Raw genomic sequence first — 101,981 nt, 5'->3', positions numbered from 1 at the left:
CTCTATATCCACATTTGATACATATTTATTATTTATCATTAAATCATAAGTGTATGAATTTGTTTTACTGTAACTTTTACTGCCAGTATTGTTAGGCGTTGTCCATTTTCCGCACTGTAACGGCTGATCTTGACCTTGCACGTGTCTTTTAATGATTCGTTGTTGGGTTTTTTCCCCACAAAGATGGAAAAAACATTTGGCAGGGCACATTTTCCAGTGGAAGCTGCTGAAATCCTTGAGTGAACTGACCACCTGACAACACACCTGGATCTAAAATCGTGCCAAACTTCTCCCAGGAGATCAAGAGAGACAGAGTGAAAGGAAGGCAGGGAAACAGGGGAAGAGAGGGAGAGAGAAAGAGAGAGAGAGAGAGAGAGAGTGCAAAGGGCAACAACCCAAAAAGCAATGGCTCCCTCCCTCATCCCTCCATACAGCATGGCAGTTAATTTAAATTCTGCAAGGAGACAACCCATAAATCACCTCCATTCTGACTAATGGCTTCTGCACTGAGGGAAAACTCTTGCCTCTCTACCTGGAGACATTCTACACTGTAAAAAAAAATGTAGGCTACTCTTGATTTCCGGGGCCATGGTGTCTGTGTGCATGGAATCTTATGTACTGTACATATATTTATATACAGTATATATATATATATACAGTATACGCCACGTTTCTCCACCGATGCGGCTAAAGTATCAGCAGTGTGACTAACCCCCTCCACGTGTGCAGCTTTCAGTGGAGGCAGAAATCCCCCTGTGTTGAACCATAATTAGCCCCATAACTGCAGTGTCTGGCATCAGAAGTGTGTGACACTAAACTAACCTTGGACTCAATTCCCAAAAAAAAGGAAAAACACTGGGGGTTAGCACAGTAGCACAGCTCACCCAGATCTGTGAGTCATAAAAGAATAAATGTGTTTTCTTAGAGCTACCACTCTAAGTGGTTACGCCTCAGGGACTTTTGCAAAGTGAGAATTTTAATTGTTTCAAAGCAAATATTTCCTTTGTGTGTGTGTGTGTTTTGCTGTAATATTCAAATTGTGCAGGAAGTAAACAAAGCAACCTCTTTCAGTCTTTACACAAATGTGTTTGACTTAAAGACACAATTACTGCTCCAGTATGTTTTTACGTAGAATTAGTGCTTAGCATCTCAATTTGGATCTTATTTACATGTATTATTTATCATTTTATGAAAGTCATACAGTATGAGCAAAATCATTGAGTTCCTATTGGGTTTCTCTAAGTGCCTTGAGGTAATGTATGTTATGAATCGGGGCTGTACTGTAATGAATCAACACCAAAACCATATACTGCGTTTAAGGAAAAATTATAATACCTTGGGCAAAAAAGTCTCATTGTGAGTTATGGTTTTCTCATTTGTCCCGATAAAGCCATTTACTTGAGTTTTTATTTTTGAATTTCAAAATAAAAACATCTATTCTTTGCAAAAGTTGGCCACGCTGATCCAAAATCATAAAGTCAAAATCTGTTATCTTTGGCTTTTTCAATGCAATGATGTGACTGAAAGTTGCTCCTAATATATTAATATAACAAGCTTCCATTGAGTGAAACTAGTACAATGTGCGCATGTATAATGTCGCAGATTTGCTTTGAATAAACCTGGCATCTTAGACCTTTTTCACGGCACCCGTTTTTGACATGCAACAGTGGGAAAAATGACGTTAATTAGGGCTCCACATGCAAGGTGAGGTCACACTAACTACCTGACACTAGTGTGAGTTTTTTTCTGAAACATTGTCTAATTTTAATACTGCTTCCATATTTTGTGGCTGTGCAACTAAACTGAAACAACACATTGTGGCATGTACTACATGATTTTAAAGAAAGTTCGGATGCTTGCTGGACATTGCATGGAGTCATTTTGGTCAAAAGTCACAAGGTCACTCAGATGTCATTAATTAACATGTGCAAACATTCTCCTGAGGAGTTAAGTATATCATTTGCTAGTTTCAGGTCTTCTCCAGTAGAATATGATGCTGACTTTGTAAATGATGTTCCCATTTAGAGGGAAATGGATGTATGACGGAGCTGGAGGTAGTAGCATATTCAAGGGGCAGCTCAGGATGAACAGTTTGGAAACAAAGTAAGACAAGGTTCAGATGGTTTGGTCACGTGCACAGGAGGGAGATCGTGATTATATTGGACGCAGGATGTTGAAGATGGAGCTGCTGGGCAGGAGGACAAGACCACAGAGAAGGTTCATGATGTTGTAAGGGAGGACTCGAGGACTGCTGATCTAACAGAAGAGGACACAAGGGATAGGGCAAGATGGAGGCATGATCCGCTGCAGTGACCCTTACAGGGAGAAGCCAAAAGAAGATGTATGGCACATACGAGTGGACACCAGACGCCTGGTTGTAGGTGATGTGTGAATCTCTGGTTGCAAAAACCTGAACATGGTGCTGTTTTGAACGTCGAGGCTTCAAAACTGGAGTTGGGATTCACTAGAATTTCATTTCATTTAGAAATAAAATAAATAAAAGCATACATATTCCATTACATAAGGGTTATTCTTAGTACCAGACCAGGCTTTTGTATGTGTGTGTGTAGGCAGCGATGTCCCCTGGTAATGTTGGGGAGGGGTTTGCTCTGGCCAGGCTGAAACACACACTGTGGGCTGGTGGACAGTATGTGACTCCTTTGCTTTTTTTTTTTAGTTCCCTGTCAGCGCTGCCCTTTGCTCTGAGATGAGACAGCACCTCAGGGTCGTCTTTCCCTCTTCACTGCCCCCTCATGATCTGTCACTGCTCATTATAGTGCACCGCAGAGATGTGACTGATGTGAATAATGCTCAGTTTTCACTCAAAAGAAAACGGTCATATTATCTCATGTACACAAACAGTTCAAAGAAACCAAGTCTTGCCTTGTGGAATCTTGTTTATTTCATTTCAAGAGCATTAAAAATTAATCAAATACAAATTGTAGGATTTGATTGTTTATGGCTTAACGCTAACAGGAATTAGTTTGTGCATTTGTAAGTGCTGACCGGCTTCTTTCAAGTGGAGAGATGCCGCAACCGTCATGGCTGTAACACACTGTTCGTGGCCGTTCTGTGACAGAGTGTGGTCGTAAAAGCAAGTCATCATATCCAGATACATACACACATACATGCCAGAACTGGGGATCCACAGAGATCCAGAAACCAGAGCATGAGTAAAGGGTGCGCGCGTTCCACTCTGTATGCTGTCGCACTCTGTTGGCTCTTAGTCTGTACATTACAGACGAAATGGGGCTATCGTTTGTGCAGTGACCTGGAGTAACTGGCTACCTCTAGCCTTGGCTCTTATTTCCTCGGAGTAACATGGCTGACCTCCGGCTGTGATTGGGGCCTCTAATCCCTCCCCCCGTGGGTCATACATGCGTTTTAAAACTCGACAATCTCCGACAAAGCTTTGGAAGGGAGGTGTGAAGCTATGGGGCGTGATGGAGTTAGGCTCTGGAACACAAGAGTCTCGCACAGCTTCCTTTCTTGGTTTACTGTCATGCTGTGGAAGAGATACACACCTCCCACCCACTGTCACCAACATCGCCGGGTACGCTCCAGCTCCCTCCCGGGCTACACGGGGCACCTAAATGAGTGCAGCGGCTGCAGTGGTTCACTGAGACGATCCCACACGCTGCTCACCCGTCCCACTGACTAGTAATGACCATGATCAATCACGGTCAGCCATGAGCTCTCGCTGCAAGAAAATCACATATAAAATAAAAGCTGGGGTGTGAACCCCCATCAGCCAAGCAGGTGTTGAGGTGGAGTTTTCAGTCCAAAGAAAAACGGGGCGGAGGGCCAATCGAACAGCTCGCCACGTGAGGTCATCCTTCCCATGCCTCCTACATTTTTCTCATCAAGAAACCCTTTTATTTTTCTCACTACTTCTATCCTATTGGACCTGAGCTTCCTTGTGTGAGTTTTCTCTGTCCTCTCTGAAGCCCTGCTCCATGTAATCCAATCTCATTAGCCCTATGAATGGAAGGCTCTCGGTGTGAATCCATTAAGAAGGCTTCTCTTTGGCTCCGTCTCTGTAATCTCACTAACCCTGTGGGATTAATCACCCACAGAGAACAGAAATCGATCCATTTAATCACTAAGAGATGTGACAAAAACGCTGCAACTTGGGGATGTGGTGGGAAATTATTGGCCAATTGAAATTCATTGGAGAGAGAGAGCATGAAGGAGTAGGACTCATAGAGAACAGTACTCTGCAGCGGTGTAATGAGGCAATCATTCCACTTTTCTCTGCTATGTATTTGTCTCTGTGGAAAGGAGCCTTTTTATTTGTTGGGGAAACTAACAGTGAGGGATAACCAAAACAACAACAACAACAAACAAACAAGTCATTTAAGAATAAATATAGCCCAGAAAATAACTTTGACCAAGATGATCCTGTCATTTATTAAAGATAAAACATGCCTTTACGATATAAGTATTCCACGTCACTCGCGTTGGCATGAATTCCATAAATTAGGCCAAATTCCACTAAGAAGTGTTGTAACATTTAAGGTTTGATGATGCTCCTCGGGCCCATAATGAGGAGGAATGAGGGTCGGGCTGCTATGTTAACCCACTAATAAAATCTGCCTTCCTGTAAAGGGTGTTAGAAAAGCACAATTACCCCCCTGACATTTTTTTACTGCATGATTTATGAACTAAATATTGAATCTCTCTCTCTCTAACCCTTATTCTGGCTACAGAGTAATAAAGGGAAGTTAAGGGGCAGTATTGATTGGCTAAAAAGTGGTGTTTGATTTGCCACAGACCTGCGGATGCACGAGAGGAGAGGAGAGGAGAGGAGAGGAGAGGAGAGGAGAGGAGAGGAGAGGAGAGGAGAGAGGAGAGGAGCTCAGCTATTGATAAGTTCCTCTCTCCACCATGCAACCCCTTGGCCGTCTGGACACCTGCCACGTGTGAACAAGCTTTCAACTCACATCATCTTCTCCACTTCCACCTATAATTGGCCACATGTGTCACCAGCACCCTGCTGCCGCTGCCGCTGCTGCTGCTGCTGCTGCTAGAGGAAAAGAAAAGGAGATCACAGCTCTGACAAGGTGATTGTTGGGTGGCTTTTGCTTTGACATGTCACATAAACCATACCATTCTCAACTCTGAGGCCATTCCGCCACTTAAATTAGCAGTAGGTAACCTGTCGTGCTGGATTTTAAACTGCCGGCAGTAAAGTGGCGGCTGGACTCCGAGAAATGACGCTGTGAATATAAAATTTAAGCACTTGTCCTTCACATTCACAGTCCAGACATAATGAGATATTTATGCCATCTCAGGAGGGTTTAGTTCCTCTGCTGTGGACTGAAAATGTACAGTAGATCATCAGTAGGCCCGGCACTGAATAAGCTGAATGCATAATGCTCCAAAGTATGCGGTATTCATTGAGCATTCATTAACCTTTACTGCTGCTGCAGCACTTATCTGCATTAAGTAGTGAGCTGTTTAGACGGGGTTTCAGGTAAAAAGAGCGCTGGATAGTGACACTCTGCTCAAACAAAACTTTAATACAAGTCAATTACATAGGAAATGGGCAAATGAGTGTCAGTTTGAATTTCTAATCACTGAGAGTGAAATTGGCTGTGAATGTGTCAGCGAGAGGGAGACAGAGAGAGAGAGAGAGAGAGAGAGAGAGAGAGACAGATGAGGGGGTGGAAAGGTCAGAGTGTGGACGAGGGTCGCTCCCTTTTTCCCTCGTCTAAAAGGCAAATGTCACACCAGCCAGTTGTGAGGCTGCTAAAGAGTGCAAGAGAGGGGTGAGGGCATGTGAATACGAGGGGGTGGAGGGGGTGGGGGAGCAGAGGAGAAGGTGGATAAGTGGGGAAAGAAGTGAAAAGCTGCTGATATGCTACAGCGGGCAGATGCTAAGTGGTAAGTGGTGATAGTAATCCTGCCAAGCAGAATAGCAGAGTGGCCGGCCCGATGCAGCAGTGGGTTTTTTCCCCACAGGGGAGTTAGGAGACAAAATGCAATGTATAGCAATGACACACACACACTCTCTCTCTCGCTCACACACACACACACACAGCAGACTTTCTGCACCTTTATTAATTATCCCTTAAACACGCACTGCATAACTTTTTGATGATTTTCGCTGTTATTGTTCAGCTTCTGTTTGGTCTTCATGAACCGAAGCAGCATATTATTTGTACACGGTGTCATTTATCTAAAAAACAAGGCTCTGTCAAGCAATACTATCAGACCTGACCAAGGGAGCTCGTCTGCCGCTACACTGAGAAACACAGAGTCGTGGTGTGGAAGTGAACAGCGCCGTGTGTTCTAATTCGATGATAGTTTGAATACAAAACACGTTGTTTTAGGATTTAAAAGTGATGCGCTACAGTTTTATGGAGTTGTTTTGTCTTTTGTCAGAATATAATTGTATTTGTATTTTCCCTTGCTTTTTCCTTTCTGTCCTTTCATTTCCTTTACCCATTTTGAAACACTGCTTTCAAAATTTCTGACTAAATAACAATTTATGTGCGTCATAAATCCAGATGAGTTAAAACATGTACAAGCCCATGTGGCCAAGATTACAGGCTCCACAAGAGGAGAAGAATAAGTGAGGCGAGTGGGGAGCTTTGATGGTTTGACACTGTTTATTTGTGCCGTCGATGGCCTATAATCACAGAGTGCACAGAAAGTCCTTTCAGGAGGATGATGGCTTTTTTTTGTGCCCGCAGAAACAAATTTCTCCGGATCAGAAAGACCAGTTTTTACAAATGATGTTTGTAATGCCATGCTTGTTCACTGGCATCCTGTTCCCAGCCACTTCTAATCTAGTGATTATCTAACAACAGGCTGGAGTCGTGCATCGCGACTAGCACAGGAATTAACAATGTTAATGAGACATTTCACTGAAGGATATTAAGATTGTATCCTCACCTAGTGACACCAGATGTCAGCGGCACCGCATGTGATGAGCTGGTGTGTTCTGTGTGTAATTGTGGGATGTCAGCATCCCTTGTGGCTCCGTTTGGTCATGTGACTGTGTAGCTTCATCTTCTGGTTGCTGCAATGCCGTTGTCTTTTCCCAACGTCCTTTTGTATGGTTTGGTCATAATAATATAATAATACTGCACCATGCACCAGATCACAGCACTAATACAAATGAAAGACACACATTTCCATAATATATGGTCAAATCTATGGAGTCTCTGTTGGTGATATGTAGAGCTGCAACTAACTAACGGTTATTTTCGATTAATCTGTCGATTATTTTCACGAATTGTTTGGTCCATAAAATGTCAGAAAACATGAAAAAATGCTGATACGTGTTTGTCAAACCTGGAAATGATGATGTTCTGGAATGTCTTGTTTTGTCCACAAACCAAAATGATTCAGTTTTTAAAGATTTCTTTGTTATATGGAGCAAAGAAACCAGAAAATATTCACATTTAGGAAGAAATCTTGTTTTTATCATGAAAAAAGCTTCAAACCGATTATCAAAATAGTTGACAAATGATTTAGTAATCAAGTAATTGTTTCAGCTCCTGTGATATATTAACATACTACTTTGCCCTTTAAATGACATGTAGGCGATCTGCGTATGTATAGATGACAACACTCAACAAGTGTGAGCTTGTCTTATTTCTGTTTCCCGTGTAAAAAATATGATGACTCACTCTCGGCTCTGCTGGGCTGGATTTACCGTGCAGTCTGTGAAACATGTTCAATTCAAGCTTTGCCATTTCTCTTTCTGACTGTGATCATGACTGAGGAAGTTTGACAGTTAAAGCTCCTCTCCTTTCCATAGTTTTCCTAAAATAAGCGATGTTTTTTTTTTTCGTCGGTTGGGAATCCGTTTCTCTGGTGCCACCTGAGAGTGTCCGGCGGCATCGCGAGTGTGAAACTGAGCTAAGACACAGGGGATGCTGCTGGAAGAGGTGGTTTCATCCCCCTCTGAAGGAATGGCAGAGGAGGACACTGGCACAGCGTCTTGTTATCTCATGACTTAGTGAGACACATGGGACCTCTGGAGACAGGTCACCATCTGGTGTCTGTCACTGAATTAGCTTGACACTCCTGACGAGAAACACAGAGGCTTTATAATGTACGCCTGTCTCTCTGTCTCTCTGTCTCTCTGCCTCCTTGTGTCAATGATTTGGACTCACACAGACTGGCAACCTTCACCAACCCCTCCCTTCATTCCCTCTCACCATCCACCGCCCTCCCCCTGTTCTCAGTCCTCATCTCTCTATATATCTCAGGCTGGTCTGAAGATAGACGAGAATCTGCTGTGGGATTATGTACTGTGAGCTGCTAATAATGTTGAAGAGCCTTCTGGGCTCCCACTCCCGAAGCAACGGTGCAATAAAGCCAGGAGCTGGGAGATACATGGCTGTTTAATGGAAACCAAAGCTTCTGTGCTGCTGTGCTATATTTACAGGTAGCCTTTCTGCCTCAGCTTTTTGCATCCTGCACTTTTCTGCCTTGCTTGCCTTCCGACCCGTCAGCCACCTCAGTGGATATACCTGGCATCTTCCCGCTCCTCGCGCCTCCCCTACAGCCTCCCTCCCACGCCACTGCCACATTGAATAAAACGAGAACTAACACGGGGTGCAGTCACGGTGATTACTCTTTAAGGTGACAATTTGTTATGCAGGCACAGGACAGGTAACAAAGACAGAAAATGACAGCGGTGTCTGCACATGGGCAGGGACAGAATGCTCTCTTCATCACAGTTTGTTGTTTGTTGTGCTTAGTGCTACTGCCCAGTTTCCCAACTATTCCAATCTTGCCATTTAGTTTGTGCCATCTGTCTCACACCGAAGTTAGAATGGGTATGACACAACAGGGCCACTGTTTTGCTGTCTTGTTCTATTTATTCCTTGGTAATGAGAAATCAGCAGAGGGACTGGCATGGTGCTTGCTGCCACACGTATATGCCCGTGAAGCACTTCCTAGGCCATATGGCTTGTCTACAGGGGGCTACTTGACTCTTCTGACTCTGTGGCACCAGAGGCACAGGTCTCTAATCTCTTATCTGGAAGCCACACTTCCATCTACCCTGATGATGGGGGGGAAAAAAGTGCACCTTTTTCTTCTTCATGTACATATTTTTCTTCCTGTGGCTGACAGGTGGGTTGATTGTCAAAAAAGCATCAGCAGCTAAATCAGTGGGGAAACCTGTTGAGAAGTGATGGCAGTTCTGTGCTTTGGGTTTTAAACCTTTTTTGTGTAGGGCAGTTTGTCCATTGGTGGTAATCCTGACTTCAGCCTTGTGTGTCTTAATTGCACTCTCTTGAAAAATGTTTGAAGTAGCACAGATTAAGAATGGCCTGCATGCAAAGTTTAAATACAGCATCCCTGCATGAAGACTCTTAAAACTACTGTTACTGGTAATCCCCCGTGATGTAAGCAGTAGTGCACGCTCTCTCCCACTGTGCGAGACAGTGGTTTGAAAGTGATGTATAATTAGTATAGGGTGGTTATAGTAACAGCCAGGGACTGTAAGTTTGAAGAAACTGGCTCCTCTTTCTTTTAAATAACCAATACACTTTTCTCCAACTGACCCTTTTGTCAAAGCTCCATCCGCAGAACACAAGACGTCCTTGAAATGCTACTGGGAATTTTCCCTGAACGTTCATTTTTTTTTGGTGACTGCTGCCTCACATGAGGCCATTGTCTCCACTTCAATCATATATGCCTCTCTGGAGGCCAAGGTCATGTGTTGGGAGCTAGAGCACGCGGAGGGTGCAAGCAGTTATGTGCGTCATTTATTGTCAGAAAGGTATGCCAGCAAACCACAATAAAGGACCAATTGTGTTAATTAATAAAGTGAAGACGACAGACTTTATCTATTAATGGCTATGGGGATGTGAAGAGGATTTCAACACATTAGTAAGAAGACGTGTTGGAGAAACAGCTTTAGGACCCTAGCTTTAAATAGAAACTGCAGACAAATATTGAGCATATGCTTCTATTTATAGCCTTTGCTTTTTTGTGTATATCTGTAGTAGCCTGTGAGGACACATTTGGATTCAAACATATCTTTGTGAGGACATTTTGACCATGTGAGGATATTTTGGCTGGTGCTCACAATGTTAAAGACTTTTTTAGGCTCAAAACTGTGTGTTAGGGTTAAGGCCCTGGTATACAGTACTTTTGCACATAGCGCACACTGACCCAAACTGAATTTCTGCTCCACGAGTAGGTGGAGCATTAAGCCTTTCTCACCAAGGAGAAAAAACATTTCAACAACAGAAGAAGTAGTTGCCAAGGACAGTCATCCGAGCCTCGACCTGACGACCCATGAACCGACACCCTAACTCCCCTGCCTGATGGGCCTTTCAGCTGTGAGCCACTCCAACCAGACCAGACCAGAGCTGTAGCATCGCTGTCTTCTTCTTTGATAGGAATGCATCCTATTCCCTGCGTCCAGACTATTCAATTCTATTCAATTCAATTTTTATTTGTATAGCGCCAAATCATAACATACATTATCTCAAGGCACTGTACATAGACAACATCAAGGAGAGCAGACAAACCCAACAATCCACACAATGAGCAAACACGAGGCATCAGTGGAGAGAGAAAAACTCCCCTTTTTAACAGAAGAAGAAATCTCTGACAGAACCAGATTCAAAGATGTGCGGCCATCTGCCACGACCGGTTGGGGTGAAAGGAAAAATGGGGGACAGAGGAGAGGTGGGGGAGAGAAAGGACAATCGGGACATGAGGTCAGAAGAGAGAGACCAGGAGCAGATATACAACAACTGTATCAATTTATAAGTTTATACAGGACAGCTAGTGTCAGTGATGATATGTTCATAGAACAACAATGTCATTTATATAAGCAGCAGCAGACATTGATGATAACAATTAAACTGATATCAACTTTTAATTATAGCATAAAAAGAATGGTGATGATATGTAAGATAATTATAATAATAGCCTCAAAACTGGATCTGGATCCTGCAACCTGCAACATGAGGACACAGAGAGAGAGGGAGAGAGAGAGAGAGAGCACGGAAAGGAAGGAAAGACACAAACTAGGGAGAGAAAAAACAAGGTTAATGACATATAATAAAGTCATATTCATACCCTGAGTGTGAGAGAGTGTGTGTGCACCACAGGAATTCCCCCAGCAGTCTAGGTCTAGTATACCAGGGCCATTAGGGTTACAATTGGGTTTAGGTTAGACTTTGCATCTAAACGGTTGGGGTTAGGCATTTTGTTGTCATGGTTAAGGTTAAGGTAAGGGTAAGGTTAAGGGGCTGGGAAATGCATTATGTCATTATGTGTCCTTACTGAGATGCTGTACAAGAATGTGTGTGTGTGTGTAGACTTAAAGTGTTACGCCCAGACCATCATAATGTCATCAGGCTCTGTTAGCATTCAGCTGAAGTCTGTGATCCAATTCTCCTCTGCAGCTGCATGGAGCAGACACTCTCTGCTTATAATCAATAATAGTAACGCGTGACGACTTATTGACGACTAATATTTTAACAAAGCCTGCATTATCTATTCCATGCCAGATGGCTGTTATGTAAAGATTCTCCCAAATGCTCTCTATCTCTATGGAGACAGGTTATGCTTGTTGTGAGCCTGAACAACGTGGAACACTGATAAAAACCGACGACTGCGGCGACCCTCGCAGTACAGCAGCAGTGAATCAGCCCTGTCCAGTGATGCGTTTCTCATCCACTTGAGTCTTTTTGTTCGGGGTGAAATTTCATCCATGACATCCAAAGGGTGTCAGAGGTTAGTAATTGAAAACAACGTCTTTACACAAACTTTTTCTCACGCTTCCTGCATCCATTCACCGCAATCCTCTTTGTCTGATCTCCATTTCTCCGTCTGTACAGACAGAGCTTGTGTCCACAAGCCTTTTTTTTTTTTTTTTAAACCACTGAATTACTCCTGCAGCACCTCTCTCTCTCTCTCTCTCTCAACTGAACAATCTTCAATTTCAATAAATCAGTCCACTCATTTCCTCCTCTACCAATTTCTTATCGTGACCGCAGCCATGAGATATTTAACAACCATCGTGTGCTGATGTGGCAGCTTCACTCAAACCTGGCGGCCAGATTTGGATGGAGAATGTCACTGCATTGTTTTTTCCTCAACCTTGACAGCCGAGGGCAAATTGAGCATTATTAAACAAGGGGAGGGATTAAATCACTGATAAACATCAGAAGAAAACATCCAAAAAATGAGATATTACCATTTTGAAACCTTAAATAAATCACAAACATTTACTGAGATAAGCTAAGTAATATTAGTTAATAAATTAGTACATTTGACTTTTTGACCAAGACATTTGGACAATATGCTTCCAACTTTGTGGCAACCTTTCCATTCCAACATGACTGTGTCCCAGTGCACAAAGCAAGGACTATAAAGACATGATTTGATGGGTTTTGTGTGGAAGAAGTTGACTGACCCCCACAGAGCCCTGACCCTTAACCCCATCGAGCACCTTTGGGATGAACTCGGACAGAGATTGTGAGCCAGGTCTTCTCGTGCATCATCAGCGCCTGACCTCATAAAAATGCTCTACAGAATAAATGGGCAAAAAAAAATTCCCATAGAAACACTTGAGGAAAGACTTCCAAGATGTGTGGGAACTGCTATAGCTGCAAAAAGGGGACCAAGACCATATTAAAATACTGTATATGTATTTGAATACATTATTACAGTCCCTGTTGGTGTAAAGGTTAGGCGTCTGAATACTTTTGTGCATATAGTGTTGTTATAAATATGGTGTAAATGTCGTTTCACATCATCTGCTTATTTCTGTTTTTACCCCCATCAAGTTGGTTTTATTTTCATCCGTGTTCACTAAAATAATTTCACAAAACCAGGCTAAAAAAGTACCCATTAAATGTTGCTGCAGATCTGGCTGAAGGGGAGAATTCAGAAGTTGGCTTAGGTATAACGGTTCATTCACGACAACTTCCTGGCTTACTTTCTGTCTCGCTCTTGTCTTTTGCATCATGCACATTTATTTACCTGAGTTCCAATATTTCAACTTGACTGACTGAAGAAAATGCCACAAATTTTGTGTGCTCACGATTTTCGTTGTGTGATTAGTGCAATTTGGGTGTAGTGGTTAGCTCTTGAAGACCCGGGGTTCACGACCCGGTTAGAACAAGGGCCTTTCTGCATGGAGTTTGCACATCTCCCTGTGTGTGTGTGGGTTTTCTCCAGGTTCTCTGGCTTCCTCCCACAGTGCAAAAATATGCAATACGGGGAGTAGGTAAATTGGACACTCTAAATTGACCATAGGTGTGAGAGTGAATGGTTATTTGTATATGTGGCCCTGTGATGGACTGGCGAACTGGTGTGCCCTGCCTATCGCCCTATGTCAGCTGAGATTGGCACAGCACTCCCACGACCCTCATGTGGAGGATAAAGAGGTAGAAAATGGATGGATGGATTAGTGCAATTTTCTTTGTGTGATGTACATCTCCTGTAATCTTTGCATTGCTTTTCTATGTGGTTTCATCCATCCATAATCACAAACCACATGCATTCGTCCACATCACCGATTCAGCAGCAGCGTCACATAAACGTGTTTAGACATGCAATGCATAGATAATCCTCATATTTCTTTGCCGAGCCAGATGTAGAGCATGAAAGAAACTTTAAATTTAACAAACATCCATTTTTACTTACTCCTTATATCTGGAAGTGTCTAAATTCCGGGGTGGTGGGGTCATCTCAGGCTCAGCCATGCTGAGCAGCACACCCGAGAGAGACCAAAGCTATAACAAAGAAAGGCTCCATGGAGCATGAATGAGGAAAGAAGGTCACAAACTGTGCTGAACCAGCCGAATACAAACAGCACTGTCCACTCTGTTTGAGACCATGTCTGGCAGAACCCCCTCGGTTCAGGTTCTGGATGTCCCCAGAACCATGTCTCTTTGTGGATGTATATTACCATCATTCTGGCACTGTGTGGCCTAATGCTCAACATAAGGAAAACGCATAGAGACATTTAAGTCACATAAACTCTGTTTTTCTAACAAGGCTTGAGAGCACACATCTGCATCTCTTCTTACAGGCAGCATTTCCTCCGAGTTTGATATGTTATCACAGATTTACTCCAGGCAACCCTCACTCAGATACAACATAATGTGGCTCAGTGACCTCAAGTATAAGACTCAGCATGCTGATAATATGAAAGCTTCGAGCTATTTGCATTGCAATTACAATTTCTTGGAGTGATATCCTCGATGTCTCAATCCTCGATTTTCACTGACTCATCATAAAAACAGAGCAATGGTATCCATCGGCTTCAGCGACACAAAGCACATTCAGAAAGTTTGGGTCAAAATTCTGCACCATTAACAGAACAACACTGACTGTCAATTTAAAACTAACAGTGATTTAAAAATGTAATTTTCTGTTCTTGTTCTACTTTTAACTGCTGCTACATTGACTGTCAATCTATGTAACCTTACCTGATTTTGCTAAGTGTTATAATTACCATGGTGAGCAGCCACAGTCTCCGTAAAATTATGTTTCCACATAACTTAATCGTATTTTTAATTACCTGGATGTATTTTCTGAAACAAACATTCCTTGTTTATTTGTACACAGACAGACATATCAAAGTAATTGTATGAACCAATTGTGGTGCTTTTGGCAGAAATGAGGAAATTAGTGTAATGATAACAATTTCCTACTGATGAATGTATTTTGCTTTAGGCACACTGACTAACGTCTTTAATTTAAGACACAAACAAACAAGGAGAGGGTGATTTTTTTCCCCCATGGTCTCAACAACAACTTCTCCATATAAAAAGCACACCAGGTTTTATTATACTTACTGAAAATTGTCTTTGGAGGGAAGTCTTGATTTGAAATGCTGAATTTACAAAACAAGAATTACACACGTGTCAAACCTTAATTACAGCAACCTAATCCCACAAAACTAAACAGCATTTTTAAATGATATCTTGTGAAGGACATACGTTTCTCCCAGATCGTTTGTTTCTCACATGTCACAATGGTAGCAACAAAGATTGAAAAATGATATGAGGCAACATTGGTGGTGGGGCATGACAAAGACATTTCCACCAAAATGTCAAACCACAGTTCAAAACCAATTGCAGCTCATGCAACATGTTTTATAGAAATGTAACCTGGTGTGTTTTTTGATGGAGATTATATCATGGGACACTCGACGTACCTTCATCAGCACACAACAATTTTTATGCTTTTCAGGAGTCCTTGACTTCTCTTCTTATATCTTCATCTTCTTTTTATTAAAAAGCTCAACTAAGAGAGTTTCAAGCTCATCCTTGGATGTTGTCCAATTACAAGTCATCTGATATTGTCCTTGCAGAAACCCCATATGCTCATTTCAGTTTTGCACCTCTTTCCCTGTGCACTGTAAAATTATACTGTGTGAGTTTGTCAGTATGTGAGTACATACATGGCTCCCCTTTGGTTCTGCACCGAGCACATCCACAGTAAGCAGGTGTTATGGAAATATGAGCTCATGTCTATCTATAGACAACATGCTGAAGTTCAAACTGAGCATGATTTAAGCGAATTTGAAAATGGCCTGCCTGTTGGTGCCAGACGAGGTAGTCTGAGTATTCCAGAAACTGCTGATCTACTGGGATTTTCACACACAACCATCGCTAGGGTTTCCTGAAAAATGGCGTGAATAATAGAGAATATCCAGTGAGCGACAGTTCTCTGGGCAAAAAAATGCTTTGTTGATGCCAGAGGGTCAAAAGGAGAATGATGACACTGTTTTGAAATGACCCAGGCAACTGTAACTCAAATAACCACTTGTTACAGCCAAGGTATGAAGAGGACAATCAAACTTGTACTCAATCTTTTGAAGCAGATGGGCTAAAGCAGCAGAACACCACAACGGTGGCCTCTCCTGGCAAGTGGCTACGATGCAGTAGTTTTAAATATCATAAGACATTAAAGTTGATTATGCTAAGCTAAATAAGAATGTGGAAAAAAACACCTCTCATGCTGAGGTGCAAGTGTAAGTGTAAGGAATCCTGCGGTCTGCCGACTGCACAATGACGTGTGAATGTTATACACGCAGTCAACCATCCTTGCCTTTTCTCTGCCGCCATGTGAGACAGGTGTCGCCTTGCGCCGCGCCATGGGACTGAGTGGCATTTTCAACTGAACTTTCCATTCTTACCTGCACCTGCATTGTGTCTCCGGAGCAAGGCCTTTTCCATTTAGTGCCTGACAATATACCAAGCTTTCTATTCATTTCCCGTCGTTCAGGCTGGAGGAAATGAATCGTGGGGCTGTCAAGGAGAGGCACAAGAGCAATAACGGGAGGGTGTGAGAAAAGAAACTTTGATATGTGAGGTTTACTCGCTCCTTATTCCTTATAGACCCTCGGGGTATGTTATGGGACATCACACTGCTGGACTTTTTGCTGCTAAAGCTAACAGACCTGCAGGTGTAATTTCATCTGCCTATCTCTCCCTTCCCTGCCTCCATCTGTCTCCCGCCTTCTCGCTCACTTTCTGCTTTTCTGCATCTTCTACCTCGCCTCCTCTCTGACATGGGCTGCCTGACTGTCTGTCTGGTGTCACTTTCATTTAAATCACTGATGTCATGCTGCTGATTCACAGTTCAGGCCTTTAAAGTTAAGATACAATCAGACGGTAATTTCCTTAAAGATCAAAACATCATTGTATCTGTGGTAACATATGAAACAACACATCGGATGAAAATCAGGAGGTGTGTGGGAAGGTGCAATATGTCTGTCAGTCTATCTATCTATCTATCTATCTATCGTGCTAGTTAGCATACAAGTGATCTATCTATCATGCTAGTTAGCGTGCAAGGTATCTATCTATTGTGCTAGTTAGCATACAGGCTATCTATCTATCATGCTAGTAAGCGTACAAGCTATCTATCTATCTTTCTATCTATCTATCTATCTATCTATCTATCTATCGTGCTAGTTAGCATACAAGCTATCTATCTATCATGCTAGTTAGCGTGCAAGATATCTATCTATTGTGCTAGTTAGCATGCAAGCTATCTATCTATCATGCTAGTTAGCGTGCAAGATATCTATCTATTGTGCTAGTTAGCATGCAAGCTCTCTATCTATCGTGCTAGTTACGTGTAGGCTATCTATCTATCTACATCCATCAAAAATAATAGGAGTTTCCCTCTGTGAAACATGAATAGGAGTCATGAAATTCAGATGAATTGCTATTTAAATATTTTACTTTCTTGTGTTACTGACAGACCACCTGACAGCTGACAACTAATGGACAACTGAGTAGACAGTGGAAGAAGCCAAATAATAATAAAAAAATAATAATAATAATAATAAAGCAGTACAGCACAATTGTAATTAGTTAGCCGTCCATCACCAGCAGGGTGAGGATTTGGGCACAGACAGATTGCCTATTAGACCTGAACCGGTGAAATGGAGTTGCAGCCAGGTAAAATGTCCAGAAGTGATGAGAGAAGAGAATTCACACTGACTCGTGTCTGGTGTCAAACACAGGAAAGACTCTGAGCCGAGAAGAGCGGAGTGAATCGAATTTCACATTTATTACACATCCTCCATGTGACAACACTTCCTTTGGTTAATCTGTTGTTTACCGCTGTTTACTGTAAATGCACATTATAATAACGCGATTATGACCAATACAGTAGCCGCTTTGTCTCCTTCATACGCAGAGCAGAGTGATTTACACATGATTGGCAAACTAATCAGGGCAAAAACTAATCAGGAGTGGAAGCGTGTGACAGCCGAGGTGGTTGTAAATAACAGCGCAGAGTAATGATTGCATCTCTGCGCGGCGCTTTATTCACTTCAGAGATGTTTACACACAAACTGCTGAAGCCAAACCTGCAGCAGATACTGTACGGTTGTGAGAACTCATCATTTATTTCTCGTTATCATATTCTTCTCACTTATTAGGTGAAAGCAGGATGTTGTTTTAAGCAATTAGACCTCAACATTTAATCATTCTTTATGCTGCATCTCATGTATTACATGTCATAAGTGTAATATATGGGCAATTGTTATCTTTTAACAATTTGTTATCTTTCAAAGTCGAACTTAACACTTTATTTTTGGCATCAACATGAGCCCATAACGGTTTTTTAACTCTTTATTTTAAGCCCAGTACATATACATTTGCCTCAAACCCAATCTTTCTGCTAAGATTCCATGAAACACACTCATGTTTCTCCTTTATCTAAATAAAACCCTTTAAATGTTATAATGCCTGTACATCATATACACTGTTAGTAAAAGAAAGTACAAAGGGAAGTGTTATAACATCAGAAAATCTTGGATGGAACTATTAAAATGACACAAGCATGTAGGACACATGGCTGTTTCTAATTATCTATATTTTCTATATCTTTCTGTTTTGCACAATCAAGGATCTCCAAGTCTCCCTTCCTTACTACCAACCTTGGCAGCACACTGCACATTGTTTTCCCCACTCTGCTGACAACGTGTTGGTGTGAGTTTTATTATGGAGCCTGTGCTTCACTTTTCTCGAGCTATCACCTCTGTGAGGAGACTGATATTTTAAGGTTTGCCATCTGCACAGGTGCCAAAACAGCCCGGGAGTTCTACCGGATGTCTGTGGATCAATCTAAAATTATTCCCCAGGTTCCATTGGCTCAGAGGACGGCCCGTCGCACACACATACCCACACATATACACAAACAAAAAATGCTTAATGATTTTTTTTCTGAGGTGAACAAAACAATTAGGTAAAGCCTGCAGTCTTTCGGTTAACGCTCAGAAGCCTGAGAGGAGGAGTATTGGAGACTGAGAGAAATCTAAAGTTAAACGCGTAAAAGAAAAGACTGTGTGTATCCTTTATAGCCTCAGGCCTTTGTGTTGAGGTTACTTTGGAGAGATGTCCTCATCTGTTCTGTGAACAAATGTGTTCTGTAAGACACGCAACGGCAGTGAAAAAAGGCTAAAGACCAGTGAAACCCCTCAATATCAATTATTAGTGTTAGTGATGTTGCAGGCAATTTGTCTGTTTCACACCAAAACGCTCTGTGGGCAAGTGTCTGGACTGTGCTCATTAATCTGTCTAAGAAAAAAGGTTGAGTGTATACTTTCTAGGTTTCCTGGAAAGGCTAATTATTTATGTGTCTCTGTCATTTTGTTTTCCACCTTCTGTCTTTTATTTATTTATTGCCACGGCTTGTATTTTGGTGATGTTATTTCCTGCGTTACATTTTTCGTATGTATCCTCATGTGTCAAGTTTGAACTTTCCACCATCGGTGTCTTTTGATTTTGACGATTGTTTTCGTGCCTGCGTTTCTTTGCTTCTCCTCTACCTGCTTCCACCCTCCACACCTGCTCTTCATTTGCCTTGTCAGCTCTGCCGTGTTCCCAGGGTTTTTTTTTCCTCTTCCTATACTTGTCATTTCTCTTCCTCGTTGCCTCCACCTGTGTTTCTCCTCCCATCAGCACCTGCAGCTCATTCCCACGTTAACGAGGTTGTGTATAAGTTCAAGTCTTTGGTCAGTGTGTGTGGGCTTTTGTTGCGTTGCTGGTTGTGCTGTTCCTTTGTCTGCCTGCCTGCTGACTTGCTGTGAAGGGAAAGGATTATTTATGGTTAAATGAGTTGTTCTGAACATTGTGCCCAACTCCTGAACTCACCTTTGACAATGTATTTTAATTGTCAATTGCACCATCTTATCTGCATGAAGAAGACCTAAAACTATAGTGACTGAGATCATAAACTGAGGTGTGTTTACTGATATTAAAAATCAAGGTAGAACTAGAGTCGCTATCTCAAACTCTTACATACAAACTTTGTTGTTTTTGTAACCACTGGTGTTCCACCCTAATGGTCATTGAAGAGACTAGTCTTTTTATATGAGCACTGAATGTACTTAAAAGTCAATCTTACTCAGTGTTTAGCTGGAAGAAAATCATTATACATACTTTCTGTGGCATTTGTTTGAAAATACAATGACAAAATTATCACTTTTTCCACTTACGAGAAAGAGATTGCACTCACAAGTTTAAGGCAAATCACCGCTGCACTTGTGTTTGAGCTAGATTTGTTTTGATGTTGTGTCACCACATAGCTCTGGTGTTAACGGAACATCAACTTAATAACTAAAAAAAAAACCAAAGCAATCTGCTACCAATACTATTAAAAGCCACAAGCGAAATGATGTGTCTGAAGATGAGTTTAAGCAAATTAATTGATGTGGATGATTCTGAGTTGACATCGAAACTCGGAAGGAATTGGTGTTCAACAAGTAAGATGTTTTCCTTTCTTCCTCTGGCTACTAAGCCAGTGTGCTGGCCTTGTCCAGATTCAGATTGCCCTCTTTGTTCCGTTTTCACGGGAATCAACCATGACAGCATTACACTTCCATCACTGCGCCGGTTACAGCTTTATCTGGCAGGTCTCGGGGTGAAATGAACACACACAAAAAAGAGCTAAGAGCCATTGCAGTAACATCATGCTTGTGAGCTGAGGGTTGAAAATATGAGAATAACACATTCCCAGTTCAAACCACATACTCAGAAATTAATATTTATGAATATTACACAGCTATGATTTCTCTGTGCCAGCCATCTGCCTACATGCTAAGTTGACTCTGGTGTCTGTCTGGCAATTGCAGTCATTTGTTGTTGACTAAGTAGGAGATTATACTACCAAGGAAATCAAGCAAGCAGACATAAATCCTCAATGTTTGAGGATTAACTATTTCAGCTTGTTTACATGCGGAAAACACCAGTAATAATAACACATGGTTTTTTTGCACAGTAATAAAGAAGTGCCCTTTAAAAACGGCCTTGAAGGAGAAACATCCGACAGTGCGGAGGATAGAGATGTGAACATACTGTACAGTACACCGAGGAAGGGGGGAAATATTTTGTTGACAAATCTCATTTTAATAGACTGAAATTGACAGAGTCACTGTCACCGAGGGAAATAAAAGTTTATATACTGCACAGTCTATTGATTATATTTGAGCGGAATCCCCGGGGCCGGAGCTAAGATGGAGACTGTAACGTAGCAGGAAGCTTGTAAAGTCCAGCTTTACTTGCTCGCACCCAAGAAATCGCCTGCTATACGGTGTTAGGATTGGTCTAAATGCACCCAATCTGAAAGGGTCCTTAGATCGGATCACAGAAACCACATTTGGAGGTGGTTTGAGGACCCATGTGGCCTCATTCCATAGCATGAATGGAACCCATCCTCAGGACATATATTGGCTCTTTGCCAGGCGAAAAAATATATTTGGTAAGTTGTGAAACCACCAGGCGTTACCGTGCGTTACCGCAAGATCTTAGAAAAACGTGGATTTCTCCCAATCAGCAGAGATCCAGCTACATCAAAGAAAGCATCATCATCAATGGAGGCCTGTGATGCTCAAACCTTCAGTGTCGTTCTGGAAGTGGACAAAAAGTGGTTCATCTAAACATCTCAAACATGCAGGACAGGGGTCCCAGGATTGTAAACATGTTCTATGTTACTTATTTGTGCTTTCTGGATTATTATTATAATTGTTATTTTTTTTAACCACAGGCGGGCAAGGAATCATATATGCTACCTTCATGGACCTTGATTTTCTACATAATATTAATACACATTTTTGAAGAAATGTAACAAAAGTATTGTTATATCCTCCAATAACACTCTATTTTCTTTTAATTTCCAAGTATTTTAATGAGTAAAAGCCGGCTTTTTCAGCTGCATTTTTTCACTAATCTGTGCCTATCTTTCAATATTTTTAATAGCCTAAATCATTAACAGCGGACACATCTGCACATTCAGACTAATTAAAAAAACACATGCACATGTGGTGTGTGCATGCAGGATACATTAATGCCAGGTGTGAACAGGGGACATAGGACCATCATTTACTAAATGTACATCATGCTGTTTGAAACTGAGACCACAGGAAATAAATGAGTGATATAGCCTTACATACAAAATAAATCCTCTTTGCTTTCCTGATGGTCCTGATGGAGAACACAGGTTCTCTTCTCCATTGGCTTTACATATGACGACATCGGTTTTACATATAGTCTGAGCACGACCTGCAGCCACTCCTTATATATCCATAAATCCAAGTCTGCAATCGTTGTCAAATCCGACAGAATTATTGCCAGACTGAAATGATGGCGGCACTGAAAGGCTCTTGCGAGAAAACAGGTATGCAGCCACATGCTCAGCCAACAGGCAGACAAAAGGTCAGGCTACACAAATGGACTGATTTCCACTCATCAAACGCAGCACCTCCAGTAAGGAATAGTCAAATTGTGCTATCTAAGACGGCACAATAAACATCAATAAAGGCAGGTTACAGCTGGCTCGGCGAACCATAATAATGAAATATCCAATTTGAGCCCAGAAAATCTGTTTAATATATTTTTTTTATTTTTTTCCTTTTTGGCTTCTGCTCTTTATGAGCTAATCTCTTCTGGACAAAGTACAAGTTAAACAAAAAAGCTAGCCATTTTTAGAAAAAACAAACAAAAACATACACTTGATAAAGCTCTCACATTAAATGCTAATTTGTTGTTATCCTAATGAAGCAATAGTAGTGCTGCATGTTTATTTGATGAGTCACGTTTGCTCTTCTCTGCCAGCTCTTCCTGGACTAATTTTCTGTTATTCTCTGCCTATTTGGAAACCAATTTTCCATTCCCCTCTGAAAGTGGGACGGATCTAGAGCACGAAACGCTTCGAGCTGGAAAGCCACCTGATTATCGCTGACTGGTGAAATTGGCGGATCAATCGTCCTGAATGGTCATGTTGTTGTTTGATGAATGGCGTGCCACTCGTGATTTGTCCATTAATTCAATAGAAAGGAACTATCCTTGTCCCCTGCACACAACAAATGCTACATAACAATGCGTTTTGTGCCAAGAGGGGTTTGTTTTCATCGCTGCATTATTGTGAATCAGAGAGCAACTGCTTACCCATTGTGTGTTCGGTCACGGGTCACACTGGGAAATAACAGTCGTGCACGTATGCACAGCACAGACCTTGGTCCGGCACTGACCCCATTTTGGAGCAGAGTGAGACCTGCCGATCTCTGTCTATGCATCGTATTTGGACTATAACATTACTAGAGGTTGGGCTCCGTGTGTGAGACTGGCTGTTTTGAGAAAGCACCCGTTCAGATAATTCACACTGCTGCAGTACGTGAAGTATAATTTTAACGTGAAACTGGGATTTGAGAACATGGATGAAAAACAGATGATTAACACAAATTGCAAAGAAATGAACGTGTTCATCTGGCTCTTCAGTTCCCACCAATGCAACCCCACCATCAACACATTCCCACTGGTCAAACACCCCTTTAAAAACCGATTGAAAATGCTCTTCCTCAGCAGAAGGGATGGGTAGCCTCTGTCTTCATTGCCATAGAAAGGTTGTCAAACAACGTTGTGCTCATTTTTGTGCTCACCTGTTTCACATGATGCTTCCAAGGCGCAGTCTGAGGCCCGGATTGATTTTTAAATTGAAGACTCCAGAGATGAGAGACACGCACTCTGTTAGGGAACTATGATAGAAAAGTTCAGGAGGTCAATATCGATGGCACCTTTTTAACTGTGCAGTTGGTTTTACAGGTCATCAGTGAGAATGTGCCTTTGACCTTCAGGTCTGTGTTGGTTCTCGAGACTCTTCGGATCAATATCATGGATGTGCCGTGTTGGAGTAAAGATTAATGTTGCTGGACAGCAGTTTTTTTTCTTCTCCTGCAGCTTTTCCAGTGCCTAATTAATCAAAAAATACATTTTACAGATTTTTTTTGTATGTTTACTGTACCCTCCAGGGGACGCTCATCAATAGGGGGCACTAGTGTGCCATACCACATGTTGTATGGTCCCATATGAAGAAGAGTCATTGATTTAAAATGTATCATGTTCAATAGAAATATAGATTTAACATTGACATTGTCTAAAGTTGCTGAGAGGACATACTTCCTGTCCAGGGTTCAGACTCGGATGACTTTGGTCCATGAAAAGTCTGTGAAAATGTTTTTTACATCACACAAGACATTCAGTTAGAAAGTAGGTGAATTCAGTTAGAAAGTAGGTGAAGCCTTGTTGAGAGGGAGGGAGACGGATAGAAAGAACCATGGGGAGCAGAATGAAGACAGAAAATTCAGTTGAGTTGTTAAAAAAACAGCGCACTTTGAGAGGACGACACAGCGGGAAGAGTGAGTTTGCACCCGACCAGCTGAACATCAAACATTTGCTGTTTCCAGCTTCTTAAATCTGTGTTTTTGCTGTTTTGCTATTGTCATATATATATCTGATATTAATCAGTCATTCCCTTATGTGAGGTGTTGATTGGGTCACAAAATAAAGTGTTATTTTTAGATTTATTAAATAACACATGCATACAATGATATTTTGATTCATTAAGCAAACACACATCTGTGTTACAGCCTGTAACATTTCTGTAACTTACAGAAAGAAAGCATGTCTTTAAGTGACATGACTGTGGCTTAAATGGAAGAAAGACTGGCAGCAAAGGAACACAAGGCGTAATCGAACTTTGGCCAGAGCAGAAGGTTGCAGCTCAAACTCTACCATAACTATTTATATTATATATATATATATATATATGTATATACAGTGTGTATATATATATATATATATATATATATATATATATATATATATATATATATATATACGTAGTAGAACTGCTTTCCGATGTCTCACCCATGGCATGTAGCATCATCTCATTATTCATGTTATAAAGGTCAACAAGATGTTTGTGTGTCAAAGGGGAAAATAATAATTGAATGTGTGGTTGTGGTCTGGAAATCTTGATATGACGGTTGTTTATGACTATAAATAAATTAATTATTTTACAGAGCGGTTGACTTGGATGGCAATATTTTTCAACAACATTTGATGGTAATCCCTAAATATTTCAGTTTTTTTTCCCACTCTAACCCATGCAAGTAAGAGGGTTCGATTTAGCATTTAAAGCTGGATCAATAGGTTGACCACAAAAAGCCATTACTGCAGAAACACCCTCCCACCTGTAGCTAGAGACGCTCCAGGTTAAACCAAGTTCAGTTTAGAGGGAGTAAAATGACACCCACTGACTTTCTGTGCTAAAATATAACGGACAGAAACAAGCCTAATTTTTTTTGCTTCTCACACATCAGCCAGAGAGAGAGAGAGAGGAAAAAAAAAAATCTGGCCTCACTTTCTAAGTGACAAACGACCTTGACACGGAAGCAGCATAAGTACAGATGGACCCGCTCACTTTATCACAGGCGCTAAAGGAAAAAAGGGTTGAAAGAAAGAAAATAACCATGGAAACACAGACAAAAAAGCCATCCGTTGCTTTCTGCCCTTTTAAACTGTCAGGTAATGATTTAGGATGAAAGTGGGGTGTGGGGGACACTCCCTTGCAGCTATGACCTATCACCTCCAGGAAGCGGCAAAAATGCAAAATTAGACAGCGGGGAAGGTGGGAGGAAGTCATGGGTAAGGCGTTGTGGAAAGAGTGTATGAATATGAGGAGGGGGGGAAATAAATCCATATCCGTGTCTGCCTGGATGCATCTGTCCAGCCCGTCACTTTGAATTCATCATCAGTCAGAAGCAAAATGTCACACCTTTCATCTGTTCACCCTGAGCTGTGGACTTTTAATTGCACAAGCAGAACATAGTTTGATCGAAGGCTGCAGCAGCGAAGGGAGCGCAGTTTACCGGGAGCTGGAGGGCCAGGTGAGGGGCGACGGCAACCTGCAACAAGACAAGAAAGCAATAAAACTGATAAATGATGCCAAGACACACGCGCACAGACGCTGGCACCCCACCACCACCACCACCACCTCCTCTCCTCTCACAGCAGCACACCTCTCAAGCCTCTCCAGGAGCAGGTGAACCCAGAACACTTGACAAACACCCACCATCCCTCCATCTCCTCCCAGCTCTTATTGAACACTCGTCTGTTTACAGATCAACGCTTCCCATCGGGTTTTTGGATCAATGGGATTATATTTCTTATAAAGCAATAAAGGATAGAGCAGGGGAAGGTGGCGGTATAGCGGGAAGGACGGCACAGGGTTGTGGGCACGTGAGCGAGCGGCAGAGGATCGAGCCATCACGGAGGCTGCACAGGAAGCGATGACAGAGTGACAATTTGGGGGCGAAAGAGTGCAGTTGGGAGGAGGGACTGAGCACGAGAAAAGCCAATGCCTACAGATGGGATAGAGGGTGGCGAGTGTATTGATCTTCTGTCTGTCTCCTCTTCAAAAGATCAGTAGCAAACAGAGGCCCTGGTGTTTATCATTTAGGCCATGTGAGGTTGAGGAGACTCCGTCTGGGGATATGGAAATGAGCGCCAAATTCTGCAACACAGCATGTTGCAGTAATGCAGATGTTGTCTTAAAGGGAAAGTGGCAGCAGAAAGGAAAGGTCATGATGTTTTAATGTGTGTGTGTGTGTGTGTTTCAGAGAATGAAGCTAAAATGCATTAAAAGTCCACATCCTCAAACTGAGGAGATTACTGTGAGATTACAAAGCAAATACATGCACTGGAAAAAAAGACAGTTTGGACTGAGATATGTGAGATCAGATACACTATATGGACAAAGGTATTTGGCCACGCCTGTTATTCCTTTAACACCTAAGCCTCAAAATGTCCACCTGGACAATTTTTTGCTTATTTTAACAATAAAAGGGTCAGTTTTCCCAGAATAACTTTCAATATCTGGCAGTTATTTACAATTTACTGCATGTTAAACCATTTAACACTTTAAAATGAAGAAAAACACTGCAGTTGTATGCATGAACACCAAATTTTGCATGTTAAATTTGACATTTGAAAAGTACCTAAGCACCTTTCATGAAACCCAAAAAAGGCAAAACAGAACAAAAACAACACAAACAGGTGTCAAAATCCTGCAGGAACAAGTGTCGCTTCAGCGTTCTGTGCTTTCAACTTTGTGGCAACAGTTTGAGGAAGGTCCTTTTCCATTGCAACAAGACTGTGCCCCAGTGCACAAAGCAAGGACTATAAAGACACGGTTTGATGAGTTTGGTGTGGAAGAACTTGACTGACCTGACCTCAACCCAATCGAGCACCTTTTGGGATGAACTGGAACAGAGATTGTGAGCCAGACTTTCTCGTCCAACGTCAGGCCTCTTGTACTGGTCCAATCAGCTCCCAGCATCCACCCAGACTCACACACCTTCAACCTGTCTCACACTCGCATGCAGACACACACACAAAAGGAAAACATTCTGTTTGACATCCATCAGTTTTCTCTGTGTTTTGAAATCACTGTAACTCATGACATGTGTATTTGTTGTATATAAGTGTGTGTGTACACACCTTATGAGCTGTTGGTGTTTACATCCATCCACGCGTAAGTTCAGACACAGTAAATAATTTTTTTCTGCCATAATTATGACTCAAGAGTCCCGTCTGCCATTTAAAGAGATTGCTGATATGTGGGGTCGAAGCGTTTGGGGGTTGCGTGCCAGCGAGGAGACGGAAAGTGCTTACTTGAACAATGAATGATGAACACTGCGCATACATTTGCATATTTTGAACAATCAAGTGCTGAAGCTTCAAAAGTTAAAGACAACTCAAGTGCTATTTTTTTTTTAAAATTATTGAAATCGTGTCAAGCTGTGAGCTATAGAAAGCTAGAGACGACGATAGCGAGAGAGAGAGAGAGAGAGGGAGGGAGGGAGTGAGGGAGGGAGTCCTTAATTACTGGCAACTCTCTAGAATTAACCCTCTAACCAGTTTATATGTTGGCTGGGTTTTAGTCGTGTTGATGCTTATTGTCTAAATCTGCTTCTGAGCAGACGAGTTTTCGCTCCCTCGTCCCCACGATGTGACACAAATGTATTCCTGTTGTACAGGTTGCTATTGATTCTTCTTACGTGCGGGAATTAAAAGCGCTCTGAGCACAAATCATCTTTGAAGCCGGCGTTTATTCCCACCCTCAACCGCCTGTTCGTTAGCCCCAGATGTGTTTCATCGCACTGTAATTTGAGCAGGTGGATGCGCAGGCATGCTCTGTCAACTTAAAGCTTCAGTCCTGGTGAAAGCACACACACACACACACACACACACACACATACACGCTCACACACACAGATTAATGTCAAGGACTTCGCTGTTTAGGATTCTAAAAACATTACACATGCAGATTAAAACCACATTTTCCTCCATGAACCCACGCTCCACTGTGGGATATTTCTGCCATCTCGTCCCCTTTAACGTGTCACCAAGTGTAATCCCACTTAATGGATGTGTAATATTTACACTTATACCATAATCACTTAAACATTCATTTACGGGGCCATATTTGGTTGTTCGTGGCCCTGACAGCCTATTCATCAAAAAAGCAAATGTGCAGAACCTCGCACCCCCTGCAGCAATCAATCAATATGCTCCTCTCCTGGCTACCATCACTGGTAGATACGTCCCAGGCCAAAATTAATCACTGTGAAGTTTGCATAATCTCGCCCCACCCCTCCCCCCGCCCTCCACTTCTCCGTGCACATAACACCACCTTTGAGAACCTTTACCTTTGAAGACCATTCGGATGACTGAAGGGATTAATCAGACTCTCCCATTCACAAGGCGGATACAATTGCACAAGTTTATGCAGAGGAAATGTACGTAACAGGGGATATTTATTTATTTCCTTCCAGTGATTGGATCTCATGGCTTAACTGACTGTCTGGAATTTCTACATCTCTGCTTCTGAATAACTCAGCGTGTGTCAAATAACCATGAGCAATGCTGCCTTGAACTCAGCCCCCAGGGGTTTCTTTATTATTTTTTATTTTTAATCAGACAACCTGAAGTGGTATAAAAATGGATCCACTTCGAAGGATTACGAATTTTCCTCCTTTGTCTATGAGTGTTGTTTTCTGTTGGCGCTCAACAGAACCTGTGTTAATTATAACTTATTCATTCAGGACTCAGTAAAGTCAGTGAAGGAGCCGAGTTCTTGGATAAAAATGTAAACTAATTACATAGTGCATGCTCTTTGTCCTACCTGCTTGTTTATTCTCTGTTTTCTGACCAGTCAAGTATGACACACCCACTGATGTCGTCATGGTGCGCAGTGATCACAGTGGCTCAAAGTAAGGCGAGCAGCGAGTATGGTCCTAAATGGAGAACAAGAGCCCAAATAAAACATCTGTTTTCTTAAAAGAGACATGAATAAGCTCTCATACATTTAAAAGATAAAAAGAACATTCAAATAAGTTGCTGTAAGTCATGTTTACCCCTGTACTATGGGATAAAATGACTGTATATTTGGTCTCCAAGAAGTCAATTATGGACAGTTGACAATTGTTTCACTTTCTGAGTTACGCTGCTCACAGACAAACAGACAAAAGGTAGAAAAAACACTAAATGGTTTGGACTAAATATCTTTTTTCTTTTTTACATTCATGACTCAGTATGCAGTTATAGAGCTCTGTGCAAATTCAGTGACAGTTGATATTTCGATTGTAATGATGTGACTGAAACACTGTGAATGACTTTAACTCATACTCTTACATGTCTGTGTGTCTTGAACAAACCTGGCGTAACAGACCTTTTTCACTGCAGATATTTGTAATTTTCAAATAACAGGACAAACACAGGTTTTATCAATAACTTAAATTATTGTACAAGTCTAGTTTTAAGAGGACGGTGTCGCACTTAATACTTGATCGGGGTTGCCAAATAAAATATAATGAAATTTTTAATCTTTAATCAATCTAAAATATCTCCAAATTCAAAATAGTATTGGGTGTTATAGAGATGGCCGATGGATTCTTGTGTTCTACTGTTGTTGCTTCATGCTTTAGAATCAAACCATTATTACAAAACATCATGAAACACCTTTACAAAGCAAATTTGTTTTGGGATTTAATCCCAAAACCACTTTTTCACTTGTGTGGTACATTCCCTTTCCATATGGACAGTGGCTTTTGTTAATTTGTTTTGGGATTTCTAATGTTTTATTAATTTGTTTAAAAATAATAATAAAAAAAAAATAATGTTAATATGTCCCAAGCTTTGTAAAAGACTAGTGAACTGGAATTGCTTTTAAAAAAACCTAACAAAGAAAATATAATCCAGTATAACAGCGGGTACAAAGATGACACGCGGGTATCGCATCATTAGAGCTGCAATGTGGCGAACTTGATATGCAGCGCTGATAAAGGTTATTATGGGATCCAAGATGTACACGTGTTAACTGGGGCGACGGTAGCTCAGTGGTAGAGCGAGTCGTCTTTCAACTTGAAGTGTTCGATTCCTGGCTCCTCTTAGTGTCCTTGGGAAAGACACGCATACATGTAGGTGAATGGCAAAACTAGTGTAAAGCAGCTTTGACTGGCCATCAAGAGCAGACACTGAGGCACACATTCACACTTAATTGTTGTTTGTACGAGCATTTTTTAAATCATAAACATGCTAATAAACGGCTGCTGTGAAGACAAACAAAGCACTTGCAACCTGAGCACCAGAAGAGTTTTATTTTTAAAAAGTCATATCAATCTAAAAATCACTCTGGCACATCTGCTTCAGCGACCACCAGAGGAGCAATTTACAATCATGGCTGTTTTCACACGTCCTAAGTGGCCAATTCCACATCCCAGCGCTCCATAACGTCGATATCACATTTGGAAGCGAAAGAGTGATTCTGGGAAAAGGTCAGAACAAAAGCAGACATGAAGCATTGGATGACCAGCTGTCAGCGTGTCTGATAATGGACATAAGAGCCGGGATGAATCCGTAATAGTCATTGGAAAGTAGGGGGAAAGAAAAAGGAAAACACAGGCAATCAATAATCGCTGCTGTTAATAATCAGAAAAAAAGAGGAAACAAAATGCAACATGGGAAAGAGAAGTGACCATTTCCAGTCATCCACTGCACGGCTGATTAACTAATTTATCGATTTATCATTCGAATGCTAACTATTTTTACAGTTTCAAGTGGAGGTTTTTCTAATAGTTTTGAAATAAAAAACATTTGAGGGCGTCATATAGAAGTTTGGAAATAACGATCAATATAAATCAAGAATATAACCAACAGATGTGTCCGTCCATCCATCTTCTGCCTCTTTATCCTCCACATGAGGGCCGTGGGGGCCAAACCAAGCTGACATAGGGTGAAAGGTGGGGGTCACCCTGGACAGGTCCATCACAGGGACACATAGAGACAAACAACCATCCACTCTCATAGTCAATTTAGAGCAGGGGTCTCAAACTCAAATGACCTGGGGGCCTAACGGTCAGTATGGGGCCGGTCAAGTGAAAAAAGTGAAGAAGTGATGTGAGCTCAAAATGATTATTATCCATCATGATAAAGCATTAACGAAATATGTGATGATATTTCACGTGTAATTTAAAACAAAAAAACAAAAAAACAAATTTACACAGACAGCCGGAATCGTCAGCTTGGGTTTTCAGTGCCCACGTGTCAGAGCTAACGCCGCCTGAGTCACATGAGGATGAGGAGGAGCAGCTTCACATCCATCCAAAAAGTGTTGCCATACATTTATGCAAAGTATTTCCTCTGTTGACAAATGTACACTGAAGTCCTTCAAGGTGAAACGCCCAGTGTGATGTGGGGGCGAGGGATATGGATGTGCTTTACAGGAGAGTACGAGTTTTTTTCCCCTCGTCTTTACCCTTCGAGGGTCAATAAACCCCTGAATCTGATCAATCACAGCCACGTCAATCTCAGCTGTCACCATTCACATTGCACCCAGTTTTATGGCAACAAAATTGCTGATTAAACCGAGATTCTTCGAAGAATGAACACCCAAACAAAGACGTAAAAGTGCTAAGGTGCTAGCGAGCAACCACGGTCAATCAGTATTTTATATATAAGATAGTAAAAGTTTCACTGAACAGTTGAATGGAGTCTGAAGAGACGCGACGAAACACACGTGCTGATGATGGAGACAGAGTGTTCAGTAGAATTTGAGTTCATGTATCGGTTCAAACACACATGTTCCCGGCTGGTGATGGCTGGCTCTCATCTATTCTATGATTCTGACCAAAATTAATCTACACTGTCACTTCCAGCAAAGCATTAACCTGACACTCACTTTTCTCATAACAGCAGCGAGGAGCGAGAGGGGGAACAGACCGATGTGTCCGACAGACGGAAAAAGCAACATGAGTGACGTGACGCTGAGATACCGATACGGCAGGAACTATAATTAAATTTAGCCTCGTCTTCAGCTTGCATTTATCTATGTCATCATTATCCTTAGCCTTACAATAGAGATGGCTGATATTCTAGCCTTTTGTCACCTTCCTAATTGCCTCTTACCGACTGTTCTCGGAAACTAAAGCGGAGATAAGAGTTCAGTTTGATCAAATTTAACAGAGCTGCTTAAACAAAGGCGTGTGTGTGTGTGTGTGTGTGTGTGTGTGCGTGGGTGTGTGTGTGTGTGTGTGTGTTCCTCTAAAGGGGCCAAAATCTCTTTACACAGCTTTTTGTTGGGGATTTAATTTGTCTGTCTTACGTGGACAAAAACCAAGTTTACATCACATAAATCATTTATTTAGTAAGCTGACACGTACTGTCCACTTAATTAGGTACAGAGGACACCTAATAAAGTCTCGGGCGTGTTCAGAGATGGTCTTCTGGGTTGTCAGAATTTTACTGCAGCCTTTCAACCATTTCAAACCCGTCTGGCTATTCTCCGCTTCTGACATTCAGCCCATTTTCACTCAGACAGCTTTTGCTTTTGCTCTCTGGATATTTTCTTGTCTGTAAACCATATACAGTAGATGGGTTAAAGTGTGAAAACCTCAGTGGAGATTGAAGATTTTTGAAATTCTCGCACCAGCTCGTCTGGCATCAGTAACCATTCAAAGTCACTGACATCATTTTCCTTCTGCACTCTGATACTGGGTTTGAACTTCAGCGGGTCATCTTGACCACATCTACACGCCGAAATATATATATCTGCTGCCACGTGATTGGCTGATTAGATATTTGTGTGACCAAGCTGTTGCATAGGTGTACCTAATAAAGCGGCGGGGGAGTGTATGTTGCCAATTAGGGGCAATATCAACCTGAGCTGCACTCCTGCTTGGCCTGTACAGGAAATCCAAACATTACACGTAAAGTTTTGATGTGAGGCGACTGCCCAAACCACTGATCCACCATGCCGCCTTCAAATTGGAGATATACAAAGTTTGTCCTGAGGGTGGCAGCAGAGGAGAGGTCATGTTACAGGGTGTGTCGTGCACAATTGAAGATTTAATTTCTTTCAAAAGCCCTACTTTTTTTTTATGGTACACTATTATGTGTTTTGCACCTCCATTTGCACACACAGCCATGCCCGCTTTAGCATATTTAATGTTTGTGTAACGTCAGATTCTCTGCCATGGCTACTGGGCGAACCATCAGATAGAAAACATTTACTGACAAATTCTGTGTAGTGCAAATGTATTTTCTTTTTCTTTTTTTTTGCTAATGCATGTTTGGTGCCATCTGGTGACTTCAAGCACAGAAGCTGGAGGATTTAAACCCAGCTCCAGGCACATAATGTATGATAGAGAGTAGTTGGAAATAATGAATCAATCTCAAAACGTGTTCATTTGGAAGATCCTGCAAACTCTAGAATCATAGGGATAAATATAACACTATAGTACTGTATTGTGTTACACAATACGTTTATTTTTTTGTAAGCTCCCGGAAACAAGGGAGTGCCTTCTTCCTCCTCCTCCTCCTCCTCCTCCTTCTCCTTCTCCTCGCTCCACTGGGATTGCAGTTATGTGAGAGTCTTGTGTGTTGAAATTTTGTGACTGATGTGGCGAGGCTTTCAGACAAATCTGTCACCTTACCACAAGAACCAACTTTGAGTTGAGCAATGTCTGTTTGTTTTCTTGTGTTTTTTTTGAGCGAGTCAGAACACGAACCAATCCATGTAAGGACCTTTTAAAAGAACTCCAAACTCTGAGATCTGAAGGTTCCCTTTGCAGCAAAAGAGAGGAAATGCCTCAATAAATGACGAACAGTAAATTATATAAAGCCCGAGATGGAAAGTCTGATAAATGTTTGCAACAGTTTGGACTTCAGCAAAGAAAAACCGTCACAGAGTAAAGTTGTTACTGCTTCAAATACATTATGATACTTCTTCACTCTTTAATGATCATTCCTCTTAACAGCAGTATTGATGTTTGTGCCACAGTGCACTGTGATATTGGATACTGGGGCGGACTCAGAGCTGCGTTCTGAGACAAACTTTTTCCAGCTCAGCGTCTGTGTTTGTGTTCATCCCACAGCAGGACACGCCCTTCCTGTGAGTTGGAATCAGCCGTGGAAAGGTGTGATCACACAAGAGAAAGAGAGACTCCCTCCTTCCACCTCTCTGTGTGTGCAGGATCTGAGACACAGGCACCAAACACTGCTGTGAAGCACAACCTCGGGTGTTCAACTCCAAAAGGTGAATACAATTGTTGTTGTTTTTTACTTTTAGCACAAGTAAACAGTAACGTGATAGTCTGTTAACATGTCGTAAATGTTTTCTCAATGTGCTCAAAGGAAGAGGTTCTCACGTATTAAGGCTACATGATGTTCACAGAGTGTGTCCTATAGTGAGAATAGAGAAGAAATGATGCTGTTTTTATGAGTATTTTTCCTCCTAAACGGTTACAGATGTGTGCTTTTCTCCTCATACTTGACTTTAATTATCTGTCTCCTCTTGAAAACCGTTAAGGAAACCCTGTATCTCTCTAGTGCCGGCTGAACGGTGACACACATACTTCTCTAAGTTTTAAGTCCTGTTCCTCTTTCAGCCAAGATGCCAGAAACAGCAGAAGCCGTGTCAGCCACCCTCACCACCAACAGAAACTGCACCATAGAAATAAGCAATGTCACCGCGAACCACATACTCATCAACCCCAAGTAAGTGTGTAAATGTAACGTTGATAAAGGCACCTGTGTTTAGGTTCTCCTCGCATCTAGACAGCTAGTGTGTAGAAGACTTTGTTAAATTCATTTTAAGGTAAGTCTTCTTAATTGCTTTGTGACTTTAGAGCAAGAAAATATCTCCTCTTGTGACGTTATGATGGTCCACTCTCTATGCACCGCTTTTGTTGTTTAATATTCATTGAAAAAACACATATGTTAAGGAAAGAGAGTGAAAATGGTACGTCCACCCATTTCTCAGCAATGGAATCTGTCAGTTTCTGTCACATGTTAAAAAGGGGAAAATGATTAAATGACAAAACAATAAAATAAATAAATAATAAATAAACAAAAAAAAACACCCATTCCCCCGTGTCTGTTGGAGTTTGTTGCGTGCATCTACATTTATCTAGCTGTGGCAGGACAGACCACATCTTGGATGGGTGATGGGTTTTCATGTGTAACATCACTTTGCTGAGAACATCCACCTATCCATCATGCAGTGACACACGCCGCCTCATTGCACTCCACGTGCAGGTAACACTCACTGTTGCTTAGGAGTCCGCGGCAGTACTTGCACGGTCACACTCCATCCATCAGCATAAGGTGTCTCACCCCGGAAAGCCCGACACTCAAAAAGTATGCTGACAATCTCCGCAAAACTTCGAAAAACTGTGGGGGATTTTTCCACATCAAAAGTCTGTAAAGGGTGACAGAAAAAAAAAAAGAAAAAGTTGTGAGCTGATTTCTAATCTCTCGTGCACAGGGTCTACATGAGCAGCGGCTTCTCTCACCACCCACCCCAGCCCACCATCCGCACCAACATGACCGAAGTGTGCTCGTTCACCAAGGACGACAACACCGCCACGGGAGCTGTCGGCCTGATGACCTATGACCTCTTCCACAAGAGCCGGTCAAGCACCGAGCGCATGGCCGTCATGTTCTCCGTGCCCTTCGACCGCAACCTGTACAAGAACCGTCTGGCCGTGGGCGTGATCGAGCAGTCCAGCGCCTGTGACAAAGCTCTGTGCGACCGAATGTACGACGGGAAGAACCAGAGTGGCTTCACCCGCGCCGAGGCCAGTGGTTCTGGCCTGGTTTATCAAACCAGAGAGCTCGATGTGAGGGCAACAATGTCCTCAATTGGCAAAGCCATTATCAAAGTGGAGCTGTACGATAAAATGGGTCACTAGTGGGCTTTTTTTTGTGTGTGTACATCCATGCTTTTGTGTTTTAAAAGAATAAATAAACTTGATTCGATCTGACAACTCTTGCATGTTGTACTCTGGAAAAATATATAATAATTGGAAAGTCTGTATTATTTTGTCCAGATAATAAATAGTACGTGAGTCAGCTCATTCCTTGCATTTAAGTCAATTATATACACGCCCTTATCTTTGATTGAGGTAATAAAACATTCAAACCACATTCTTATGTTATTGTGTGTGTGTGTGTTCTCTCATCACTGATGAACTGTACACTGAAAATAAGAAAATACCAATAAATGACAAAGTTTGCATATGAAAACAGCGAATGAACTTAATTAAGTTAAGGTTTCTCTTCATTGAATCTCTCTCTGTAATATAATGTAAAGTAATGTACTTTATTTCTATAGCCCATCCAAGGCAAGCCACAGGTGACCAAAGTGCTTTACAAAATAAAAGCATCACAGACACACAGCATTAAAGACAGTATCAAGACATGAAACATAAGCCAAGGCATGAAAATACCAACTAAAAACATGTGAAATAAAATTAAAAAGTGTCACTGCACGACCGGGTGTACACGGAGACTACCAAAGTAACTCTGAACCACTTGGTTTTCACTGTACATTGATTTAGTATCTTGTATCTAGATGGGAATATCTGCATAGATGTTTTTCATTGTCCAAAAATAATTAAACAAATAACAAGAATGTTCTCCCTCCTCCTGCTGCCAGACATTTTTGCTGCTGTGTGACTGTGTGGAATGCAAGCGTTTTAAATGAGAGAACAAATACCTCCAGGGACGTGTGTCTTAACTTGTTCTGAGTTTCTACCTGTTATAACGTATAGTATGTGTAACGATGAAATCACCCTTGGTGTTAAATACAGAGTACCCACGTTCCCTCCAGGCGGAGATATCTGCGCTGAGAACATTTTCCCATCCGACCAAACAGGTTTGGATCCAGGAGGAAACAGATGGAAGTGTTTCAAACTTACCACACATTTGGGTGTGGTTGTTTTTTTCCAAGAGGGGAAAATATGGGAATGTTTGCGCTCTTATTTGTGTGTGTGTGCTGAAGAAGGGTGTGTGCAGTAACTCAGTGGCGTTGGGTTTCAAAGGGGAGGGTTTTTCTCAGTCAGTGATGCCGTATATCCTTGTTTTAAAAAAAAAAGAAGAAGAAGAAAAGACTGCCCTCCCCTCCCTTTCAGGTAACATCTTCCCATTTTAGGACTCGGGAGCAGTAACTGAGGTTCTCAGCAGGTAAGACCCAAACAACATTTTGATTTTAAAGGAAGTTTTAGTGTATGACAACGCAGAGTAAATTTAGTTCATGACTCATGCAACAAACAGTCGGGGCCTTTGCTTGATTCTTTCTTTTTTTTCTTGTATCTAAATAAAAAAATGGGACGATTGTTTTCTCCGGAGTCTTCCCTTTGACTTCATTATTGCACGGTGCTTAGTGCTGTAACTGAAGGTACACTCACTAATGAGGAAAAGAGAGACCGCAGCCATCTGATACTTCGACAACATCACACAATCTCATTAGACTCCAAAATGTATCAGTCATGCCCGCGGTCTTTGTGAGCTTCTGAGGGTCAGCAGCCTATGTTATGCCAGTCCAGGCTGTCAGAGGTCAGCAGGGTGTTCTGTTTCGTGCAAAGACTGTTTCTCAGTCTGTCGAAGGCGGGCTCGGGAGTTTAGGGACAGTCAGAGCTGTGGAATTCACTCTGGTAAACTGACGACCACTCATTCTTTCCAGATCTCACAGCCACTGCAAACATGTCGGAGTCAGCTGAAGCCATCGCAGCCGATGTGGCCAGCAAGAGAAGCGTGGTCATTGAAATCACAAATATGACCAACAACTACTGCCTCATCAACCCCAGGTAAGACGGGAATGTGTCCGACTTTCCAGATTCTAGAGTTTGATAAAGTGCATGTGTCTCGCTTTACCTCTCTTTCAAGAGGCTTCTTCAGTTCTGGCTGGTGGAAACAAAAAGATATTTAGCCTCTAGTCTGGTTACATATAGTCAAAGGCAGAATACCTGTTTTATGCAAATCAGTCAGAACTGAAGAGGCCCCTTTAATAGGACTATAGAACCATCTTGAAAGACTCCAGAAGATGCAGGGACCAGAATGACCTTCACACATCTTTGTAATCTCTAGGGCGTTCCTTGAAAATGGGGAGACGTACAACCCGCCACAGCCCACCGTGCGCCCCCAGAAGACCGAGGTTTGCACTTTCTCCAAGTCCGGCGGCAAGGCGACCGGCAGCGTCGGCGTCCTGACCTACGACCTCCTAGAGAGGTCGCGCAACGACTACATCGAGACCGTGGCCGTCATGTTCTCGGTGCCGTGGGACTACCACCTGTACAAGAACTGGTTGGCGGTGGGCATCTACGACAAGGGCCGCGCCTGTGACGAGAAGTTGTACAAAGAAATGTACTACAACAAGACCCAGGATCCGTTTGTCAGGGAGGAAGCCAAGGGGTCAGGCATCAATTACGAGGGCAAATACCTAGACATCAGGGCCACCATGTCTCCTCTCGGTAATGCCATTATGAAGGTGGAGGTGTGGGATAAGGTTTTCCGCCGCTAGACACGTGCTTCCCTGTCATATCGCAGAATTCCTCAATCCACCATATAGGCTCTTACCCTGCCGACTGTTTTTATAGTCAGTGATTTAACAGATGCATTGTTGCTGACATGTGTCTGTACACCTGGGTATTAGCTTTCAGTAAATCTGCTTAAGATCAGAGTTTAATTTGTTTATAAATCCAGGATGCAATACACCCCCCCCGCCCCCCTTTTGTATGATGCCTCCATCTGTCTCAGTGGTGTCCCATTTTTTAAAATGGCATCTTTGAAATGGGAATCAAAGCGTGACTCACTGGAAGATGAGGGCGGCTTAACAAAACATGCTGAAGAGCACGTGTGTATTTACACTGAAAGAGGAATGAAATAAATATTTGAACTGAATCTACTTGTGTCTGAGTGTCTGAGTTTATGAGAATAAATGAATGATTTAATGAATGCACAATTATGATCATTTGTTGTTCATTTTGTGTAATTTAATGGGTGGTATTGGGGTTTGGACAGTGGGTTGCATGAGAGCTGCACTGGGACACACCCGGTCAGTACATCCCTCACCACGGAAAACACTATTACAGCAGTCTCCTTACAGAGATGAATCATGAGAATGTAAGAGTACACTTTATTTTATCACGTAAAATCCAAGTCCAATACAAATTGCTCGTGTAGGAAAACAACATATATTTGCAGTCACACCATTTCTGCTCCAGTCACTAAATAAGCCTAAATAATGTCCCGACAAACACTTAAATTTTATATGACAATGTGTCATTTAAATCTCTTTGAACAGACTCTGCACAGCAGCGTTTGTACCCAGACAAGAGGGTTTTAATTGCCCACGTTGCTATCCTGACAGAACCAGAGGGAACAGTAAAAAACCCTCACTTATTGTTCACAACACACTCACTGGTTCATTTTTATGAACCAGTAAAGTCAAGGAGAAAATGATCAGATACACTTGTGTGTGTGTGAGGGGGTTTATGAGCTTGGCGGAGACTACGAGGCAGCGGCGACTGAGACAGGAGTGGATTTAGGTGAGGACCCTATTACTGTACACTCTAAAAACTGCATTATACTTTAATTGGGCCGAAATGACAATCTCGGCGTGTCACATCACCATCAAAGAACTTATTTTGTGGTAATGACACAGCCAATCCTGAGTGGAAACAATCATTAACCTTTGTAAAATATGGGGCTCTGAGGCAGGTAGACAGAATACCCGCTCTTAAATTTACATTACGGGCGAAGTAGCCAAGTTTTGGGGATTCCTATTTGAGCTGCAGTCCTGATCCTGTTTTCCCATTAGATTCATGACGCTTTAGCAGCATTAACTGTTCCCGCCACAAAGAGGCGTAGATCAAAGGTTTTTTTGCTCACTGTCACCACAGCATTTGCATAAAACCTGTATATAATAATAATAATAATAATAATGGAGAGGAATAAACGGGGGCCTGTTAAAGCTCCATCTCTGTCGAGCAGTGTATTGGAGAAATCATCACAATGTCCCTATAAACAGATGGAGACACTGAGCAGGAACTTGTGTGTTGGATGAGTCTCTTTTCTTTATTTACTATACCTGCACATAAGTCTTCTTTTATACCCTGCACTGTAGCGTTGACTGCATGCGTTTGTCTCTTCACAGGTATGTACAGTACGTGTGTGTGTTTGCAGGCTTTTGTGATGAGCATCTCTCAGGGTCTAAGGGAAAACTGCACGTGCGTTTTGCAGATATGGATATTTTTCTATCGAGGAAAAAGCCTTTGTGCGTGATATGATTTGTATATCAACAACAGTGTGGGATTAGACTTCTCAAACAGGCGACGAATGACAGAAAAAAAAAGAAGAAAAAAAAGTATTTTCCTGTGTAGATAAACATTAAGAAGCTCAGCATTCGTGGACGGAAAGTGATGCTTTTCACCATTAAGCAGAGGGAATCTACTGTGGCTGTTTCCTCGTGCTAAAAGCTGCTTCTGTCAGAAATCCTGAGGCGACGTGGAAACGTGCAGGTGTGCCTTTCAAGTTTGACTGTCTCAATAAACCAGGTGATCGCGCTAAAACAACACTCATGCTCCAGTTAAGCTCACTGCACAGAGATGAGTGAAAGTGAGTGGGAGAGAATTATTGTTCGGACTTATACCAAAACCTAAAAACAACATTGTTGCTCAGCAGGTCTTCACGTGTTATAGCTTCTTGCAATTGCAATTTTGTGCATTGAAACACCAAAAAGGATGTTTGTTGGAACGGCAACTCCACTTCAAATAGTGGACTTTCTCCAAATAATAATAATAATGATAAAAAATAACATGCATCCTCTTTCTCTCCACCTGTTAAGCAACAGTGGCAGCGCCTCCGGAGTGGTGAAAATGTTGTGTTTACACTCGGCCACTTGTGACACAAGTGTTTTACTTAAAGAGAGTGGAATCATGTGATGTGTTTAAAAGTACATTGTCCGAGGCTGTGTGAACTTCTATTAATGTGTTTGCTTTGGAATTAATCCCGGTGAAGAGGGAGAAACTGTATTGTGTGTTGACTCAAACTGGGAGTTACCAAACAGAGGCCTAAAATAAATGTCATTGACCTGAGGTTTGAATTTAAACTGCGAGCATTTTCAACAACTCAAAACCACCGCATGCGTCCGACCAGAGGTACAAATAGGAAAATAATAGTTTTTTTTTTTGTCTTTCTCAGATACAAAAGAGTGTTGTTGTCGAGTGTTTTTGAAGTGGACTGTTTTTTTGAGTGGGAATATGCTCTCAAAGACTGCCATCTACAGGCCACTTCTAATACTGCTCACTCTCATAAAACTGTTTAACTGCACTGAAAACAACATGAGAAAAAAAAATTTTGATATTCACAGGTGCAGAAATACAAATATAAATTGCAAAGTTGATGATGTACTGCATAGATTTACGTTTACAGGGGGGAAATACTAAAAAAACATTGGTATTAATGAGGCTGGTCCTGTCTCCTCCTGTGTTATTCCTGCCACCTAACATGACTCGACGTCCAGCTGGGCCTGGAAAGTTCACTGATGGACATGATGTGTGTCCGGCTGACATTAGGCGCCTGCAGCACCGTCATCTACGCTCAGTTTCAGGCCTCACTCGGTCTCAGTCTCAGTCAGACTCCCACAGCGGTGAGTCCTTGAGGGTAAAAACAATACAATCAAACATTTTCAAGCTAAACTGGAGCCGCAGTTTCCCAACTGTTTGCTGAGTTGTTCTCATTTTCTGTAGATCAGGTTTCGGATGAGATGTGAGGTCCGTAGGTCATGTTACTCCTGGCAGGCTTTAGGAATTGTCTCATTGTGTTATAGCATGTGGAGTGATACAGTTGTGTATCATGCAACATATATATATATATATATACATAATACATTTACATTTACAAGAATCACAGCCAAAATGGATCACAAATGAACCCATGAAGAATTATCACCTGTATCTGCTGCTCCAGCAACTCTCAGCTCATTGTTTTGGGGTTTTATGGCCTCCATCTTTCACATCATCCTAACCTGTTTTAGTTTTTTGTTTTAGCAATAAAAAAAGAAAGAAAGTAAGAAAGGAGAGAGATATGAAACAGCACCAAACACCTTAGGAAAAATCCAGTGGCTACAGCAAACACCGTAGAGCAATTACTATTTAGCAAATACATGTATTTCCCCTGGAGGAACAAGTGGCAGGCAACAAAAGATATTAAAGAGAATATAGCACCTTTTCTTTACCACGGTGACAAAACACAACTCTGCGTCTTCCAGGTCTTTATTAACAGGTTCAGCAGAAGGTGAGAACATGTCAGTGTTGGTGTTATCTTGTCACCGCTGCCCCCATGTGGCAGAGCATTTTGTTGTTTCAGCTTTGAGAAATGAGTCACGAGGAGTGGCTTATTCGTCTCCACACAGCCTCATCATTGTATTGTCGGAATGCTTTGTGTTTAGACAATCCAAGGCTCAAGATTAGCCTTGGTGGTGATGTGATGTGAACCCCTACAGTATATCTAATGTTTATTATGTCTATATAATGTGCAGATAATCCATGTATCTGTCATCATTCGCACTCTCACAGTGAGTGTCCAAGTGCTAAGCACTGTACTGCACCGTTCACTGTTCATTCACTTCCATTTGTTCCATTTCTGCAATCTGATGAGCCCATCTACCGCTGATTTGTTTCATTTCTCAGGTAGATTCTTATTTTCCCTTTCAAGTTTTTCCAGCTGCAGGGTCATAATCATGCATAGGTTGGTGCAGGCACTGCTCCTTGTCCATTATTGCTGGCAGATTCTCCCTCATTTCATCTATTCATTCATTTTTATGTGGCCCATAGAATTAATTGTAAATTAAAAGTGTGTATAAAAAAAGTTAAATTGAAGTTCCATTAGAGACGACAACTTTGAGGAAACTTGCTGAAGAGGCATTTTAAACATCTCCATGAGTGTATGGGTTTTGAAATAGATGCCATTGAGTACAATATTTGCCACTGTAACATTGTTCAGTTAATAATTATGAGGAGTGTCTCATGCCCTGTTATTTGTATTAATTCAACCCAACGATTGAGAAGCAATTTTCACATCAAACTTACTTAAAATGTGAAGTCATGCAGCTCAAGGGTCAGATGTGACGCAGCTGGGGCCAGCTGCTGGGATCTCACACAACAACGTAATCACTCATGTCACACTGAATGACTTGCTTCAGTGGGCGCAATCACTTAATTCTCATCAAATTTGGCAAAACTCCACTGTGCACTCGCTCCAGTAGTTAGTTGGTGAGTAAGACGTGACCAAACCCTTTTTTTTTTTTATGAATGAAAACATCCATAAATCAAGTCCATAATAAGTTGGCTGTTCCAGAAAGCAGACTTTGTCTGGGCAGCTGTGGAGTTTGATGTGGAGTCACCAATGCTGCCCAATGCTCCTTCATATGAAGCGGTGACGATGAAACCGTGAGCCACCTGAATTCCCAGAGTCTCCAACAGCAGCTGCTGCCAAAGGAACCAAAACTGTTGCAGTACAATTGCCCTCACCTGCCATCCATCAGCTCTGAGACCAAACATCAATCAGCTCCCACACTGAGAAGACCTAAAGGCCACAACATGTGGTTATCAAAACCCAACACCCCACAGCGTCAGACATCATGAAGACGTCTGTGTACTTCATGCTATATGGATGAATTTGCAAGAGACAGCTTGATGTGAGTCACTATATACAACAGTGGCTTGAACTTGACCTTGTTACCGTACACACAAAACGGAGATTTCAAAGTGTAAGCCTTGTTTTTAAGATGTTCTTGAACTTGTTATGCAAACTTTTAGTCTTTTCAATCCATAAAATATCTTTAGTGTTCAAAATCTAGTTCCAAAACGGTTCCAAACATAATTAACACATTGTAAAAGCTGCAAACTGTCCAGAGAAATAAAGAAATAAAGAATTAAAGAAAGAACTTGCCAAAGGCACCAGTGTGAATCGGTGTCTGACTTTGCCAATGTTTGGATGAGAAATGCAAAAGATATCCATAAAAATAAAAAAGATATATCACTAAACGCGCCACTTTGAGAATTGAATGAAGACAGAAGCCGCCCTAAACTTCCTTTGACAGAATGTTTTGTCAGTGTGTGATGTGTTGACTTTGTTAGTGGGAGTGAAGTATTGTTTTTAGTGACTCTGTGTGTCTGTCTGTCTGTTTGTGTTTCCGCACTTGCCAATATGACCAACAGAGGCCGACAGAGGCTTGTTGCGTGACTGGAGTCAGAGAGTGCCATCTCTGACTGCCTTGTTAATGTAAGAGATATCTGTCCGACTATTAATCGCATATCTCTGGAAATGGATCAAACTTGGTAGATGACTCAGACTAAGAGCACCAGTGTGTGCAGAAGTCAACTTGGACATAAAAAAGCAGTTTCAAGTCCTACAACTGATAACATGTTAACGTGCACCAAGAAGCAGAAAGTTCTTTGTGATATAATTTATTAAATATATATATTTTTTTGATTTACAGTATCTATGCCATTTGAAAAAGTATGTCCTACATGTTGGAAGTATAGGGCGGAACAATTAATTGATGTCACGTACAGTTAATTATCTTTTAAATCTACTGAAGCGTGACTTGAAAAGTTACACTGCAAAACAAATAGCGATAAATGTCTGTAAAAAATATATAAATATTCATCCTTATATTGATTTCATAATTTAAAATCACAGATTCACATACAGTAAATATCAATTTAAATCATTAGAGCAGATGTGTTATCATACAGAAAATCAAACAATTAAATTAAAGAGTGTTGGTTGGTTGAAAGTGTTGTTTAACGGCATCCAACGCAATCCATAATCATTAGTCACTGCTGAGATTGAAGATCAAAACAGGAACTACCAATATTCACAAAAAATGTCCTTCCTCTTTGGTCGGAATTATGCCAAGACACTTTTTTCTTTGTGTTATTCTTCTTCTGGGAGTCTGGGAGCTTGCATCCACAATGTTGTATTGCTATCATCGTCTGAAGTTAGAAAACTCTACTCTACTTTAGCCAGTCCTTCAAAATCTTTCTTTTCATTTTTCTTTATGCATTGTTTGGGCTACATGTAGATATGTCTTCCTCTTGTCTCCTCATCCCCTCAAAGTCGCTGCCTCTCATCCATAATTTCCATTCCACACTCTTCTTTTCCTCCCTCTGATTTGGACAGTTTTTCTAATTACTTGTGAATGTTTTTCTTTCTTTCTTGTTCAAAGAGCAGATTTGTCCTATTACTAAATGTTCCGGCCTCCACAGAGAGAACAGATGCTGAATAGTTTCAAATTAACTCCTCTTGACTTGGCTTACTCAACCCACTCCAAAGCCACCAATATAGTAGTTTAACAATATGGACAACTGTCTTCTGTCTACTGTCTGTATTCTTTTATATTTTATAACAGTATAGTTCCATCCATCCATCCATCCATCCATCCATCCATCGTCAACTGCTTATCCGAGATTGGGTCGCAGGGGTAGCAGCTATAGCAGAGAGCCCCACACTTCCCTTTCCCTGGCCACATCATTCAGCTCTGACTGAAGGATCCCCAGGTGCTCCCAGGCCAGTGAGGAGATATCTCTCCACCTGGTCCCACCAGGTCTGCCCCAGGTCTCCTCCCAGTTGGACATGCCAACTGCTCTCAATTCATTCATTCCAGCAGACCACATCAAAGGTTGTGCACCACTCAGCCGGCACATTCGAGACACTTCTAAGAACCTTTCTCGTGTTGCGTGACAACCATAGCTCCTCCACATTCTTCTTCCTTCTGAGGCAATGGTGCCAGTTGCTGCTTGACCTGCTGATTATGAATGGGTAGGTCATTCTCAAAGTCTTCCGGAAAGTCTTCCTCGGCGTCAAACTTGTCCGAAAAATAAACCCTCCTGATCCGACAGTTGCCGTTGATCTGCACACGCTGCGTCTCAACGTATTGCGTGCCATAGAGTTTCTCGATGAAGTCCGCCAGGTTGAACTGAATGTAGTTCCAGCCGTCGGTCAGGCGCAGGGGCATGGTGCAGTTGTACGGGTTCAGTTTTGTCGTGCTCACATAAGTGCTCGCCCGAAAACGTCTGCAAACGTTCTTGTCGTCCGCCGCCAGGACCTCAAAAGAGAAATGCTTCTTGAGGTTTTTGATGATCATCACCATGAATGGAAGTCTGATGCCCAGTGTCATGTGGGGATCCGCCGGACATGTGATGAAGGTGGTGTTGATGTTGGTACCCGCAAGCTCCAACACTGACGAGTCAATGTCTTCGTCTGTGATTCTCTTAATGTGACCAATTTTTACTTTCGTGTCCCAGCCCTGCAGGGGTTTGTTCCCGACACTGTACAGGATCGACAGAGATCCGCTTTGGAAGGAGTCCTCAAACATCCTGGGATTGTTTAAAGCGAGACAATCTGTTCCACTCTTAGTCATTTTTATTCTTATCTCAGTCTTAGTAATTTATTGCAGGCTGTACACAAAGAGGTGTAATTCGGCCTTTCACAGTTCTTTCTTTCTTGCTCCGTGGAGGCAAAGAGATGATGTCAGTGGAAGATCAAAGAGTCGCTCCAGAACTCTTCTCTTTCATGTTGTGTAGTGATGCGCACCTGTGGAATTTTCATTTAATGTAACATTAAATACAGATATTTAATATGTATGGGAATGAAGGGCAACCTTCATCTGTGTTGAGGAATTCCCAACTGTGATTTCAGACTTCAAAATGTGATTGGGAACGTCGAGCTAACACTTAATGTTAGCTGTATAAGAAAACATTAAATGCATGTGAACTGTCATTAAAGAAGGAATAAAGAAATGACAGTCTGAGTAATGTAGGAGGTCCTGACTAATGCAACATCATGGATGCCATGAAACCCCATAGAAGAAGAAGAAGAAGAACAACAACAACAACAACCTATTTTAAAGAGGCCATAGCATGGTGGAGGTGTGCTTACAAACATGAAGTCGTTTTTATTGTCAAAAACGTCCTAGTCGCTACAAACAAGCCGATGTAAATGTCTCATCACTGACGCTCTCGTCAGCCGTGCTGTTTCAGACCAAAACTACACCCGCAGAACCCGGACTGTCTTGTGATTGGCCAGTTACCTGGAAGTGACGTAATTGGCACGTCAGCTCTCAGACCCGCAGCTCCTTCTCTGGAAAGGCGGATGCACCGCTAGCAATTATCAAAACATTGAGTAATGCCGTAATCCCTTACACATTTGATCCGGAGTCTGACCCAGAGTCAGAAGACACTGTGAAGTGAATCACCTCCATCGCAAAGACTGCTGCAGGACGCCTGTAGCTTGGATAACGTTCCGGTTACCGAGATGATAAACACACATGCAAATGGAACACGAGCATAGCGTGTAGCTTAGTGTGTAGCTTAGCATGAAGCCGACTATCGCTAATGCTAAACGACAAAACAAGCACACAAAGACAGTTTTACGGTTTGTAAAAATTGTAATATACGTATTGTTGGCACTGCTCCTTCCTTTACCTGAAGTTTGGTGCTGTGTCCTGCTTTATATTGCTACTTTCAACCATAGAAGAAGAATAAGAACTACTCTCGTTGTAGCTGCTGAGCGTATCGGTTGTACGGAGCTCAGGTTGAATGTACGTCACCGGAAGTGCCCGGACTCTAGTGTCCGTACTAGGAGGCGCTGCTGTTTAGAGAAGTGGTGAAATTCGCCAGTGGCGTAACTAGTCAACGGAAGTGCCGTTCCGCTTCGTAGAGCTCAGGAAAATAATCAAACCCTACGCTCTCAGCAGTGGCTGAACTGATTGTTATGGACTTTTAGGGCTTCATAAACGAGGTAATGACGTTCTGTCACGAAGCGTCGGTTCTGTTAGTGTTTTTGTCTTGCTTAGTTCAGTTGTGTTCATAAGTTCATGTCACTTTTGGCGTGGGTTTGATTTTCACTTCCCCTTTTATTTTGGTAAACGTTCATGTCTTCCTGTCGCGTGGTCTCTTCAGTCGTCTTGACACATCTCCCCTAATTCCCTCATGCACTTCCCCTGGTGATCCTTCAGTAATCACTCGCACCTGCCCTTGATTCCCTCTTCCCTATATAGTGTCCCCAGTCCCTCTTTCAGTCTGTCATGGGCCAGTGTGTCGTTTATTCTTGCAGAGAACACGTCAGAGTCCAAGTCTGTTTCGCCTTTTGCCAAGTTAACACAAGTGCCAAGTTTTGTGTTGTTTTTGATTTTATTTGTCTGATCAAGAGGACAATAAAGACACTTGAATCTTGCATCGTGCCTCCTGTCTCGTGCGTTTGGGTCCAAGCAGTGTATTCTCCCTCCCTAACACGTTCTATACCAAGGACAAGTGTTTGTCATTACAGACGTATTTAATTAAATTGCAAATATCCACATTTGCAATTTCAGAAGTTGTCAAAACCCCTGGTTGATTCCAGCTCCCCCCATCAACCCTCAAGTGGATAAAAGAGGATAAAGTAAATAAAATGGATGAATACCTCAAACCGGAACCTGTATGTATAAGAATGAATATGTTAAGCATGTTGTAGCAAACATTTAAAGTTCCAAAGGAGATTAAAATATGTATTGTGTTGTCATTATACACACACACAAGGCTTGATGAAATGAAATGACATTTTTTTAATGGTATGGTTTTACTGCTGATTCATAAAGCTGACTCCTACTGTTTTACACTCAGCCACTAGAGGGCAGGGTCCCTTGACTTAAAGTACTATACTGTAGTGTCTGAAACCTTTGCTGCACCATGCATGTTTGACTTACACTGAATGTGCACACATATGGTTTTGTGTAACAAGTGATGCCGTGTAACCGACTAGAATGTGATTGATATAGTTTTCACAATCACTTATTGCACATAGCCATCAGAAAATGTTTCTGGCCCGGGGCTGCGAGCAGTAACGCAGAGTTGGATGAGATCAGGAAGAGGGGGGGGGGATGGCCAGACATCCAGGGAAGAAGAAGGTCACCAAACACACTTTCCCACCCAGCGCTGCAGGACACTTTCACAGAGTGATATACACGCAAACATGGGCCCACCCAACAGAGCTGTGTGTGCCAGATGAGGGTGTGATACACTGTCTGCTGTCACTGCTTCCATCACTGCACGTCTGTGGAGACTGTGCAGTCCACTATGCTATGCACTTGCATAGCAACTGCACGGCGGCGTTGTTTGCGGCCGAGGATACAGTGTAACACTACCTGAAGCACAGAGCAATGCCATGTGCACTTCACTCGGGGGACAATGAGCATTTAATCAAACTCTGACAAAGGTGAAAGGGCATTTTTGCAAGAATGGTGCCTGCCCCACCTCTGCTGAGCTGAAACCAAGAAGTTTGTCCAATCTAAATTCAAGATTAGTCAACGCAAAAGGCATTTAAAGATTGCGTCTGTCATTTATTTAATTGTATAAAACATAAGAAAATACATATTGTACATGGTGTGAGAGCACTCTCTCAGCCAATACAGTGAGTCCTGAAACTTAACACAGTATATAAATACACATTTTCTATGGCTTTTCAATGGCTATATCGTCATAACAATACACATCCACAGTATCAAGATCATGGTCAAAAGATAACGTGTGCTTATCTTTTCTGTCATCGCACAGTGTTCCTCACTTTGATACACAGACAAATGTATTTAATGTCATTTGTCTGACATGAACAAGTATTATGTTGGGTGAACTTTATATTATTTAGCTCATCATTATATGATAATGAGTCGTTGTTTGAACATAGTAAAGGGCTGTTAGAAGATAGACAATACCAGAAAAAAAAGATTCAACACCCCCCTCTGTGTCTGGGCGAATACCCATTCATTTCGTCCCATCTGTGACCTCTGAACCCCCTAACCTTCCATATGCTATGACTCACATACTCTAATATCCACATCCACATCCACGCATAAGGCCACTATTGACCCGCCAAACACATACCTGAATCCACTTCAGCCTGAACTGAATAGATTATACAGCACATTGTCGAAACAGTAAAGTTCACAAGGTCTTTTAAAGGTCCGGTGTGTAATATTTAGGAGGACTTGTTGACAAAAAAATTCATTATACGACACATAAGTATGTTTGTATAGTGTATAATTGCTTAAAGAATAAAAAATAAAAAAATAAAAAATGCATTACAGCAGCCTGTACAGACAAAAAACAGCCTGTGTGTGTTTTTCACATTTTGACACGGATGCTTACAACGCAAACGGAGAAACATTTGGGAAACAGTGAAGTCCTCCATTTGTCACAAGCTTACACACTGGACCTTTAACAACGAAATGACATGGTGTCCAACATAATGAAGGAGTGGCAACACACAATTTTACTCTTCCTTTTGCAAGCTCTGTAGCCCTTGTCAACTCAAACCTGAATATTAAGTTCTCCATTTTAAATGAAGTTGTTTTCCGAACATGTGCATCCAGTTTGGATGTAACCAACACCATCAGTGTTCGGATTCCCAGTCGGGCAGTTGAAAACAAAGCTATTGTCGAAAAGTCTTCTTTTAAAAAGTGTTAATGAGACACAGTACAGTACATCAATAACACCCGGGAGTTTGTCATTGAACAATTACTGTGAAGCCACAGAGTATGACATTAACTCACAATGAGAGTTGTCTGTTTGTCTGATTAGTTTTTTTTTTTTTTTTCTGTTGCTTTTGTCCGCTCAAGTAAACTTGTCAGTCGCTGCTCTGCAACTTCCCTGGTGATGAGAGTAGCAGGTTGGGAGAAAAAGGGAGCGCATCGGTCCAAAAAAGGTTGTTTTCCCTTGAGTGACTTTGAGTTTGGATTTCAGGACTATCAAGAGCTGCCGTCCCCGTTCTTAGTCTTGAGCACCACGAGGACGACCATGGCTGGGATCAGGCAGATGGGCGTGATCACCAGGGCAAAGACGATGAATGGCGGCGGGTCGCTTAGCTCCTCTGAGGGACAGTCCTTGAAGAACCTGTAATGAATGTCCACAAAGGTCTCCTTCACCAGCTGGTTGGGCCACGGGATCAAGAGACAGTCTGAATTCCTCTCTGTGCAGTGGCTTAGGTTACTGTACAAGCTGCAGTGCGGAGACAGAGAGAACCATCAACATCAATCTTTGCTAAATTTTTATTTTATTTTATTTTTTAACTGCAAAACACCTGTCACTTACCCTCTCACCTTACTCCAAATGCACCAGTCCGTGCTATTCAGTGACACCATTGCACTCTCAAAATTGTTGAGACATGACTGGCTGAACAGCATTGAGAGGCAAGTCATTGTTGGACCTTGGTACAGATCGTGACAGAATCCACAAATGTCCATGCACGAGTCAGAGTTGTTCCCACAATCTGCATAACAAAGAAACACATGAAACTGATTACACTCAAACATACTGTACACTCACACTAACTTTCTGATAAACTATTCCTCCGGCTGCTCCAGAGAACTTGAAAACAAACAAGAAATCAACGCTGGTAAACAGTGGATTCTGTTCCTGATATGATCACTGCGTCCATGCATGCATCAGTCTTGTCAGTTTGTTTGTGATCACTTCAACTGCGTTTTATGGCAGGGATCCAAATCTACCATCTCTCTGGATCTTTAGCGATCTGGTATTTGCTTGTTCTCAACTGCTTTGATATCCCCGGGGGACAACAGCTTATCCACCATCTTCACGGCCGGTGAAGAGACATTATTGCCCGATAAATGAGTTGCCAATACACGTCTATGGGTTTGAAGTGTGAGGCTTCCTGCCAAAATGGCGTTGTTTTGATTCGATTCTGACATGCTATCACCTGTATGTCACTATGGAAATAACAGCACTATTAATATTGTTAATACCAAGGTGGAAAAAAGCAGTACAAATAAGACCACAATTACAAAACTATTACCATAGATTATAAGGTCATGTCACCTACCAAATGGTAAGGCAGATTCTCCATACGTGGTATCTGAGAGGGAGGAAAATCAGATTTTTTTTTTCCACATTAAACACATACTACACTATAATGAGACATAATGCACATCCACTCGAATTCAGTTAAGCATCCTGGCCAAGTTTCAGTACAAAGAAAAAAAACATTTTACAGTTGTAGCTCGTGAGATCCTTCACATGTCTGTCTGCTGAGGCAGGCATTTGCAGCTGTGGAAGGGAAGACCACACACTCACCGCAGAGGAAGGAGAGGAATACCCCAATGAAACCAAGTGCTCCATTCATGTCAGAAAAAAATGAATAAAGGTGCGCTTTCCCCGACTGATGAGCATGTATAATAAACCTGAACGTCCCAGACTGTGTACGGCGAGGCATAACAGGAAACCCAACAGGATGGAAGAGACGCAGTGTAACCTTCGGTTACCAGATGTCCAAACAGTGTTACCCGCGGTTACCAGATGTTCTTCAGAGATCTGTCTGACAGCCCAGTGCCTTGGCAGCAGCTCTTCCCCTCTCCAACACACATTTCTTTAGGCTTTTCTTCCTTTTTTTAAAGGGGTGGAGGCAAGAGAGATTGTCCTCTCTATTCTCCCAAATAAAAGGGAGCACACCCAAGCTGGGCTGGACTCACATCTGAAAACCCTTACTCTTTAACTCTTGTTCTGCTTTTTAGTCTCAGTTTCTCACAGTCGAAGGCCTGGCCAGCTCACAGCATGTGATTTATTTGCCTTTTGGGCTACCTCTGCCAAATAGGAAACATAAGTAAACATTTAGGGCTTTAGCATTCTGGGGTGGATGTAATCGTGACTCTGCAGGGTGTGCTGTGCAGACAGTCATGATTTCATATCTAGGTTAATTTGACTAAAGCTGGCACAAGCTGTTAGTCGCAGCTGACCAGCTGTTTAAACGCTGATGTCTCCACCAAATGTGTGGGAAAATGTTTTGCTCTTTAATGTCACGAGGAGCCTGTGGGCGTGCTTCGTCTACAAGGTAGTTTCTCACTGTCATCACTGACCACTTTAAAGAGCAGTGTGTGAGAAGGATGGTTTCATTGATTGAATGAAAAAGAAGGGCGAAAAAAAAGGGAAAGAAATTCATGGCTCATGTTTTCTCATGACCAGCTTGTTCATTTATTTCACTGGATCCACATGTTGGGCCTCTCACAACATCTGTTTGCCGAGCAGCATTTTGATTTAGTAATGACATCAGGAAATGTGTCTTTTCAGCAGAGGAGGAGCTCGGGGTTGGGGGGGGCTGGCAGGGGAAGGAGGGGGACAGTCAGGGGGAAAGAGAAAAAAAAATGGGGGGGGAAGGCACAGGATGAGGAACAGTGAAAGGGGCGCTGCTCCAAAGCTCCAGTTGTTTCACAACGCTGAGTTCATGCGTTGATCACAGACGTTGCGTGGGGTGAATGACGAACAATATTCAGGAAGTCGAGCCAGGTGGGGGGCTGCTCATAATGAGGTTTGCGTTAACCTTTCACCCCAAAACATTATGGACCTTTTATCTACTGCTGTTGACCCCACACTGGTAGAGACCTCCCCGCGAGTTTGTCTTGGATTCTCAGGAAAATACACACGAGGAGATCTTGGCACAGAACGGCTTATCTGAGCTCTGCTTTCTCTGTGTGTGTGCGTGTGCGTGTGCGTGTGCGTGTGCGTGTGTGTGTGTCAGCTCCAGGCCAATCAAACAAAAGGAACTGACCCAAAACAGTCTCCCAGTGGACCATAATATATAACCACCATATTGAATAGAGTATGTACGGAAAAAATTACGTGATAAGTCATAGAAAAAGGTTGGAAACTTACTCGCAGTCATCCTCTCTGTTGGGTAATACCCTGCAGAGAGAAGATGTTAGGTTAATCTATGACGTGTTAAGGGTAATAGTACATGATATAAAGTAAAAAAAAATATGGTAGTAGTGGCAAAAAGGAAGTACTATTATTATTTTTTTAATTATAATAAGGCAATACCAGTGTGGGACATAAGAAAGCATGAATTTCAACATTTCAACATTATTATCAGTAATTCTTATTACCAAGCTATTACTTGGATACTGGATAATAGATTTAATGTAATATTATGTCCTAATTAGCAAACTATTGTTATTAGCAAGCTGAAAATTGCATAATAAATAAATGATATTATCATACCACTACGTCCATGTTGTTACGCCACTGTGGTGTAAGCTAATACTTTGTTTTCCTTTCACGCACCTTTTGTTGTGGTGAGTTGCACAGCTGAGTGTTCATTTACCAGACCGTCCACTGCCGTGCAACCTGCCGAGGGAAAAATAAAAAACACAGTGGGAGAAATGAATATTAGAAAGCAGAGCGGTATACTAAGAAATGCTGTTGTAATGTTTTCCGTAAAAATCAGGTCTGTACAATTTTCCAAACTTGTGACATTAAAGGAGGGAACGGAAACAAAGATCCAATGTGTGGGAGAAGCAGGTCACTGTTTCACATCCTCCCTTTGTGTGCGGCTGATTTATGGACATCTCAACTTAAACATACTGACAATTGCAGTCAATCTCTTTCCTACATGAATAAAACATCATATTTAATAATAAATACAAGTGTGGTTTTGTAAATATGAGCGATAATAACATTATGAGTATGGTCCTCAAGAGGACTGAATCATAAAAAAAAGAAGTAAAAAAAGAAAAGAGAGCAATAAATAAAAAATAAAGAATACAGAACAAAAGAATGAGTCACAAAAACAAATTGAATTAATGTGATGATAACTTTCTCAACACATGAACACAACACTGTGACAGCTGCATCAAACTCTGTGACAGTTAAACATTCAGTCATGAAAAACCAATTAAAACCCCTTAACATTTCCCTTTAGAGGTGAGGTAGAGGACACGTATAGAAGTTAGTCTATGACACAGAGAAAACAACTGGACTGTGTAACTTACCCCAGATGAGAAAAGCCACAAAACACCAAGTAGACATTACTGAGAGAGTGTTGACTATGGCAATGCTCGTGTCTGCTGTGTCTTCCCTGGTGGACAGGGATTACATTTCTCAACCTTTCTGCCGGAAGCCACTCTAAAGCAACAGGAAGCCCTGGTTTCCTAGGAAGGATGGGAGGATTCACACAAACAACAGAGCACAGGAGCCACTGATCAGCTCTGCACTGCACTGTGGTCCATGTGATGCACCATCATCACTCTCTTTCGCTATTTATCAGTGTTCTTAGCTCATCCCTCCCTCTGTTTTCAATCACAATGTGAGAAGTTGGGGAGAATCCCCCCCTCTCTCTCTCTCTCTCTCTCTCTCTCTCTCTTTCACACACACACACACACACACACACACTTTCTCTCTCTTGCTCCCTCTCTCTTTCTACACTTGATTTTATCTGTAGATAACAGTAATGGGTTAACTGATGTCAGACTGAAACCATCCGTGTTTAATATCTGACAACTAACGTTTAAGTGTGTATTTTATATTGATCACATGTGAGATCTGAGATCAATAATCACAATGTATAGTAGTAGTAGTGAAAGTTATCATAGCAGTAGCGGTGGTAGTAATAGTGGGAGTACTAGTAATAGTATTTATAGAAACAGTCATGTATAAAGTAAGGGATACTTGAGTAAAAACCAGAAAATGACTTTGGTTTTTATAATATTACTTAAATAAAAGTCTCTTCTTCTGATTTTATTTGGTCGTAACAAGGAACAAAGATAGTTAGTGGAGTAAAAGTTGCTAGAAATACAAATAACAAAGTAAACCACAGATGTGTGAATTTGAACTTAAGTACAGTAATAAAGTATTTGTACTTTGTTACATACAAAACCTACATGTACATGCTATGTCCACACCAAAAAACAAATACTAAATAACAGAAAACTTACAGTACACAACATTCCAATAAATACTGATGAGTATAAAGAAAACAACGTCAAACAACATTAATTACTTAAAATAACTACATACTACCTAAGTTTAGAAAAGAAGTATGGAAGTATTGAAAAAGAAATACCGTATATAGTTATAATATATATAGGTTTAATAATAATAATTAATAATAGTAAATTGTAAAATAAACAAAACGGTGTTATATAATTTAATTTGACTTTGTCTTAACTATTATTATATTATTAAGTATGTTCATTGTTAAATGAGGTAAGGTACCAATGGATGAAGTTTATTCATATGCATTTTTCTTTGTGGTCATCTGGTGCCCCTCCAGTAGATGGCGCCCTATATGCGACCACCTATATGGCCTATGCCTCTTATCATTAGCACAACTTTATTCACACGTGTAGTAGTATTCCCCCAGAATAATGTGTAAAACTGTTTAATTTCCCCTCAATGGCAATTAAATGTTCCAGATTATAGTTGTTGTTTTTGTAAAACTAGCTGTGTGGCAAGATTTATCGTGTATGACTAATGTTGAGAAATGTTGAGTAAGGACGTGCGCGCCGTGTTACACCATCAGCGGTGATGACGTTCACCCTCTTCCCACAGCACATCTGCATCTGACAGAACACTGAGCTTCTGTTGTGATGAGTCGCTGCAGGAATCTCCAGCCGAGCCGATGCACTTGTCCACGTCACTGATTGGTGAGTGCTCTGTCTCAGCTGCTGCGGTTGGGTTAGTGCCAGCCAGGCGTAAGGCTACCACGGCCTCCTCACTTCTCATAAAGGACACTGCTCTGCTCTTTTAGTAGAAGCTAAAATAAATAGTTGAATGGTTGTTTCTCCAGAGGTGAGAGTATTTATTTCCGGATTATCTCATGGGGCCACACGGTTGGTGTAGTGGTAAGCACTCCTGCCTTTGAAGAAGAACTGGGTTCGAACAAGGGCCTTTCTGCATGGAGTTTGCATGTTTTCCCGGTTTGTGTGGGTTTTCTCCAGGTTCTCTCCTGGTTTTCCTCCCAGATTTTGAGATTAGGCAAATTGGACTGTGAGAGGGAGAACGGATTTGTCTCTATGTGTCCCTATGGACTGGCGACCTGTCCTATGTCAGCACCAGCGCCCCCCTGCGACCCTCGTGTGGAAGATAAAGTGGTAGAAAATGGATGGAGGGATGGATTAGGTTCCTTAGTGAACAAACAAGCCATGTGTAGGAGCAGTGGGCAGCAAACATCTGCACCCACCTACCTTGCTCAGGACTCACCTCAACACTTAAAACCCAGGATTCAAACAGCAAAAACCTCCAGTTACAAGCCCACTCCCCATACCTTCCACCTGTCCATGGGCTGCCCAAACACAAACCTGTGTTAGCTTTGTTGGAGGCCAAAATAAATAAAAGTTTACTTTTTTAACGCCATTGTAAATGTGCAATCAGTTACTATTTTAATTCTGTTTCATCAGTAGTGAATCTTTTTATCTGTACTTTCATACCATGATCATAAAAAGTGACACAACACATTGAAGAAGATATGACACCCAAACAACAACTGCCAAGAACTAAACACACAGAATTAAAAAGCTCTGGCTGATAATGGTCTCACTCCCCGGGCTTATCTTCTCCTGTGTTTGTCTCTCTGTTTATATCTGAATCAGACGACTTCAAATGACACCGTGGATACGCCACACATGTGTTACCATCGGTGATGCTTTTGCATGATGACAGCATAACTAATAACTAAGCAGGAATTAAGAAGCAACAACAGCAGCACGTTGATCAGAGAGTCAAGTGATGATTGTACACGCCATGCTATCTGATTTCTATATACACATTAGACATAGAGTGAGTGTACGTAGCTAAACTTTTACTGTATCATAGGATAAAAAGTGATTGAACACTGCCATCTTGTGTGCCAGAGGAGCAGCAGAGGTTTAATCTGACAAAAAAGACAATGCATTATTACATCTTATAACGTGTGAGATTTATGCAGGGTTACAGTTTACAGTAGTACTGACATTAGAGAGCCTATATGTGCCCCCAAAACAAACATTTAAAATGAATATAAAACTAAATCTCATTGGTTTCCCTAAATAATATCCCAAATAACTTCTATAAAATGGATAAAACTGTTTTAGAATCATCAAAACAGTCATACCAGGCCCTGTAAAGTCAATAAAACACCACAAAATTAACACTTTATTTTTAAGCCCTTATATAAATGAGTATATTTTAGCATGTTATAATTGATTCATATGTTCTATAATGTAAATAAATGGTCATAAATAATCTAGATATGTGTTTTCTCCTATATGGACTTAGATGTATGTATAGATATGTGTATATAAGTTGTGGTCTAAACCTTGGCGAGCCATGCAACCGTGTGTAAAGATAGTAATTAATTATTATTATTATTATTACATACAGTTATAACAGAATGCTAAAGTATGTGTCCTTCCATATTTTAACAATCTTCTACTTGCTGCCATTAGACTGCACAGCACCACTGCTCTCAGTGGAACATAAATACACTACAACTCTTTAAACCCATATAACCGTGAATTAAACATGTATATCAGTGCATTATTTTACATGTACAATCCCTCACATGTATATAATATGACCTTGTTGTATGTATTCTAGGTTAAAGACTGTTTATGTCGTGTGATATTCTATTTTTTGTTCAAAACTTTTATACTTCCTTGTGTTTTAATGCATATTTGTTTACGTTTTCTACAGTGGGAGCAATAATAATTTGAATATCTTATGTGATTTATGTGATCTAATCTTAAATAAGCAAAGAAATACATGTTGTGACTGTAATGTTGTTATCTACATCTCTTCAAAATTTATAAGTCATTTTGTTGCTGGTCTGACTCTGAACACCTTCACTCAGCCAGCCAGTCCCTGCCCTTAAGGGAAGGAATTACACAGTGTGAAGATCGCCCCCTAGAGGATGGGAGTTGAACAACAACTGTTTTCAGTCAGACGTATGTGTGACAACTGAACTGTTTTTAGTCGTTTTTCAACTCATGGATTCACCAGTTTATTTCATATTTAAGGATGTATTGAAATCAGTCCCTGTGTGTTGTCTGTTAGGGTCATTTACGACTATATTTAAGATATATAGATACATTGTTTTTGTGAGTAATGTTAATTATCAAAACTGTGTGTTTCTCTCTCTCACACACACACACACAGAGAGAGAACTGACTCATACCAGGCAAGCATTTAAACGTGTGTGTGCGTGTGTGTGTCATCGCGTTTAGATGGCGACTCTCCACCACTGTGGACAGTTGCATCAGTTCCTGTGCGTGCGTGCGTGTAAATGGCTGCTCCTCTGAGCTACTTTTTTTCTTCTTCTTCTCTTTTTTTTTTTTTAATTCCCAGGACGTAGAATAGTAATAAATCCTCCTCTGCTCCTCTGCTGCTCCTCTGTTGCTGTTGCTGCTGCTGCGAGGGAGGAAAAAAAAAGGGCTGTGATCATAATAAAGACGTCACCCTCCTGCTCGGGTTGGCCAAGTGCGCAGCTATTTGTAAGCTACAACAACAACAAGCACGGGTAACCATGTCCCCGGATAACGTGCTGGTTTCTCCGGGTGCAGAGAGACACGACATCTGCGTGGGATCCTTAAGAAACAACCGCCTCTAATTGCTCTGGATACACACGCAGAGAGAAAAAAGGGGGCAAACAGAGGGACTGCTTGTCCGCCGCGGTGCGTTAACGCGACAGACACAGGGCACAGGAGGACGCAGGACGTGGTGGATTTGAAGGTATTTAATAACTGCGACACTGGAGGGGTTGTGTGGGGGCGGGGGGGTATGAGGCAAACCGTCCGCTGTAATAATGTGCTGTCATGGTGCTGCTGCTCGCTGTGCACGCCTGTGAAGTCCCCGCATATTTAAATGGATACACTGTCGCTTGTGTTCACTTTTTTTTTTTTTTTTTTTTAACGCGTGTCCGAATCTCAGCCCACGACGAAACACACACACACACGTTGAGCTGCAGTTGTGAAGTGGGCTGTTTTTTCGGACACCAGTGTTTCTGCTCGTGTTCGAGCTCACAGTGGGAAGTTACTGTTCGCCGAGGCGATTGTGAAACACACGGAAAACTGTTACTGCGCACTTTTTATGCTCCGTTTCATGTTGGTTGTTTTTTTCTTTTTTTTTTCTGGAGAGGCACGCCCACTCCACTGCAATGTGCACGCACTTTATTTACTCGTGTATTCATTCATTATCGTCACGTGTGTTCATGCGTTAACACCGTGGGTCGTGGGTCCTAACGCGTAGATGGAGAAGGAGCCAAATTCAACGTAACAGTTTGCGTATATACGCACCTGTGTGGAGGAGGAGGGGGGGGGGTTTATTTAACATGAGGTGTCAATTTTGTTTTGACAACAGAAGGGGGCGCTCTTTCAAATAGACTTCCACTGGAGTGAAAGGGGAAGTTTTACAGCAGTGTCAGGGAGAGAGAGGTGATGGCGGATCCTGTGGGAAAAGACCACGTACCTCATTTTTTTATGATAAGTGTCGTGGTAAAGAAGGTCAAAGTTTATTCAATTCCAGAGCAATTTTTTTTTAAATTATATTCTATACTACTCTTTAATTCCTATTCCATATGCATTTTACTTAAATTATCTTAATTTACATATAGTTGGCACTGTTTTTTTTTTTTTGCAATTACACTATTATTGTACTCATATTTATATTTATAGCTCATCCTTCATATATACTGTGTATATCAATAACAATATTGTAAATATTTAAGAATGAAATACTGGAATAATACATTAAATAAGAAAAACTGGCTCTTAATTATTGAAATGTTAAATGGTTTCTGATATGAGTACATGATTCCAGAGATTAGGGGACATTACTTATAAAGAAGATAAAATATTAAAAATTGTTAATTGTTAGTTAAAGGAAGTCAAATAAAAATAACGTAAGAGCTAATACACATATAATAGATTGAAATATGAAAAATAATACAATACTGTTTTTTTTTGTAAGTTAAACAGTAATGCACTTGTAAACAGAAAGTTTAAAGCGTAAATGGAATGGACATCCATGCACTTGGTTCCTTTGCTGTGCTGCAAAATAAAGAAAAAGCTGCTTGTCCTTTTTAGACTTTGATGTTTGCGTCACGACACAAGTTACAAAGCTTTGCTGGAACATCGGACGTTATTAAAAAGGACTAATACTTTTCCTCATACACTTTATAATCGCAAGAAAGTGAAATCTAGTTCAGTGCAGTCTGTGTCTCAGTGATGTCACACTGGTTTCCACTCTGTCTGTTTTTTTAAAGAGTCATGGAGGAAACAGCTGCTGCAGATCCAGCCCCTGGTACTGGTGCTGCCACACCAACTCCCAGACCTCAGCCACCTTTGTTCGTTGCCTCGCGCAGCCTGCTGGAGTGGAGACGGAGGGTCAAGTCAGAATACATGCGCCTTCGCCAACTGAAACGCCTTAAAAAAGCCGAGGAGGTCAAGGTGCGTGGAGTCTGGTGTGCTGATAAATATGAGGCGCCCGTGGCTGATGCACATGTGACAATTTCACTGTGTTCTGTTTGTTTCCAGACTCTGTTCATGTCCAACCGACAGAAGATCGAGCAGCAGACAAATCTTCTGAACGCAGAGTGGGCCAAGCTCAGGATTCAGTCCACGCCTTTGTCAACTTCTGCTGGAGCGATGGCCAATAAGAAGGTGTGTGTGTGTGAATCCACGCATGTCACCATTTTCCCATGGACCTAAAAATAAGATTTAACTGGTTGTTCAGGTGACATCCAATCTGCAATAAGGATAGTCTTATTTCAGGAATATTTCCCGTGTGGACCTGTGTGGGAGCTGGATCCATCCCGGCTCTGACTGAACACATATCTGTCAGCGAGGACAGAAAGAAAAACACATAGCTACCTAACAAAAGGCTTATTTCATCAAATCTACACCTCCTTACGTGTTGATATCTCAAGAATATGTTTGCCAGCCTTGTTGCTAAAACTGCTCCTTTCATCGAGAAAACCAGTGATTTTTACATCACGTCACACAGGAGCTGTTAATCCACTCCTGCCTCCATCAGTGAGTTCTGAGGGTGTTTGAAATCCACAAGCTGAAAAATGATCTTCATTGCAGATACTTAATCAGGCATAGGTTGTATTAGGTGAGCCATTTGTTAAGTGGCTAAACCTGTTTTTCCTTCTGTCCGTGATGACAGACGTGTTAGTTGTGAGGGCAAATCTCCGAGATGGGTCAGTGTTCACGGTGGCACACTCAGCATAGTCAGTGTTCTTACTATTGCTTTAAAATAATGTTATTTGCATCATAATGTTTCACATGCTCCTCGTTTTCCTTTTGTCCTTGCGCTCCTGCCCCGTCAAACTCCATCTCAACCCATTGTCCTGTCTCATTTTGTGCTCCCCTGTCCATCATGTTGAATCCTCCGTTTCCCACCTGGCTCTCAGGTGCTCCAAAAATAACTCAGCCGAAACCAGTGTGTCAGAAAAGGATCATATTGCAGCCTAACAAAGGACATTTAGGAGCTTAAAATAAGAATGCAGCCTCACTGTACGACCGCATCTCTCACTCTCCGTGTGCTGTCAGCCTCACGTCAGCTATATTGTGTTTACTGAGTTTATTATTTTTCCCTCTAGGTGTGCATTTATTCAATTACGCCGTAATGAAATTGTCTGATGATGCCGAGGATTGTTCTAGTGTCTGCTCAGCACCAATCTAATTATTGATTCCTCTGTTATAGATGTGCACAGTGGAGTTTGGTTTCCCAGGATTCAAAGCCCAAGCCATCGCCATGAGGCCACTCTCGACCGTGACTGGAATCCCCTTCATGTACTCCTGGTCGCCTCTGCAGCACAACTTCATGGTAGGGAAGACATCACCATGTGCTGCTGTGTAATATTTCTGTCACTCACCTGATTCCATTTCATTTGTACATGTTTTGTAGGACTGTTAAACTGCCACAGTCAGGACCATGTGAACATTTTCTGAACTGCTGACTAGAGTGCAGTCACATACCTGTCTTGAATCCTAGGTGGAGGATGAGACATTCCTTCACAACATCCCTTACATGGGCGACGAGGTGCTGGAGCAGGACGAGGCCTTCCTGGAGGAGCTCATTGACAACTACGACGGCGTTCACGGTGACAGAGGTGTGTATCTCATCACGTACCCAGAGATCCACTCCCACTTTTAGTATTACACACTCACCGGAACTCTGTAAATTGTCAGGAGTGGTCGTCTGCTGCTCTAGCTCAACTGCGTCACGGTTCTTCTGCATACTTTGGTTGTAATTCAACCAGGACACGTTCAAAGTCACTTCAATAACCTTAAATCTTCTTCATTATGATTGGCCGATAAGACTTTTGTTGAGGAATTTAACAGGTGTACCTAATAAAGTGGTAATGATGCTATGTGTTGTTTTTCCTCTGAAAGCCTAAGAATAGTCAATATTTCTGGTGTGCTGCTCTTGCCAACAGAGGGTGGGTTCATCAGCGACGAGATCTTTAAAGAGCTAGTGGAGGCCTTGAGCCAGTACTCAGACCAAGAGGAGGAGGAGGAGGAGGTGGGGAAGAAGGAGGAGGAACGAGTGATGAGGAGGAGTTCAGTGGAGGCCCCGGAAGAGGCCAAAGCTGGAACTCTGGCGTTTATCAGGAGGAAGAGAAGGAGTACAACGGAGGGTGAGCAGGCTTTTTGAGCTGTGTGTGCTGTATGTGTGCTCCGAGTACAAGGAGGAGCTGCAGCATTGAACAAGGCTGGTACTGTTCCTCTCGTGACACTGCACAGCTGCCACAAAGTCGCCCTGCCACAACAGCACTTCAACTGCCATTGTTTACACTAACCCAGTGTGTTTGTGAGTGCGTGTGTGGAGGTACTTGTACTTTTTGCCTCTTTAGGACCTTTTCTGGCAGAAACACTGGCCTTAGGCAGAACCTTATTTATGAGGCACTGACATCCAAAATGTCTGCAGTGAGGTTCAGATCATTTTCCCCCTTGATGTGGTGCACGTCATTCACATTACCCCTTTAGACATTTCCCATTTGTAATTACATAACTGAATGAGTTCTTGTACTTTTGGCTTTCTGCACAATCTTACACTTAGTAGTTGTCAAACTGAAGCACACCTGAATACACAGTCACTCACACACGTGCATGGATAACATTTTGACACAGTAAAATAGTTTCCAGGCCATGTTATTGCTAAGTGGCCTTGAGAAAAGAAGCGATTGCATAAGTCGTGTTTGTCAAACTGTATCACAGCCTGATCTGTGGACAAACTCCGCTCACTGTCTCTTTCTCTGTCCAAAGTGAGGGACTTGTGCAGCAGCAAGAAGCTTCCCAATGATAAGATATTTACGGCCATCGCCTCCATGTTCCCCTACAAAGGCACCACGGAGGAGCTGAAAGAAAAGTAAGAACATCGCGGATCTATGTGCACAATGCTGCACAGGCCGTTGCTTAGTATTCACCATGGAGACGCAAGCTGTCAGGGAGTAAAGTAATAATGGTGGCTCCCACTTAGGCTCCCTGACTGAAAGGAGCGTTTGCAACAAGCATCTGAAAGAGTTTTATTTTGAAAGCGAAACATGTGCAGCTTCAGCCAGCACCAGCCAAAGACGTATCACTGCTCAAACTTTCCCCTGTCATCTCATCAGGTACAAGGACCTCCTTGAGCCCCCCAGCCCGGTGAAGCTGCCCCCACTTTGCACCCCCAACCTGGACGGACCCTTTGCAAAGTCTGTGCAGCGCGAGCAGTCTTTGCACTCCTTCCACACACTATTCTGCAGACGTTGCTTCAAATACGACTGTTTCCTGCACCGTAATGGCTCCATTTGTGTTTCTATCGTTTCTCTTGCAATTTCAGTGTAGTTTTTTTTTTTTAGTGTTGTTAACTGAGAGTTTCATCCGACTATGACTTGTCATTCTTCTTGTGAGGTTTAAAGCCATCTGCATGTAGTTTGCTATCTACTTACTACCTGTTAAACAATGGAGATTTAAGTTTCTTGTCTTTTCCCTTAGCTTTCCATGCTACACCTAATGTTTACAAGAGGAAGAGCAAGGAGATCCGGATGGAGACTGAACCGTGTGGTGCAGACTGCTTTCTGTTACAGGTATCCTGAGTGCACTATGTTTTCAGGACAGTGCAGTTACTGGCTGTGTCTTGTTGTTAACTTTTTGTTGTGTCGTCCTTTCTTTTTTCCTTCCCTATAATCATCCGAAGAAAGGGGCAAAGGAGTTTGTGGATCAGAATATGTTACGGTCACAGAGGTCTCGGAGGCGGCGGAGGCAGCAGCGTCCCACCAGCTCCAGCTGTCCCGGGCCATCTGGGTCAGCTGAAGAAGGGAAAGAGGGAGACAGTGACCATGAGACCACCTCCTCCTCAGGTATGGGACTCCCGGTCTTTACAGGGACACGGTTTGGAGCTGCTTTTGAAAGCATCTGGTTGTTGTAGAAATGATATAACTCTAATACGTTGGAGGCTGTTTGGTTTCAGGCTGAGCTACAGTGGCCTTGTAATAGGATTGATAAACACAGGTATTCTCCTGAGGCCCTGAGCTGAGAAGAGAGCAGCTAATTAATTTAGTCTACAGTGATGAGAATGTTGGGGGGGAAACCCTTGAATTCTCTGATTGACTGTGTAGAGGAGACTACAAAGATGTTATGTTTGGAATCCCTTCTAATGACACACTCATTTCACAGTTCATTTTTAACACAAGTGTTATTGTGTTACATTAATTAGTTAGTGTTTATTTTGTAGTAGGATAAAAAAAGGATTGATTATCCATTCAATGTTAATGGAAGATAGATGTGTCTTTTTTTGTAGCTGGTTTTCTGGTCTCAGTCGTAGCTCCTGTGTAAACAGTTAATGCACCAGTGGCAGATTTAATAGGTTAGTTAGTTTTGGTTTGGTATTGGCATGTCAAGCCCCCCTAAGTCTAATTCTTTTGAAACGCCTCTGCGTAGTGTTTTCTACTTTCTTGCTGAGGCTCTGAGTCATTGTATGACTGTGTGAATGGATGCATCATTTACCATCAGTCCTCTCAACCTCCCCCTCACTGTATCCCTCTCTCTCTCTCTCTCTCTCTCTCTCTCTCTCTCTCTCTCTCTCTCTCTCCGCTCTGACTGTGGTTCGTCAGAAAAGTGAAATTTGGCCTGGGATTATAGCTTTCAAGTCATATCCTGCTCCCTCCTGTGTCTCCCACTTCCATCCCCTCTCAATATCAGCTCGCTCCTGCCAAGAAAAATAAACCAACCATTAGTTTTGCATGCTTCATCCCCAACATAAACACTTTGTTCCCTCCCCCAACTTCTACTGTGGCTTATTTTCCGTCTTTTCTTTAATTTCTGTTGACATTTTCATGTTGAGAGCAGAGGAAGGGAAATAAGAGCCAGTCTCCCCTGGATCTGTATCTTCTCTCCCCCCCTCGGAGCACTTAGGTTGTTGTCCAACGCCATCAATGCCTCATTCAAAGTCTGTGTTAGTTTTGGAACAGGCTCATGCTCAGCCGGTGACTCAGCAGACTCTCTTTACACGTGTGGAGATAATGTGGAAAAAACAGATTGTTGAGCAGATTAATAAAGATACTCAGTGCTGGAGCTTGTGGCCACAGCAATGCAGTTTTCAGCTTGTTGCCAGGCAACATCAGTCTTGAATATCCAAAAAAAAAAAAAAAATCAAAGCTCTTGTGTGTGTGTGTGTGTTGATGTGTGCACATCCAGATAAAACAAAATGGCAGCCAGAAATAACAATGTGTTTCTGAGCGTGCGTGTGCGCGCGCTGGCCAGACATTTTTGCCAAGACCCAACTAATCGAAAAGCATTTGCATGTGTCGCTGCTTGTGTGCAAATTCATAGAAATATGTAACAACATTTGTGCCAAGAGTGGTTTGTCAGGAATACTGAAGTGTGTTCCTGCGTTTGTGGGAAACAGAGGGGAACTCGCGGTGCCAGACTCCCACCAAACTGCGTCCAGCAGATGAAGACGGGGAGCAGCCGGCGTGCTGTGTGGTCCAGTGGAGCGGGGCGGAGGAGTCACTATTCAGGGTCCTGTACGGCACGTATTTCAACAACTTCTGCTCCATCGCTCGCCTCATCGGTACCAAGAACTGCAAGGAGGTGAAGTCTCCACACGTCTCCTTTCTTGGCATGTTTGCTCTGACACTTTAAACGTTTTACTTTGCTGTATTAGTTCATTATTTAAAAATGAGCGTGGACTATTAATGATTCATAGCTCATCGTAAATGATTGTATGGCTCAGATTTCAGTTGCGGTAAATGGGGTTTTGCAATCACTTTGTCATCATTACCACTGACATGTAGAGTCAGTGATGAAGAGCCGTTCCTTTTCTACGATGACTTTAAGTCCCAGGACAACGTAGCATTTAAAAGCACAGACCGTTAATAAAAACTGACAGTCTGAGTTGAACCAGGAAGTATGTTGGAAAACGAGCCGCATTCAACTTTTTCCTTGAGGAGTTATTGGTCTTAATTTATAATTTCAGGTCTTCTTTTTTGGGTTTTGTAAACCATTTAGACCAAATAGATGATAAAGCATGTTACATATGAGTGGACACCCGTGTAATCGACAGCTGGTACAGTCCAATAGGAGCCAGGTTGCAGGTGATGTCTGTGAACATCCGGTTTTATGGAGCTGGTCAAATTGTAAATCTCAAGATTTCAAAATGGGTGTTTTTATATATATATATATATATGGTCTATGTTCACAAGACAATAAAAAAATGATACATATATATATATATATATATATATATATATATATATATATATTTATTTATTTATATATATATGTATATATATATACATATATATATATACGTATATATGTATATATATATATATATATATATATATGTACCCAAAAGACAATCTTTGATGTGTAAAATCAGCAGTGAGTTCCCCTTTGAAACACCAGATGCTCAAATAAAGTAAAAAGGCTGGAAATGGATTCAAAAATAAACCACTAAAGTCTAGATAATAGACAGAGAAATGGTTTTATTAGAGATGAGGTCTTGATTTCGGAGGTTTTGAAAGTGAACGGGCCGTTCCAACCGCCGGTTACTGGCTGTGTTCGCTCGGGTGCAGCTCTAAATATAAAAAGAATGGTAGTACATCGCAAACTTCCCGAAAGTGACGCGTTGTGTTACAATGGCGTCGCTGATTTCTGCCTGCATTTGCGTCAGCGTGAGTGTAATAACACATGTATCCTGTGCCTGTGGTTTTATGGTGTGGATAATTGTGCTGACTACAGAGAGAATGGCATGTGGCACCATAAACATGGATGCTTACCAGATGTAACATGGTTCAGAATTCAACACAATGTTCAGCCAATAACTTACAGGTAGAACACATTTTGATGTATTTGAGAATGGATGTTGAAACTTGCATCACCCCCAGGGTTAATCAAGTGGAAAAACTTAAAGCAGCTCCATCATTATGCATTTCTGTGTCCAAATCCAGATGTTTGTGTGTGTTTTGGCTCCGCTGAGGAGTTTTGTAATAGACGGTGGTTGGTTAATCGGGGGTGTCATGACATTCTGTGGCGTAATCGAGGCGACGTGCCTTTCGGGCCGGAGCAGCGCTGCGTTACACAACATAGTTCAGGGTTGAAGAAAACAGAATGTCCGCACAGTGGTTATGTAGCGTTTCATATATTGTTGTTTTTTTTGTATCCAGGTGTACGAGTTTGCAGTGAAAGAAGTCCTGATCCATCGTGTTCCTTTGGACGATGGAGGCATTTCACCCCAAAAGAAGAAACGGAAACACAGGCAGGACATCACTCGTCACTCTTTTTATTGAATGTACATGATCTCATGCAAAAAGGAGCTTCAGTTAATCTGAACTCATGTATTCTGCACTGTTAGTTGTCAAATATCAGATTCTTTCACTTAAATCTTTCTGAGGCAACATATTTTTGACTTCAATGATTCATAATCAATTAAAGTGATAACCAAAGGGCTTGTGCATGTCCCTTCAGTGGACAGGTCATTGAAATTGCCCAAAAAAATAAAAGAGGGACTAAATAATTAACACAATAAAATGCATGTCAATATTGGTGCAGCATTTCAGAGATGGACGGATCATTCAAGCCTTGAATGATCCGTCGCTCCTGGATCCCAAAAAAGAACCAGATGAAAAATATAATTTTCTTCTGATACAGCTTCAATAAGCTGCTTAAAGTGAAATAGTTGTCGGACGAGTGTTTTTTAGTAAATCCTTGTTCTCTTGTGTGTGTTTGCTGTGACAGGTTATGGGCAAAGATTCAGCTGAAGAAAGGTATCCCAGAATAAAACAAGATCACAGCATTTGCTATTACTGTGCGCTCTGAAATACAATACAGCTCAGTGTGCCAATCTGAGAGCTTTGTCCTCTGTTTGCTCCAGATAATTCGTCCAATCAGGTGTACAACTACCAACCATGTGACCACCCCGACCATCCGTGCGACAGCTCCTGCCCGTGTGTGATGACCCAGAATTTCTGTGAGAAGTTCTGTCAGTGCGAGCAAGAGTGTGAGTGTGACCTTCCTGCTTCTCTCTCCACTCTTTCTCATCTAGAAACACACACGTAGCCTGCTCTGCTTCTTGCGACTCTAAAAGAAAAGAAAACTGTTTTGTCACTGCATTTTCCAAAGGAAGCTCTCGGTAGCTTTAAATCCCCCGTCTGCCAGGCCACGAGAGAGCAGGGCAGCAGAATGTAAAACGATTCTGCAGCAGGCAGAGGAGAAGCTGTCCTCTGGCAGGGAAAGGTGGGTGTCTGTTTGACACAGAGCCGCATTCACAATGAGGCAGTTGCTGCTGCTGCAGCAGTAAATGACCCAGCACTGTGCTTTCCAAAATGACCACATGGTGGAGGAATGCTCTCTGTATTTTAGCGTTTTACAGCTGAGCGAGAGGATAGAAAGAAGTAAAGATTTTCCTTGTGGTTTGAAGAAAAGATGCCTCGTTTTGTTCATCACTTGTGTTACAGTCACCTTCTCCAACCTCCTCCCCCCCTCGCCCTTTTTCCTCCTCCTCCTCCTCCTCCTCCTCCTTAACCCAAATATTACCTCGCCTTTTCCCGGAGCAGAGGAGAGCTCGGGCCAAACAGGAAGCAGCCCCTGGTTACACACATGTGTGAGCTCTAGAGACTTGGAGAGGAATCAAAGGGTCGTGATGGGCTCTGTGCCTGATGTGCAACATCATCTCCGACACCAGCATGAGTCAGGCATCTTTCATATAAACAACGCTTGGTGACACAGACACATAAAACCCATCCAGGCTGGGAGTGTGAGGTTTAAAGGGTACAGCAGTGGAGACAAATAGTGCCTGGTAGCACAGATGCTGCTGAAACGATTTGTTGTTTGTTTTTTTCTTTCTGTCATCTGCCCAGAGTGTAACATTACACCCTGCAGAATTGTATTTCAGCATATGTACCAGCAGATGTCTCCGATGAGCCACTCAGCCATTCAGCATCTGTGCGGCAACTGCAGTTTTGAGCATAGAATAATCTCTTTTCCCGGAGTCATATTGTGTCCTGCCAAGTCACATGATGTTTCCGATTGTCCCTTCCTGAGCTAAGCTTTGTGTCTGGGAATGTTTTCCAGGCCAAAACCGCTTCCCAGGCTGCAGGTGTAAGACTCAGTGCAACACCAAACAGTGTCCCTGTTACCTGGCCGTGAGGGAGTGCGACCCAGATCTGTGCATGACCTGCGGAGCCGCGGATCACTGGGACAGCCAAGTGGTCTCCTGCAAAAACTGCAGCATCCAGAGAGGCCTGAAAAAGGTACTTTAAAAGCACAAAACAGTCACTATTCTGGGTGCATTATAAAGACATTGATGTTGGGGGTTTTTGAGGTGTGTTTTTATGATTCACTGCCAGAGGGGACATAAGAAAAAAACATTTTAGCCACTTAACAAAAAGGCTTACCTAATTTAATTTACTCCTGTAATATCCCAAGAACGTGTATGGTGTTTCATCTCTGCATTAGACAACCTTTCTATCTAGAAACTGGCATTTTGAAGCTGCACACTCTCCCGCACCAAAGTCCATAGAGAAAATCAGTATTTTTGTAGCTTGCTGGAACAGGGGAGCTGCTTGTCTACTGCTGCCTTGTTTGGTAAGTCTTTGTCATGTAGGTCAATCCGAATTCAGGTTTTCAAACACCAAAATGACAAAATAATACATTTGAATTTCCTAATGGAGGCTGTAGCGGACTGACGACACGTGTGTGTCATGATGCAAAATCACGGATTTTCTGTATGGACTTTGGTACGAGGAGGATGTGGTTTAGATTATAACACTATAAACTTCTGTTTTCCATTAAAAAAGACTAATGAAATGAAGTGATATGGACAACATTGACAAGTAAACTGTACTTTAATGGGATTGAGATCACTCACATTAGCCCCGCCCTCTTTAGCACTTGCTCTTGGCTCCATCAGATGTTGCCGGGTGGGGCACGTTCATCAAAGAGCCTGTTCAGAAGAATGAATTCATCTCAGAATACTGCGGAGAGGCAAGTACATGCAGTTTAGTCAGATTTAAAAAAAAAAGAAAAAAAGTGAAGAGTGAAGTATTTCAAATGTTTGTTATTTTTGTGTGTGTGTGTGTGTGTGTGCGTGTGCGTAAGCAGCTGATCTCTCAGGACGAGGCAGACCGACGTGGCAGGATCTACGACAAGTACATGTCCAGCTTCCTTTTCAACTTGAACAATGGCATGTATCCCCCACTGTCACCCTAATATTATAGCAGAGTGTCGTACCGCACTGGTACGGTATGTTAAGTCATCTTTGATCAATTGTGTGTGTGTGTGTGTTTCTCAGTAGACTTTGTTGTGGATGCCACGCGGAAGGGGAACAAAATCCGCTTTGCAAATCATTCAGTTAATCCCAACTGCTACGCAAAAGGTAAGACTCGGTTATTCAGCTTTGAAATCTCATCTTAATTTTTTTTTAAACATAAACAAATCCCATTCAAACTATTGTGACTTCACATGATACCGATTACGCCTATCGCTCCCTCCAGAGTCTGTCTGTATTTCTCACTATAGCGGAGATCTCCTGTCTTATGACCATCATGATAATCAGGCCTGGATTTATGTAGATTTTATGGCTGTAGAATTGTCAAAAGATGTTCAAAGAGTGAGTGCTTCTGCCCATTTTTCCAAGATAACTTTCACAAACGTGTGACGCGGTGGCGAATCTTGTCTGTGATTGCACGGTTGTTCCGCAGAAGTCCACAGGGCTACCGTAATTCCAAGTATATGGATGCAAAGCGCTGTGCTTTCCAGTATCCATCTTCTACCGCTTTATCCTCCACATGAGGGTCGCGTGGGGGTGCTGTGCCAATCTCAGCTGACATCGTTTTTGAATTTTCTCGATATCACAAAGGGTCTAGGAGTTAGGGTAATGAGAATTACGCATGCCAAATCCTGTCGGCGATGGTAACACAAGGGTTAAAGACGAGTGGATGCAACAGCAACATTGCAAGCAGGTTTGAGTATGACTGAAAACACAGAGAAGCACCTGCGAATGTGACTTGACCCTCCTGCTCTTGCTCTACAGGTGTGTACACACAAACGGATGGAGGACAAATTATCTCTTTGTTCACAAGAGGCAGAACAAGAATAATAATAATAAAAATAATAACAAATATGTGTTTAAATGTGTGATGACATGCTTTTTGCATGTATACTGATGCTTTCTCCGCCGTTGCAGTGGTAATGGTAAACGGAGACCATCGCATCGGAATCTTTGCCAAACGGGCGATCCTGCAAGGAGAGGAACTTTTCTTTGACTACAGGTAGAGTCACAGGCCTTTTTGTGACTCTCCGGCAGCTTCAAAGAAGTAAATTTGAAAAAATGCAAGGAAGTTGTACACTATGACCTGCCTATGACCTTTCCTGTCACTGCCGTTCAGTAAGAGTCTTTACTTCACATTCCCTCCGCAGATACAGCCAAGCCGATGCCCTGAAATACGTGGGGATAGAGAGGGAGGTGGACGCGAGTTAGCCGCATCCTGCTGCCTACCTCCGCAACCCGTCCATAGCACCTCGGCCGCTCACTAACGCTTCTGTCCCTCTCTGCAGTGTCACATCCAGCTCCTATGATTGAACAGTCGCCGTCTGTTCGCTCTGCTGCCCCTCCACAAATAGAAATTCCCCTCTGTCCTCCCTCGTTCCCCCCCCTCCTCATCTCTACAAGACTGCATACGCCGAATTTATGAAACGAAACTATTTGAAGTGGAAACGCTATTACTCCACGCCGCTCATCGCACATTTTCTTTCTGTTACATCCCCCCTCCCCCCCCCCCCCCCCCCCCATCATACAGTACAGCGCGTTACTCTCTCAGCAGATTTTTTTTGTTACCGGCTTTTGTTTTTGGCGTCTCAATACGTATATAATGCAAGCTTTTACTTCGTACCTAATGATGATCAGTGGAATGCATGTGCCGTCTCTCTTTAATAAGTAACCCGTTAAAATAAAAAATGAAAACATGTTAGCCACAGCGTTAGCTTCAGTCAGCTGCTGCTCCGCGCAGTCACTCAGTATTGTAGTGTGATGTTCACCCTCTGTTTGTTCTTCAGTAGGAACGCGTTCCTCTGTGAACTCTGTCAGCGGCTCTGGCGTCACCGTCACATCTCTATGGTAAAAAAAGTAGGTTCCTGTGCATTTACTATATCATTGTTCTGCAAAAAAAAAAAAAAAGGAAATAGGCAACCAGACGAGAAACCGACTGACTGAATGTAACCTGTAGAAGATGGTGAAGAGATCTCATCCCTCTTTTTTCGTTTTTGTTTTTTTTACTTGTCAAACCGTTCCCCGTTGGGTCCTATGAGCAACGTACAGTTCTTTACATCAACGTGAAACATTAGACACCGTGTTTACGCGATGAACAAAAGGAATGAGTCACAGTATAAATGTCTTCCTTCGAGATAAATCTTTAAAAGTGCCAAATATTTCCACACAGATACAGGCTGACACAGTTTTCATGTAAAGGTTGTTACAACAATGGGGAAAAAAAGCAAAATTGTCAGCATTTGACCAAATATTAAAGTCCCCCGTGTGTGAATGTAAATTATCATTTATCATTATTATTATTTTTTATCTGTGTCAAAATTTGTTATCCACTGTTTTTCATTCATAAAAGATTCTGTCCCATGTTGAAATGAGATCCTTCTCAATAGCGATGAACATAATGGAGTTTACTGATGTGTACAGCATATGCCTATAAAATAAAACTTTAACTTTGTACATTAAAACACGCCGCCCTTTGTCTTTATGTGTGTGTGTGTAAACTACGAACCACGACACGTTCACCATGTTTTTCCTTCAAGCTTCTTTTATTGATGTGACAATTTGGCTTTACCTTACTTTACACAGTCATGGTCATTTACAGTGAAAGTTAATACAAAACAGAAAGAAAAATACTCGAGTGTGGTCACAAACAACTGTTGATAGCAGAAGGATTGAGTTTCGATGGTGCAGTTTGAAGTCTAACCTGCCGACTTCGTCCCTCTGGTGTTTTTATCATTTTCATTCCACACATGGTATCACTGTGAACAGCTGATGTATTTCACAAAAGTCTAAAGGATTTTACTAAGTACTGGAACTGTGTGGTGTTAGTACAGAGTAGAACAGGATTACATGCAAGTTGTGACCTTTTTTAGGGCCAAAATTCAAGTTTGTGCCACTTTGAAAACACAAATCTCATTTAATTATTGTTTATTTTAAATCCTCTTTTAGCAGATAACTTAATCCTGCTGGTGTGCTCCCTCTACTGGCCAATTGTATCCTAATCAATTTTTGCCCACGTCCATCCATGCCTCTATTGTAAGGAAGGAAGCAGGTTGGACACACTGGAGCACACTGAGCTTTATTACCAGGCCTTGTCTCTGTCCTTCTCTGGTACTATTGGTGCACTTAAAAATAAATAAATAAATATCTAACACCAGTATAATGTGATTTGGTGAGCACAGAACACAAAGCAGTTAAAACAGCCAGTCACTCACACATACACATACACACGCGCGCGTGCCAGGGACCACATATGACAAACACTGCTAGGCTGAATGTTTATAATCCATTAACGATGAATAGATGCATACATTTATTGTGTATCCTACGCAAGGAACTCTTTTCCTAATAGGCAATGAAGCAAAGTTGACCCCAACGTTGTTGGTTTCTCCCAGTGTGACATTTGGTTGATGATTGTCCGGTTAACATAAAACACACGCGACACTTTGTATCCACCAGAACCCAAACAGGGCAACAGTTTACATTACAATATACTATAATGACAATATGGCATAATAGTATAGTAATAATTTGGTAAAGGGAAGTGATATTATGATAACAGAACTATAGTTATAGTCATAGCTTAGTGACCATGTATAAGAGTGTTTTATATCTTTATTTATTGACCTTGTTTCTGTTTTATTTGGTTCTATTGTTTTTGTTGTTATTTATATCGCCGTTAGTTTACATTGTTTCATATTCTGTAATGTTTTATGTATTTATGCTATGTACAGCACTAGCAATTGTTGTTTTTAAATGTGCAATAGCAATAAATTTGGATTAATTTAGTAATAAGGACGAAAAATGTGTGTGGGTCATATAGGAGAATGAATTACAACTAAAAGATATAGTAATTACCTTTTTCATTAACATTACTCTGACAGAAACCTACTGTAATTAGCTAGTTATTAGCTAGCTATTAGCTAGCTATTAGTTAGCTATTATCTGGATATAAAAAGGTGGAAATTGCAATAAGACATTGAATATTTCCATATTACAATATTATTATCACAATGTTGTTACTGTACTGTAATGTAAAGTGTTGCCAACAACAGTTTCACTGCATATGCTCAGTTTTTTCACTTCCATTCATCTCCTCACAGCACATTCTTAAAAATATAGTCTGCGGAGGCTAAATGTGTACATTTACATACATTATCAGCAAGTCGTGCCTTTACAGTCATTGCAGGTTTGTTTTAGTTTAGTTTTTTACATCTACTGTACATCCTGTCGCTGTACAATTTTGAACAATCCTGTCCCTGTTTGCAACACCCAACCGCCATGTTGGATTTTGGAGGTATATTCGTGCTACGGAGGACAAAGTACTGCACTTTCTGTATCCTGAGCGTTCTCTTAAAAGCTAACATGAGTAGTTTGCGCCATAAAGGAGCTCGTCAGTGAAAACAGAGTCAAAGAGTTTACATTCAATCACCTCCACCTTCTTCTCGTAGTTTAACTCTTTCCCCTTTTTTCTGTATAAACTGTAGAATGAAAGAAAGTTTGCTTTGCACAATATTCACATATACACGCGTCACATCCTATGTGCTATTTTGCATGTGCAATTAAAATGCTGAAAAAAAGTATTCATATTATTGCGTGTTTCTGCAAAGTGCGTTCATGCTCTACGTATGCTGCAAATGTATGATTCTATTTTTGTATTTTTCACAAACACAACAGTGTATTAGTGGTGGTGAGCGATGATGGGCCTACAGTACGCTTTTGGTTGCACCGCACACGTCAAATTAAACGTCGTCTTGCCAACAAAATAAAAACGATATCTAGACTTTTCCACTGGTAGCAGCTAAACAAGCAGCAGCAACAGCAGCAGCAAAGACGGCATGGTCAGCGACTGGCCCTACAGCGTTATATTAAAACATTCAAGCACTGTGAGTTTGAAGTAGAAGACTAGCATTTACACATGTGTGGTCCTCTGTACATAATGTTATTGTGTGTGTGCGTGTGTCTCCACATGGCAATAGGGAGCAGCTGTTTCCTGGCGGATTTTTCTTTTTCCTTAATTATCGGGTCACGAAAAAAGGATTTTTGATTCTTTTCAGCAAAACGTCTGCTGAGTCAAACACTCTGTAGCACCGAGCTATTGGCAGCTTGATTCTTGATATAAGTAAGACGAGAGAAGGGAAACGAGACCTTGGATATGTGGGTCATATGTGGGTCACTCAGTCCCTGGCGACCTCTTATGACACCTCCTCTCTTCATTTCTTGTCTGTTCTGACTCTGCAGTACACCAGCAGTCTGTTAACTGTCACACCCAGAGGTACAGTATCCAACAACTCATCACACTCTCATTTCCCGAAGCATCTGAGAATGTGAGCGCACTGCAATTGGCAAAGCTGCTATCTACTGACACTATATTACATGGCAATTCTGAGCAATTTCAGCGAGTGCCATTGTGTATAGGTAATGCACCGCTATAGGCTGGAATACAACAAATATAAGCATATAACCTTTTACGATCTTAATATGTATCATCTCAAAAGCTTAACATCTCAAAAGCTCCATGCTTGTCAGCTTGCTGTCTCGTCGGTTGGTTGTTGTTGTTTTTACTTAGGAACGCCGGTTAATTTCCGTTTGTTTTTAAAGAGCTGGTTTGGTGAAGCAGCTCTCAGGTGTGCTCAGAGCTACAGAAGAATGAGAGATTGTCATCAAAAGGTAAATCTATGCAGTGATATATGTATCGGTGGCTTTAGTTGCTCTCAAAAACAGCTCGGAAAAAAAAACGACCGATAAAATGCGCGAATACTCCGAACCGATGTTGTACTCCGACACCACCTCAATATCCTTTTGATCCACGACCCTGATCTGAATAAGCGTTTGTGGTCGCTTCAGATCCAGCTTGCTCAGATGAGGCACTTCATTATTTCACCCTGCAACACAGTGTGAGACGTGTCACGCAGCACGGGGCTTGATTTGAACTCTGAACCCAACAAAACTTGAACTTACCAAATATACATATACAGTAGAGCACCAGGCATCAGATCCCACTCAACATGGGGCAAGGAAAACAAACTGAAATGCCAAAAATAAAAAGGGATTAGAAAATTAATACAGGTATCTGTGGTTGTTGTAAATGCTATTTCCCTCTTGCCCGACCCCTGGTCTAACCCCACCCACGCTGTCCCACAGGTCCTGTGATGCTAGTCACTCCTGAAGTCCTCGTCGATTTGTGGGAGGTTCTTTTTTTCTCTTCTCAGGGATTCGGTCAGAGGGCGGGCGCTGCTCGGAGACTCCAGGTTCTTGGGTTCGTTGGTGCGGTAGCTGCCTTTCTGCTGATACGCGTACACATAGATGCTGTACAGGCCCGCGAAGAGTAGCAGCAGCGCCAGGATCACAATGACTGAAAGAGGAAAGTCATAGCAGAGTCATTGTGGAAACTACGGATGTTCTTCTATTTCTGTGTTGTTGCTATAGCAGCCAAACTGACAAGAGTCACTTCATTAACCCTTAGTGCTCATGCGGCACGGATCTATGTTGCAAATGCACCCATGGTAATTTGCCGTGGGAATAATACACAACTCCTTATATGGACATCCTGGGGGGGGCAGGGTGTTTATAGGTCACATATTCAGGCTTTAAAAAAAATGTGTTATGTTATGATTCATTTTATATTGCCTTTTTAGTAGTGATATAAAGTGGCAATAATTATGCAGAAATCACAAAACAAGCCAAGTGATCTTTGAACTGACTTATTTCCAAATTTCACAAATTCAGTCCGATTTCATACATTTTGAGTACTTTTTGCTCAGGTGTGTTTATAAAGTTGGTGAAAATGAAAGAACATTCTTAAACCCTCTGTATATACTGTATGTTTAAACATAATAATAATAGGGGAAAAAAAGCAGCCAAAATGCTTTGTGTTCTTAGGGTTAACCATAATATCTATTATTTTATTGTTATTTAGTTCAAATAAATAAATGCAGACATTTGTGTTGACACATTGTAGTCTTCTGTGTTCTGTTTCATCTGTTTTATTTGGTAATAATTACCATTGCCTCTCATTTCAGAGTCAGTTTCCCTCCTCTGTGATTACCTGCCCCGCCCTGATGTGGTTCACCTGTGTATCGTTATCTCTCCACCTGTGTATTTAACCTGCGTGTTTCCTGTGTCTGCTGACCAGTAAGTGTCACCTTGCCTTTATCTAAAGATTAGTTACTAGTAGCCTTTTGTAATGTTGTATATGTTGTTGCCTTGTGCTCTTTGGAAACCTCTTTGGAAACCTCTTTTTAAAATACACCAGTCAAAGGTGTATTTTTTTTCTTCACACAGAGACTTACACACGTGTGGACTCTCTCTGGTTGTGAAAGGATTCTGTCTTGTATTTGGCAGGAGATCAGTTCTTATTTTATGCATAAATCTTAAAGTGCACAGGTCCACTAAGTCATAACATTTTAATGCCTGTAGGTTCAGGAATAATGAATCACTTGGTATATATTTTTTATTCTGCAATATCAAAGTCAGGACTCATATTAAGCAAGTCTGCATATTGAATAGTTGAAGCAGCACTGGTCTTTTTCTTTGGTCAGGTCATGTTGGTACCAATGACCATGTTACCTACCTACTTTTAAGTTAAAACTGTTCTTTATTGCACATGACAGTATCATTGCAAGTGTTGTGAAGCCCAGTCTATGTCATTTGTATTTATATTTATATAAATACAATATTACTCACTCCTGGAAAAACCCAGTTTCGTGTCATCCACCCCTGTTCGTCTGGACATTTAACGTCAAATTAGGGTAAAAGAGATTATCGTCAGCGGCTTGTGGGCCCATGTTGTTAGTCCGTAAATATAATCTCAGATATAGAGTCGGCTTTCAGGAAATGAAAGGAATTGGTGCGGTGTGACCTAAAAGGTCTGCTGGCTTTGTAAATGGAAATGATTATCTGATAAACACGACATGTGGAGCCTGGTCAGTAAGACTTTTTCACTCACCAAGGAGTCTGGTACAGGACGACAGGCCCTGATGTTTGAGCTGCGTGTGTTTTTCACCTGGTAAACAACTCCCTTGTCATGTTTTCCAAATGTCCAAAATGTGTCCTAGATTTGAATGGCTGTACCTAACATGACCTCCATTATCAAAGCCCCCCCTTCAGTCCACAAACATACAGGTTATAGCTGTATTGCCTACAGGTGTGTCAATGTTTGATTGTCAGGGTTTACAGGGTGTAACAGACCGGCAAAATATCCCCAGTGTTTCCTCGCCTATGTGCCAATACATGCTGGCGAAAGGCCTCTACCCCTCAGGTTCATACACTCAATAAACGGACAGAGAGATTGGGTCAATGCTGCTGCTGCTGATGCTGCTGCTGCTGGCAAGACATAACATCCAGTGAGTTATTTTTCTTTTCCCAGAAAAGCTTTTTTCTGCAGCTAACAGAGTTTTCACAGCTGCAGGTGTTATTGTTTTGACCCAAATGAAGGCAAAACTGGTTATCAGAGAGGAAAAAAGGTCCATATAATTTATAATAACCAGCGGGGGGAACATTGTTGCGATGCCCGAATGGTGAACTAATCTTTGATGACACACTGCATTAGCATAATATCCCCAAAGCTGAAAAATCTATTAAGCTGAGGCATCAATGATGAAGACTAAAGCCCATGCAGACTAAATATAGTCTGATCCGGTAAAGGTCTCAGACAGGGACAGAGTCTGTGCTGCTCTTTAATCCTGAGACTCCTGCTCTAATTTTTTTTACGATTCTCCGTCATCTATTTGCATCACTGTGTGCTCATAACATCTCAGGACTCAACATACCCTCGTGTAATAAAGTGCCATATCATCGCCTATACAGCCTTAATGACACCGAATATAAGTGTTTGTCACACTTGGGTCCATGTTTTTAGTCCGTGAACGTAATCTCAGATATAGAGTCGGCTTTCAGGAAATGAAAGGAATTGGTGCGGTGTGACCTAAAAGGTCTGCTGGCTTTGCAAATGGAAATGATTATCTGATAAACACAACATGTGGAGCCTGGTCAGTAAGACTCTGTCATTCACCAAGGAGTCTGGTACAGGACGACGAGCCCTGATGTTTTCCAAATGTCCTAGATTTGACCTCCACTATCAAAGCTCTTGTGTGGCTTCTGAGTTTCCCCCCTTTCCGTCCACAAACATACAAGTTATAGTTGATTATCAAACCAATTTAAATATTAGACAATGATAACCCAAGTAAATGGAAAATGCAGTTTTTAAGCGATGATTTTATTTATTAAGAAACAAAAAAACTATCCAAACCTATGTGAAATAGTAATTGCCTACCTAGTAAAATCCCTCCACAGCCATGTGAAAGACTTGCCAGTTATCACAAATGCTTAATTGCAGTTGTTGCTGCTAACGGTGGCACAACCAGTTATTAGGTTAAGGGGGCAATTACTTTTTCACATGTTGTTTTTACATCATCACTTACACTGCATTTTGTGTTTACTTGGGTTATCTTTGTTTAACATTTAAATTTCTTTGATAACCTGAGACATTTAAGTGTGACAAAAAACAAAACACTATTACTTATTATTATTATCACCATTACACTATTACACTACCATTCTAGTAGTACTATTCAACACTAGATTAAGAAATCAAATACAATCGTAAATAAGATAACAGTGAATTAGAAAATTATTTTAGTTTTCTTCTGTTCTGTTTTGTGCCATATGTAATACATTTGAGTCTGCAGTGAAATGCTTCAGTAAACACCTAAAAGCTCACAGTGGAACTAGACAATCCTGCCCAGATTTAGGATTATGGGATTTTATGGGACAGAGAATTTCTAATTTGTTTTGCCTGGGAATGGGGGAGAGTGAGTAAAACAGCAATGAGGACAGTGAGAAGTGTCAAAAATATAAAACAGCTTTTGCTTTTCATGCAGCAAATTCATGAACAAAGTAGATAAATGCTGAAATCTTACCTGTTATCCAAAACAGGCCAAGATCATCATGGATATAAATATATTCTGAAAGACAGAGATACAAAGTAAAGTGGATAAATGGGAAAAAATATATATATTTTTTTATTCTGAACCAGGAATTTAAGAAACCTCACCTATGCCCGTAAACCAAGGGTCTACCTCCCAAGGTACATAACCCAAGACAGGAGGGAAGGCGCCACAGTTTGACTCAGAGACGTAGCCTTGTGTCGTTACCGGAGGATCTGTTTCATTTGGACGGAAGAAGGCCTTTAAAGGGGCATAGACGTTGTACCTCACCCCGGATATGCAGCCAATGAAGCCTGGAGCATTAAGCCTCTGAATCTCGTAGTCAATGTCACCAACCTCTGAAGGAACAGGCGCAAACATTGACCATAAGTTCTTTGAATAACACTGGCAGCAAGATGAATACACAAATAAGTCAAGTGTCGAGATTTACCCATAACTCTGCCGAGGAACATGGTCTTTGGAGAGTCAAACCTAGCATCCTCCACTAAGGTTATTTTATCCACTATGGGTTCCATATAATCCACCTGTAGGCAGAATAATAATTCATACACTTCATCACAAAATAGAATTCCAACCCAGCAGATGTAGGCCTCCGCTGACCAATGCTGTTTTCGTCTAGAATCACCAAAAATAGGCTTGTTGATTCTGGCCATCCTTATCTAAATACTAAATCCGTGAGTCTTGTGGAACATCTGAGCCAAATTTGAAAGGATTCTCTTGAGATCATCTTAAGCTAATGCATTCACAAGGCAGTCGGGGGCTATTTGAGGTCACAGGGGCCTTGAGTTTTGACCAACAAGTCCTAATCAGGTCATCCTTAAAATCAAGTTAATGCAATGAAACTGTCTTACATCTTCTTCATTGGTGTTTCACAGAAGTTTGCATCTGAAATACTGGTTGCCTTGTGGCCTCCTCTTCCATAACGTCATATTTAATCATCTTCTGAAGTGATCTTTAATCACCAAATTCTAATCTCTTCAGTTAAACCGCATCCACATATGTACAAAATTACCTTGTGACATTCTTCACAGATCATGTTAACAAGAAAGGGATGGACAACCTGAAAATGCAACACCCCTAGTCTTGGATGGTTTGCACAGTAGCAGCAGTGAGAGCATAAACCTGTGTTTTGATGGTTCTGTTGTGTCTGGTTATGTTGACATAGTGGGGGTATCCATCTGCCAGGTTTCGGTGAGTCAACTGGTACGTCTGTGTCCTAAGTCCCAGCTTGTACCTCAGGTCAACACTTCCTGTAAAGGAGATACACGCAACAAAGCATTGCGTCAATCGTTGGAGGTAGTTTTTGAGACTCAGAAGTCCACAGCCCCACAAATGTAATGTTCTCTGAGCTTCTCCTACCGTCCTTCTTGAGGATGACGGCGATGTAGTCCTGGACGAAGGAGCTGATGTAGAGCAACACAGCCGGCGTGTGGACTGTGCTGAAACTGAACTCTATGTCATCTGCTGTGTCGTTGTAACCGAGGCTGAAATTGTCGTAGTGTGGGTCAATCCAGTTGGCCCACACCGCTTCATCCGATGTAGGCTTCTTTCGTATGTTGTACCTCAACCAGGAACCGATTTCAAAGTAGGCTCCAATGTCTGAGAAAAAAAAGGTTATTGTTCTTTTGGTAACCTAAGTTTGTTTCAAAGTATGGCTGCACGTCCTCTCAGGAACTCACCTTTATGGCAGTAGAAACCATCAAAGGCTGTGTTGTTACAGTCACACGTGTAGGACGCATAACCCTCAATACACTGCCCACTGTTTCGACAAGGTATGGTAGCATTGAGGCACTCTCCTGTACAATTCCTCCGTATACCCTGTTCTTCATTTACTCTACCCTCTAGATCCAGAGGAACACCATTCATCCGTAGCCCTCGCATACACCCCAAGAACGGTCTCAGCGTGCGATTCGCTGCACCTAATATAAAGAATACTTTTGTTAGTGGTTAAATCAAAGTTATAAGGACTTCATAAATCGCTAAATCGTTTTACCCTACCAAAGTCACTTGAGGTCAACCTACCTACTAGGAGAGGATGAGTAAAGTTCATGGTGATAAAGGTCTGACCAGGGAAACGTTTCACGGCCCAAGGCTGATAATCGACCTTAATCCTGGCCAACTTCACGTTAATCTCAACCTGGACAAAGTGCCACTCATTGTCATTGAGCCCCACAGGAGAGTGTAGGGTCACATTAAGGATGCCATCACCAACCATAAATACAAATACAAGTTCATGGGTACCTGGAGAAGGAAGGAGGATCTGGTTAGAAAAAAAATAATGATCTTTAATAAATCTTTCAACAGTATAAGATCCCATTGCGACTCACTGTTGAGCTCTATCCGTATAAAGTTTCGTAGGTGTTCGTCCGAATTCTCCAAGAAGACACAGTTACCACGGTATGTTTTGAAGTGGAAGGAGATGTCAGCGCTGGACCCCGGCCTGAAGGTGGGGAAGGCGATGTAGGCGGGTTTGGTGAACGCTATTGTGTTCCAGATGTTTCCTGTGGGATAAGTTTGAAATATACGTAAAGAAGAACAACTTCTGGCCCTTCATTGATACAAATCACTGTGTGTGAACAGAACCCCATTGCAATAAAACTCACTGTCTCCATGGCAGCGGAGGGGCCCAACAGTAAACTGTGCTTCAGAGCCGGTCCTGTTGGTGTCCCCGACCACCACTCTCCTCACAGGCAGATGGTCTCGAAAGTCCAGGTAACCTTTATCTGAGTACCTGAAAGTTCACAGAGGGATTAGCTTAAAACATCCATTTTGCAGATTCATAGCCAAACCTCCGTCATGTATCTCTCTCTCTCTCTTTTTCTCTCACCATTGTCTATAGTCAGCATCACAGTTGCACTGAAACTTGGGGTCGACGCAGGTTTGGTTGACAGAACATCCACACTTGTGGACCTCTCTGAATGTCCCACCCCAGTAATAGTGAGTCTCGTTGTTGCGACCGATCCAGTAACCAAACGGTCTTCCATCTATTTTGAAACAAGAAATGGTGTTTTAGTGGATAATAGGACACCCAACTTAAGTTAGGGTTAAGTTCTGGACAATAAACCCCAGTTATACTGACGATTATCTATTATCTTGACTAATTGTACATTTTGTCCAATCCACAGACGACTGAGACAGCAACTTACATTGTTGAGGCAGCAGATAAATGTTAATTTCTAAGTTCAACCACTTTAAAAGTCTAGTACTACGAACTCACTCGGGGTGTTGAGAAGACGGGACTTGTAGCAGGAGTAGTCAATCCACTGCTCGCAGTACATGGAAGTGTTGGCCAGAGCAGTGACTTCATCCCATGAGGCATTCCAGTATTTGACATTGCCGATATACGGCCGGTCTATTGAACTCCCTGTCACCTTGGTGCCATCCACTCGGTCGTGCATAATCACCGTCCAAGCTTTATAAGCTGTCCAGAGGTTGGGGGGGTGAACGAGAGAAAAAAAAAGAGAAATAAAAAAGAATCAAAAGCAATTTATGATCTAATCCTTTTGATTTCCCAGGAAACTTCCCTCCACATTTCTCATTACAGGAGCGTGATAACCAGACATCTTGCGGTCCCAAGTTTAATTAACAACCCTACAGAGGATCGCACAAACACTGCAGCTGTATTTTATTAGTGACTGTGCTTGCTTACACTTCATTTTGCAGTACACCTCAAATGGCTTCAGGGGTCCACTGAGATCAGGATCAATGGTGTAGTTTCCAGACCAATACTTGCCGCTGAGTCTGTAGGCTTCGCACGACTCTTTGTAAACCGCTGTTTAACGAGAGAGAGAAAGAGAGATTCCTCGTTTATTATCGTTGTCGAGAAAAAACGCTGCATGAATCAGGGGTAATTAACTGTGAAAGAAACATGTATTTCAATCAGATCATCAGCCAGCACGTACACATGTGACACACTTCTCCTTTATATCCCGTGTTCTCACAGAGGCAAATAAAATCATCCCACGATTGGATGCACCGGCCTTCGTGTTCACATGGATTTGGAGTACACCTGCGAAGAAAACACATGCTGAATGTGAGTCTTTGAATTCTATGTCCAGGATAAGTGACAGATAAAGTGATGTTTCTTACCGGTCGGTGATGCCACAGGTTCCAAAGAGCAGCTCAGCATAGCGCCCCCACTTTCGTTCCAGAATTATATCAATGTCAAGCTGCTCGTCGTCTATGAAGATGTGCTGTATGCAACCGTGAAAGCGATTCAGCTTGGTCTCACACTTCCTTATTGTGTTATTTGTTTTCGGACAACCTGATTGAAGGTAAGCAAATATGTATGACGTTAACAGAATGAATTATGGAGTTTTTTTTTTTTGCAAATATCCAAATGTCATCACTATACCTCCAAAAAAGTAGCGGTCCCCTGTTCTAACTGTGAAGGGGTTGGTGATCTTCAGTGGAGAGCCCTCCTCTTCGTCAATTGTGAGGGTCAGAAGGTTGTCTCGGGCTGCCAGATCCACTGTATGCCAATACCCATTATTTAGCCGGTATCCTAGAGAATGGAGAAATTACATTAATGACTATAACAAAGATGGACATTGGCTAAATCATTGGCTGAATGTCCAGGTCCAGTGTGTAAGAAATAGTGACATCTAATGGTGGGACTCAGATTGCAACAAAGAGAGGACTCCTTTCGTTCACCCCCTTCCCTTCCTAAATGTTTCAGGGAAGTAAAGTGGCCTTTACATACCATGATATAGGATGCAAAGCCTCTTTCACAGCTAGTTCTACTCTTCTACTCTCCAAATATGTTAGTTTAGGCAGTGGGTTTATGTGGCAGAGCAATTCTTTGTTTGGTAAGTTTCCACTCCAAAACATAAAACACATTTTCTGGCTGGTTTGAACATTCGGGCTGCTGTACCAACCAGTGATACACTTATAATACTAATATTCTTACACACTGAAGCTTAAAGTAAGCAGAGAACATCTATCGAGCTTCGGTTTGTGCACATCTTAAGCCAAAGTAGCCAAAGAGTTAGGAGGATGTTGCCTTTTTCAGACTTTCAGACAGTCTCATAAGTAGGAGTTCATTAAATAGTGAGACTTATAGTGAAACCAAGGACAATGTTTGCTGAGTTTATGTTTTTCTGTGCATTTTGTGTTCTGTTCTGTTTTGTGTCTGTCATTCTGCTGTGATTTCCTCTGTCTTCTCCACCCTGTGTTTGATTGCCTGCCCCGCCCTAATTAGCCACACCTGTGTCTCGTTAATCCATGTGTATTTAAGCTTCCAGAGTGTCTTGTCTGTTTTCAGGGAGGGTTTCAACTGTTTTAGCGCTTGTTAGGTTGCTGGTGTTTGTCTTCATTTTGTTGTTTTGGGTTTGGAATTTGAACTGCTTTTCCATGTGCTCACCTCTGGTGGTTTTTAATCAACTTCTGTTTTGACCCTAACCTGTGTTTTTGGCTCAGAGGCCTTTTTTGAGCTATTCTAATATTTTGCAAAAATCGCAATCCGATTATTCAGTATTATGTCTGATTACCGAATTATGGGGTTAAAGGGTGAGCTCGGCTCCCTCTGAATAGGACATAAGCTTCCCAGAAAACCTAGTTTCAGACATTGAGAGGGACGAACTGGCAGATCGTCCATTTTTAAAAAATATAGTAAAATATATCAACATGTGTTTTTTCACTCATTATGTACCAATTTCCAAACATTTGTCAATGTATCCGCTAATAAACCTAATGCAGTTCCTGCTGTTACCACCCATGTGTGGTGGCGCTGCACTCAAATCACCTCCATTCTAATGTTACGTTCCCTCTTGAACTTCTTGTGTGTAGGCTGCACGGATGGACACAGAGGTGTCTGCTTGCATTTGAAGAATGATGTGATGGTGTGAGAGAGACACACAAACATTTCTTTCCTAGTACTGCCATGATCGCACTGCCACACAGTTCCATGTTTGCATACATGGATGTTTAGTAGCAGTGTCGCTTAAAAATAAATCTCCCACAAATGTCACAGAGTAATTGGAACACTGCATGTTACGATGCCCAAAACATGTATATGACTACCTGCGGCAAACTGGATTTTCTTCTTTCCCGGCTGGAATATTGTCACGTTGATCTGTCCCTCACTCAGACCCAGCTCAAGGGCGCCGAGGTCATCGGCGAAGCGTGTGAACATAAGCAGCCCCGTGTAGTCCCACGAACGGAATTTGAACTTGACGGCCAAACGAGACCTTCTGAAGAAGCCTGGCACTTGCAAGAAGTTGTTGGGCCCAGCGAAGGTCATGGGGCGCAGGAGAATGTCACGGCAGGCAAAGTGCATCTTTTTCTGCGTGTAAAAAAAGAAAAATAAGGAAAACATTTCCAGTGATTGTGATTATGTTGTGACGGGGGTTTGTATCAAGTCCTACCTTTCCTGGTATGTGGATGTCAGTGTCTTCTCTCTTGGCCTTGTCGATGATGTTGATGCCGTTGAAGAAGACGTTCTCCAGGCAACCACGGAAATTTGGTGTGGTAGGGAGGTGCGGGAGGTTTTCCTCTATGACTCCTCCCACATACAGCTAAGAAGTAACAGCAGTTACAATCATAAAGGATAATTAAAGGTCCAGTGTGTAATAATTTAATGGTGAGACTGCAGAATGCAGCAAAGAAAGGACTCATCCGCTCACTCTTCCCTTTCCCAACTCCGTCAGTGAAACACAGTAAAAATACAATGTCTTACACTGGAACTTTAATCCTCGTGCTGACTTACCTTCGTGTTTAAATCCATGTGTGTAAACTCTCCGTTACAGATGGCTGTTACTCTCTGACTGTCCACCGTGAAGTTCACCTGTCTCCCATAGCGCTTGATGGTGACATAGTGCCAGTGTAGATTATCCAGGAGGCTGCCGGCTATGAGAGTAGTCCGACCATTTACTTTGTGCAAAACACTGCTTCCTAAAAAAAAAAAAAAAGATGAAATGTAAAAGTGAGAGGAAAAAAGACAGATTGTTGAAGTCAAACAAACAGTGGTAATGATTTCAGGATTATGAGAAGCCTGCTTCTTTCTGAGATGAATGTGACTGTCAAAAAGGTCAATAATATTCTTTATCCACAACTCCACAACAAAACCCTTTCCATAAATTCTATCATATCCCTGTGTGGCTTAGCACATTAGGTGCTGCCATTTCTCACTTTCATTTCCTGCCAGCCGTCCACTACCTGTGTAACAGAAGCCTAGCCAAAAACTACAAAGCGTTTTTTCAATTTATCGGGGAGCTACTCATCCCGTACCAAGACTGATATGCAGGTAGAGACGGCCTCGCTTCAGCTCCAGGGTGAAAATGTCTCCCTGAATCCCCTCGCTGTGCAACAGCAGCCCGTCCTGCTCCAGAGTCTTGAAGTTGATGGCGATGTGGTCGTGCAAAGTGCGGGACCTCTTTTCTGGATACAAGTAGAACACCGAATCGTCCCCGTTGTACTGTAGCACGTGGGAATCTGAAACATGGAGCAAAATCGGTCACCTGCTTTGTATTTTTCAGTCGTCATTAATTATTTCCTGTTTTGGGGATTCATTTTCCACAGGAGACTATTTCATCTTTATCTGTCTGAATCTGATTTTGGGTCCTCTATTGTAAGTTTGTTACAAAATTAAGGACTTGATAGTAATACTAATAATAATAATAATGAATTTAAGGTTTAGGAAATGCTTCATAAAATGCCTTATGGAGTATCTCACATGCATGTGGAGTATCTCACATGTGTTGCCTTTTAGCTTTGGAGCGATGAATCAGGCGATACTGATCTTGTTTAGTCTGAAGTATAATTGGCACACAGATGTAGTGACATATTGTCCAATTAAAATTAAGCAGTGGAATTGTAGAATGTCCTCCAGATCTAAATCAGAGCCAGTACATCACCATTTTTTTTTTTTTTTTACCATATGGGCAGCCAAACAGCTCCAGCCTCACACCAATCTTCCCTCCGTTCTCTGTGTTCCATGCCAGAGGGAGCAGACGGATGTGTTTAGCGGTAAATTCGTAATGGAAGACATTCCTCTTCACCTGATAATAATTCCAGTTTCCAGGCATAGTCTGTGAATGGATTGGACAAAGAGAGAGAACTACTGAGACGCTGCAATGATGTTAACACTTAATTAATACACTCAAAATGAACTGATGATGAGATTAGCTCTGTCCATGCTGAAGATAACAAGCTGCACTCTTTGTTTTAAGTGACAATCAATGCAACGGTGACACCCAGTGAATGCAGAATCCACTGTAAAGAGTATGTTTGACTCATCGCCCCCCAACCTCTCAACCTACAGAGTTTCCTCCTCTCATGATGTACGGGGTCCAGGAATCCGGCCTGTCTCCGTACAGCAGCGCGTACTTCGTGACCCAGTCATAGGAGTTAAAGGTGCCCTGTGTGGCGATGGCCAGCAGGCGGTACTTCCTGCGCAGGTCAATCTGCAGCCACGGCTGCTTGTCCGTAGGGGTTGGAGACCAGCCGCTGCTGCCTAAAGTGGAGAAAGAGGGGCTTTGATTTGAGGATGAAAGATACATTTTGATGGCAATGAGATCAGGAAATCATCATGAAATGAAGTCTAATTTAATAGTCCAGCATGTAAGAACTGGTGACATCCAATGGTGAGACTGAATATTGACAGTGTACTTAAAGCTGTAGACCACACAACACCACTGTAGTGTAGAGTAGAATAAAATCGAATATTGTCTCTGGTACCCGCATTTCCTACAATGCACCTCAACTGCCACTTGATATTGTGGCAGTTTGGGTGTTTTAGCCCTGGTGTGCTGCTTTTGGGGTGCTTATTATTGTAAAGCAACTTCACATATCCCCAAAAAGGAAGGCGTCCAAGGTGAAGAGCATACAATTATGGATGAACTCGGTACGACAAGTATACGTACTTACCGTACAGTTTGGCAAAATTGGCCGAGTACAGGAAGTTATATCTGGAGGAAGCGAGGAAAGAGGAGGCATAAAGCCCCGACACCAGGGGATCCACACATTCTTCTGCAGTTAAAAACAAAACAAAAAGAGCAAGAGAGGGGGGAAAAAAGATCAGGAGTTATTAATTAATGCAGCATTCACAACTGATTCTGCAAATGAGGCAGTTCTTGGCAGTGTAACCTGAGTTTAATTAGAGGTTTCACCATCCATGAGACAAAAAGAAAAAAATACAGTTTCACTTTGAAGAATCCAATTAAATTCAAATCACAGTACAATTTATCTTTTTGTTTTTTACCAGTTAAAACAAATAGATGTTCCATATTCCACATTGTGATACAGCATAGCCTCTTTACAAGTCTCATTTCTTCGCCGATTGGATGGGAACAGCAGTTCACTAAAAGTACTATAAGTAGAGGACCATCTCGTAAAATGTGTCAGAATCATATTTGTGTGTGCCTTCATGCCTGCACGCATGTATCTGCCCTTTATTGCTTCATTGTTTGTATATTTCTGTGTTTCTGGTAAGTGTCAGTCAAAGTCACACCATGGCTGTGGTGTCACTCTAGTGTGAGTTGTTATTCTGAATTGGGGTTATTAAACTGATAGGACCATCGCCCATCTGCTGCGTGTCGTTCTTCAGCTCCCGGGCTATTAAGTCTGATGATATTTTTTGGCCTAATCTTGCTTGTGTCAACGCAGAGGGTAAACGTGTGATGCCCTTACGTTGAGCTGCACGATAAACACTGTCTCCTTTTTCGTATGCGTTTAATAACTCCAGAGTTTCAAACATGAACAGGCTAAAAATATGGATACATTGGGTTTTATTTGAAGGAAAAGGTTTCAAAAATCATTGAATAAAGGAGCTGTAAGTCTGACCTTAACAGGTGTTCTGGTGTTTCAGTTTGTTCTTAAAATCACAGAAAGATGAAAATGCAAAAGACAGTTGCAGATATTGGTCACAGGCCACAGGACGATTTTTACTTTTGTCTGTGAGATGTCAGGTGCCCTATTTTCCTGAGACAATTAGACCCTGAATCACAATATCGTCCAGTTGGTGATTCGGCAGCAATGACAGCATCTATAGCACAACTGTTCCAAAACCAACAAGAGGCTCTTTCCTCTGTATTTCCAAACCCCTGCATTAGCATCTTTCCTCTCCTTCCGTCCTTGTTTTTCTCCTCCAAGAGATGTGAGCATACCCTTGCAGCCAAACTCAAATGGAAACAGCCAGGTCTGCCAACATTTGTCTCCACGTTGTTGGATCCTGTCCCGACACTGGATACCTTTCCTCTACATCTGATCTGCCTGTCGCCTCCAGTCAGAATCATCTTCTACACTTCCTCAAACTAAATGACAGTGTCAGGCGCTCATGGAGGTTTGGATCACCATTTCTTCCCAGGTCCCGATGGAGCAAAATGAGAAATAATAGAAAAGAGGACTGGGCCCTACAGTGAAGAAATATGACTAAGGAAGTAGAAATCTTTCATCCATGCCCTCACTCTACCTTAAATGCCCTGTGAAACACACTCTCTGCCAGCCATTATACACCACAAATACACCATGATTCATATGACCATGAGTTCTGTCAGCTTTGACGCAAGGACACACTGCACACTCAGGTGGAAGAAACGTGCTGAGCAAAGGAAATTTGACCTTGACGTTGTACCTCGGTCTCCCTATTTCTACAGAGAAATGTGTTGCAGGCAGATGATCAATAACGACAGATCTCTGCTGTGTCATTCCAGGAGTGCACAGAGGAGCCGGTTCACACGTTAGTCCACTGCATACACACAAAAACATGTGCAGGCTCGGTGCTGCAGTTTAATGCCCAAAGCTCTTTTCTCCCCCCCTCCCCGCTCATGGCTTAAAACAAATCGATTTGTTTTCATTCCTTCATTACAGGCAGAAGACTTTAACCATAAATGCGAGGATTAGATTAGAATGCAGCAGATTAACCCAGGCTTTTCAGCTCCGCAGCTCCTCCTCATGGTAAAAAAAATGTCACGCACTCTGCACCCACAATTACTCAGCGTCTTCAACCTCCTATTCCATCACTCTGACGCCTCTCCCTTTTTTATCTCCATCCCGACTCAGTGAAGCCAACTCTTCCCGTTACCTCATACGCTCTCTCATCATCATCATCATCATCATCATCATCATCATCCGTCTACCTTGCTCTCCAAGAGAGGGCATTATCATGCTGCAGTAGCTAAAGTGTGCCCAAAGTGCATGCACAGCCTCCTTTTTAAAACCTCTGTCTACTTCTGGATCCAGCATATACTGTAAGCCCTCCCCTCTCTGCGGCACACACAGACATTTTCCTCCCCATGTATCATTTAAAGAGCTGAGGGGGAACTGTGTGTGGCTGTGTGTGGGGCACTTGCACGATTTCTGCTGAATCATCAGTCTGATGCTGCTGGCCTGTCTGGGCTGACACTCTATTACTGCAGGTGACGCAGAGTGGGTCCTCCTCAGGCTGTCACTTCATCCTGACTCTGACACTCAGCATATGTGCACATCACTATCACTATCAACATATACATATATATATATATATATATATATATATATATATATATATATATATACATACAAAATACTGCAGCAGGACATATGGCTAGGACGAGGCAACATTCTCTATTAAAGGAATTTTACTGAATTATTAATCCCCGAGCAGGCAGACGTTGTAGGTGTTGAATGGATACGTGTCAGGGGATGAAAATCTAAACCATACGGCACAGCAGAATCTCATTCAGGTTTAAATTTGGATCTCAAACAACAGCAGCCTCCTGTAGCCGATGCACAGAGCAACACAACACCTCTCCTTGTGGGAAAAAGAAAATAATTTCAGACTGTCTCCCCCGCTGCTCGACCATGACAGAATTCACAAAGCCGAAAACTTGAGATTTACTGTATATGCCCATGCATCACACCCTGCTATTTCATAACTCACACACACACACACAAGGGAATCGCAGCCCCACCCCAGACTGGGTGACAGAGATGGGAGGCTCCATTTTAGTTTGGCACGGCTCCATCATGCACAGCCATACAGCAGATACTGTATATAGGGTATAATTGGCCAGGGCCTGCAATAAAAGTGTCGGGAATACAGCAAAACAAAAACCACGAGCTTGAACTCAGTGGTGGGATCCAATATCTAACTTCTACTTGAGAGCAGCCACTTATACATTTTGCTTTTAAATCTTCTATTACAGCAGAATACAGATCACTTATCAGCATGTCTATTTGGCAGAGATCTTACACAAACCAGTTATGATACCGAGTATCTACCAACATCAATATCGGTCAAATATAGTCGTTAAACTCTTAAAAAACTTACATTTGTGCTGATACTAAGTAAGCTATAACCAACCATTCCAAAAACACAACAGTGGTGCCGGACATCCCTTTTTGAACCAGTTTTTGAAACATCTATGTCATATTTAAGGTTTACAGATCTTATCGGATGATATTTTTGTCTTTAAAAGCCGTTTTTGATCCACAGTGACAAATATCAGGGTTGCTGCTTTGATTCTTTCAGGATTTGCCATTCAAAACTATATCCAGAAGTCACATGATGACGTTCCCTGCCAAAGTCAAAAACCCATGCGTCATGAAATGCACTGTCAGGGGTTTAATGAACAGTGAAGATCTCCTGAGGTCAACCCTACACTGACATCATCTATGTGAAGCTTATGAATATGCATGAATGCATATTAATACATGTTCATGGCTAAACGGCATCTTTGCACTTCAGAAAAAAAAGCCCCACCTCTGTGTGTCCTGAACTAAATCCACCGCATCATCACTGCCTCATTGATGATGGAGTGCGTAATGATTGTTCAGGTTAATCCACGCCTGTCGTGGGCATGACGCAGGGCATTTTGGACACAGGTGATGCGATCACACAGCAGGCTTCCCAAAAAAAAAAAGTACTGCAGTGTGGGCTGGTCCCGGTCAGGACGCTGAGCCCTGCTGAGCTCTGCTGAGCTCTGCTGCATGTTCGCCTCTGTGGTCACTTTGCAAATTGTCTCTTTTCTTTTTGTCAGCGACATTAAAAACATGCACAAATCACAGGGACACTGAGCTGATGACACGGAGGAGAGAACGCGACAGCAGCGGCTCGTGCTTTGCACAGAGCGCGCGCTGCAGAAACTTGTATCCAGGCTGAGACAGAGAAAGCACTGCAATGCAGACAGTGCAGGGCAATGTGGAGCATCGTGCGCACCTTCTGCGGGACCGACGCAGTTTGATGCTGCACTTTTTTTTTTTGGCGTGTTCCCTCACAACAGTGCATTATTAAAAACTGCAAACAGTGACATTTAAAGAAACTGTGTCAAATAAAGGTTATGTCTGATTTAAACATGCTTGCCCTTCAAATATCCCAACACCTATGGTTTATGGGATACATCCCCCCACCACCACCACCACCACCACTTATAACCAACTTTTCTCCTTTTCTCTAACAATCTGAATGTTCAAAACACATTGGCAGAATTTTAATCACAGTCTAGCAGATAGAACAAATGAATAAATGCTGTTTGGCGAGGACTTACGTGATGAGCAGTGTTGGAAACCCAAAAACAAGAGGCATAGGCTCAATATTTTGCAAGTCATCCTTCTCTCAGGACGCGTTTCTCCGCATAGGCTATGTTAATGAGACGGTAGATGGTTCTGCAGCATCCTCTCCTCACACCCTCCTTCAAGCCCAACTTTAACTCCTCTTCCCGGGATGGCGGGCAGCCTCTACCGGGGCGGGGACGCGCATCGGATGCTGCTGGTGCTGATGCTGCGCCCCGAGAACGCGCAATTCCTCTCTATATAATTATGATTATTCTGTGATGTAGAGTTTAATTACATGTCTGTCATGCGATGCTGTGGCTTATCATGCAGCGTGTTGTGGCGGCTGCAGGTTCTTTTTGCTGAGAGCAGGATTTTTTGTTGCGTTGCTTCAATCTGCAGGAGTCTGGGATTTTTTAGATGCAGAGGAGGGAAAAAAAAAAACTTTCACGTACACCGTAGATCGTATTTGGTTGTTTGGTTTAAGACAACTACAAGATAAATAAAAAAAACAGTTCTTTTGGTCAAAAACAGTGCCCCAAAAATGTTTAGGATATTCCTCTTCTTGTCCTCTCCTCCTGAATGTCCTATATCCTCCTGTGGTCCACTTTGCCAACTGGCCAAGGTTGCAGCTGCAATAAGATGGGATTGTTAATCAGTTTGTCTTTTTTCCTCCAAGAACACAGATCTGAACTTGTCCCAGAAATAGGATGAAAGTCCTTCAATATCTTGTATCAGCTGCAGAACTGCAGGTCACAGCGGTGACGACAGACCAGCAGGCGGTGGAGCTCTGACTGCTTCCCTGTTTGACCTTGTCCAGGTACTCACTTCATGCCAGTGCACTCTCATTTATGCCCAGAGGAGAAGCAAGCTGAGTCTACACACACACACACACACACACACTGATTCCCATGACTTCAGAGGACATTACATTGACCTTAAAGTGACCCTAACCCTATCCTAACATGTCCTCTTCTTAAAAATGTAATCATGGGAAGGCAGACAAGTCCCCATAATGTGACTGTGTGTAAACAGATTTAGGTCCCCACAACATGAGTATTACACACAGGGGTGGGTGTGTGGAGGCAGGATGAAAGTGAGGCAGTGGAGGATTTGTTGTAGTGAATGGCACACTGACCACAAAATAAAATAAGGCTTTGGGATTAAGAAGTGGGTTTATGGGACATCAGTGTGTTAGCAAAGATGAACGCCTGAGCCAGCGTGGGATTTACCATGTTTTCAATCAAATCAGATAGTCCGGTTATAAGCTCTCATTCCACTGGTTTGTCTCCTGACTTGTCAGTATTACAGTATACAGTAAAAGAAGATGATGGTAAACGGGAGACTGTGGGACATGGAAGATGAAAGTAGGACATGAAATCAGCAGGTGAAGTACCTAAAGAAATATGATTTATCTAACTAGAGTGTAAATCTATACTTTTCTGTCTTCCAAGCTTTCCTTATTGATTCGGTGTACTAATCTATATCACATCACCACTGTTCAAGATTAGGTTTAAAAATAAGATAAAGAGGTATTCATAATCTCCTGCCATTATTTGTGTTTTGGGACAGAATAAATGGAAATGTATGTTTCACAGATTAGAGTTTATCATACACAATTTTGTCCAAGAAGGCACAGAAAGAAACGTGTGTTAAAATGTACGGCAAAAGGACGCACACACACACAAACTCCCTCCCTGCCACACATCTGCATCACAGATTATAAATGTGAGGATTGTGATTAGGCGGGATTGCCATCTGTCCCTTTTACGTTTCAATTCAAGGTAACCATAGAAACCATGCAGGCCTAATACCCAGTACAATCCAGATGAGGTTAAAATACTCATCTGAACAAAACACAAAGACTTAAGTGATAAATAAATGATTTACAGTATAAGAGCAATCCATGGCTGAGGAATAATAAAATTCCTCAGACATTTTTGTCATGCTCCTCATGACATTTCAATGATTAAAAAGTTTGTCAAGTTGGATTCATTTTATAGTCAAACACATATTTGGTTTGAAAGTTTAATAATCACATTAGTAATGTTGTTTTTACACAATGTTAGCCCCAAGTTTAATTTACTAATGTGTACTATTTAAGGCAAAGCCTCAGTTTCAGTGAAGTCATACTTGCAACTGTCCACTAGGTGTCAGATGAAGCTCAGACGTGAGTCTGACGGCACATTAAAGCAGCTCAGTGGTTTGGTTGACTGGCTGTTGTCCATCGCTCTCCCACAATCATCTTTATTATGTTGATTTTATAACGTGTGCTGCCAAAATGCATTAAACCTTGACACGAATAGCGAACGAATGACAAATGTGTCCATAAAACGAGTTTCGCAAGTGAATATTTTATCTTTTTGAAGCACGTAAATAAAGAAGGCTGTAAAATATGCACATGTGCACTCTTTCACGCACTCTTTATTCCAACTTGAACACATGTGAAGGTCATCTTCTCCCCACATCTTCCACAAATACCTTTTAGTGTTTTTAAAAAACACACATGCACAAACAAACAACAGGTGGAGACTCATGGTGGCCTAGTTTCTCACAAGGATCTTTTTTTGCATCAGACTGTACTTTGCTGTGCCCCCATTAGCACTGTGTGTATTTTCCATAGGGGTACCACTGCATAGGGCATGTGCTGAGGGTACAAGCATAAACACACACACCATTAAAGCCACTACTACAAACACAGAAACACACGCCTCCTCGCAAACATGGGTCGAGTCATGACTCAAGCCCAGATGTTTCCGTGTGATAGTTTTGCTGATCTGTTATCATGGGTGAGTGCTACTTGTCATGAAGATGGATGAACGTTTTTTGCCTGATGAGCGTCCAGCTTTATTTATGCACATCTAACAATGTCAAACACAAAACAGAGGTCAATTGTGCTGATGGTGGTTGTGTGGGGACTCAACGACGGGTGTTAATGTTAATGGGAGCCCGGGTGTCCCTGCGTCGTGATGTGATCGGGTGAACTATTGTAAAACAGAACCACTTGCTCTCAGGTCTCCATTCACCGGTGTGACCTCCTGCTGGTGAGGGGAAAAGAAGCCCAGCAGGAGATGCACAGGCTGGGATACCACCTCTGAAGCTTCCCCCCCCCCCCCCCACAATGTTAGCTCAACTGGTGTGTCCAAAACAGCTGCTACAACCTGTTTGACCACTCAGTCTTCCAAGTGGACACAACAGCCACGTGAGTTTGTGGCACTTATCAGGCGTGAAGGAAATGTTTAGAAAGACCCTGACAGGATGAGGATTCGAGGAAGAGTGCTTATTTACTTTCTTGTCAAGGGTCAGATCAGAAAATTGATACTGCTCTCATCTCTATATGAGACGTAGGAGTGGACTAAGCACACTATAATGGTCTTCATTTGCAAAATGAATCAATGAATATTGATATAATGGTTTGCACATACTTTTGAGATATGAGACACAGAGCAGGACTATTCAATTACAGACTCAGTTCAAACCAAGAAATCTAGCTGGGCTAGACATTTTCTGCAGCCAGGTGAGGACACAAATTGCACAGTAATAGCTGTAACTATTTTTTATTAAAAAATGAAAAAGTGTTTGTTACAAATAGGGGAACCTGCTGCCCTGCTGGTGTCCAAATGAATGTAATGTAATTTGTGAACTTGTATAAAACTGGAAGGTAACAATGGCTATGTAGCTTGAGTGTCCCCACGGTCGCAACGTGTCAAAATAGTTTGACATTTAAACATGAAAAACCTGTGGTGTCATTTTCACAATTTGGTTTAAATTGTTTCTGTAAAAAACAAAAACTAAACTAAAGTTCTGACTCAAGGTTCTGGTAGGTTAGCTTCTATGCTAGTCTTTGAGCTAAGATACACTAACATAATGTCGGTTAACATACTCTGTGACTTAAAGGTCCGGTGTATAACATTTAGTATGTTTATTGGTAGAGATTACTACCCATAAATTAAGTGTAAAATAAGATTTAAAATAAAAATAGTTTGGTTATTGTTGCCCTAAGATAAGTCATTTTATATATAATTTATAGGTAAAGAGCTTGCTTTGTGCATACAGGGTATGTGTAGACTACAATAGTGTGGTATCAACCTTCTTATCTAGTTCTACTTTACCACATGTTGTTCATGTTCTCGTTGTATCAGCCACATAACCCAACAATTAGGCTTTAATGGGTTCTAAACAACATAATAAATAAAAAATAAAGTTCTGACTCAAGGTTCTGGTAGGTGAACACAGCCAGGTTAGTATCTTCTTCCTTATGTCCAGTCTTTGTGCTAAGCTACGCTAGCTATACTCTGTGGCTTAAAGGTCCAGTGTATAACATTTAGGATGGTTTATTGGCAGAAATGTAGTATACTACGGTAGATTCAGTGTAAAATAAGATTTAAAATAAAAAAATAGTTTGGTTATTGTTGCCCTTAAATAAGTCCTTGTTATATTATTTATAGGTAAAGAGCTTGCTTTGTACATACAGGCTATGTGAAGAACCTTCTTATCTAGTTCTACTTTACCACATATTGTATCGTCGTATCAGCCACATAACCTCATCAGATTCCATTTTACTCCTTTAATAAGTCATGGCATTATTTGTTGTCAACGAGCCATCTTCACAAACACGGAGTTAATGAATGTATAAGCGCTCGCACATCATTTTGAAAGTTGATTTCTCTTTACATAAGAGACAGAGGTGGTGTGTGCTTGATGAGAGACACACAAAGACCACAGCACTGCCACCTGCATTAAGTTTAAATACTAACAACAGCTGCGGCCGGGTGGAGAAGTGTGGAGCTGAGACACTTTTGTTTCTCATGTTTGCTGCCAACACGAGCACACACACACACACACACACACACAGCCTCACACACACCCAGAGAGAGAGAGAGAGAGAGAGAGAGAAAGTTCAGCTAGTGATGCAGACACACACACTCACACGCACACTTGTGGGTTGTGTTATGTTCACACAGCAGACAAGCCGCAGTTATTTAGTCTGCCTCCCAGTTTGTTTGCCCACTGTCTTTTCTCTTTTGTTGCTCTGCCTTGGGCTTTGTTTGATACTAACTGTAGCAGATGACAGTTGCAGCTGGGTGGATGATGAGAGAGGACGAAAAAAGGGCTGTGACAAAGTACAAAGGTGGTCAGGCTGGATGAACTACAGTGCTTTTTTCAGAAGACTATTCAGCTGTACGAGAGAACACTGGGACGGTGTTTTCTCTCATCATGCGAGAAGGTCATAAGCAGATAGAAGTTCCTCTGACCCCTCTAGTTGTGTGCCGTGCACATACACACATTACGATATCTAGTTTGGCAAGCAAACCGTGTCTTTCCCCCTCCCCAGCTCCAGCCGAGTAGCTTTGGCAACACCGCTGCAGAACGGCTTGTCCTCTTAACGCTAGGCTCCAGTCTACTGACGGACTGCAGGTGGGGTGTGAGGTGGGACATGTGGAGGACAGCACAAACTGAACTTTAGGAGGGATGTGTGTGTGTGTGTGTGTGTGTGTGTGTGTGTGTGTGTGTGTGTAAAAGCAGCTTGCACTATTATCATTAAAACTTTCATTTCTGAAGACTGAAACCTTCTCAGGATCAGATTTTCCTCAACATCCTCTAGTGAAAAATGAGATAAAGATCATTGGAGTAAATATGGTTTCCAATGATTAACCATTAGAGAACAAGCCAAGCCACATGCCGAGCACATGGGGAGGGAATTTGCAGTGCACAAAGTGTGTGTGTGTGTGTGTGTGAGTGAATGAGTGTGTATGTTTGTAGTAAGGGAAGGGTGCAGAAATAAACTCCAGCCCTCCTCCTCCTCCTGCCCCTCCCCCTCTTCTTCCTTGTAGGGTTCATCCTCTGCGTCCATGAATGTTGATCTTGGAGGTCACGGCACCTAGCAACAGCCTGGATCAAGCCCCAAAAGAAACATGAGACAACACACACAAACACACACACACACACACACAGGTTCCTGCAGCTATCCTTCCAGGGACTCTCATTAACGTCCGTTCATTTGAACAGCGCGAACAAAGCGTTATTCCTGTCCTCAATCATAACCAGTTAATGCTTAATCCAAACCTGAGCCTAACCACAATTCAAATCGTAGCCCTGCACATAACCAGTTCCTCAACACATGCAGTGTATATGTATATATATATATATATAGCCTACAGTAACGTACACACACAGGTTAAACTGTTTAAGAGAAACATTTTCAGTCTTTAGTACACATGTGTATGTGTGACAAGTACAATTTCTTGTTTCTCTACTTGTGGTCACACACAATGGCTGCGTGGACGAGTGAGACATGTTGACAGTTCAATTAAAGGGCATTACGCGCGCACATTTTATGCAAAAAGCATCGGGATGAAAACTCTTGGCCGGCTTTCTCTCCTTTGAACTGCATGACAATGATGAGAACGCTTGGAGGACTCCGTCTCCGTCGTCTATCATGTCTCGTTGTTACTGTTAACTATGGATAATATACATCCATTGCGTGCATGCAGGGCCACATTATGTTTAATGATTTCCTGGTGAATATAAATGCCAGATTTCGCTTCAGTTGAAATAATTAAAGTGTGTAAAAAAAAAGTTCAAAGAGGATGTGTAATTTTCCATGAGAGTGGCTTTTCATTCATTGTCTCTGGAGCCTCGGTTTTCTTGATTATGAGAGTTCCTGTTTACAGTGGTGTCCTGACTGTGCATGATTCTGCTTCAGGGTGGGTTTTTTTCTTTTCTAACCCCCCCACCACCACCGTAAAGACACCCAGATACACACTTGCAAATTGGCCCAAATGAATCGTTTACTCAGTTGTTCTGTGAAGGGCTGCTGCCCAGACTGAGGTAAAGCAGTGGGCACTTTTTCCATATTCAGTAATTATACT

The 101,981-nt window shown here is 41.9% G+C and overlaps 6 protein-coding genes across 11 annotated transcripts; 3 read left to right on the top strand and 3 right to left on the bottom strand.

Moving 5' to 3' along the window:
• Positions 1–4,962: 4,962 nt before the first annotated feature.
• On the top strand, positions 4,963–36,287 carry LOC131475924 (uncharacterized). Of its 3 annotated transcripts, none has more exons than XM_058654314.1 (4): positions 4,963–5,063; positions 34,235–34,395; positions 34,748–34,856; positions 35,626–36,287. In XM_058654314.1, the coding sequence occupies exons 1-4, from the start codon at positions 4,978–4,980 to the stop codon at positions 36,050–36,052; spliced, it is 783 nt and encodes a 260-aa protein (XP_058510297.1). In that variant the 5' UTR covers positions 4,963–4,977; the 3' UTR covers positions 36,053–36,287. The 3 variants fall into 3 exon arrangements, with proteins under 3 accessions (XP_058510297.1, XP_058510296.1, XP_058510295.1); XM_058654313.1 differs by lacking the exon at positions 4,963–5,063 and adding an exon at positions 33,942–34,048 and having other exon boundaries at positions 34,238–34,395; XM_058654312.1 differs by lacking the exon at positions 4,963–5,063 and adding an exon at positions 33,942–34,048.
• A 903-nt stretch (positions 36,288–37,190) lies between these two features.
• apnl (actinoporin-like protein) lies at positions 37,191–39,041 on the top strand. Its single transcript, XM_058653678.1, has 3 exons — positions 37,191–37,325; positions 37,825–37,948; positions 38,229–39,041. The coding sequence occupies exons 2-3, from the start codon at positions 37,845–37,847 to the stop codon at positions 38,659–38,661; spliced, it is 537 nt and encodes a 178-aa protein (XP_058509661.1). The 5' UTR covers positions 37,191–37,325; positions 37,825–37,844; the 3' UTR covers positions 38,662–39,041.
• A 6,823-nt stretch (positions 39,042–45,864) lies between these two features.
• On the bottom strand, positions 45,865–46,524 carry LOC131475240 (cilia- and flagella-associated protein 20-like). Its single transcript, XM_058653215.1, has one exon. The coding sequence runs from the start codon at positions 46,522–46,524 to the stop codon at positions 45,865–45,867; it is 660 nt and encodes a 219-aa protein (XP_058509198.1).
• A 2,977-nt stretch (positions 46,525–49,501) lies between these two features.
• ramp2 (receptor (G protein-coupled) activity modifying protein 2) lies at positions 49,502–55,180 on the bottom strand. 2 transcript variants are annotated; one of them, XM_058652560.1, is made up of 6 exons: positions 54,958–55,180; positions 54,251–54,313; positions 53,843–53,872; positions 52,020–52,052; positions 51,272–51,449; positions 49,502–51,178 (listed from the first exon to the last, which is right to left on the bottom strand). In XM_058652560.1, exons 1-6 carry the CDS (start codon positions 54,992–54,994, stop codon positions 50,929–50,931), a joined length of 591 nt encoding a protein of 196 aa, XP_058508543.1. In that variant the 5' UTR covers positions 54,995–55,180; the 3' UTR covers positions 49,502–50,928. The 2 variants fall into 2 exon arrangements, with proteins under 2 accessions (XP_058508543.1, XP_058508542.1); XM_058652559.1 differs by lacking the exons at positions 53,843–53,872; positions 54,251–54,313; positions 54,958–55,180 and adding an exon at positions 52,271–53,828.
• A 3,988-nt stretch (positions 55,181–59,168) lies between these two features.
• Positions 59,169–74,165, top strand: ezh1 (enhancer of zeste 1 polycomb repressive complex 2 subunit). 3 transcript variants are annotated; one of them, XM_058652616.1, is made up of 20 exons: positions 59,169–59,671; positions 61,203–61,386; positions 61,474–61,599; positions 62,648–62,770; positions 62,939–63,056; positions 63,384–63,584; positions 64,213–64,315; positions 64,560–64,723; positions 64,924–65,015; positions 65,126–65,288; positions 66,836–67,020; positions 68,598–68,689; positions 69,169–69,197; positions 69,305–69,430; positions 70,504–70,682; positions 71,320–71,415; positions 71,533–71,614; positions 71,723–71,806; positions 72,617–72,701; positions 72,850–74,165. In XM_058652616.1, the coding sequence occupies exons 2-20, from the start codon at positions 61,207–61,209 to the stop codon at positions 72,908–72,910; spliced, it is 2,289 nt and encodes a 762-aa protein (XP_058508599.1). In that variant the 5' UTR covers positions 59,169–59,671; positions 61,203–61,206; the 3' UTR covers positions 72,911–74,165. The 3 variants fall into 3 exon arrangements, with proteins under 3 accessions (XP_058508599.1, XP_058508601.1, XP_058508600.1); XM_058652618.1 differs by having other exon boundaries at positions 72,617–72,746; XM_058652617.1 differs by having other exon boundaries at positions 59,170–59,671; positions 71,726–71,806.
• A 97-nt stretch (positions 74,166–74,262) lies between these two features.
• On the bottom strand, positions 74,263–95,947 carry cntnap1 (contactin associated protein 1). The gene is made up of 24 exons (XM_058652614.1): positions 95,106–95,947; positions 90,508–90,609; positions 89,901–90,094; positions 89,516–89,669; positions 88,870–89,073; positions 88,349–88,533; positions 88,008–88,157; positions 87,664–87,925; positions 85,997–86,146; positions 85,732–85,906; positions 85,545–85,651; positions 85,292–85,414; positions 84,860–85,063; positions 84,470–84,626; positions 84,246–84,373; positions 83,970–84,143; positions 83,665–83,883; positions 83,322–83,561; positions 83,002–83,241; positions 82,765–82,892; positions 82,073–82,166; positions 81,750–81,980; positions 81,616–81,660; positions 74,263–78,050 (listed from the first exon to the last, which is right to left on the bottom strand). The coding sequence occupies exons 1-24, from the start codon at positions 95,164–95,166 to the stop codon at positions 77,851–77,853; spliced, it is 3,927 nt and encodes a 1,308-aa protein (XP_058508597.1). The 5' UTR covers positions 95,167–95,947; the 3' UTR covers positions 74,263–77,850.
• Between the last annotated feature and the right edge of the window lie 6,034 nt (positions 95,948–101,981).

The sequence above is a fragment of the Solea solea genome, chromosome 16 (assembly GCF_958295425.1).
Source record: "Solea solea chromosome 16, fSolSol10.1, whole genome shotgun sequence".
In the NCBI taxonomy this organism is placed as follows: Eukaryota; Metazoa; Chordata; class Actinopteri; order Pleuronectiformes; family Soleidae; genus Solea; species Solea solea.
Note: the sequence above shows the minus strand (reverse complement) of the source record. Positions and strands in the feature narration are given on the sequence as shown.

Bases quoted from the DNA above. Each gene is read 5' to 3' on its own strand.
- ramp2 (XM_058652559.1), bottom strand. From the start codon at position 52,409: ATGCCTCGCCGTACACAGTCTGGGACGTTCAGGTTTATTATACATGCT. The intron at 51,450-52,019 runs GTAGGTGACATG...TTTGTTATGCAG, and splicing joins AGAATCTGCCTTACCATTTG to ATTGTGGGAACAACTCTGAC. The intron at 51,179-51,271 runs GTAAGTGACAGG...TCCGCACTGCAG, and splicing joins ATTTGGAGTAAGGTGAGAGG to CTTGTACAGTAACCTAAGCC.
- LOC131475924 (XM_058654312.1), top strand. From the start codon at position 33,957: ATGACGAACAGTAAATTATATAAAGCCCGAGATGGAAAGTCTGATAAA. The intron at 34,396-34,747 runs GTGAATACAATT...TTCCTCTTTCAG, and splicing joins CGGGTGTTCAACTCCAAAAG to CCAAGATGCCAGAAACAGCA. The intron at 34,857-35,625 runs GTAAGTGTGTAA...TCTCGTGCACAG, and splicing joins CACATACTCATCAACCCCAA to GGTCTACATGAGCAGCGGCT.
- apnl (XM_058653678.1), top strand. From the start codon at position 37,845: ATGTCGGAGTCAGCTGAAGCCATCGCAGCCGATGTGGCCAGCAAGAGA. The intron at 37,949-38,228 runs GTAAGACGGGAA...TGTAATCTCTAG, and splicing joins TACTGCCTCATCAACCCCAG to GGCGTTCCTTGAAAATGGGG.
- LOC131475240 (XM_058653215.1), bottom strand. From the start codon at position 46,524: ATGTTTGAGGACTCCTTCCAAAGCGGATCTCTGTCGATCCTGTACAGT.
- cntnap1 (XM_058652614.1), bottom strand. From the start codon at position 95,166: ATGACTTGCAAAATATTGAGCCTATGCCTCTTGTTTTTGGGTTTCCAA. The intron at 84,374-84,469 runs GTGAGAGAAAAA...GTGAACTTTCAG, and splicing joins GATGCTGACTATAGACAATG to GTACTCAGATAAAGGTTACC. The intron at 83,562-83,664 runs GTAGGTTGACCT...TCTTTATATTAG, and splicing joins TACTCATCCTCTCCTAGTAG to GTGCAGCGAATCGCACGCTG.
- ezh1 (XM_058652616.1), top strand. From the start codon at position 61,207: ATGGAGGAAACAGCTGCTGCAGATCCAGCCCCTGGTACTGGTGCTGCC. The intron at 67,021-68,597 runs GTGAAGTCTCCA...TTTTGTATCCAG, and splicing joins GTACCAAGAACTGCAAGGAG to GTGTACGAGTTTGCAGTGAA. The intron at 69,431-70,503 runs GTGAGTGTGACC...AATGTTTTCCAG, and splicing joins CTGTCAGTGCGAGCAAGAGT to GCCAAAACCGCTTCCCAGGC.